At 38.0% G+C, this 144,179-nt stretch overlaps 4 protein-coding genes across 4 annotated transcripts; 3 read left to right on the top strand and 1 right to left on the bottom strand.

Annotated features, from left to right (window-relative positions):
- Window positions 1-26,833: 26,833 nt before the first annotated feature.
- On the bottom strand, window positions 26,834-28,791 carry LOC149015900 (uncharacterized). Its single transcript, XM_089156434.1, has 2 exons — window positions 28,369-28,791; window positions 26,834-28,291 (listed from the first exon to the last, which is right to left on the bottom strand). The coding sequence occupies exons 1-2, from the start codon at window positions 28,556-28,558 to the stop codon at window positions 28,170-28,172; spliced, it is 312 nt and encodes a 103-aa protein (XP_089012560.1). The 5' UTR covers window positions 28,559-28,791; the 3' UTR covers window positions 26,834-28,169.
- Window positions 28,792-48,284: 19,493 nt separating this feature from the next.
- LOC149015899 (DNAse I-like superfamily protein) lies at window positions 48,285-58,841 on the top strand. Its single transcript, XM_089156433.1, has 7 exons — window positions 48,285-48,746; window positions 48,983-49,024; window positions 54,589-54,671; window positions 54,786-54,888; window positions 54,995-55,208; window positions 57,545-57,639; window positions 57,749-58,841. Exons 1-7 carry the CDS (start codon window positions 48,605-48,607, stop codon window positions 58,000-58,002), a joined length of 933 nt encoding a protein of 310 aa, XP_089012559.1. The 5' UTR covers window positions 48,285-48,604; the 3' UTR covers window positions 58,003-58,841.
- A 4,420-nt stretch (window positions 58,842-63,261) lies between these two features.
- LOC149015898 (Pentatricopeptide repeat (PPR) superfamily protein) lies at window positions 63,262-115,467 on the top strand. Its single transcript, XM_089156432.1, has 14 exons — window positions 63,262-63,477; window positions 64,437-64,663; window positions 64,776-64,911; window positions 64,986-65,148; window positions 65,913-65,978; window positions 66,146-66,243; window positions 81,982-82,099; window positions 82,215-82,421; window positions 89,037-89,113; window positions 103,602-103,686; window positions 108,009-108,074; window positions 108,177-108,254; window positions 108,405-108,506; window positions 114,980-115,467. Exons 2-14 carry the CDS (start codon window positions 64,639-64,641, stop codon window positions 115,070-115,072), a joined length of 1,314 nt encoding a protein of 437 aa, XP_089012558.1. The 5' UTR covers window positions 63,262-63,477; window positions 64,437-64,638; the 3' UTR covers window positions 115,073-115,467.
- Window positions 115,468-127,304: 11,837 nt separating this feature from the next.
- LOC149015897 (uncharacterized) lies at window positions 127,305-127,883 on the top strand. Its single transcript, XM_089156630.1, has one exon. It carries the CDS (start codon window positions 127,305-127,307, stop codon window positions 127,881-127,883), a length of 579 nt encoding a protein of 192 aa, XP_089012756.1.
- Window positions 127,884-144,179: the final 16,296 nt, after the last annotated feature.

The raw sequence follows: 144,179 nt of genomic DNA, 5'->3' as shown, positions 1-144,179 counted from the left end.
CCCGTTGTTGTTCTACATGAAGACTTTAAGAAATAGTTTAATAAACATGTAATCCTTTAATGATTTGTAAGCCATTGATTCCTTATTCTCGCTTAAGAGGTACTTTTATGCATATTGGGGGAGGAGGGTTAGGGTAATATATCAAGGAGAATCTCTGACTTTTTCACTAAGAGGTATTAGTTATTACTAATTCTGGCGGCCAGGTTTACATGTGCGGCTTTCAAATAATGACGCATGGCATTTTTTAAATCCAACATTTTTCATTTCCCCACCCTTGTAATCACAGCTGTTGAGTCTTAATAATGCCACACATCACAATCCAAGAGCCGTGTGGGAGGTATCATGTGTTGCTACCAAAGATGAGGATTAAACTAATCAGAGCTAGTTTTGATGGGATAGAACCTGTTGACAGAAGAAAAACAGGGGATTAGGAGTGGATCAATCGCCATGGATCAGGAAACTGCCTCCGATGCCCAAGCCAAAATTAATAGCAGACAATGAAGAATCCTAGTTGCAGGGTTTTAACTCGGGTGAGAATGCATAAGAGCTAGAGATTGAAGATGTCATTTAAATCACATGTAAATCGTATTTATATCCTTAGGGTTTTCCTAGAAACAATTAGAAGCAGCTCCTTGCATGTGTCCTAAGTCAACATAAGATAGTTCTAGAAGCCAAGTCCTCATTGGACGAGATCTCTTGACGTGTAAAGATAGGGTATAAGAGGACTCAAGCAGATCACTGTGTATACTTCAGAAAATTTCCAAATGGTAAGTTCATTGTTCTTCTCCTTTATGTTGATGATATGTTGATCATTGCGCAAGATGCAGGTATGATTAAGTTGAAAGAACAGTTGTTCAAGTCCTTTGATATGAAGGACTTAGGGCCAGCTAGACAAATATTGGGCATGTAGATTGTTCGTGACAAAAAGGCTAGGAAGCTATGGTTGTCACAAGAAAAGTATGTTGAACGGGTGCTTAAAAGGTTCAACATGCAGGGTGCTAAGCCTGTAAGCACTCCTCTTGCCGGTCACTTTAAACTGAGTAAGCAGTCATGTTCATCTACCTGTCAAGAAAAAAAAGCAATGCTAGGTATTCCTTACACTTTTGCACTTGGTAGTCTTATGTATGCCATGGTCTACACTAGACCAGACATTGCACAGGCAGTTAGTGTTGTGAGCAGGTTTCTTGAAAATTCAGGGAGAGATCATTGGGAAGCTGTGAAATGGATCTTCAGATATTTGAGAGGAAGTTCCAAATTGTGTTTATGTTTTGGAGGTTCAGATCCAATCTTGAAAGGGTATACTAATTCTGACATGGCGGGTGATCTTGATTGTAGAAAATCAACTTCAGGGTATTTGTTTACTTTTGTAGGGGGAGCTGTCTCTTGGCAGTCCAAACTACAGAAATGTGTGGCTTTGTCTACAACTGAGGCTGAATACATCGCCGCTGCAAAAGCAATGAAAGAAATGTTGTGGTTGAAAAGATTTCTCCAAGAATTGGGTTTGAAGCAAGACAAGTATGTGCTATACTGTGATAGTCAGAGTGCTATTGACTTGAGCAAGAACTCTACATATCACTCTTGCACAAAGCACATTAATGTGAGATATCATTGGTTGCGTGATGTGGTGGAAGATGAGTTGTTGAAGATTGTGAAAATTCACACCGATAAGAATGCCTCTAATATGTTAACAAAGATTGTTACTCGAGAGAAGTTTGAGGTGTGCAAGGAGTTTGCGCACATGGATTCCTAGTAAGGAGTCAAGTTGTGGTTTCCTCCCTCATGGGCACGGAGGGGGAGATTTGTTGGGTCCGGCCCATGGCCCATTAAAGCCATGTGGGGCCCAGCTTTAAGTGAAGTAATAGGATTTCAAAAGAAACCCTATTGCCACCTCACTCTCCTATATATATATATGTGGTTGCCACACAAGAAAGACAATAGAAAAAAGAAAGAAAAAAAAGAGAAGAAAAGAAAAAGGCGCAAAAGAGGGAGAGAGAAAAACGTGAAATAGAGGAGAGAGAACCGGAGCGGGAGAAGAAGGAAGAAGGGATTTTTTGGTTTCTTCAGCGAATCCGACGGTGATATGTTGCCGGAATGAAGTGAAATTTGAAGGGAATGGTCGTGGCACCTAGCTCTTCATATTCAACGAACAAAATATCATTCTACCACAGTTTTCGGGAAGCCCCTCTGGTGACCTTTCTCCATTCTCTTTGTGATTCCATTTATTTGATTATGTGCTTGTGATTTTGAGTTCCTCTAGTGTTATCTAGAGATGGGATATTGATTGTGTACTCATTATTATTAATAGTTGAAGTTTTAGGTGGACTCCGATAACGGTCCCATGGTTTTTTTCCTTGCGGGTTTTTCCACGTTAAAAATTCTTCTGTGTTTGTTTCTTTAATTTACACTAGCATATTATTTAGCCTTGAATGCATAATGGTTGCTTCTCACTTAGCTTAATTTTCTTACTCCTGTTGTGCTTGTTTGATGCCTGATTCTTTACTCGATTGATAGATCCTTGTGTATGTGCTCTACGAATGTTCCTGTAGTTTCTGTCTAACTGATTCCCTAGCCCCCCAAACACAAGGGTCAAGATTAGGACTGTTGACACATAAGGACAAGTCATATGTGTAAATGACATGTAAGTCCTTAGTTCTCTATATAAAACTATTGTACCATCTTATTATCATAATAAGAAAAACCTATCTCCATTATGTTTCTTGATGGTATTAGAGCCATTTCAGTGCTGACTTCTCCTTTGTCTCACTTCAAATTTTGGTTTTTTTGTTTGGTGAGAAGCTTTTTCTTGCTTCTATCATGGCTGCTGCAAGTGCTATTTCTTCTCTTTACCCTTATCCTTGCACCTTGAATGTAACAAATTTTATAACAATTCGTTTAACACCTGAGAATTTTTGTTGTGGGAGATGCAAATTTCTTTGTTAATTGAAAGTCAAGATCTATTAGGTTTCGTTAATGGCGAGTGTTCTTCTCCTGATCGATTGGTCCAGAACGCTGTTGGAGAGGACATTCCTAACCCTAATTACAATGCTTGGCTTCGTACAAATAGGCTTGTTAAAGCTTGGATTACCGTAACTTTATTAGAAGGGGTTCTTGGTCTCGCAATTGGGGCACTCTTCGTTTGATCTGTGGCATATTTTGCTTGATTCTTTCTCTCAAGTTTCTGAAGCCAAAGAGTTCGAGCTTTGTTGAAGTATATACACTTCAGCTATTTACTGTTCACGACACTATTCACGTGAACAGTAAAAAATATGTTTTTACTGTTCACGGTACTGTTCACGTGAACAGTAAAATCTGTGTTACTGTTCACGTGAACAATATATGCTAGTGATGCTACTCTACTTTCTATTTCTAATGTTGGAGTCTTGCTACATAAGTTTTGGGAGTTTTTTGAAAGCATAGTTGTAATTTTTTTTTGTTTATTTTTTCTAGAGGACAATTACTTGTCTCTCAAGTTGTATTAGATTCATTAGAAGCTATAAATAAAAGGGCTTTGTGATTCTAGATTCTTAAGCAAGAATCACAGGCCTCTTCTACTAGTTCTTCATCTCTCTTCTCTTCTTCTTCTTCTTCTCTCTTTTCTCTGTTCAAGTTCAGTTTCTGTTTTGAGTATTTAATGCTTGTTTTCTAACAAGCTTCTTTCGCGTCTGCACTTCTTGAAGAAGAAAGAAGGCTCTGCTTTGAGTGATTTATTGGTTTCTTTTAAAACTATGTGTGATCAGCTTGTAGCAATTGGGAGGCCAGTTGAGGATCATCGTAAGGTGTTTCTTTTGTTGACAAATTTAGGGCTTGCGTATGAATCCTTTGTGACTACAATGTTAAAGCCTCTTGTTCCGACATACTCTGAGATTGTTCCTCTTTTGCAAAGTCATGAATTGCGGAATCGTGGAAATCTTGCTGCACAATTGGACCCTAGTCTTGCTTTTGTTGCACAAAGTTCTGGTGGTTCTTTTCACGGTGGTCGTTCCGGTTTTAGAGGCGGTGCTCGTTTTGCTAGCAGTGGTCAGTTTAATGGTGGAAGATTTAATGGTGGTCAGTCTACTGGATCTTTTACATCTCAAAATCGTGCGTTTACACCGAGTACTAAAATTAGTGGTTTTAATAAGAAGAACTCTGGTTTGATTTCTACAGATTCATCTGCATCTATTGTTCGTTGTCAAATCTGTAGGAAATTGGGTCATGAAGCCTTGAAATGTTACGGGTGTTTTGATCATTCATACCAAGATGAGCTCATTCCTCAAGCATTGGTTGCTATTACTTAGAATTCTTCTCAAGATAGTCGCTGGTTTCCTGATTCTAGAGCGACTAATTGTGTTACAGCCACTCCAGGTAATCTCTCACATCTTGTTCCTTTTAAAGGGTCTTCTTCCTTGATGGTTGGGAATGGTGATCATCTTTGTATTAAATATACAGGTTCTGGTAATATTCATTTTGGAAATTCAATTTTGCCTCTCAAGAATGTTTTGGTAGTGTCTGAGATTAAGAAGAATCTCGTTTCTGTCTCTAAATTGACTGCTGATTTGGGATGTTCTGTCGAATTTACTGATACTAGGTTTTCTGTGAAGGATCCTCAAACAATGGAGATTTCGACATCGGGGAATAAGTGCGGGGGTCTTTATGTGTTTGCTGATGATCAATCTACTTCTTGTTCAGCTTTGTTTTCTTCAAGATTTTGTGTAGCTTCTGAAGACGTTTGGAAACAAAGGTTGGGCCATCCGTATTATAGAGTTTCTTCATTCTTGAAGAATAATGGACTAATTACAATTTCTGGTAATTCTGGCTCTGTTTGTGTTAGTTGTCAAATGAGCAAGAGCTCTCAGCTACCATTTGTTAGTTCATTTACTCGTTCTGTTGCTCCATTAGATCGTGTTCATTGTGACTTGTGGGGAAAGGCCCTTGTTTCAAGTACACAAAAGTTTCAGTATTATGCTTTGTATGTGGACGATTATTCACGATATTCTTGGCTGTATCCATTGCGTAGGAAGTCTGATTTCTTTTCTTGCTTTCTTCATTTTAAGGCCTTGGTTGAGAGACAATTTGATTCTTGAATTAAAGTTTTCCAGTCAGATGGTGGGGGTGAGTTTAGTTTGGGTGCCTTTCAAGATCATCTTGCTTCTCATGGTATTGTTCATCATGTTTCATGTAGAGGTACTCCTTCTCAAAATAGTATTGTTGAGCGAAAGCATAGACATATTGTTGAGCGAAAGCATAGACATATTGTTGAGTTAGGTCTTGCTCTTTTGTATCAAGCTTCTGTTCCTATGAAATTTTTGGTAGAAGCATTTTTTACAGCAGTATTTCTTATCAATCGTCTTCCATCTAAAGTCTTGGGTATGGAAACACCATTAAAGCTTTTGTTTAATCAGCCACCTCAATATTCTACTCTTAGAGTTTTTGGTTCTACTTGTTTTCCCTATTTGCGTCCTTATGCTTTAAATAAGTTTGATCCTAGGTCTTTGTTGTGTATTTTTCTGGCTTATAGTGATCACCACAAAGGATACCACTGTTGTCATCGCCCTTCTGGACGGGTTTATGTCACTCGTAGTGTTGTTTTTGATGAAAAATGTTTTCCATTCAAGAGTACTGATGGTGTAGAGGCCTCTTTTGATAGTTTTGGTGTTTCAACATTTGATGGTGGGTGTCATATAAGGAACCTTCACTTTCAGTTCCTGCAGCTTCTGTTTCTAAGGATTGTCCTCTGCAACCTTGGTTTAATAATGAAGATCCTCTGCTGAATAATTCTGTTTTGAATAATGGTGCTAGGTCTACTAATTTACAATGTGGTAATAATACTTGTGTTGCTGCTGCTTCTAATTCTGCTACTGCTACAAGTATGCATACTCCTTTAGTTCTTGATGTTAACAATGATTTTGGCTCAACCATTGTTAGTGGCCCAATTGGTGGCTCAACTGATGTTAATCATGATTTTGTTGTTCATGGCTCCAATGTTACACATGCTTCTTCTACTGATAATGGGTTCATGCAAGTTGTTGGGCCTTTAACACTTACAGAACATTCTATGACTACAAGGGCTTGGGCTGGTATACATATGCTTTGGTTGTTAGTAATATTCCTAGTGAGCCTTGTTCTGTAAAGGTTGTATTAGCACACCAGGGCTGGTATTCTGCTATGAAAGATGAAATGTTTGCTTTAGCTCAGAATAATACATGGTCGCTTGTACCTTGTGAGGATATGAATATTGTAACATGTAAATGGGTGTTAAAACTAAACTTGAAGCTGATGGGTCTCTTGCACGTTTAGTGGCTCGTGGGTTTACACAACAAGAAGGTGTGGACTTTTTTGAAATGTTTAGTCTAGTTATAAAACCAGGTTCAATTCGGTTGGTTTTGAGTGTTGCCACTATGTTACAATGGCCAATTCAGCAACTCGATGTTAAAAATGCCTTTTTACATGGTCATTTGAATATACCTGTTTGTATGAGTCAACCCCTAGATTTTGTGGATACACTGCGGCCTACACGTGTGTCATTTATATCGTTCATTATATGGGCTACAACAAGCACCGAGAGCTTGGTTCGATCGGTTCAGTTCTTTTTTATTGGGGTTTTGTTTGTAGTACTTCAGACAATTCTTTGTTCATTTATCACGTAAATGAGAAGATCTTGTTACTTCTTCTTTATGTTGATGACATCGTTCTTACTGGGAATGATTTTGCGTTTCTTCTGAATTTTATTTCTCGTATTGGTACTCCATTTGCAATGAAGGATTTGGGCGATATTCACTACTTTCTTGGTATTGAAGTTCAACGAACCAATTTTGGGTTGTTTCTATCTCAACAGAAATATGCTACTGATTTGCTTACTCGAGCCCATTTACAAGATGCAAAGCCCATGAGAACTCCTATGGTCACTCGTGTAAGAAATGTTGAGAACTCCACATTGTTTCCTGGTGTAACACTTTTTCGACATTTAGCGGGAGTATTACAATATCTAACAATGACCCGACCAGATCTCTCATATGCAGTAAACATTGTTTGTCAAAGTATGCACTCACCTACAGTGGCTGATGTTATTCTTTTAAAGATGATTCTCCGTTATGTTAAGGGATCTCTTGACTATGGGCTAAGGATTAATCAGCAGAGTTCTCTTCATCTTTATGGTTTTTTGGACGCTGATTGGGCTGGTTGTCCGCTAACATGGCGATCCACGACAAGATTTTGTACCTTTTTAGGCAATAGTTGCATTTCTTGGAGTGCTAAAAAGCAGCCCACAGTATCTCATTCTAGCACTGAAACAGAATACCGTGCCATGGCGTCAACTGCTGCTGAACTCACTTGGTTGAGCTTTCTTTTGCGTGATATTGGTGTTTTCCAAACTCATCCCGCAATCTTGTTTTGTGATAATCTTAGTGCCTTACACATGACTATTAACCCGGTTTTTCATACTCGCACCAAACATGTTGAGTTAGATTACCACTTTGTAAGGGAGAAGGTGGCACTTGGACATCTCGTAACGCGTTTTGTTGCTTCACGACATCAATATATTTACAAAACTGTTACCTAGAAGAGAATTTGAAACCTTATGTAGCAAACTCGGCCTTATTGTTCGGTCGGGTTTGAGGGGGGATGTTGACACATAAGGACAAATCATATGTGTAAATGACATGTAAGTCCTTAGTTTTCTATATAAAACTATTGTACCATCTCATTATCATAATAAGAAAAACCTATCTTCGTTCTGTTTCTTTAAGGACTTCATACTTTAGTCATTTGTGCCGAGACTTGTTGATCAAACCAGGTGAAAGAACTTAGTGAAAATGCTAGGGCTTGGCAATCAGGCACTCACCAACCTGCCTGGTTTTGGTGATCAGACCAAGTTAGGAAAAACATGGTGAATTACACCAAGGCTTGGTGATCAAGCACTGATCAGAACAAGCTAAAAGATCAAATCAAGTTAGGAAAAACTTGGTGAATTACACGAATCCAATACTAAAGGCTGTCAAAACCAAAAGAATTATTTTCTAACCTTATTGCTGAATCAAGAGTGTATACAAATGCATATGAAGCATCCATATGGAATATTATGTGGGATTCATCTTTAATGAGTTCCATTCAGATACCTCCCTGCATCTAGTTTGAGTCACCTATACTACTTTTATTACGGTTTTTCATTAGGTATAAAGGGAAGTGAATATTATTAGGATCTATCGTTGGGAATCAAAGGAAAGTGAATATGTGTTTTTCTGTTTTCCAAAGGTGGAATTATGTTTCTTCTACCCAAAAAAAAGAAAAGAAAGAATTATGGTTTCATGCGCATCTAAAAAGAAATAAAAGAAAGGCAACAGGAGAGGAGAGAAAATATTAATAAGAAGAATGCAGGTGGAAAACAGATTTGGTGTTGTCAACGTTACAGCATCATGTGATCTTACTGGAATAATTTCAAATCTTATATTAAAAGTAAAACTTACAAATTTATTTTTTTAAAAATAGGAGCAGACAAGAACAAGTGCAGGTTTAAAGGTGTAATTCTTATAATCTCCCAAGTTTGTATGATTCGATCCCCGTGGATTTAATTTTCTAATTAGGAAAGTTTAGTTTTGGCTCTTTTGACCTTATTTTTTAAATGAATATTTAATATTTATATCGATATTATAGTATAGTGAAAACTTTTTGAATATTGTATGTCCATAAGTATATTTTAATATTGATAATCATGACTAATGTTTGGATTCTGTACCTGTATCATATGATTGTTGCGTTGGATACCCAAGTTACAACGATGACAATATACCAATTATTAATACGTGATCGAATAAAAATCTAGATCTAGAGCCACTATGCAAATGTTTGGAAAAAATTATTTAGATGAAAATTTTATATTTATGTTATTTTAATGGCTTAATTTTATGTAGCCCTCATTTTTAGATAGTTCAATGTACGTGTTGTGCCAATTTGCACCAAGTCCCTCAGCTCGAGATCAAATTATCTAGCTCAGTCGACCAGCAAGGGTAGCGAGTAAACCGATCTTGTCTCCGAAGACAAGGGCTGACGACAGTGATTGGGCCATCCATTGACCCAGTGTGTTCACAGTTTTCACCACAGGAGACCCGTTGACAGGCAGAGTCTTTGGGAAGATAAGTTGTAAGTCTTATTTGTGGGTCCACATGTTGACCTCGCATTTAATTCTGCCTCAAATGTTTTGTATATATCAAAATATACAAAGACCTCAAGGATATCCGCATGGGGCTTGCTTCTCGCCGTCATGTCAGGAGTTCAGGCTAAGACAGGCACATCAGCAGTCAGCTTTTCCAGTGTTAGATACGAACCTCATTAGAATGAGTAATAAACCCAACTGATGTGTCGAAAACCTCATGGAAAACCTATATCAGCCCACATATATCCAATGATCAACAAATGTTAAGCTCAACTATAAATATTCGCAATCACCTACACACAAAAAATATATATATATATACTCCCAACCACCAAGGGATCTGATCATGCCATTATGCAAAAGGTTTGCCAAAAAAGATTTAGATGAAGAAACTATATATTTATGTTATTTAAATGGGTTAATTTCATGTAGCCCAATTTTTTTCCTTTTTTTTTCTAAAATGCAGCCCCTATTTTTGGATAGCTCAATATAAGTCTTGTGGCAATTTGCACCAAGTCCCTCAGCTCAGGATCAAATTGCCCAGGTCAGTCAACCAGCATGGACAGCGAGTAACTGGTCTAGTCTCCCTTAAAAAAGGGGTTGAAGGCAGTGACTAGGTTGTCCATTGCCCCAGTATATTCATTCTTCGGAGACCAATTGAGAGGCATAGTCTTCGGGAAGATAAGTTGTTTGTCTTATTTGTGGATCTGCATATCCTCGCATCTAATTCAACATTAAAAATTATCTGTACATATCAGGAGATACAAAGACCTCGGGGGATATCTGCCTGGGGCTTGCTCCCCGCCATCTTGTCCAGAGTTCAGGCAATCATAGGTCACATCAGCAATCAGCTTTCCAGTGTCAAGTACGGACACCATCTTAACCGACAAGTCCAGCTAGCGTTCAACCTCATGGAAAACCTAGATCAGCCTACACACATCCAACGTTCATCAAAGGTCAAGCTTAGCTATAAATACTCCCAACCACAAAGGGATTAATTTGGTAATGCTCATTAACTCCCAAACCCAACCTCAAGCTTCTCTGTTCTGGTTATTATATTAATACCCCATCCCTGGACCTGCTTGTTCTAAGACTAACTTACCCTTCAAAGGTGGCTAAACGACCATAGAATTGGCCCGCACTCACTCGTTTTCTTTGAGAAGTTATTCACTGAGACCATCTCAACACTGGTTTGCACGTGGTTCAATCAAAAGAGTCAAATCTTGGAGCAACAATAGAGGGTGTCAACTTGGTACATAATTAATATATGGTAGGTACCGGTATGCTATCGGATAAATTTACCATGGTATAAAATGTATATTTGGTATAACTATGCCATACTTTTATCGCTTCATATTTATTTATACAAAACTGTTTTCATATTCTGTACAATATCAATGCAATATAGTTCTTTTGTATCATTTTTATCTATATAATTACAGTAACATTATCAAATGGTGTAGCCATGTCATATCAATACTGTACTATATTTTTTTGATTCAACATAATACGTATAAGTAGCACGATTTACACGGTATAAATTCACACTCTCAGCCTAATAAAATGTACCCTTTCAGTTTGAGAAAATACCAACCGCCTTTTGAATCATACTGTTATCTCATGACTTGAAAAACGAAAATAGAAATACCATCTTGCATTTATTATGATTGTTTCATGAAAATGAAATCCTCCTAATTAGAGAGGTCCTTTTTACCTTCCCCTTCTTCACAAGAATGCATTTTTGGGTAAGAAGATAGCTTCATTAGCCGCAAGGAAGCTCGTGGACGAGTCAAGAATAGACTCCGAAATCCATAGTGGTGTTTGGTAAAAGGCATTGACTAGTGTGGGGTCCTCTCATAAAGTGATAAATAGTGACTAAAAATGTGGAAAATAAGATTTCTCTCCCAATCACTATATTTAACAAAGAGAAAAAAAATATATCTTTCTTTCTCTGTCCCCATTTTTCTTGATCTCTTTAAATCTCATATAGGTGACAAATCCATTAATGAGGATGGCACCTCCTTTGACAAAATGACAAAGGAGATAAAAAGACGTCTATTTTTCTCTCTTTAACATCCCCCTCTCCATCTATAAATAGGGGTGGGAAGTTTGTTAGAAATGAGAGAAATAAGTGAGCGAGAGAACTCATTAAGTTTTGAGTTCTAAGAGCTGAGTGAAGTATTTTCGGTGTTGGAGTAGTGGGTTTGAAACTTTTTAAGGATTGAAAATGTAAATTGATAAAGGGTATCCAGTTTTGGATACATGGTTGGTTTTTGTTATAAATTCAAGCACTGTACAAGTATTTGCATTTCTACTTTTTTATAATGAGTGATTATTTATTTTGTTATCTTTCACGTGGATCCCAAACAAGTACCATTCACGTGGGCCCACACAGGTAAGAATACCTATATGGAAAAAGAGTGGACCATCTTTATGTATTTTACCCAACAACTAGGGATCTTTGGTAGAGAGTCAGCAAAGTTGTTTTACTCCTTTAGTACAAGCAAAGAAACACAATAAACAAACATAGAACACAACTCCGAAATATCATCGAGAACCGAGCTTGGAATCCTCACTGAGAGGTAGGGGTGTAAATGGATAACCGAAATCCGCTTCCGAATTCACATCCGCATCCGTTTAGAGGTATCCGAATCCGTCCGATTACTAATAGGATGCGGATATGGTATACCCCTTTCTATCCGGTTATTATCCGTCCGATAAAATTATCCGATTAAGTTACTTATTTGGATTTGTTTTTATTATTTTATATATTTTTTACTTGAAATATGTAAATATTTTTCTAGATTTTTTATTAAAATAACTACTAAAGTTGTTAAATTCTTAAATTTGAAACCTAACACTTACAAATAAAGTGGTAAAGATGTTACTAGGTAGACGAAAACTTGTATTCAATCTATATTCATTGTCATTTAGAATAATTTATTCAAGAAAATAACTATCCGATTATCATCCGAATTCGGCTGAATAAGTCCGAAATCCGATAGGATATTATCCGAATCCGTCCGAATATAATAGGATGCGGATATGGTATTACCACTATCCGATCCGAATCCGATCCGTTTACACCCCTACTGAGAGGCAATCACTGAAGACTTCGACGTCTATCACACCCAAATTACGGCAATAAAGGAAGGCCTCAAAGAACGCCAAAGCCTCGCCAACAACCACCTCCGCGAAGTACACTGGGCTTGGAACAGCAGGGCACCTCTTGCCTCAGAAGTTACAAAACATAGGCCACCATTACGATCACTCAAGCTAGCATCACAGAGCAAAAAGTACATTGCTGCATATGAGTGAATAAAATCCGAAAGTGAACCTTTCTTCACAACAATGGTTAAGAAAGAGAGTGTTCTACAGTTGACTGCAAAAACAATCGACAATAAGACCACAGATGGAAGCTTCATCTGTGTCTCTGGATCTCCAAGTCTCTAATCTTCGAAATTCAAAGGTTGACCCATTATCTCATTCATTGGTCACAGGCGGAAAGAATTAACTGATTAAAGTAGGAGGAAGCTTGGGTAGATTATTTCTTCAGTCGTTAGAAGTCAAGATATGTGATGGTTTGACAAATGAGAGTTTTCAGAAAACGATGGAAAGTCCTGGTATTGTCCTTCCATTGTTCCTTCCTTATTACATGTACATTCTCTGAGTTTTCAACTATACCCTTAAAACTGCTAATTTTATTACCAAAAAACAAAATGATTTTTTCATATACAAATGCATATGTGCCTAACACTGTTGACTTCAAATAGAAAAAGACAGCCGCCCCTACTGATTCTAGAATGAAAATCTAAATAATTCTTCAATAATTGTTGATCCTTAATATTGACCGAAATTCCAAATAATTCATCCATAGACAAGCAAATCTCTTTCAAATTTCTACCGCCAAAAAGAAATTCTTGCTCCAAAGGAGATGAATGTTCGTGCTCTGCAATTCGATCATGTATGTAATCCTACATCTTCTGGAAAGGAAATGGTCATTGCTTGAAACATTTATTTCTCTGTAGCCTGATTCATTTGGGATTTTGGAACTGGTGTTCATCTTCAGAATTTGACAAAGAACTAACATAAATATTTCAAGAAATGAGACCCAAGAATTGTACAATGAGAAGCAACTCCACATTCCCATTTCATATCCCCAACCAAACCCCTAGCTGCTGCTGCTGCTGCATCTTGAAAACCACCATTCACTCTCTGCAATTCCCTGTAGCATCTTGGTTCCTTCTTCATGACTCCCTGTCCTCTACCCTCCCTGCAATTTCCAACCCCTGCCCATTTGCAACCCAAGGCAAAGAACGAGAGGGGCAGAGGCCACACTGTTAAAGTAATCTTCAGAGTGATTAATCTGAAGAGTCAATCGTGTTATTTATAGTATTTGAGATTACAAATATAAGTGCCACATGGCTTACATTAGGAAGTTTCCTTAACACCCCCCCTGCAAACTCAAGCCACCATCAACAAGATTGAGTTTGGAACATAAGAATTTAAAACAAGGAGTAGATAAGGCCTTTGTAAGGATGTCAGCCAATTGATCGGATGTAGAAATGAACCGAACAAGAAGATCTCCTTGAGCAACCTTATCTCGAACAAAATGGAAATCAATTTCAACGTGTTTAGTGCGAGCATGAAACACGGGATTAGATGATAAGTAAGCCGCACCTATGTTATCACACCATAATAAAGGAGGTGAAGATAAGGTAAGATGTAATTCTTGTAATAGAGACTGGATCCAAGTAACTTCAGCAGTGGCCAAAGCAAGAGCGCGAAATTCGCTTTCGGTGCTAGAACGAGCAACAACAGATTGCTTGCGAGATTGCCAAGAAACAAGATTGGTACCCAAGTAAATGAGATAGCCACCAGTAGATTTGCGATCATCAAGACATCCAGCCCAGTCCGCATCAGAATATGCATTAAGCTCCATAGAAGAAGTCCGACGAAGTTGAAGCCCATGACCTATAGTCCCTTTGAGATAGCGTAAAATACGTTTAACTGCTGACCAATGGACATCAGTAGGACAAGCCATAAATTGACAAAGCTTGTTAACAGAAAAAGCAATGTCGGGGCGTGTAAGAGTTGCATATTGTAAAGCACCAACAATACTACGATATTCGGTTGGGTCAGCAAGAGGATGCCCATCACAGCGAGAAAGAGTAGATGACGAAAGCATAGGAGACCCAATGGGCTTACAGTCCACCATATTAGTGCGTTGAAGTAAACTCAACAAATACTTCTTTTGGGTAAGTAATAGCCCACTACTATTAGGAGTCAGATCAATACCCAAAAAATAACGGGCTGGGCCCAAATCCTTAATGGCAAATTCTTTGGCAAGAGAACCCAATAATGTGTGAATAGTAGTTGCAGTAGGTCCAAGCACTAAAATGTCATCAACATAGATTAAAAGGTATATGGGTCCCATAGAATCTATGCGATAAAATAATGAAGAATCTGTGTTGGAGCCACAAAATCCCAAAGACACAAGAAACATGCTGAGCCGAGTAAACCAAGCCCGTGGTGCCTGTTTGAGACCGTATAAAGATTTGCGAAGTTTGCATACATAATCCGGAAATTGAGAATTAACATATCCCAATGGTTGAGTCATATAAATTTCCTCACTAATGGTCCCATGCAAAAAGGCATTGGTGACATCTAATTGATGAATATGCCATTGATGGGTGACAGCCAAGGATAATAGCAAACGAATGGTCGTAGTCTTAACAACAGGACTAAAAGTTTCGGAGTAATCTATCCCATATTCTTGAGAAAAACCTTTGGCAACCAAACGTGCTTTATAACGCTCAATACTACCATCCGAGTGACGTTTAATGCGGTATACCCATTTACATCCTATGGGATGACGATCATGTGGAAGTGGGGTTAGAACCCATGTATCATTTGCAAGAAGAGCATTAAATTCTAAGTCCATCGCACATCTCCATTCAGCATTTTTAACAGCTTGTGAATAACAACTAGGTTCACTGTCAACAGAAGACATCAAGGCCATAGATATGGGATGCTTGGTAGAAGACAAGCTAAGAGGCATACGAGTAACACGAGTACCATCCATATTACGTGTTATCATATGATGCTTACGAATTAGCGGGGGCCCAACTGAAGGAGAGGCATGAGAGTCCGTAACAGGTAAAGAAGACCCATTAAAATCAGCAAGCCCATGAAGATCAGCAGATGTATTAATAGCAACAGACCCATTGGTTGCATCAAAACCATTATTAGAATCAAGTCCAGGTAGAACAGATCCATGAAAAACATCAGGCCCATTATTATTAGTAGACCCATTATTGTCAATAGGCATATGAGATGCAGCAGGCCCATTTATATCAACAACATCAGTAATAGGTAAACACACATCTGCAGAAGAAGAATTTAACCCAGAATGCATAGTAGCAGATAAAGGAATATTGGAATGGGCAGTAGAAAAAGAAGAACTTGGTAATGAAGAAACAGAAGCATGCTTACTAGACAAAATAGAGTCAGGTGGAGGTTGAGACAAAGAAGAAGAAGAAGAAGAAAAAGATGGAATAACAAGAGGAAAAGCTGGCCAGAAATTAGAGGGATGAATAGAAGCAGAAGATGAAATAGAAGAAGATAGTCCAGGAAACTGAGATTCATCAAAAGTAACATGTCGTGAAATGACAACTTTTTGAGTATCAGGATTATAACAACGATATCCTTTATGATTAGGACTATAGCCAAGAAAAATACACTTAGCAGAACGAAAATTGAATTTCTGAGAATGAAAAGGTCGCAACAGAGGATAACAAACACAGCCAAAAACCCTTAATTGTGAGTAATTTGGTAGGGTACCATAAACATACTCAAAAGGAGATCGATTATGCAAAACAGAAGTAGGTAAACGATTAATAAGATGAACAGCAGTCATAAAAGCATCAGCCCAGAATTCAAAAGGGAGGTTGCTATGAGCCAACAAGCTAAGTCCCATATCAGTAATATGCCTGTGTTTGCGCTCTGCCACCCCATTCTGAGCTGAAGAATGAGGGCAAGAGAGACGATGATGAATACCACAAGAACTAAGAAAAGAGGAAAGACTACGATATTCACCACCCCAGTCAGATTGAAAATTTTTAATAGTTGAAGTAAACTGATTTTCAACTAAAGATTTAAACAAATGAAAAGCAGGTAATACATCAGATTTTTTAGCTAAGCAATATACCCAAGTATATCTTGTAAAATCATCTATGAACAGTACATAATACCGATGACCAGTAACAAATAACACTGGAGCAGGGCCCCATAAATCTGAATGAATGAGTTCCAAGGGAGCAGAAGTAGAAGAAGTAGAAGAACAAAAAGGGAATTGATGAGCTTTACCTAATTGACAAGAATGACATAAACGAGAAGTAAAATGCTGAGAACGTAATACTGGTTATTGAGCTTGATGAAGAATAGTAGCAACCCAATGTTCTGCAGCATAACCAAAACGAGCATGCCAAATAGAAGAGGGAACTCGAACAGCAGACAAGGCCGAATAAGAGGCAGAGGAGTAGGCGGAAAGAATTTCTAGCTTGTAAAGACCACCATCAATGGACCGGTGTGAAGGATACTCCCGAGAAATTGATCCTTAATATAAAATCGATCAGAATGGAATTCAAAGAAAACAAGATTATCTTCAGAAAATTGTCTAACTAACAAAAGATTATAATGCAAAGAAGGAATGAAACAAGTTATCAAGAGAAAATGAATGACTAGAAGTAGGTAAAACAGAGTGGCCAGAATGAGCAATTTGCAGACGTACCATTACCAACACGAACAGAAGAAGAACCGTCATAAAGTGTGGAGCCTTGAAGAACCATTACCAACACGAACAGAAGAAGAACCGTCATAAAGTGTGGAGCCTTGAAGAAGTTCAAAATTAGGAGTCATATGATGTGTGGCACCCGTATCAGGAAACCAAGATGAAATGCAGAGGGAAGCAAGCCTGAGCAAGATGTGCACGAGGAACCCAAGATGTAAGCAAGGAAGAACACAAGCTCGAGCAAGATGTGCCCGAGGAACCCAAGATGTAATGGACTAGAAGCAAGCTCGAGCAAGATGTGCCTTGGGTTCTGAGGAACCCAAGATGTAACTAGACTAGAAACGGAAGCCTGAGCAAGATGTGCCTGAGGAACCCAAGATGTAGAAACAGGAGCCTGAGCAAGATGTGCCTGAGGAACCCAAGATGTAACTAGACTAGAAACAGAAGCCTGAGCAAGATGTGCCTGAGGAACCCAAGATGTAACTGGACTAGAAACAGAAGCCTGAGCAAGATGTGCCTGAGGAACCGTTGGAGGAAATTGCTGATAACAAGTTCGAGCAGAGTGACCTCCACGACCACAAAGTTGACAGACCATACCAAAAGATCTATCATAACCACCACGATGTGGCCGGAATCCTTGTGAAAAACCACGAGAACCTCTAAAGAAACGAGAAGCAGTACCACGAGAACCTCTGAAAGGGGAAACAGTAGATCTTGAATGAGCAGCTGAATGCAACAGCAATCATAGTGAGGATCATAATTGTGCTGGAGAAAATGTCTATGGACATCGAAGGAAAGAACAGCTGGGGATTGTCTTGATCAGTAAACTTTAGATCTCCTTTGGTGCTGGTGAGGAATTGCCTATCAACCTTTATTAAAAGCCACCAGACTGCAGTGATCATGATTAACCACAAACGCCTCTGTTTGTTCTCGACCCAGAAAAACAAAACCCACAAACGCCTCTCTGTTTGTGTTCTTGACCCCAAAAAAACAAAACCCACAAACGCCTCTCTATCTCTGTACATCTATCAATCCCTTTCATTTACAAAGCCCAGATTAGGAAGCTTAAGCTGTAAGCAGATCAAACCGCATGTTCATCACAGCCGCTAAATCATCACTGAAGACCAATATTCAAATGATACGTGCTAGATATATAATTTGAAAATATTTATTTATCCTCGACAAATTATTATTACAAGTGATCTTGTTGATAAAAATCAATTTACTATCGTAAGAGATATTTTATATCCAGGGTATAATCATAAACATAAGCCATACCAGCGACTGTCTAAAGTCAGCAACTAAGCAACGCTTCACATTCCATACTACCTTATCAGCAACATAGCAGGCATATCCCATTGATTCGAAATCAACTATAGGGTGATCAAGCCAGAATTCTGTTGAAATCACTGAGGCACCTAATAATGTATGGTTGCATTGCAGAGCTTTCACCAAGGAATGCGTTTGGTACTTTCTGGGAAAACAGTTCTCGCTTTCTTTGGTTCTCAAGAACAGAAGAACGAGTGGTAAGCATTTGTTAAAACATATCATTCTTTTGTTCTTTAAGAATCAATCAGTGAGAAAAAGTGGTGTGTTGAGTGGTTTTTTAAGAATATGCAAAACATGTTTTTTTAGGGTAACAAAAACTTGACAAAATGGTCCCAATGGCGAAGGTCTCTCAAGATAGCCTCCCCCCCTCCCAAAAAAAAAAAACCTCTTGCCCCACATCATGCTCAGAAACAAGATTTCTCAATTGTGGGCCCAACAACAACAAGCCTTTTCTCAGTTAAATGGGATTGTTTACATGGATCATTTTTGCCGTCCAATCATCTCTATTTGAGACCATAATTAGATACAAGATCTAACCTATGCATATCATTTCTCACCACTAGGTCTACCCTAGTTCTTCTAATTCCTTCGATTTGGATTACAAAGCTTTTCTGTAGAAAGGCATTTAAAAGCCCCCATTGGATGTGGTCGTGCCACCTCAATCGATTTTTTGGCAGCTTATCATTTACAGGAGCTATTCCCATACCAACTTAATATGATCAATCCTTACCTTATCCTTCCTAGTTTTGCTAATCCATCTGAAACAATAAAAAACAGCATTCAATCAAGAGATGATGGTTGAAGAGAAAAAGATGTTGGAGAGAGAGGTATCGTGTGTGTCCTCTCCTCGACTTGTAATCTTTTATTTATAATTGAGAGATAGTCTTATACTATTTAAAAAAGTACATATCAGTCTAAATTACAACGAAAAATAAAAATAACCAAAAACTAACATCCCAGAACTATTCTAACTTGCGCTACAAGAAACTTGCAGCCCAAGTATTGGTTCGACACCCCCTTCAAGTTGGAGCATATACATTAACAAAGCCAAGTCTAACAGATCCATATTTGAAGGAGGGTCCATAAACTGCCAACTGATCATGTGATCGGACTAGATGGGTAACAAAGGTGCCTTTTTGTACTTCATCTCAAACAAAATGGAGATCCACTTCAATATACTTAGTCCGCTCTCTAAAGACGGGATTTCTGGCTATGTAGATTGCTGCCAGATTGTTACAGAATAGGTTCTTCCATTCTAAATTCGAGTTTCTGTATAAACCCTTGAATCCAAAGTAATTCTGACACTGTATAAGACATTGCTGCATTGTCTTTAGATGGAGCAGCAATATTCCCTGCAAGAGTCATGCGTTTAATCTAAAGAAGCTTTCTGATAGAGATGGTACATTTTCGCTCGTCAGAATCAGGTTGTGAATGGGATGATAATCTAGATTAAGACCAGCTAGGAATTTCACCAATTGTATTTCAGCCCTTTGTATGTATTGTAGTAGTCAACTAGGGATTGATATCCTTGTGTAATATTGAACCATGGTAAATACAAAGGGGGGGGGGGGGATTCTCACCAAAGTAAGTTTCCTTGAGGTCATCTCAGGTATTTTGGTAGTACCATGAAACACGATGTTGTTAACAATCTGTTGCTCAACACAATTCCACATCCAGATTTTAAGGGTGGAATCGTCTCTACTTCATGTTTCAAATTCTATAGCAAATTTCTCATTCAATGTCTCCAATTTTTGTGGGTTTTATGTCAAATATTTTTCTTTTCCTTTGGCACACATGAAGGCAAGCACCGATTGGGACCATAGTAAATAATCACCAACACCATTCAGTTTGTTGCTGGTTATTTGAATATAAAAACATTCAACTTTTATAGCTTCAGCCATGAAGTATAGATAAAAGGTAGGTTATGGAAGATTTAATGGTCCTTAAAAAATACCTATTGGTACTTTTTGTATATCGTAATAGCACCAAACCATCATAGGAGGCAGCTTAGTGATGCTAAAACCAAGAGAATAGCAAGAACTTTAAAGTCAATTAGAAGAGAGAGAGAAGAGTCCTTAGGTCAAACTACAGCTTTGATACCATGAAGCAGTCAATAATAGAAATCAATCAAGAGATGATGGTGGTAGAGAAAGAGAAGATGGAGAGACAGGTATCGTGTGTGTCCTCTCCTTCTCTTTAATGCTTTGTTTATAATAGACAAATACAATCATATACTAATTAGGAAAGTAAATATCAATCTAAATTACAACCAAAAATAAAAATAACCAAAAAAACTGACACCTCAAAAAGCCAAAACTGCTCTAACTCGCGCTACAAAAAACTTGCGGCCCAATTATTGGTTCAACACCATCCATGTTAGCATCCTCATTTTTGCTACACTGGATTTATCTATATTACAACTTAACAACCCAACACTCCACATCATATACTATCATATACTATAGTTGGTCGTAGTACAATCCTACAGAATTTACCTTTGAGCTTTAAAGGAATACATCAATCACACAATACCCCACACACACATCTCCATGTCATCCACCGTGTTTTAATTCTCTGGGACACATCATCCTTTATTTCACCTTTTCTATGTATGATTGAGCCAAATAACCTAAAATAATCACTTTATAGAATCTCCTCATCACATCTCACCACGTCATCATCCGTCCAATCACAACCAAAGTTATATACTAATATTTCTTTTTCATGCTACTTAGTTTACAACCTTTTGATTCCAAAATTAATATTCATGATTCTAACTTGGTATAGTCCCTCCTTGTATCTCATCTACCAAAATAATATCATCAACAAAAAACATGCACCAAGGAATGTAAACTTAAAATGTCTTCAGTTAAATCATCCATTATAAGTGTAAATACATATGTGCTTAAAGTTGATCCTTGATACCCCACATGTAATCAGGAATTCATCACCTTGTCTCCCCGCTATTTTACAATAAACCATCATACATATCTTTAACTATATCCACATTTATTTGCAACACTTATTTTCTCCAATACTTACCAAATTAACACTCTAGGGACTCTATCATAAGCTTTTGGTGGGTCAATAAAGATAATATAAAGATCTTTCTTACACTTTTTATATATTTCCATGTATTTCCTATTAAAATAAATAGCTTTCATTCTAGATCTTTCCAGCATAAAACCAAATTGATTTTTTATAATAGTTGTTTCTTATCTCACACAGGTTTCAATTACTCTCTCCCATAGTTTTATAGTATGAGTCATCAATTTTATGCCTTTATAATTATTACACCTTTGAATATCTCCTATTGATTTGTAAATTAGGACCACGATTCTTCCCCCCCCCCCCCCCCCCCCCCAAAAAAAAAAAAGCATCGAGTATTTTCCTTTTGTTCTTAATTTGATTAAGCAACTTGGTCAGCCAAGCTATCCCATAGGTTCCTAAACTATTCCATACTTCTTCAGGGTTTTGTTAAGATCTTATGCCTTTCCTTCCTCCTTAGAGCTTATCAAATACTCATTTCCCAAAAAGGCGATTTCCTAGAACATAAACATGAAAAACCGGTTTTAGGTAAGAACTGGTCTCCTAGAACAACAACATTACCAAATGCATACCAACACACTATGTAACCACACCCCAGATATTCCCTACCAAGATGAAAACTATGCCATGTAATTTTTGCTAACAATGCAAAAGCACAAGCACTTCCCGTAGGAGATTTTCATAGATTTTTCCTCATGGCATATCATCTATGAAATAGAATATCATATCACCAGATAATAATGCAAACGTAAGAAAAACAGCCATAAGCCTGTCAACTGAACCCCCTAAGTTTATCAAGGGTTTGAAAACCACCCCGTTACATTCTGCTACACTCTAGTATTTTATATTTTTATGCCATAGTTTGTTACATTAACTGTGGGAAGTAGACATTTCCATTCAGACAATTTCCACGCAGTGAGAAGCAACCATGTTTTGCCTCTAATTTTAAAGAAAAACCTCAAAGCATCACTAGTCTTAATTAAAGGCAATTTTTTTCACTCCAATATTTGACCTACATCTCTCATCCCTCCAGTGGCAACCACCCTACAGAAAACCCCTCCCGCAGCCCTGCCGCACCACTGCATGTTTCCCCTCTCACACCTACATTTCTCCCACACTGCCCATGTTTCCCCTGACCTCTTCTGATCATGTTCTTGAAGTGGTCATCTCCCAGTGTTTCCCACACAACTGGTTGTTTTGCAATTCCTACGCACCAAAGGTAGTTGTGCTATAGAATACATCCATATGATAGGGAACGTCTACCAGGATCTCACCTCAGGAGGCCTTGTCAGGTCTTGCGTTAGACCTGAAGCCAGGGGACAGGCTTAGTGAATCAAACAGTCACAAGACATTGAGTTTAAATCCACTTTGCCAGAAAACCCCAGAAGAGATAATGTGGAATTCTTGCGATCCAGATCTCACAATCTACATAGAAACTGCTGCTCCTCGTTCTTCATCAGAGCAATTTACTTTTGCAAATTTTTCTGAAGACACTGCACCTCTTTTTCTTACAATTTGAAATGTTCCCTGTTTTTCTACAAAACAGCATGCTCTGGTTCTCCAAGTGTAAGAGATGGGCTCCAACTCCCACATCAGGAAATGCAGAAGTAGTAGAACCAGATTCAATCACCTCGACAAGACCCACTGCCTGTACAAATTTAAGCAGCTTCTAATGCTGGCCTGGGAAGGAAAGCTTCATCAGCGTCTCCACAGATTCTCGTCTTCTTCAAATGGCATCCCTCCATCATCTATTCTCAATTGAGAGATCAATTGTCCAAGCTATATGCCCATGAAACCAAACAACTGAAGTCCATCCTCACAATATATTGCAATAACGAGTTGCTTCACTCCTCTTGCATGGTTTGACAAATTTAGCAAATGCTATCAGCCCTACTGAAGTACTCCTCCACAAGCATCAGTGTCTGATGACCCTACCAAGCAATGACATGAACAAGGAAAAACTATAATGTGCTCAATATTCATTGTGCATACGTCATTTGCCACTCCGACCAAAAACTTAGGGTACCAATGAGTATACAATGAAGAAACAACTACACAACAACTCAACCACAAGAGAAGAAGAATATCAACAAGCCTCAGCATAATCCACCTAATTGATGCCCCCAAAGTAGATCTACATGAGACCATACCTGCAGCCAGGAGTAGCAAACATGTCTTTGCTTATTACATCTCCTATGGTTATAATGCTAGCCTAAGCTCAATCAGATCCTCATCAGATCCTCCAATATAAGTCAATCCCTTGTACAGCTGCATCTCAAGGATTCTGTTGAAGAGGAACATGCTGCACCACACATCATGTTCTTGGTGAATTACAACAACTAAATAAACATCATAAGCCAATTAAATAGGTCAGAAATGGATTCTTGCTCTCTCATCAGTCCTATCTGAAATCATATATGATATGAGGCTTAAGCTAAGAATGCCTTTCCTCACCACTTTTCTTATGGTCAGGTCTGCCACTGGCTCTATGATTCCTCAATCTGAATCGAGTCAGTCTCTTATACAGGGCATCCAAAGGCCTTCATTAAATTGTTGATCATGGCCATGTCACTACTCTCCCTAATTTATCATTGAATGAACCTACTACCAATCCAACTCTAACATTGTCACTTCTTACTGTATCCGTTGTAGTTTCCCCTCTCATCCATCTTAAGAAAATCTCGCCTCCACTATGCATAGTTTGATCACATGATACTTCTTAAGAAACCAGCATTACACTACACATATCCAAGCTGGTCATGTGACAAGCCAATAGAATTTTCCTTTTAAGTTTTAAATGAATATGCCAATTGCACAAAACTCCGGATGCAGTGATGCACCTATCCACTTCATTCACCCTATTTTAGTTTTCTAAGCAACATCACTTTCTATGCAACCCTCTCTATTTATGATTGATCCCAGCAATTTAAAGATCTTCTTCTCACCAATACTCATAATTCATTATCCGTCACAGCAACACTAAATACATGGCACACATTTTAGTATTAATTCCACCTATCTCCATGGTTCTTCCACTTTCAGAATAATCCATGCTTTTGTCACCAAGATATCATCCGTAAACATCATACACCTAGGAACTTGCATGCTTCTATTTAAGCCATCAATGGTAAGGCACAGACAAGTAAGGGCTTAAGGCAGATCGTAGATGGAACTCCATTGAAATCGGGATTTCACTGCCTTGGCTCCCCACAGTTTTGATTCTGGTCCGCACATCAGCCTATATATCTTCAATTAAGTCCACATATTTGCATGACAACCTTCTCTTCCCTGGAATATTCCAAATTAACTCTCTAAGGACCTTGCAGCAGGCTTTTTCCAGATCTACAAAAACAATATAGGGATCTTTCTCACCTTGTCTCTATATTTACTTTTCATGAGTTTCCTAAGAGACAACTTGTTTGATGGAATAAAATGGAGTGGACAAAAAGAGATGTAGATGAAATCCCAAAAGTTGAGTTTGTTTGGTTCACTAAAGTGGGAAAATGAGCAAACACGCTTCCCTAAATTAAGGAGCTTATCAGGTGGTGTGGCATCAACTTTTTCCCACCCTATGCCTAAAAAAAGTCCCATCCTTTTTGGCAGAATTTTGTGGAGAATGTGAAATAAGCTTGTGTTTCCCTCACTTTTCCTACCTTTACCATTCTATCCCCTCACCACACTTCATATGGGACCCACACTTTTTATTATCCCACCCCTTTTTCTGCTTCAAGAAAAGGGTCTCTAAGTAAAAAAGCAGCCTCTATCGAATCCAAATATTTACATGATAACCATCTCTCTAGAATATGCCCAATCAACTCTCTCAGGACTTTGCAGTAGGCTTTTCAGAGCCTATAGAAACAATATAGAGATCCTTCTTACCTTCTCCATATCTTTACAAGAGTTTCCTAAGTAAGGAAAAAATGGCCTTCATTGGAAATCTTCCTGACATGAGACTGATGTTTTCCAAAACACTAACTTCCTTGCCCAAGTAGATTTTATCAACTCTTTTCCCATGGCTTGAATGTACGAATCATTAGTGTTATCCTCTCTAGTTAACACAACTCAAAACATCACTTTTCTTTTTTCTGAAAATTGGGACCACATTGACAAACAATCATAACCAAAATATATATATATATATATATATATATATGATTGTCAACAACTCAGAAAAGTGGTAAAAAAAACTTTGGTCTGCATTAAACTCACTCTAGTAGGTTTTTCTCTTTGCTTTGACTTACAAAAATAACTAACTTTTTACAAATCAATGCAAACAAGTCCCTTTAATTGTAGCAGTACTTTTTCATGTGCCAGATGACATGAGTATTATTAAAATACCAACAAAATATTTCACTTGTCAAGCCAAATGTGCTGATATACTCGACCCCAAGGTTCCCAACTCATATGACAAGGTTCATTCGAACTTTAAAAATTCAGCAGAAAATAATTATTGAAATTAAAAAACTCATAAACTTGATTGAGACTAAAACAAGGGACACGAAGGGTCAGATATGAAATCGTCTAATCCAGAGGCTTACAATTTACTTGGACATCTTCCAAAGTAGATCCTAGGTAACTACACCGGTAAGCCTCAAGTTTGACCATGCCCACAGTATAATGGAACTTTCCATGCTCTTGCAGCTATGCTTTATCTAAAATTAAACTAAATAAGTGAAAGAGCAAGTCAATGGTCAAAGCAGAGGCAACAGGGACATGCAGACTTCAGTTTACATATATCTTGATATGTGTTAGTAAATGTCCAAAGAAAAGCTAAAAGAAATCAAAGTATGCTATCAGGCAAAAGGAGTAGGAAAAAATGTGCAACCAAGACGCAAATGAATTGAACTTTATTCAACTACTAACATCTGTTTAAGAAGTGTGATCACTTAAAAACCACATGAGTTTGATTAGAATTAGGTAGTCCCCTTTAAGTGAAGGCCAAACAAGTTTTTACGTATTTAATTAGACTTTTTTTTTTTTAAGTCAGATAGTCAAGTTGTAAGTTAGATGTCTGTTGTGTAAGTTTCTAATTCAGTTCCAACCCTAAGCCTATTCCCATTGGATGAAGGACCTCCACTGCAAGGCTGATAAGCACTATTAACACCGCGTCTGATGGGAAGAATAGGAAGTTCCAGTGTACATTATTTTGCTGTGAATTGCAGAGGATTCTTCTAACTGGAGAGTTGCCTGTTTGACTTTTAACCAGTGATTCAAAATCAAGGAAGGTTCCTACTGGGTGCAACATGGTTCAAATTCTAGTTCCTAGGCCTAACTGCATAATCAGTCAAGTTGATCTGCCATTACAACCTGCAGCCTAGACAAAGAGACCTACATCCCCATCCCCCCTTCATTTCTTTTTGGTTCTCTCCGACATAACCGTAATGCTAGCCCTTCATCTACCTATTCTAGTACCATAAACCCTGAACCACTCGGACCTGCAATTGTGCAGATCCAGCCATCAACTCAAGTCCTGACTTTAACGACAGACAACACTCCCCCCCCCCCCCCCCCCAAAAAAAAATAGAAGGGGAAAAAACCTGATCTCTGTTACTACACAATCAAACCAACCTAACCTTAGTTTCCATTAACCCTAACCAACCCCAAAACTTGCAATTTCTACTTTTCAGAGTTCTAACCATCACAATACCTATCCTTCTAATGAACCCTTCTGCCTACAGCACCTACAGTCAACCTAAAACCCTAGCCCCTAACTCAAACCCCTGTGAACAGCCATCCCTACAGACCTCAACCAACCCAAACTTTTTCGAAATCACATCTAACCCCCTTAGAATTCATATCGGACCTTCCCTAGACTGACACATTAGTCCCTTAAACCCCATCCACATCCAATTGTTTTAAACCCTGAACAGTTGCCTCCTATCCCAACACTAAAAACACCATGTTGGACAGTTTTTCTAAGATCTTGGCAGACTGACCTCACTTGAACCCTTCAATGGGAGACGGAGACCTACAAAAGGGAAATTTCCAAGCTCATTTGGTGAATCTGTATTGGCATCTAGTAATTTCCTTTTCACAGTTCAAGTTAGAGATGATCAGAAGACTACTTAATCAGAATTAGAAATATGGACATTCATGTCAATACTATTACCACTGGGACCAAAATTATGCAGAAGAAACAAAAATGAAGTAGTGGGAGCAAATCCATTTTCATTATACTCTAGAATGGAAATTCAGTATAAAGAAAAACGAGAAATTTAAGGAGCTTCAAAACGTAGACCCATCTGTTACCTCAAATATGGACATTCATGTCAATACTATTACCACTGGGACCAAAATTACGCAGAAGAAACAAAAATGAAGTAGTGGGAGCAAATCCATTTTCATTATACTCTAGAATGGAAATTCAGTATAAAGAAAAACGAGAAATTTAAGGAGCTTCAAAACGTAGACCCATCTGTTACCTCAAAATTTCTTTGATCCTGAGCTGACCCTAGGACTGTTAGATTGTCCATAAACAATTTCCTCTCATTCATTAGAAACCACAGAAGCTAGCAATCAAAAATCAACTCCCATCATGACCTCCCAATGAGTGACTCAACAACAAGAAGCTATTTATAACTGTAAATAACAAAAATATTCTGCAAACTGTAGGGATTCTAGCAATATCATTACTCAACCAAAAAAAGGTATCAACATTAAGAAATGCATTACAAGGAGGAGCTGATCTTGTTGAAGTACATTAATGATACCACAAAGTAATAATTTCTATAAAGCACACAATTCTGATCCTTCATCTACGCATCTACACTGTTCAAACAACGATATAGAAGATATTGGGAGGAGGGGGGAGGGGGACGGCCAGAGGATGTACATGAAGTGTGTGAAAAAAAGATGGCTCCCAGCTCTGAGGCCTCATACAGGTGGTATGTTGGAAAAAGAAAACCCTTTATATCCCTTGTAAGCATAGTAAGCGATCCTTGTGTAATAGAACCCCGGAATGAAGAGAATCGAGCCCAAAACCGCGAAGAAAATCCCTATAAGAACAAACACCCAAAATTAAAAGACAAAGTAGGGAGTCAAAAGCCAAAATCTTAGCTAGGGTTTTATTTACCATGAGCTGTGTCTCCGCCAATCTTATTACAAGCCATGTAAATCCCCATTATGATACCCAGAACTCCGAAGACAAGCAGAGAAACAGCGAGCGCAATTTCCTTGATCGGAGGTCGGTTATGAATTACATAAGAAGACTCCATCATTATGTCCTCATCAGAGATCGAGAAGGCATGATCTACGTACGCCATCGTAATAGCTTCAACTGGCAGAAATTAATTCAAAGCTAACGCTATAGAGGAAAAGTATTAGCTATCAGCTTCTTCAGATTTATCAGGTGAATCTTGTGAGAAACTATTGAAAAATTTAGGTTTGAAGTATCCAAAGCATGGCACTCGAGAAGATCAAGATGGGAAGACGGCACGCAGTGCCGTGAAGACACCGTTTCCTCCTTTACTGCTTCACAGGTGCGTAACGCGCACTCTTTCAACGAATGTGAATTGTTTTTCGGGAGAAAAAAAAAATGGTGAAAATACAGTCACGTGGATTATTGTTATTGCTACGATGATTTTTTATTGTTGACCTAACGGATTGGTTCAATTGACTAAAACCAATATTTGGTAATAGGTCAAGAGTTGTTTATACAAAAAAATAAACCCAATATTTCACCGTTTTTTGGGTTGTTTTTTTTTTTTTTTTTTTTTTTTTTTACCACCCGGGCTTTATAAGCTGGTGGTTCGACCCCGGCGGCACCCACCTTGGTGGTGGGGGGGGGGCCGCCCAGGAGTCTCCCGGGATTTTTTACATCCACAAGGATTCGATACCGGAATCTTGCTTAGGCGAACCAAGCTGCTTACCACTTGAACCAACCCCGTTGGTTCTATCAAACTAGAACACAACTCTTGAGACAATCCTCTCTAAGGATGTCTGTCATTTCCTGCAGGGGATCATTGAAAAAGACCAGATCATCTCTTTCAATTAGCCGCTTCTTAGACAACCAATCAGCAGCCTTGTTATTTTGACGCATCACATGACTAAATCTAACATGGCCTCGAGAAGCATATAGGCTTCGAATTTCAGCATTGATCGTTACTCGTTAACTTCTGGGTCCAGTCACCTTTAGCCTTCAACGAATATGATTCTATTTGGATTGGTCATGCTCCCATATCCAACGTTATCTTTACCCCTTCTTTGATTGCGCGCATTTCTGCTCTAGCATCCCTTTACTTAACCACGAAGCCGGGGTAATCAATCAGATTTAATTTTGACTAAAAAAAAACTGGATTTAATTGGCTCAATAAATTTTCGTTTTTTATAGGAGTGTGAATGGTAGATGTCCTCTCTATTTTTGGAGGATGTATGTTGGAGAATTGTGCTGCACGCATGCCAGTCGAGTCCTTGTGAAGTGTCTCATTAATGTCTAATGAATGATTTCAATCATTGTCCTCTCCACCGATGAGTAGCAAATATGAATATTGATGATGCTTTTTTATATTTCAATTCTTCTTCTCTCATGAAGTGTTTAAAGTTCTACTTATCTACCGATGACACCATTGTTATGTGCTTCTCAATGTTGCTTCATTTTCATGCATAATGAGTTGAGCTAAACTTGAGAAATGAATCCCATTTTTATCATAGTAGAACGTCGCCAGATGAGGCTTTGAGTAATAAGTAATAGCCACAATTACTTGTGGAAGTGCTTCTAGCAAATTGGTGGTAGCCTCTCCTATATAAAGGCAATAAGATCAAGGAAGCCTTTAGTTAAAATTTTCGTCCCTCGAGAATCCCCCCTTCCCAAAAAAAAATCCCTTAGAAATGTACAACCTAAATTATCTATAACTAAGGGCCGATAAAGGAATTGGGGAGGAGAGATGTCACAAAAGAAATATTGCTAAATTTTCCTTGCATGGATGCTATAGTGTCAACAAAATGGTTAGCTTCTCCTAAGGTATGGTAGAATTGATTAACCAAAAAAAAAGGTATGCTAGAATTGAACTGAATAAAAAGATGTAAACTAAATGCTATCTTCAATCACAAACTTTATTCTCCTTGGGCCAAGGGCAGAGGTCTACCGTATATTTAAATAGATTTGAAGCTACCCCTTGAGGATGTAGTAGAGGAGCAGGTAAGCCGGTCCAGACGAACCTCAGTTCACAAAAAGGAAAATATATATATATTTCCCACACACAGTATCAACTTGGTTTTACTAGAGTCGGATAATGTGGAGGTTGTCTCCTTCTAGGATGATCATTCCAAGGTGCTTCCAATGTGCCTATAAAGAGCCCTGCACACATCTAGAGCTTTAGTAACAACTGCCAATTAGTACCCACATTCCTCACAAGGTACAAAATATCGATGAAACTCGTCATTTTGCCCTCTATCAAAACCATTGAAACATCGAATTTTGCCAATATCTCGGACGAAATTCGAGCGAAAAAATTTCAAAAATCCAGCTATGACACCTTTACCCAAAACCCACTTTATCTATCAACCTAATGTGTATTCATTTGTTTTTATCTTTAATCATGCTTATTGGAAACAAAGCCTTATCTTTTTCTTCTTTGAGCAGCTCAAGTTACAAGAAATGAATGGTGTTTCATCTTCTATCTCTCCTTCAGTCGTCTTCTATCTCTCCAGCATCTGATTTTTTCTTTTCTTTTGTGGTAAATTTGCTTCTTTTCATATATACAAACCAGAAGAACTTATTGTTGGAGAAACGCAATTTTTCGTGGTCCTCTATCTAAGGAGCTTCTGCCAAAGCCTAATTTGTATCTCAAGGTTTCTGTAAACAAAAATGGCAGCCAGATTCTCCTCCGCACAAAAGAGCCCATTGCATTGGAGAAATAGAAGAGAGAAGGAGAAGAAAAGTACAAGGTAGCGGCGGCCGGGATTTCTCAACAGAGAAGCTCAAGTTCGGTGAAGTATCGGCAATTTTCCCCCATGACTTCGTTGATTCGCCGGAAAAGCACTGAAAATCAGCAATTTTCCAGCGATTTGAGCAGATATCTTTTTCCCCCCTTTGTTTTGTTTCACCACTCATTGAACCAACATAAATATGGCGAATTTCGGCGATATAACCGATCATGATTCCTTATATCACTAAAGCAAAATACTGTTTTGCCCTTATGGTCCCTTGCAATAACACCAAATCCTGATTTCCTTTTAATGCTCAAGCACGAGCCATCGACATTGATTTTAATCCATCCTTCATCTAGTTGGCATCTAATGAATGCGTTGTTCCTGAGTTTAGGTAACTACAAAGCCTTCCTCATATGGTATTCAGTTGTGAGTTGATGAGCAAATCGGATAATACCATGCAACTTTTAAGATCGTGTTCAATGTACACAACCTGTATAGGTTATCCACAATGCCCAGAGAGTGTTGCACTAGAGTATAAATTGCTAAATCCATATGGTGTCCCACACTTTCTGATCAAGTTTCTATTTTAGTTGTTCATGAATTGGGGTTACCATGCTCTCATCCTCTAGAGACTCCAAGTACCAAACTGTATTGCTCGATTTGTAGGTAATGAAATGGTGATCTGGGTTGAATTGATAAGTTTCACAAATGGCACAAGCAGTTTCGATGTGGCATCCATGATGATCTGCCGTAGGAAGCTTTTGATGAAAAAGATTCCATAGAAAATGCAATATTTTTTTAGCTAATTTCAAATGCCACAGATTCAACCACATTGAGCTCCCAATATGCTCCTTAACACCCATAGATAACTAGTAAGCTAAAGCTACGTAGAAATTCCCAGATGTGGTGAGATTCCAGATGATTCGGTCCTCTTTTTTGTAAAAAGAAAGAAGGATGCTTGTTATTGATTTTTTTTTTTTTTTTTTGGGGGGGGGGGGGGTTTATGGAAAGATGCAACTTTATTCAAAAGCAATAGGGGAGAAAAGCCTCGCACTGGCAAATTAAGAGTTCAGAATGAAGTTAGGGACCAACAAAACATTGTCTAACTTTAGTCTAGAGGCACCCGAAGCTAAGAAATCAGTTAATACTTTCTCTGAATGTCTTATATATCTAAACCTAACTGAGCTAAGCCCACCAATGTGATTACGCACATTAGAAAGAATACAAAGCAAGGGGTCGACGAACTCTCATTAAGCCACACCACTAAGGATAAGCAATCAAACATCATAATCAACTTCTGGATAGAAAGAGAACTCGCAAGGTGAAGAGCATCTCTACACATCTTCACTTCATGAGAAGATGCAGATAGCCCAAGGCTCCATTTACAATTTGCATAGCAAAAGACTCCACACGGCTTCTAGATTAGTACACCTCTTCCACCTACTTGTGTTTCTAGATTCCATGCTCCATCTATAAAGACTAGAAAATAATCATCTAGATTACAATTATAAGTGGCTAACGGAGAGTACCAATTAGGCAAACCTGCTATAGAACCTGTTTTGAAGAAGTGAACACTCTCTTTGAATGCATGGAGTGCAACAACATCAATAGTCGTGGGATCTAGGATAGAACCTTTGAAAATCATGTGACCCCTTGCCTTTTAGATATGCCATGCGAAGAAGGCCCACACTCTATCCAAGCCCCTTTCTAACCCATCAGATTCCTTTGATAAAAACTCCAACCTGTCCTACAAAGTATGACCCTTAAACTCACTCATTGTGAGCCTCAATGCGGAAGCAGCCCAATTTGTATTCGCATAGGGGCAGAAAACAAGAGCATGGGTGATCAATTCAGCTTGTGAGTAACATATGGACAATAGGAGGGAACAACAAGTTGGTTAGATTCTAGGTGTTCTCCCACAACCAAACACTCTATATGCCCAATGCCATATAATGTTGAATTTTGGGAGCTACACTCATGCTCTAATTGTATTTCCACATAGGATTGGGTTTGGAGGAGGATGGGGTAGAACTACAAAGCTTGTTATACCCCCAAGTAATGCTAATAGAACAGTAAAAGACCCTTGCTTATTCTTTACCCAAATCCACCAATCATTAACTTCCCTTGACACCACTGGGATTTCAACAACTTCATCTCCGTGGCTAAAAGAAGTTTTTTGTGTAGGTCCATATTCCATTCTTTCCGCTGCCAATGAATTAATTGGTTCACAGTTTGAACCAAAGAATTCGGTTTGTTGGGCTTGAAGGGGATGTTTGGAAACCATCCCAAGGAGGTGATTCGGTTCTCAAATCTATTTTGACCACAAAATCACCTAAAATCTTTTTTGGTAAATTGGGTCAACCCAAATGTGCTGGTTCACCAAAATGGGATGAACCAACAATTTTGAGCATAATTTGTCCATGCCCAAGAAGCTCCAATTGAAGCTTCTAGGGCACATGCATAATCTTGGGCAAAAATCCGAGGCACAAGTGGGTTCAAACATGAGGAAGACACTGATGGGAGGCAATCGAGTCATTTCAGTTTTCAAAAAATAAACCCCTAAAAACTCTTGTGAAGAACGTCTCCATCACTCGTTCTCCATCTCTTCAATCAAAGTCATTGTATAACATCCACACCTCAAGATTCCAATCTAACCTAAACCAACTCAAACCGATGAACCATGGGTCATCCCAATTGGGCTGATAGCAAAGACATTCCGAAGAATGACTTTGCTGAGGACTAATGGTCGAGAGGTCATAAGGTAAGCTTGGAATGTTACTGTGGTCAAAAGATAATTCAACAACCAAGCTCTGAGAAGTGGATTAGTCATCAAGTGATTGACTTTGGACACCATATTCCTCGGAGTATAAAGGTTCACGAAATGACTAAGCCACGTGGTAATTAAGTGGGACCATACATTGTGGGACCAAGGATCGATGAATAATATGTGTTGAAGCTACATGTCATAGGAAGCGACTTATAGGTGGATTGATAAGTACGCTTGAGGTGGCACAAAGAAGAGATATCTCGCCTCCCTTCTCACTATTATGCTCCACATGGAAGGCTAGGTGTAAGGTGAAGAGTTTGGACGGTGGTTAGTGTGAGGTTATACATAATATAATATAAGATAGAATTAGGCAGGAATCATTGCATGACATATAATATTAGTGAAAAATTAATTAGCCAAGGCTAAAGGCTACAACTATAAATAGCAGTGATAGAAAAGGAGATACGCTGATTACAAAGAGAAAGAGTACATTGTTGCGTGTAAAAGTGATCTCTAACCTTAAGTACGAGATTGATTGAAATAGCTCTTAGGAGAGACCGTATTGAAATCAAAAGTCATCAAGTGATCGGTGAGTGGGAATATAGGAACCTCATGCATCATGGATCTTTTGCATTATTTCCTTTGGTCATATCTACATTCATATATTATGTGTAGAACTGATGCAATTAGGGCATGCATAGCATGGCATGGCATTTCACATTATTGCCTTTGCATATATTAAATAAAATGATAATATACATACCCTGTGGTGATGGTGCAAGGGATGCTGTGGATGTGTGATAACTCACTCTAGTGAGAATGTAAGATGGATGTTAATGGCTCACTCCTATGGGAGCGCATGATAGATGTATATTCATAGACTACATGCTTAGCATTTCTACACTTATTACTACTCGGATAATGATGGATATGAAATTAATAGTTTATAATCAAATAGACAATATCTTTGCTTTGATTCTATATTACATACGAGGTCAACTGTATGACTATGGTATGGGACACAAAACATACATTGAACCCCACATAATCATCATGATAGATGGCATGGCTAGTGTGCATACCCTAGTGCTACTTCCCTTGCCAACAAGGGGTTAGGTGTTGCCAGCCAATGGGATGTGGGTGAAATGTAAATAGCCTAGGGTAAAATTGGAGTAACCCAATGTATGTGTGTACCATGTAGCTGGCCTGGAATGAAATGTGAGTAGCCCAATGATCTAGTGGTATTCTTGTGAATGTGTGATTATGATGGACGATGAGAGGCCCTTGATGATATTGATGATATTGGGGTATTGTGTGAATGTTATGGAATTACCCTGTGGTGGAAGAATATTGCATTGTGACCAAAGTAGCACTCAACCTTCACAAACCTAGGCATTACGCGCTAGAGCATATCTTTGCGCATCATGTCGTCATGAAATGTTGTCGTGTGCATCAGATGTTCCTCTCATTGGGCTCTATGAGCTCACTTTTATGTATATATGTTCTACAGATTCTACAATGTCTGGAGATGTCGATCACCCTACATTTGACCTTGCGCTTAGGGACTCATTGGCACACATTCCGAGTAGTAGGGACTGGTGGAATCCCACTCTTCCTGGCCTTAGAGATGACTGTGTATTTGACGCTTGTACCTACTATAGATCTGCATAGGCCACATGAGGCGTTCGAGGATACTATAGACCTACATGAAGTAGATATCGTCGTGAAATATGAGTTACAATTGGTCCAAGCATAACAAGTAGTGTTGAATGAGGAGTGTGTTGTTTCCTTTTTGTTGCAAGCATGTCACTTGTTCGGAGACGACATTGCTTATATATTTTTTATGTGATGCCCTCCAGCCTTGGGGCTATGTAAAGACAATGCAAGTGACTTCTAGATGAAAATGAAATAACACAAATTTCATTTCGGACCCTCAGTTAGTGGTTGTTACTAGTCCAGCTTTGTTTGTATGTTATGGTTGATTCTTGTGGTCGAATGGGTGCATACATCAACTTGATTCGGGTTTGGTTTTGGAGCAAATTGATAAGTGTTCCCATTGTTGCATTCCAACTCGGCCAAATATAGGTGTGACACATCATTTCCTCTATCACAAAGAAGAACGTAGAAGGCGGAGGTTTCATCCTCTGCACTGCTGAACGGGTGGGTTTGGACTCCATTGGAACTCCCTATAGGTACTCTTCCTTTCACTGAATTTTTGTCCGCTCTTAGTGATTGCTTCTTCATTGGATTTGTTTCTGATTTATGTTAACAACATAGATTTAGGTCTAGATTTGATTTGTCTCCCATTGGTGTTGTCCTATTTTGGGTTCTTGTGTGGTGGTGCAATTTCCTCTTTATTTCACAATTGGTTTCTCGAAAGTTGGGTTTCTATTAGCGTTACAAATTCTTGTTGGTCCTCATTTCAGTCTTTGACCGACGGTATAAGCAAAATCATGACTAAAGAGATATTGAACCATTATGGGTGACAACTGATTGGTAGCCAGATAATCATATGGGCGTATATGATTACATCATATATAATAGAAAGAACCTTTCTCTTCGTAATCTTGAATATCGTTAGGAATACTTACAAATACATTGGGTGAAACCTAATGACATCTTCAAAGATACCTGAATTGAGTACTTTATTTTCTTCTAAAAAATTCTTAAGATTCTCAGTTTCATTGTTGGTTTTTGAAGTTCTTTGTCTGGGTAGAAATGTCTATGAAATTTTCACAATTTGGGAACATGGTTGTTGTAGGGGTGTGGGTTTGGGTGGTGAAATTCAGTTACTACTTTTGAATCTTTGATCTTAATCATTGAAATAGGAGATCTTTGAGTTCCATAATCGAACATGGCACTAACATTATAGTCAATGCAACTTAAAACAATTAGGTAAATGCAGTCTTCCTTTTACCACCACTCCTTTGTTTTATAAGGTGGCTGCTTGTCAATTTTTTGTTCCCTTTGTCTTTGCCTCATAAAAATTTTGTGGTACATTTGAATGATGTTTTAATAGAGGATAAGATGTACTAGAAGTATCTATTTTTGTCTCAATTGTTAAGTTCATTTCATATTCTCTCTCTCTCTCTAGCATTGGTTCCTGGACATATCATGAATGCCTTCTTCTTCCCATGAACAAGCATTCTATGAAAAGATTGACAAGAGCCAAAATCTAGATCGGCATATTGGTAATGCCAAACCAATACACTCGTTTTGGTCTCTATGGATGAACCATCAAGTTTCTCAGTCCTCATCTCCATTTTGATTGATTCGATTGAATATGATTTTGAAACAGGGTTTACATATGCCCTGCCTTGGAGGTAATGGGTGTAGAACTTACCTAAATATAATGTATTCATAAGATATGAGATTCATGCCATCTCTCACTGCTACAACTAGACAGCATTCAACAATCACATAATACACAATTCTCTCATATGGTTGAAGTGGCATATCAATTAAAATAACAAGATTGTAATTTAACTTGGCCTTCCAAATCTCTCATTAATCCTCTTTGTTGTGGAATTAATTTCAGATCGTACCTTCACAATGGGGCTGAATTAATTGTTCTTTAGTCATCTAGGGATTCTAATTAAGAAGAGTAATTGTTATTCAAAGACATTGATTCTAAGGTGCTGCTAATTTATAGTTTGTAACCTGAACTCACTAAACATATGAGTTTGTATTGTCCTCTCCAATGGTACGATCATTATGGTGATTAAAAGCACTAAACTTTTATTTTTTTTTGGAGAGGATGTGTTATTTCATGCCCTTGCACTCAACACAAACACATTCTTATCGTCTTATTACATATTTACTTGACAAATCAATTTAATGGATCTTTAGCTCAATTGGTAGAGCTCTTGGAACATAAGCATGTTGCAAGAGATAGTTCAAATGCACAAAGATTCTTTTGATTCAATGATAAATTTGGATTATGCATGATAAAGATTAAATATTAGTTTCTTTTTTTTTCTTTTTTCTTTTTTTTCTTTTTTTTTTTTTTTTGAACTTGTATGAGACCATCATATCGTAACTCAGATATTCAAATTCAAATTTATACTTCAATAATTAGTGTTTGACCACAATGTTAATATTTTGTTCGAACATGTATGAGACCATCATATCCTAACTCAAATATTCAAATTTAAATTTATACTTAAATAATTAGAGTTTGACCACATTGTATGCAATTTTTTAAACTTTAAATAGATGTGTTTAACATTTTTTAAGTAGGTTTTATTAAAATATAAAAAATGAAAAATAATAATAAAAAATAAAGAAAGAAGAAGAAGAAGAAGCAGCATGCCCCATTTTATGCTTACCAAACAAGGTTTTGAGCCCATTTTGCCACAAGCACATATCATTCTATTATTACCAAAGAAGATTTCAATAGCCAGAAATGATCCATGGGCACAGGAACAATAAAAATTGATTCTAACCCATTTTTGCTTGTCCGAGCATAGAATGGTTCCAAATATTTCCAATGGGACCCACGGATCAATCATGATAAACTCAAGTCATGATGCCATTCTCGACGCTCTTCCTTGCCCCTTTAAGAACTATTTCTCAACCATATAAAAATACTTAACCATCCAAATGAAAATGTATGAGGAGTAAGGGCATTGAAATAGGTCAATAGTCTTCTCCAACAACATCCAACGTTGTCGCAAACAATGCTTGCCCATTCCACCATGTTGCTTACTGTTACACTTTTCTTTCTAAGATACCCAATAAATTCCCTTGTTCTCTCAATTCTTCCACCAAAATCTTCTAATTATAGACTCCAAGGTGTGATATAGCCCAACAAGAAATTTAATGACTGACATACATACGAAGGCATGCTTGTTACAACGGCCTTGATGATAATTTCTTTGTCAGCATAGATAATAAGCACTCCTTCCAACTCGTCAACTTTGCCTCCACTCGATCCATGATGAAGCAATTTTTTTGTGCCTATACTTCCCAAATGACGAAGGTAGGTCAAGATATGTCCCCACTGGAGTGGTCTCCTTTAGGTCAAGCACTTCACGCATTGCATTTCTCACGGCTTGCGGTGTCCTTTTAGTAAACACTATACTCGACTTCTCTTTATAGATGCACTAGCTTGGTAGGTGGCAAAATTCTGTTATAATCCGATAGAGTTGGTGGCATTCCTTATCGCTGGTCTTGTTGAAGAACATCGCATCATCTGCGAAGAAAAGATACTGAATTGGTGGATAACTTCCACAAACCTTAATGCCAGTAGCGAATGAATTATTTATTGCTTGACTGAGGCACATGGAGAGCGCATTCTGGCAAATAATGAAGAGGTTAGGGCTTAAGGGACATCCCTACCTTGGCCCCCTAGATGGCACCGTTCCTTTAATGACTGTCACGTTGGACTTTAAAAATTCAACCATCATCACACATTACATAATCTCTCGCACCCATTGACCTGCAAAACCAATACGAAGTAAGCACTAAAAAAAACGAGAAGGGAAAACATGGAATATGTGAATTTTTGCCAATACGGTAAGCTTGTTTAAGTTTTTTTTAAAAATAAGTGACACATCAGCGGACATGTTCCTTAATTTAAGGAAGGAAGCTGTCTGCTCATTTTTTTAATCCTAGTAAACCAAACATGGTAGACTTTTGAAATATCATTAAAAAGGTAAAAAAAAAAATTCGAACTTTTTTTATTCAAATGCCATTTTATTCCAGCAAATAGTCTAATAGAAAAATAGAATGAGAGAGATGTGTCATTTAAAGGTTATTAGTTACATGAGTCTAGAGATTTCAGATCTATGGAGTTATAATTCATAAAATTAACTGTAGTGTTAACTTGAATTTGTGGAAACTTCATTATGAAAAATTGTTTGATTGACGTGATTTTTGTAAATGCGCAAATGTTTAGTGCATTTATCGTATAAGATTTCATCCCATACCCATAAATCTACAGATTCAGGTTTTTAGTGTAAAAAGGTGAATCTCTAGATTTCATGAATCCAAGAATTTTCACAACCAAACGGGTATAATTCTAGCATTCAAAAAAATGTTACCATACTACTGTTGGTGCTACTACGACTAGGGCAGCTACGTCTTGGACTTCATTGCTGATAGGTTTCTTCTTAATTGCATCATATGATTGCTTTATTAATTTCAAATGAAGGCAAACATGGATTCTTTTCACAAGTTCAATGGATTCCTGTTCTATTCTATCAATTCTTCTTTTTATAATGGGGATCTCGTATTATATTTGTTTCTTTTAGTTCAATATACCATATGCTCTATTCTTCTATACTGTTGATAGTAGTATAATGCTGCATTTTCTTATCTAAAGTTGGTTTATCTTACTTGAAATTAGTCAGTTTCTACAATATTATTTTGTTGGCTTTCAAGAGAAACTAACAGTTGCAGGATATGTTGCTAAAATTTTTTATTAGAATTTATTATTATGCTTGCTATCTAGTCAGATTTTGATTGCGATGAAGTAGTATTGGTGGCATAGTTTCCCTTAACAGTTGCATAATTTGCTCAGATCGTGTATGTAAGTTCAGATTGTGTATGGTTCTGCATATGTATAGTAATGTGTATAATTTGATAACATACATTGTAATGATGTGTATCCTACATGTCATATCTTGGGTAGTTTGTAAGACGAGGTTGAGTCAACAATAGGTAGTAGCATAGTTATCTTATGTGCTTGTTATGAGACTCAACAACTCAACTGTATAAGATTGATTGCCATTAGTATTTCATTGGATCAAAGGTATATAATTTGCTGCCCCTAACATTTCTCCAAATTTTAGTTCAGAGTTAGCATCAATTCCTCTAAGGTTTCAAGAACATACAACTACCTACTAGTTTCTTCCAAGAGCACTTGTAAATTTCAGATTTGTTTTGTACAACTGATCTATTAATCTATCATAATGGTGCTTCTTTTTTTGTTTGTTAGATGGTAGAATCACAATCCCAATCAACACAACAAAAACAAAAAAAGATATAGCCAAGTGGTCCAAGGCACTCTCCCACATCTTCTTGCAGACGTTGGTCACCCACCATAAGTGTGGGAAAGGAGGGGATAATGGTCTTAGGCCAGCATAGTTTGCAGAAATTGCAAACACGATTAATGCTGCACTCCAAGCTTCATATGAGGCATATCAAATTAAGAACCATCATCGGATGTGGAGGGCAAGAATCAAAGCCCTAATGGATCTCATAAAATGCAGCGGCCTTGGATGGAATGGCGAAGAATCAAGGTTTGATGGACCTGATCACATGTGGGCTTCCTTTCGATATGAACCTTATGATTTTAGTCAATATGTTCCATTGGAAACACTTGTTTTTTGAAATACATTTGCATATACATGTTTGTATTACATTTTTGTAGAAAACTGAAGAAAGGTTTTGGAAGGACACCATAGTCCTACCCATCCACTATGAGGTGCTTACGTGGTTTGGCAATGAAATTGCCACAGGTCAAGATTCGGCTCACCCAACTAACGTAGGCATTGATGATGTGGACTTGGTTGACATGATATTAGGGACTGATGGAGAGGGAAGTGCTCAACCAACCTCAAGTGGTCAAAGTTCCACACCTCGAGGTAGGCCAACATCAGAGGCTTCTGAGGGGTCTTCAAGTAAGAAGAAGAAGGCCAAAGTTGCGATTGATAAGATAGTAAGTCCCTTCAAGCAGCTAGCTAATGCATTTGACATGTTTGTGGAATCAGATTATCTCCCAACTATTTCATAAAGGCTCACAGAAGCACTCAAAGCAATTCCTAGCCTTGATGTTCGTTGAAGAATGGCATCCAAGACTTACTTCATCAACAAAAATGCTGAAGCCCAACTTTTCTTAGACTATGATGATGAAGAGAAGTTGATAATGTTGGATGAGCAGGTTCCCGTTGCCACTGGATCAAATCTACCTAGAAACTTGCTTGGATAAACTATTTTGTTTAAGTTCTAACTTGCTGCTTTCTGATGTATTTGTTTTCTTTTGTCCACATATTTTTCTTTTGGCTTCTGTCTATTCACATTTCATAAGAACTACTTATCTTCTTTGTTGCATGAACCCTTTTTTGGACCATGTGTAATCACCAATAGAGTACCATTCTGGCTAATGAATTCAGGGCATGTTTATTAGTTAAACCATCAATCTCCACTTCTAGCAAATGTTTACACTTACTTCAGTTACATTGGTCATCCAAGAGACATCAGTCTTTCTTATGCCCTATTTACAGCTCCATCCGTTGTTGTACAAGATGGTTCTCTTGGATATAGAAGCCTTTTTATGCCATGGATGATGCTTTGTATTCAGCTCTTGAGAGATCTGGTGGTGGTTCTGTGGAGATAGTTATATCAGAGAGTGGTTGGCCATCTGCAGGTGGAACTGCAACTTCAGTGGATAATGCAAGAACTTACAACGTGAATCTGATTAATCATGTGAAGGGTGGAACTCCAAAGAGATCTGGAAAGCCCATTGAAACTTACATATTTGCCATGTTTGATGAGAAATAGAAGCAACCAGAGTATGAGAAACACTGGAGAATTTTCTATCCAAATAAACAACCCAAATGCCCAATTAATTTTGGTTCTGGCATAGTGATGTCCATGATACGTAAGGCGGTTGTTGGGTTCTACCAGAAAGTGGGATTTCCTAACGTGTAATTTCTATGGAGCTTGTCAGTTAAGTTTCATGACGTCCTTCAATAAAGCTATATTTTCTCAATGTTTTGGATCAATAAATGCATAATTATCTACTAATCATATGCTCCAATCTTATTTATGGTCTTCTAGCTGCCATTTTTATCAAAAAAATTTCCTTTATTAGTCATGTGATGGTTAAGTGGCTGCAAGTCCAAAACTTAGACATAGTCATGGACAAAAGAAGATTTTCCCATACTTTACGGTTGCAGAAGTCTCAATTATGTTTTATTCCATCATCCTTCATAGGTGTTGGTGCATCCTAGAGGGGGGTGAATCGGTTGCAACTAATGGATTATCCCAATTTTGTGGTTTGTGCGGAAATACAAGGTAAATTGAAAATTCAAATGAAATTAAACAATGCAATCAACCACAACACAAGATTTATAGTGGTTCGACTTTACAAGTCTACGTCCACTCCTCTCTTGGCCTCAAGAGAATATTCCACTAGTAATTCAATACAGTGGGTAGGGAATCAAACCCTTACAATCTTTGTTAACGGGCAAGAGCACCCAAAACCAATTCTAGCCTACCTAGACTAGAATTGAACAATTACAAGGGAAGGATGTTACCTTACAAGAGGTGTGACACTTTACATGTTGTGTGAATGTGATGCAATGAGAGTTGTATGCTCAATATATGAAATGCATGCACCACTGAAGCCTTCAATCACCTCAAGCTTGGCTTCCACAAGCTTAGTAAACACCTTGGTATGTTTCTTCAAGGTTGGGAGAGGGTGAGAGGCAAAGCACAATTGCTTGCTTGTGATTTGAGAGCTTAAAATTACTTGGGGAGTAGTTGATCAAGTATATGATTCAACCCTCTCAAAAGGGGTGAATTGGGCTTAAATAGATGGCCTTTGAGTGCCTTAGCCGAATCCCCAAAAGGATAGAAAATGGACATAATTTTAGTCCAATTTTCAGTCCAGACGGTCGTCCGTCTAGGAAATAGCTGTTAAAAACTAGCCATTATTGGCTTAGTTAAACCAAACGGAATTCCGTCTGACCTACTGTGACCAAAAGTTGTTGTCCTCAACTAGACGATTGACCGTTTGGCAGACGATCATCCGTTTGGTGCACAGTTTTGCTGTCTTAATTTGGGACTTGGACTTGGCTTGAGTTTTTGGACTTTTGGTCAACCCTAAGCCTCATACACCTTCCTACTATGTCCTAGGTCAGTCTAGTGACATGATATGCACATGATTACATACAATTACATGAGAGTGCATATAGAGGTGTCATAAGTCCTAATTCAAACTAAGTCTTGATCATTGAAGTTCTTAAGTCTTCTTGTACTCCATTCTTCATCTCCATCTTGGCATGGTCATCTTGACTTAGACTTCATGTCCATCTTTGCATGATCTTGGCTTCAGCTTGACTTGAGCATGAGCATATAGCTTTCACTTAGAGTTGGTCCACTTGTTCTCATCTTTAACTAAAACAACACAATACAACTCAATATAACCATTAGTAATTCATGTTTATTATCATCAAAACCAATGGAGGCTGATGTGACAAATGCTGACATGGATTTTTCCAACAATCTCCCCCTTTTTGATAATGATAAACACATGAATGATGGAAAATGTGAATGATCATTAATAACAATAAATACTCATTCATATGCCTATTATCACATGTTTTCCCAATGAATCGTCTAATTCATATAATTCTCTCCCCCTTTTGTCATCAACAAACAATATAGGAGATGCTTCCCCTCAAATAGCACTTCCCCTTTGTCATTAACAAGATGAGAAAAGCATGGAATGCTCCCCCTAAAATAACTCTCCCTTCTTAACTTATGCTCCCGCTAAATTAATGCATAAGAAGAACTATTTCTCTCCCAGAGATATGCACTATCCCTCTACATGAATGCATAAAGGAAAAGAGAACACCATACTCTCCCTCAATAGCCTTTTTCAGGGTCCTTAATTATTTTGGACAATACTCTAATTAAGTTATCTCTATCCATATCATTTGTTTCATCATTGCTAATGAAATTAAGACTATGGGAAGAATTTACCTCAAGGTCTTCTTGTTCTTCCTTGAACTTCGCCATTAGAGCTAAGTTGATTATTTTTTCATTGGACTCCTCCTCTTCTTCCTCATCACTTATGTTGTAGGATATTTCAGCCATATGGGCGCTCTTCTTTTCTTCATTCAGGCACTCGGATTTGATGTGACCCGGTTTCCTACACTTACAAAGTGACATTAGAGACACAAGTTCTTTCCTTAGAAGGATTTTTTGTATTCCTTTGAGGATTCTCCTTTATGAGGATGCTTTCCTCTTTTCTTTTTGAGAAGTTTCTTAAATTCTTTGGTAATTGAGAATATCTTCTCCTCAATGTCTGAGTCTTCTCCTTCACTTTCACTTTCTTCTTCTTTCTTGGTGTCACTTTTTAAAGCTATGGACATCTTCTTTCAATCATTTTGCACATTTGCTAGAACTTGCTTGTCTTCTTCAAGTTCCGCTTCATGAGCAAGCAAAGCTCCCATAAGCTCATCAATGGTGATTTTTGACAGATTTCCCGCTTCTTTAATTGTGGTCCTTTTGGGTCTCCATGAGGGTGGAAGGGCTCTTAGAATTCTCCTTGTCACATCCTCATTTGCCAACTCCTTTCCAAGGCTATGCAACTTGTTAACAATGTTAGTGAATCTACTAAATAAAGAAGTAATGTTCTCATCATTTAACATTTTAAATTCTTCATATTGAAGCACATAAACATCTAAGTTCATTTTTTTTATGTAGTCGGTCCCTTCATATGTGACGACCAACTTATCAAATATTTCCTTGGCACTTTTGCAAAATGCCACATCTATTGTAGATTCTTTCACTTAAAGCACATTGCAAAAACATTTTTGCTTTGTGGTTTAAATGAATTTTAACATTGTCGGTTGGAGTCCACTTGGCTTTGGGTTTGGGTACCTTATTGCCTTGTTCATCTATTTTGAGAACTTCGTTTGGTCCGCATGTCATGATGTTCCAAACATCAAAATCATGTGCACAAAAAAATCTTCAAACCTTTTTTTCCAATAGGCAAAACCTTCTCCATCAAAGTATCGAGGTCTAGAGGTGTTAAATCCTTCGGTTCTTGAAGGAACTTGGTCAAAAGGAAAAGCCATGATCTTTGACTCTTTTAGAGATTGATTTCAATATCTAATTGAGCTCCCGCTCTAATACCAATTGTTGGTGCAACCTAGAGGGGGGTGAATCGGTTGCAACTAGTAGATTATCCCAATTTTGTGGTTTGTGCGGAAATACAAGGTAAATTGAAAATTCAAATGAAATTAAACAATGCAATCAACCACAACACAAGATTTATTGTGGTTCGACTTTACAAGTCTACGTCCACTCCTCTCTTGGCCTCAAAAGAATATTACACTAGTAATTCTCTTTCAATACAGTGGGTAGGGAATCAAACCCTTATAATCTTTGTTACGGGGCAAGAGTACCCTTTACAATAATCTTTGTTTACCACATAAGGCAAGAGCACCCCTTTACAATCTTTGTTCAAAGGCAAAAGCACCCAAGCAATCTTTGTTAACGAGCAAGAGCACCCAAGCAATCTTTGTTAACGGGTAAGAGCACCCAAATCCAATTCTAATCTACCTAGACTATAATTTTGAACAATTATAAGGGAAGGATGTTACCTTACAAGAGGTGTGACATTTTACCTCTTGTGTGAATGTGATGCAATGAGAGTTGTGTGCTCAATATATGAAATGCATGCACCGCTGACGCCTTTAATCACCTCAGGCTTGGCTTCCACAAACTTAGTAAACACCTTGGTATGTTTCTTCAAGGTTGGGAGAGGGTGAGAGGTAAAGCACAATTGCTTGCTTGTGATTTGAGAGCTTAAAATTACTTGGGGAGTAGTTGATCAAGTATATGGTTCAACCCTCTCAAAAGGGGTGAATTGGGCTTAAATAGATGGCCTTTGAGTGCCTTAGCCCAATCTCCAAAAGGATAGAAAACGGACATAATTTTAGTCCAGACAGTCGTCCGTCTGGAAAATAGCCGTTAAAAACTAGCTGTTATTGGCTTAGTTAAACTACACGGTTGACCGTCTAGTTCAGACGGTCGTCCGTCTGGCTTCAGCAAGCCAAATAGAATTCCGTCTGACCTACTGTGACCAAAAGTTGTTGTCAGCAACTAGACGGTCATCCGTCTGAGACGGTCATCTGTCTAGCAGACGGTCATTCATCTGGTGCACAATTTGTTGTCTTAATTTGGGACTTGGACTTGGCTTAAGTTTTTGGACTTTTTGGTCAACCCTAAGCCTCATACACCTTCCTACTATGTCCTAAGTCAGTCTAGTAACATTATATGCACACGATTACATACATTTACATGAGAGTGCATATAGAGGTGTCCTAAGTCTTAATTTAAACTAAGTCTTGATCATTGAAGTTCTTGAGTCTTCTTGTACCCAATTCTTCATGATCATCTTCATGTCCATCTTGGCATGATCATCTTCATGTCCATCTTGGCATGGTCATCTTGACTTAGACTTCATGTTCATCTTGGCATGATTTTGGCTTGGGCTTGACTTGAGCATGAGCATATAGATTTCACTTGGAGTTGGTCCACTTGTTCTCATCTTGAACTAAAACAACACAACTCAATATAGTCATTAGTAATTCATGTTTGTTATCATCAAAACCAATGAAGGCTGATGTGACAAAGGCTAATATGACATTTTCCAACAATAGGGTTTCCTCTTGTAATTAAATATAATCAAAACCTTTTGAATATAAAAATAAAAAATAAAAATTAAAAATTAAAAAAAAAAAAGAAAAAGAAGAAGAAGAAGAAAGAAAGAAAAAGAGAAGATATAATCAAAACCATTAAACCAATGCTTGTTCACTATATAGCATAATACTTCTATGCAACTTTATTCAATTAGCACTAAAACTTATTGAACAAATCAAGTCAATACTAGTAATCCTGGCAAGAACATGACCCATGTTAAAAATGGTGGAATCAATGCTTATCTCGAACAATAATTTCCCTATGGCATGAATTTGGTGCAGGGGCTTGAGACAAGACTCTCCTTGTAAAAGAACCAATAATACAAAGGATGTTTGCATGAATCGGATTAATGATTTACTAGGAGACTAAGGTTTGTTTCATGTTTTATTTTCATATATAAAATGTACCAAATTAACAAAGTCAATTTGTGAAATCCATGGATTCAAATAACCAACCAGTTTTTCAAGATGAATCTGTAGGTTTCAAATCCACAGATTCAAGATAACCGAATAGTTTTTCAGAATGAATTCATAGATTTCATTACACAGATTCAAGTAACTAAACAATTTTTAGGATGAACCCAAATATTTCATTTCACCAGATTCAAGTAACCAAACAGTTAATTTTTTGAACCATGATTCCATAGATTTGAGATCACATTTCATTTCAAATCACTGGATTCACACATGACACAACTAAACAGGCCTTAAAAGAATCCTAGTGACTCCTCCGATTAGAGGGAAGAGAGGAAAAGGCAAGAGTTGGAAATTGAGTGACCCTAGGATTAAAATTGAATACGTGTCCATCATCCGAGAAACGCCTGCTTGTCCAGTTGTCGATGACTAAGTTGTATGATATACCTGGTGCGCGCCGTCGCACGTGAAGTAAGAATTCTCTGCCTAGCCTTTATTACCGCTCTTGTGTAAGCTTCAAAAGAGGCTTGGGGGAAATCTAACTCGAGAGATTCTCGCGCTGTTTATCTGGTTCCAGCTTGATTAGTTGAGCTTTATGTTCAGACATGGATGCATGATTGGTGCTTCTTTAGTTTTAACTTTCTTCTTCTTCTTCACCGTCTAAAAAGCACTTACCTATGTCCAACCAGTATAATTGAATTTCTTTGATCTGATAAAATGAAAAACCAGAGAAATAGATAGCCATGTTCTTCCTGTTAGTAGGATTTCTTTGAAATCGTCTGATCATGTAAAGAAAAAGAAAAAATTCTGAGAAGATGAGCGTTTCTCTCACTGTGATGACCTTCAATCTTCATGACGATCAACCAGAAGGAAGTCCAAACTCATGGGTAAAAAGGAGGGATCTGTGTGTAAGCGTCATTACCAGCTACTCCCCTATGATTCTCTGCACTCAACAAGGTAACTATTTTATGTTGATCTTCCCCATTGGTTTTTTTCTTTTGTCGTTGTATGAGATGGGAATTTCTACTTTGCACTTTATTGGCAAATATTGATCTGGGTTTGGCTTGACTTGGTTTTTGAGTGATGGTCCCTCTCTCTCTCTTCTTCTTCTTTTTAGGGGGGGGGGGGGGGGTTGATGCGGTTGATCAGACTTTCGTTAGCCTGTGACTAAGACTGGTTTCTTTCTCTTTTAGGTGTAAAGCCTCAGTTAGAATTTCTTCAGCAGGGTTTACCTGGTAAGTGCTTCGTTGATCTAGTGCTTGGTTTTATAAGAGTTTAATTGAAATGTAGTGTTCTGGTATATACATTTTATGGGCATGCATATAGCTTGGTTTGCTGGGTTTCTTGTCGATTCATCTCGGATTGAATCTGAACAATATCACAATTTGGTGATTCGATACAGGAAAACTTGATGTTAAATCCCAAATGACCTGTTGTTTGGCCATCAATTTTGTTGCGCGTTTGTGTGGTTCTTCTTCTCCTTTGCTTGGTCGGTTGGTTGGTTGGAATTTTTTTTTTGGTTGTTGTGAGGCGTTGGGGGGAAGCCAGAAAGTGTTGTAAATGTTGCATTTCAGTTTGAACTACGAAATAATTGAACTCACTGATACATTGTAACCTCACTTGCTTGAGCTCTCTCGGATGAAATGAAGGTCACTACCGAATGCTGTCCTGGGGCTTAAGCTTTGAGTTGGTCCCATCCTTTTGGTATTTCTGTTTAGAGGAGTCTAACCTATCCTCCACACAACACTGCCCTGCACCCTGCTGCCAATCCCCCCCCCCCCCTCCCCCAACCAAAAAAAAAGAGGGAAAGAAAATTTATGGACCTAGTTGATTAACTTGAAGAAACATGAATGTTACTATTATCTAACAGTCGAGTGGTTTAATCTGCTTAAACGTGAATTCCAAGAGAAGTATGAAATCAACCAATGAAATAATATTGTTGATAGCAATATTAACAAAGATGTCTGAGTCAAAGAAACAACTATGGAGGACCAAAATCTTTAAGCGCACAAGCATTATCAGTGGCATTTGACTGGCATGTGTATGTTGTTTTAGACCCAAGAGATGTCCTGCAGTGACCATATGTATAAGATAGAATTTGAAGTTTTCTGCTCTTCTTGTGTTGAGTCTTTGCGGATTGCTAGATCATATAGCAGATCCCCTAGATTCAACTGTTACCAAAAACCCCCTTGAAGTGTTATTCACATATTTATTTATTTAAGCCTTTGTTGTGGCAGGAGTTATTTGAGAGCTTCCTTTGAACTGCTTTTTAGTAAGTTAAAGTTTAGAGTGTTGGGGAGCTGGTGACCAAGCTAATATCAGTTTTATCTCCTTCACTGCAAAATTCACTATATGATATTTGAATAAAGTTTGTGGAAGCTGCATTTTCTACTCAACTTGTATGCTGACTACTGAATATGTTAGTCCCATAATTGATTTTTTCTTCAGCTTGATTTCTTCCCAAATTCCATATCTGGAGCAAATTAGAATCAAAACATCTCAGTCTAATGCTTCTCCAAAATTTCTCTCTAATATGATTGACTAAGGACTTCATCCCACCTGCGCACCCCTTTATTTTTTTAATTCCAAAACTGATATACTGAATCAATACTACAACATACCAACCAAGGAAAAAGGGCACGCACAAGGCAAAGAAGAAGTGTCAAGAACAAAGGAGGGTCTCGGTTGTATTTATTGTACCACTAACTGAGAATCCGAGCCCATTACTTATCTATGAAGTTACTCAACAAGATTATGGAAAGGACAGATCTGTGGATAAAACACATAAATCTGCTGATAGGAACTAAGAATGTGACTTATAACTTAAACTACAGTATCCTTAACCTATTTTATTGCGTCTTCCACTCCCCTCAACCTGGAGCAAAGACCAACACCGAGCATGGAACAACCTTCAAGAAAGACATTTGAAACAAAGCTTTAGTAAACATATTACTAAGCTGATATACTGGAGTACAAATCAATTTCTGCAGTACAACATCTTGCATGAAATGACAGTCTGATGTAGATGAAAATCTGAAGAGAAAAGGCCCAAACACTGTTCATATCGACATGGTCAAGGCTGTGTTTGTCTTGTGTGGGGAAGTGTTCTAGAAAATATTGTTGGCCACTCAATTGAAGAAAGATTTTACTCTATGCTGCCACACTATATTCTCCATTTTCAGTTTAGAAATTATATTGTAGTTCATTAAAGTAGAGTGTCAGATCTATATTAATTTCAGTTGTTACCTTTTTGTGTCCCTTTTGAAAGAGGAGCTTTTACTTTGATGTATGACAACTGGATTTTATAGGAAGATTCTTTTTTTGGTTGCAAACTGCATGGTAAAAGCGCTTTCATTGTTGGGCTCAACACTTCAATCTGTATAATTTAATGCACTTAGAGGCTTCCAAAGTTCAAATCAATGAAGTTGCAGTTTGCTTGCTTGAGATCTGAGAGAGATCTTTGTTTCATCTGCTGAGGTGGGTGAGAGGCCCAAAGCTGAGATTATCTAGTATACACCCCCCCCCCCACCCTCCCTTTCTTCTCTATTTTCTACTTTTTTGTCTACTTTCTATTTTTTGTTCTCTGCTGTGAGTGATTTTTTTTTTTTTTTGGGGTGGGGGGGGGGGTATCAAAGCTACTACTGCTAAATATTCTTGTAAATATATTCTGTGGTGTGCTTATGATTGTAAGATGACATCTCCCTGTGGCACCCTGGTTCTGAACCCTGTGGAAAGCCTTATTCTGATGCTCTTATTGCTAAGTATCCTATATTTGCCCAAGTATCTGTTATTTTGTCACAACAATTCTGGTCTATTGGAGGTGGGTTATTGTTGATCTTTTTCAGCCTAGCACTTCTGCACTACAGTCAATTTGAATATGTTTGGTTCTCTGGATTACCAACAATTTATATAGTAGCTTGATCTTCAAAATGCATATCCTTAGGCTTGTTGACTGGTTACCAAGTTCCTCGACAAGAGATTTCTACAATGCCAAGGTACCTGCAATATGTGCCATGGCCCTTCACTTAGCCCTTACACTAGAACAGGCCATTGTAGCTTGCTTCTTACTCCCTATATTAAGATTTTCTTTTTTTGGGGGGTAAAACTCTCCATAACAAGATTATTTCCAACTAATGTATGGTCTCATGTAGTTAATCTCCAATAACCAAAACCATCTGCCCAATCAACATTATGATAACCAGCAATATTGATGTCATCACAACATTTATATAGTAGTCAGCCAGTCACTAGAGCAACCTTAAAAATACAGCAAGATATGCAAGTTGACCATTTAGCTGTTAGTAATGATGATTGTCCTCAAATTTTGCATCATCACAAGTCCAAAGTTCTTTTTTTCTTATGGGAATCCTTAGGTGTCTCAAAAGGCTTGCAACCGACATTCCAGTCCCAGTCATCAACATATTTCCTCCAATAAACTGGTGGCTTTTCCACTATTGACTACCTCAATTCTTAGTGAATACCTGAGAAACCCTAAGGTTATAATCTGAATTTATTCTTGTAAATTGGTTTGGACATTACTGGCAATATTGATATCATCATCATTTGTGAAACCATAACCAGATACTTCAGTTTAGTTATAAAGCCAGGTTTGTGGTGATTGCTCAAACCATAGATGGCTTACAGAGGTGACAAAATTTTTGGGGATTCTCCTGTAACGTATCCTGGAGGTTTTCCATATACACTTCCTCCGATAAGTGACCATATAAAATATCAATTATCTATTTATTTTATTTTTTATATCAAGGTGAAAAGAGAGGCCAGTCATGTTTTACATCTAAAGAGAATAATAACACAAGCTGAGTTAAGTCATGAAACTGGATAGGAAGTCTAAAACTAATCCACTACTTCAGAAACCAAATGATCTCTCCGATGTTTAATAGTGCCATTACAGTTACAGTTAATGGTATATGCCTAATGACATTTCACTAGATTCTTGCCTGGAGGTATATCAAGTAGAAGACCACACCCAAGGACTAAGCAATGCATCTATTTCCTCATAGATATGCGATTCCATCCACGACGAGATGGTGCTTCTTGACAAGTTTGAGATCTATTGATGGACAAAGACGAAGCAAAATTATAAACAGGGGAAATGTGAAGTAGAACAAATTGAGCAATAGGATAAGAAAGACGATTTTGAGTATACAATTTAGGACCTATTTGAAAAGAAACCAGTAGATCATCATTTGGAGGACCCTAAGCAAAATATGACTGCGCAGATGGTTGTAGCATAGTTGTCAAGGGGTTGTCCAGGCATTAGGCACCTTTTTTGCCCTATTGGCTCACTTGCTTCTAGGCCTTCTCCAAGGGCTGCCTTGATAATATGAGCATCAGGTTTTTGTGAAGGATTAGTGCTCCCACTCAGACACCTTAACTCATTCAGTGGCTATTTTACTCTTCATCTTGCCTAGCTCACAATACTTCTATTCTGCATTTTGGTGTCAGAGCATGAATGAGAAGAGACTAACCCTCATCAAGAGAATGAACTTGATTCAAATGGAAGAACAACCTTGTGGGTGTTGGGTGAATAATGGTGTGACAATTCCACTGCACAATCCAATGTGGATGTGTTGTCTCTGACAAACAAGATAGTCATCAAGACTACCAATTAAGTGATTGTTGAAGTTGAGATGTCCTCATACTACGGTGGCACTCAATGTCAAATGTTTCCAAGTTCAAAGAGAACTACTAAACTCATGTAAGTGGCTGGAATGGCAAAAGGGTGAGATTCATCCAATTTATGATCTCTGTATCCTGAGACCCTCACATCTATGCAAGAGTCAAGTTCTGAGACGAATAATTCTAGTATTGACTGCATGTACTGTACAGCCACAGGAGGAAACTCGTTCAGCTGAATTGAGAAAGGAATATGAAACAACATTATTAAAGAAAGAGAAGCTTGAAACCAACAAACAAAATTCAATACTTTGCGATGACAAAGAAAGAGATGGTACCTAAAAAGTTCTAGCATACAGGCCTACCCTAAAGAGGTTAAAACAGTGCACAATGTAGATCCTTTCTCTAATATCATGTTGAAATGGGAGAAATGGCTAGTGACTATTTGATCACAGCCCCTCGTTATTAATTGTAGAATGAGGATTGTTCTAGAATAGGTAGAAATACCCAGATGACAATACCACCCTTCATCTGTATTAGAACATTCAGAAAGCAATATTCATGTTGTATTTAACGCTTATTAATGAAATATTCAAATGACTGTCAGATTTTGCTTTTGATATCTACACATAGATGTGGTCCCAATTTTCCTGCAAAATTTTATGCAGCATAAAGCAGCCACATGAAGCTCACTAGTTATCTTCTATTCTTCTTCAATAATTCTTTGTCCAGCACAACCCAGAGTTCAATTCGAGTTTGAGGCCAATCCAACTTTTGGATTTGAGTTGGTGCTATTAATTGATTGCAGAATTTCCATCTGCTTTCTACTGAAAAAAGAAAGAATTCCTGTTTGATTCGCTTGGTATATCAGATTTTAAATTTGTTTTCAAAGCATTGTTGTTAAGAAGAAGAGGAGGGCAAAGATACAATTGTCAATTAGATGGATTATATGAAATGATATAAAAAGGTAAAAGGGCTTTATTTATTTACTTTAAGTTGACAGCACTAGTTTAAGGTTGCTGTTGATATTTTTCTGGAAAAGAGGGTGTACATGAAATTAACCCTTGAGTTTTTATTTTCATCTCGCATATTTTATTTAGTGGTTGGCAATTTCTTGATGTTTATTTTGGGTCATTGTTCCATGTACAATTAAATTTTCTAGGTTATGACCAATTTGGGATTTCAAGAAGAGGATCTGAAGACGCTACGGATGAGCATTGCACCATTTTCTATGACAAGCAGAAGGTATGAGGTTCCTTCCTCTTTCAAAATCATTGGTTGGTGGTCATGGACTTGTTTCTAAAGAAATGCAACAGAAGGTTTTCCACTAATATATTCTTCTTCTTTTTTTCATCAAAGGTAGAGTTCCTAGAAGGTGGAACGTTCTGGTTGTCAGAGTCACCCTCTGTTCCTGGAAGCGTATCATGGGGAGCACTTGTTCCGTGCATTGCTACTTGGGCGATATCCTTTTGTTGTACTGTACCTAAATAAGTTATACGTACAGTCACATAATCTAGCTTTCTTCTGTGGGATGATATATAATTTGTTTCATTGACATTATTTCCACACATTTCAACTCAAAGGAATTGAGCCACCAGGTTTCTCTTTCCAAATAGTAAACACAAACATGGATGAGTTTAGTCCTCGTGCCCGTAGACGAAGTGCTTTGCTCACTTGGCAACACATAGCATCCTTACCTCCTGGCTTGCCAGTTGTATATTGTGGAGGATTTAACGCACAAAAGGAATCAACCACAGGACGCTTTTTGCTTGGGAGATCTAGGTAAAAATATTTGATTAATTTTATATCTTTTTTTGGCCAAGATTAATTTTATATCTGATTTTACCCTACCCAACTCAAATATCATTTGTGTATGATAAGATTGTAAATTGATGTGGTTGATGGTTGATACCCATCCTTTTCTGAATCTTTAGTCACTCTTGTCCTGCTTGCATACTAGGAACAAAAATAATGGATATTGGTAAATGGAATCCTGTTGCCTCTTGCTTTCCTCGTCACATGTTTATCTTCTGTTCATTATTCCTAGTTGTCATGTCATGTAATTCGTTGGAAAAGCAGCCATGGACTCATTTGCAGCTTAGCACATGGTTCAAGAGGAATGCGAGTGAATGTAAGCTTGCTCTGGAGAATCTAGGTCGTCTATCCTATTTATTAATTTATTCAATAATAGCTATCATTATAGATAATTTTATATAATCATCCGCATAATGTTTCTAGAATTCAGTTGGCACCACTTAAAGTGGCATATGGTGTCACCACTTCTTTTCTCTTCAACTCAGTTAGGGGGATGTCTGAAGGTGCAATATTTTAGGGAATGCTCCAACTACTTAAACTATTGCCATGCATATGGTCAATTTAAGAATGTAAGATGCAAAAGTTGTAATTGTTGATATTTACCCCCCAAAAGGAAAGATGATTCTTCCCAACTAAGGTTTTCATTTTTTTTTTTTTTTTTTTTTGGGGGGGGGGGGGGGGTTGAATAATAAAGATATATATAAACTCCCTGAAGGAAAAAGAAAATACAAGGTGGGGAGGGGGGTCGGGGGAGGACTTCCTGGCTAAGCACGCTTTGAAACATTAGGAAGGAGCAATCTAGACCCCAGGTTTTCATTGTTGATTATCACTTTTTAGCTGAAGCAACTACTGGGCCTTTATTACATAGGTCAACATGCTTGCATTTTCCTCACTAATGCTTTCGTTGCTATAATAAGTTTGGTACCAATACTACTACTTGGTATGCTTTGTTTGTAGATTAATATTTTTAACTAGGTCTGTATGCGATCCCTTATTTTTTTTGGCCCTGGAATACAGATATAAAAAAAATAAAAAATAAAAAGGTTCCTTAAACTTCTTCTGGTGGGATGCTTTTCATCACAGGTACATAGTTCCATGGTAACTACGCAACCCTGGCATTGGAGGGGTGCCTTGGCAGCAAGGTGACACCTAGGGACCTCTGCTTTGTTCCAGCACATAACAGAATTCCACAAACTTTTCCTCAAATAAATACGTGTAGGACAGCTGCAGTAGCTAGCTTGAGGCCAGTGCAGTAGATCCCAGCACCCAGAAGGTTTGAGTTTGGGATCTGTTTTGTTCCTGGTCTTGGTGAAGACAAATCCCCCCCCCCCCCCCACCCACCACCACCACCACCCCAAAAAAAAAAAAAAAAGAACGCCACCACTATCCTATCAAGTGAATTATGTGAAGGAAAAGCTTATTGTAACCAAAGTGGTGAATTAAGGAATTTTTCCTTTTCCTGGTGAAATAACATTTCTTTTAACAAGTTCAATTCATTTGACTTCAGATAAATATTGCATCAAATAATTTTCAACTTCTTTGAAACCCTTGTACCAAGTGTTGCATTTAAGTAACACTTTTTAGAAGTAAGACAAGGAGCAACTAAAAGAAGGTTGCAACTTCTTAGTTCATCACTGTGGTGACTAGAAGTTCCCTCCTTTATATAGTTATGCTCGTATACAACATTGAAACCATGCTAAGCAATATGATATAACTATGGAATTGTAGCCTTATTGGGAACCAATACATAATTAACAGATATGATACATACTCTTGACCGAAAAAAGATATGATACATACTCGTAAGAAGAAGAATAATATATCATAAATCAATGTAAAATGCCAAGTGTCAACGTCAACCTTAATTGGGTCCAAGATCTCTCTCTCTCTCTCTCTCACACACACACACACACACTCACACACACAAAACTTGGGTCCCAGAAAGAATGTGGGTATGTTTAGACAGTGCTTATTTGGCATTTAGACTTTCTGGGCATGCCATCTATGTCATCCTGGGTTCATGAATCAAGTTCTAACTACCAGCCCAATCATATTCTGCCGTGCATCAAAATGAAATTCACATGTTGCATATATAGTAGCTTTAGCAATGCTGTTGCCATTCATTCAAAAAAAAAAAAAAACAACAACAACAATGCTGTTTCCGTACTGGTAATGGACAAAATCAGTCATTTCTCTTGAAAAATGTCAAGCTGTGAAAACTTTTGCTTACCCAGGCATTCCGAAAGAAGTTGCATCATGAATTTTACTGATTACTCCCAATTCTTTCATCACTTGAACCGCAGAGAGCATGGTGTAATTGGTGATATGAGGGATGCATGGCCCAATGCTCGAGTGAGAAAAAATGTCTCCTTGATACGCACATATCATGGATTCAAAGGTATGCTAATTAGATTAAGAATCTCACAAGGCACTCCATCTTTTTGGATGAATAATCTCACTAGGCGTTTGTTGATACTACAGTGTTCAGCTTTCATTTATTGTTGCAGGTGATAAACAGGGAGCTGCAGAATTCTTCAAGCTAATGTTTAGAGCACTTTGCCTCTGCTGGGATCGGCAAACTCAGGATCTGCACATAGATTGGGTCCTCTATAGAGGCCGGTCATTGATCCCAGTGTCCAGTGAGGTGGTAAATGATAACATTGATGGCTTCTACCCTTCCTCTCACTATCCGATACATGCAGAGTTTATGCTTCCTCGTAATTTGAGATTACTAGAAGCCTCTGCTCAGGATGGAAATTAAGTGCCGCTGTCTTTTTGAATTTGCTGTGATACGGATTGGAGTTTGATGTGCACCAGTCTTGTTTATTGCATTCACATGCTGAAGTTGATATATGAAGATTTCCATGAGGTGTCTGCTGGAAAAGCTGAAGGAGGTTTTGAGTACTGTGAATTAGAAGAAATAATGACTCTTATCCTTTGAGCCCTGCCTGTAAACAAATGGTCTGGTTGTAGATTGTTCTCGGGCTAGAAGGCAAGGATATTGGTGTTGTGTGATTATCTTCGAAGGTCAGTGTTAGATGTGATTGTAAAGACATCTCCAACTGAATCAAGAACGGTGAAGTTTCATAAACTACAATTTTCAGATTGAGTGAATGTTGTTCCTGAACACCCTTGGACTCTACTTTCAGCTTTAACTTTTCATTCATTTCTTTATTTTGTAGACAATGCCCTAATTGATGTTCTTTTCTGGGAAATTCTAATGCATTTATCATTGAACTCGTTCAGACCTACAAACCAGTAACCAGTAACACAAACTCACTCACAAATCAAAAGGAGGATAGCATGTCTGACAGATCCTGCTATAGATACCCCATTTCTGCAATTTGTTCTTGATTCTTGTAGTAGATCAAGGATGCTTAAAAGTAGATATTGTTCAATAAAGAGTTTGCACCCGTTAAAATTTTTAATGAAGTATCCCATAAATTGTAAGAAAGAAAGGTATTAAGGTTATCTGAGAGTTCTTTTATGTGTTATTAACCTATTGTGTGTAGAATGAAGCCCAAAGTAAATCACAGGGTAAACTTTTTCTTTCATGGGGTAAAATTGACAACTAAACTTAGTGATGGCACAGAACAAGACTTTGCAACAAATAATATGGAAAATAAAAGGAAATTACCTAAGGAGCATTCAATCTACTGTTAAGCTTTATTTATGGAATTAGAAGATCTGCTGCTATGAGCATTCTTTGAAGGGTAATTTTTTCGACATATGATTTAAATATACGACATAGTTTTGCCTTTATCCTAAGGAGATTGGAACTCCGATTTTATATTACAAGGCATTAGTTTTTTTACCAACTGAGCTAACCATCCCCTCGGGGTTCCATTCGGAATCAGTGGTTCTTTGAAATCTCAAATTCTCTACCACTTCCTTCTTCCAATAGCCATGGCACCTACAATTGGTTGAGGAGTGAGAAATACCCTTTCAACAACAAATCCAGCAGAAGACCAAGGAGGGGTGTCAAGTCCCTCAGGTACAGCATTTTGAACCAACCAATCTGAGGCAGTATTTCTGCATTAACTCTCTCAGTGTTTAAAAGCTCTCCAAGGTTGGACAATTGCGAGAATGACACGTTGCAAGGCCAAGCTGGAAAGCCAGCTAAATCGGTTCCGTAGTTCTTCAATGCAACTCCGTGGTTCGGTACATCATTTGTATTGGTTGATTACCTTTCGTGGATCGCTAATTATGCAAACTTGACCTTGTGTCGGGAGATTCTCACCTACCCGGATGGGGCTCCACATGCTAGTTAACCGGGAAAGATGCCGAACATCCTGCGATTAGTCAAGGCAAAGCCTTGGAAACCGGGTTGGCAACCACCAAGAAAAAGAAGAAAAAAAACTCTCCACAGATTTTGTAAAATGAGAGAATGAAACCATGCAAGACAATAAGAGTCTGATCATGTAGTTTCACAACTAAAATCGGATTATCTGCTAGTTCTTCAATTTCAACTCCGATTGGATTCTGTACATCAATTTGAATATTGGCTTTGATTTCCAAATTTTCTTTGATCTCTAATTATAGCATACTTGACCTTGTATAATAGATCTTGTTATGAATGTTGGTAAGTTATTGAAACAAGTTATAGAACTTTGTTTTCATTTACAGAGACCATCACAAATTGAAATGAATAAATCATCTAGGTCAATCGTTATATGGTGGATTAATAATAGTAATGGCAGATTCTTAAATTAAGTGAACATTTCAAAGGAACGGTGGAATAGTAATTAAATGGGATTACCAAAAAGAGAAAAAAGAATTCTTCATTAAATGGAAATCCAGAAGTGGATGAAAATTTCTTTTACCAAAAAAAAGAAGTGGACTACAAAATCGTAAATATGTTAAACTGTTATAAATAATATTGATTGTGAATATCCATTACCCTCAATAGACAATACTTCCAATTGAAGATCTCAACCACCTCAGCATACAATCTTGGTGATTCACATTTCCATCTTAATTGAAGATTACAGTGATCTCAACACACAATGTTAGCAGTCAATATTTTCATTTTATGCACTTTCTATCTTGGGTGGCAATCTATCTTTCCATATCAAGAATACCTTATTGTGTGTAAGAATCATACATTGTATTTCTTTGTAGACTCTGATATTTCCATATCTGAGTAGATGTTCCTTCTACTATAAATATGTAATGCACTCAACTGAATTAATTAGTTCTGATTGAACTCATCTTGTATTTCTTCTTTGTATTCTATATTTTCTCTTTATTTTATAACAACTGTTTAATGTGATGGAAATAACTAAGGGTGTCAAAACCTAACCCTAATCGTTAAAATTGGACCGAACCGGTCCAACCAAGGTTTAATGGGCTGTTTGGGCTGAACAACCTCAGCCTGAATTGTTTAGGCTGGTCTGGGCCAGCTCATGTGTGGCCCGCTAGCCTAAATCGTTTGGCCCAAAACCAACCTGAACCCATTAAACATGTTATAAATAAATAAAATAAAATAGATTTAAAAGTAAAAAAGAGGAAAACCCCCTAGTATCCATTTGTTTTCCTTGATTGTTTTGCTTTGGAATATGCAAACAACAAGCCTGTTAAAGCCTTCACCATTTGGAAAATGGGCTTAGTAAATATTTAGCAAGGGTATTGTCGTGGAGAACATATAGCCCGAGGGCCCCCACTCGGGAGGAGTGTACACCCCCACTCGGTGTAGGGAAGTCCTCTTAAGAAGATTTTGAGAATCCCTTCTGGAGTAAAACACATACCCCCTCGGGACATGTGTCTTCTGCATGCTCGAGAGGAACGATGCTCTCTCATGAGAGGCACATAAAACCCCCTCAAAAGGAAGCTTATTGACCCCCTAGGGAGGAAGCATATTAACCCCTTCAAGAAACATGTTCGAAATAAGCTTAAGAATCCCACTTGGACTAAGTCCAAGAGTGACGTTGAAGACGGCCAAGTCAAAAGAGTTAGTTACAGATAACTACTCAATAAGGCTGTTCCGATAATTGGGGAGATGAGTTATCGGATAACAGCTCTATCTGGTCCGCCAAAGAAGGAGCCGTAACTCCAAAGATATTTCACTCACTCTTCAACTGACGATCCGAAATTCAAGGAAGCGCCGCCTCCAGGTATCTTATATATGGAGAAATGTACGAGATTCATCTGATCAATTATTCATTACGTTCTTGAGAACTCTCTCAAGAACTCTAATTGTTGCCTAGGCTTATTTGGGTGTCGGAGGCGGTTCCCCGGCCAAAACTTGGCCGGACCGTTCTTGTTTTCTTTGTGAGTGCAAGCATCTCGGCTATTCCAATTTGGCTGGAGAGTTCTTAAGGTGGTCATCTCAGCATCCAACCCTCGAAGAAGTTATAAACACAACAGGTATTATCATTTGAAAATCTTTTAATGCTTTATTTTGACCCATCTTTACAAGTGTGAGGAAGTAGGGGGAGAATAAGCAGAGACAACCCACTAAAATTCATCAAGATGTAGTTTTTTTTTGTATATTTGTTGTATATTTTTTACTTCTTTGTAGAAATAAAGTTCTTTGTTTTGAACACACAACACAAAAGACAATGCAAATAAAGTGTAATTAAATGATATTATATATTAGAGGACCATTAGATAATTTCATGTAAGCATCAACCAAAAAGCACATAAACACTTTGTGTTTTGGGAAGGAATAGTAAAGTAGAACTCAAATGGGTTCATGGTTAGGTGATGGCAAGTGGACTCTGACGCTAACCAGAATCTACTATACAAAAAAAATAAAAATTTCCCCACTCTCACTATCTTTCATATCTAAGATTTGGAGAGAACTTAATGCTTATATGTGTTTCCATGCTCTTGATAAAATTCTACACATCAACAATATACACAAAACATACCGCTAGTAAACCTGAACTCAAATCGTTAATTAACCCAATTCTAAACCGTTAGCCCAAATTGTTAGTCGGCTGAACCCAAACCGCACAGGGCCCAAAAATTGTCGAAAACCATTATTTTCCTAATGGGCCGTGTTTGGGCTGAGTGCTTTTTAACTGAAACCGTTAGGTCCAGCTAGAAACCGGCCCAACCCGAACCGTTGACATCCTTAGTAATAACATGATTTTGGAAATTGAGAATTAAAAATACATAAACAAATAGGCAAGGAAACAAGGAAAATATAGGACTGATGGCCCAAAGGGTAATGAGAAATCGAACCTAGGAAATCATGCTTTCTAAGACATCATCTCTTACCAACTTGAATATCCCTTTGGGGTTTTGTCATAACATTTCTTAATTATAAACCCTTATATTTGTCAAAGGTCCTATGATCTAAGATGCCGATTTGAAATTGCAATTTTAGACTAGTTCCTTTATCTTCACTTATTGGCCGCTAATGTGGCATGTTGCTTACAAGACACACCCTATTTGGGCGTGGCCTTTTTATAAAAATTATAAAATAGGGGGGGGGGGGGTGGTGATGAGAACAAAAAACCGTAAGGAGTGGTTGAAGAGGTAGGAGGGGAGGAGAAAAAAAAAAAGAGGGGGAGTGGGGGGGGGGTTGGGGGTGGGGGGGGGGAGGGGGGGAAAGGCGCGGGAGGCGGGGGGGGGGGGGGGGGGGGGGGGGGGGGGGGGGGGGGGGGGGGGGGGGGGGGGAAAAAAAAAAAAAAAAAAAAAAACTTAAGCAACTTATTTTGGATTAATTTGATCTGATCTTAAGAATTGATGCCCTTGCTAAGTTTATGTTTTCATGGGTAAATTGGCACTCTTTAAGGTTAATATTAATGCTTTTGTTTTTGTTGGCTAGACATTAGGGGTGTCATTAATACTTGGTTGATATGAACCGGTCTAAATCTGCCTTGAGCCTAGCCTGATTTCAGTCTGATTTTTCAACCCGATGGAAGGGCGTGGGTTACAAAATAATCGGCCCCGACAAAGCTTTAGCCCCGGTCCAATCTGACACTGGGATTTAATCCTTCTTTTTTAATATTTTTATTAAGGGTAATTTGTAAATAGAATTAGGAGAAAAAATAAAAATAAAAATAAAAAACCAGCGAAAGTCCAAATGATTCATTTCTTCTGTAGCTGAAGCTTCATACCCTAGCCCCTGACCTTGCACAGGCGGTTGCTCTTCTTGGTCTTCCGCGTCGCCGGTGGCCCAGCCCATCTTCCCCGTCGCGGTTGCAGTGGTTCTTCTCTTCTACATCTTATCCTTCTCGACGTCTCTGGGTGGTGGCATTGTGAGAAGCAGGGTAGTTAACTGAAGGTCAGTTAAATTATTCTCAGAATTGATGGTTGATAATTGAATAAGTTTGTCACTGTCAAATGCTTCATAGTAAAAAAAATGTGAAAGTCAAATCTTGTAATGGAACTAATATGTTGTGGAGTTACTTTCTGATATTCGTAAATGGAGGATAAATGATGCGTATCTCGAAATTTTCCTGCGTCACCTGTGCAGCTAATGGGAAACATCCAAATGTTCCCAATTGCCAAACTTCATTCCTAAGTGGAACTCTAACCTGCACAACTATTATAGTTTTGCATTTCACTCAAAGAATTAGAGGACTTGTAAGGAGAAACTAACTATACAGTCCAGCCAGTAACACGCGCAAATTTACGAGAATTCTTTGGTTTACTTACCAGCTGCCAAAAGCATCTCATCATTAACATGGGTTGTTCCAGAAATTAGCTAACTCAATCCAAATAGAGGGAAAATCTAAGCATTGTTTGACTAAAACACCAACTCGAAGACAAAAAGCATGAGTCAGCTACATCAAGGATGGATTTGGCATGTGTGGGGAAACCCAAATTTTAATGAATAATATTATGATCTTGCCAGGTACAGAAACATTCCCATCATATTCAAGAGAGCCAAATGGACTCCCACTAGCAAAAATTGCACAGCCCTGCGAATTGGGAGAAAGACTGAAGATTTAAATAATTTCTTCAATGTTCAAGTCATTGTATTTATGTCTGTTAGGATACACCATGTACTGTGAGTTTCATGGATTATATGATGGGTTTTGTGTAGGCTTCTTTTTGATTGGAAAAATTGTGTAGATGTCTATTATATAGGTCCATATTTTTCCTACTAGTGCAATCGAATTGTGATGTAATAAACACATATGTATCATTGCTGCAAATATCCAGATTCTTCTAAAAGTATTGTTTCTGTCTAACATTTAATTCACATTGGTATCTGTACCTGGATGATTGCCATTCCAGAAATTACTAAGACACACACAGGATCCATCCAATCTGGTTCGAGGAGAATTGGATTGTTGAACTGCCAACTGGTTTAGCCAATTAATTGTCCAGTGATTTGATTTTCATGGTCTTCCCAAACCTTTGTGCTCTTCCCTGAGGCCTTCACTGTCTCTCACTGCCACTTCAACCATTGGAAGTCAAGACCTTCTCATCTTCAATCATGAAGCTCATACGATCCCTAACTGGTACTTCTCTATAATCTCATCTTGATTTTCAGTCAATTCAGTGCTTCAGGCACAAACACTCTGTCAACTTTTGATTTGATTTTTAATTTGTTTCCATTGCATTTTCTTACAGGTCATCGTCCAGCATTGGTTCGGGTTCTGGGGATCCGCAATTTTGCTGTTTCGACGGAAGAATATGCAAAGAGAAATTATGCAAACAACATTTCGGAGTATAACACTGTTGTGGGTTCTTTAACTGCTCAACGGAGGTCACAGTCACTTCACCTCTTATCACCCTTTGGTTACTATTCTTCTTCTGTAGTATGATTAATATTTTCTGCAGGCATTTCCTGTTGAGAGATGTCTATGATGATATGATGCTCGATGGAGTACAGCCAACTAGAGATACCTTCCACTCACTGATGGTTGGCACGATGAAGGGAGCTCGCTTGCAGGATGCTTTCTTCTTTAGAGATGAAATGAAGGCCATGGGTTTGTTACCTGATGTAAGTATGATCTTCCACATTTTGAATTTAGTAATAAACTGATGTTGCATTATTTACCCGAACAGAAGGTCGTATATATAGCCGCAAATTTCAAGTTTTTGAAGACAACATTGAGACATTTGGTTTACATCTATAATTCAATATCCACATAAGAGTACATATTATTCTAAGATGTAATTTTCGTACTGCTGTACTTTTGATTGTGCTCGAATTCAACCACTGCAACTGTCTGTTATATGGACCATTTGATTGCACTGGTCTCAGCATAGAAACTTGAGGTTAATGTTGAATCTGTGGTATTTTGTGTAATGTAGAATCTATCCTTAAATTGCTTCAGCAAAATGTAATCAATTAGATAAATTCGTTACAAGAGTTCTAATTAAGTTTGCAACAGTGAGGGAATTGGCATTTTAGATGATCTGGTAACATTTAAATTTACATACACCAGTCTGGAGGAAAGTAGAAGAATATTGCTTCCCTTAAAATTAGCATCATCTTATGGTTGATTCCCACAGGATGGAGGTACTATCATTTTTTGCCAGATGAATGGGAATTTTAATCCAACCAACCAACTAGGATCTTTTGAACTTCCTTTCGGAACATTTAGTTTTTCTTTGAGTTCTTATATGATATGTGTAGGTTGGTGAGGTAATTTCTCCTGCTGCTTGGATTTCCACATTATTGCTTCTTTTAATGCTTCAAAAACTAATATTTGTTCTAGATCAAGTTGAATTATAATCATCAAGACTCCATCTCTGTTTTAGGTTTCTTTATACAACTTCTTGATCTCAACCTGTGGAAAATGCAAGAACTCTGAACCTGCAGTACATGTAAGGTTTACTTTGTTTCTTTTGATCTTTTTGTTTGAATTTGTTGTCTTATTATTCAGTGATAGAAGTGTAAGTGTTCTTTCTGGTTTCTATTTTAATTGTTTTTAACATTTCGTAAGTTTTCTATTTTAATTGTCTTTTAACATTTTGTAATCTGTGAGTTGAAGATTTTGGAAGAAATGAAGAGAAACGAGGTCAAACCAAATGGACAAACCTACATCTGTCTGCTGAATACATGTGCAGCAACTGGCCGATTGGATCGAGTGTAAGTTATTTATTTCATGTTCTAATTCCACACTGTTAGGTTCTTGGTGTCTGATATGGTGGATCTCAGGCATGCTGTATATTTCTCTTGTTGGATGTGTTGTTGGGTCCCACAGTGTGTCTGGGTTTCTAGTATATGAACTGTCTGAGAGGAACTGTCCACTATCTTATTCAGCCTAGGAACAATGACTTTCTTTTGATAATTATGATTAATGTGTAACATAAATTCATCAGTGACTCACAACCTTTCAAATTAAAATGTTGTCAAATTGGATTATATATATATATATAGCATGCCACCCATAAGCAAGCACAAGCAAAGGCCCATCCCTTATATTGTGCCTTCTATATCTATATATGCATATGCATATCTATCCATCTATGAGCCAATGGTGTTTAGAGGTTGCAGTGGCCAGTGGGTGATTGGGTGGTTTTGTTCTGACTCAGAATAAAAAAGGGTTGGTTGTTGTTGGTTCTATATCATGTATAGGCACACAATGGGGAATAAAGTAATCCTTTATCCATTCATGCACCAGTTTATGAATGGGTTAAAGTCATGAGAAAATTATCCTCTGTTGAACTCCCCCTAAATGAACATGAACCTTCTTTTCCGGGAAGTCAAGTAAATATAAATGGACATCAACCTTCCATTAGCATTTTCAAGTTAACAACTTGCAAGCCGTGAAGTTCTAAATGCAACACCATTAAAGTTTATGCAGACCCAGCCCTTAATTAGGGACCTCAGACTTGCTGTTCTGCCCTTAGAAAGCCAGGCAAAGCTTCTAGGCTTGCTGTCCAGCAGCAGCTGAAGTCATTGTTATTTTCCATATTTAGTGTGTGCGTTTTTGTAATTTCAGTGGCAGTTTAGTAACTCTGCTGAACTTACTGGGTCAACAAGTGCATTTAGGTTATTAGTCTGAACTTACCGGTCAGCAAGAGAATTTAGGTTATTAGTCTTTTAATTTAGTTAAAGTCATTCTTTTTATTTCAAAGAGTGCCCATGATTTGCTCTCCATAGTCCTTGTAGAGATCTAATTATAGTGCAATTAGTTGCTGTTTTATTTCCTAGTTTGAGTCCAAATTCTAATTTCAATACGTTTTCTCGTGTAGACCTATCTAAAGGCCTCCATTGATTGGCTAAGATACCAGATTATTTTATGAACTTCTCCTAGCCTTATGTTCTAAATTTACGTTCTCTTTATTGCTCTTAGTTAGAACTTAGAATAGTGTTGTCAGCTCTTGGGAAGGGAACCCCAAGTTTTTGATTATAGGTTCTTTGTTAAGTCAAGCAAGCATCCTTAACTGGTCGTAGATTTCAACCTGCACAAGTCATTTCAGCCCCTCCACTGTCCAGGACAAGGCTTACCCCGTTAAGTAAGTGGCAGCCAGCAATCACCTATTTTATTTTCTTGAATTTTCAGACTTCCCATGTGAACCAGGATCGGGGTTTCATTGGTTGATGCAAGCCTTAGATCTAGGTCCACCCTCATGATTCTCATGATCCTCTTGAAGTGAATCAGCTGCAATCAGGGGTTTGTAATACCCTACAGTTTGAGGGATTGGGCCATAGGGGGTTCTAGAGTTGGGAATGGCGTAGGCCGGTAGCGTTTGGAAGTTAGGGTCATGAGTTCCAAGTCTAATTCTTTGCTGTAATTTTAATTCCACAATGAATTCCAAGTATGGGTTTAAGAATTAGGATTTCTTAAAGTTCTAGGGTTTCTAGTGTTTGAACTAGGGTTAGGGTTAGGGTCGAGTGTCACCAAGGGTTGAGGGAAGATGATCCTAGAAGGGCTTAGGGTTTTGTTGAGAGGTTAAGGAGATTTAGGATTTTGAAGTTTTGGGGGGCTTAGGATTTCTAAAGAAGATTATGATTAGGGATTTCTCAGGGTTTAGGGGGAAAGGAGGGGTTGAATTGGAATCGGAGGTAGGTTAGGGGGAGGGGAGTCTAGTTCCTAACATGGGTGGGTATTGGTTAAAGGAAGCCTAGGGTTTTAGGTCAGGTAAAATTTCTGGCTTTGGTTTTTCTGGAAAATCCTAAGCTGCCACAAGCTTGAAGGAAGAAGAAGAAGAAGAAAAGAAAGAAGAGCGGGCCTAGATTGATAACATAGGATAGAAGGAGGGGGGGGGGTTGAGGGATTGGGGCTGAGGGAGGGGATAGGTGGCTGCCACAGGGTAGGGGAAGGGGGAGGGATGGTTTGCAATGGGGAGGGGGCTGTCATTCTGGTTTTAGGGTTTGGGATGGGGAATGGGCCTGTGAGTGGGAAAGAAGAGGGAAAGGTTTGTCTTACTTTTACTTATCGAAGAAGATAGAAGCTTGACTACTAGAATTTCTGCAGAAAATCTCTCAACAGTAGCCGCAAGTTCCCCTCTAGTGAACCCACGTCTCCAACTTTGCTTCTTAGGAATTCAATAATCGTAATCTGAGTTTTATAAACTAGAGACGCTTATTTATAGCGTTTAAGAATGAACTCAAACTAGGATTCAATTTTAGAAAATAAATCAAACTAGGACTCCTACTTGGACTAAACTCATATTCATACAAGGACAATATCATATCCATGGTTGTCAAGGCGACATGGTGAGGCAATGGAGGGCAATGATAACCAAGGTGACACAAGCAAGGCTACTAGGCGATACCAGGTCGCCTTGACCCAAAAATGGGCATAGGCGGCAAGGCTGATGCTTTGACAACCTTGATCATGTCTCAAGGCTGAACTCAATGGATCTTTTGTGCTAACCTTTTGCTACATGGATCCAAATGAGGCCGAGACGGTTCAAAAATAGGGCAATAAGTAAATAGAAAAGTCAAAGCAATAATCAAAGCATGGTTGTCAAGGCAACAAGGTGAGGCAGGGCAACGAAAACCAAGGCGACATCAAGCAAGGCGACAAGGCAACACCAGGTTGCCTTGACCCAAAAATGGGCCTAGGCGACAAGGTGGCCGCCTAGGCGGATGCTTTGACTACCTTGAATCAAAGCAAAGCATCCTCTATAGGTCTGCAACACGAGGCCTCTGCATGGCTCTGTCCTCATAGTCAAACTAGGGTCTTGCCCCAGCCCATGTATATCCTTTCTTAATGCTTCTACAATAGGCATTTTAGGCCTGCCTCTACCTGTCTTAGTTTCGTCAAACTGAATCTACTGACTCTTCCTTACTGATACATCCATGACCATACCACTCCAAGCTATTCTCATGGAGTTTATACTGAATTGGTGCAAATCCTAATTCAGTTTGATACAAACATTCCTCACTCCACTCTCTTGGTCTTGCTATACATCCTCAACATCCTTGTCTCTGCAACACTCTTCTTAAAACTGCCCAGAATTCTTCCTCATATGTCATGTCTGGTCTTATCATTGTCTTGTAAAGTTTCCTTTAAGTTTGATAGGCCATAGGCGTGCGTTTAACACTCTCGGTGCACCTCTCTACGCCATCCAGCTTACTATAATTGGTGACAAACATCATCTTCTATATCACTTGCTTTCACAGTGGTTTACCCAAGGTATCTAAAGCATTCACTTTGGAATAGCTCTCAATTACTCAAGTTTTCCATCGCATACCTTTAATGATTTGGCCAAAATTACACATAATACATGTTGTCTTTGACTCTTTGTTTTGCTCAACTTGAAAGCTTACTCTTCCAGTTTAATTTCCATAACTCCGGTTTTCCGTTAATTCCCTTCCATCGTTTCATCTACCAAAACAATATCCTTAGTGAATAGCATACACCAGGGGACCTCATCTGGGATCACCTGGTAAAGTCATCCTTAACGGTTGCAAACAGATAAGAGCTTAGATCTGATCCTTCGTCTAACCCAATTCCAATTGACACTCGTCAGCAAGCCTAATACATGTCTTTAATTATCTCCGCATAGTTAATTGATGTCCTTCTCTTTTCTAGGACATGCCAAATGAATCCCCAAATTCCTTCACCCAATCTTGCTGGGCTTCTGTTTTTCAACCTAAAGCTGAAGGAGATCTTGGCATTTGCAAAATTCGAGATTGTAATATTTCTGGCCTCCCTAAGCTGATCTGGGAAAGTCTCGTCCAAATATTCTGTCTGGGTCAGCTGAATTTATTCCTACCTTCTCAATCTTGATTCAATTTGGACTTAACCCACCCCACTTCCTTCCATTCCCTCTTATTTATGGAGGAAAATTCTAGTCCTTGGGCCCTTAGCCCTTTAATGCCATTTCTTCTGAAGTAGCCAATGGTGCCATCACCTTCTTCTAGCTTGGCCTTGGTGTCTGATGCATGGTTGTCAAGGCAGCAAGGTGACCAAAGCAGTTGGGGCTTTGTCTAGGCAATTAGGCGAGAAAAGTGGCGCCTAGGCGGCAATAAGGCAACTAAAGTGGTTTGGTTAAATTTTCTCAATACAGTTATGTGATCGCCGGTGGTGATAGACTCGTGTAATTTACCAAATTCAAGCAAGAACAACACAAGAAATTTGATTACGGAGTTCGGTTCATATGAACCTACTCTCCGGGACTTTGGATAGAGTCCGATCTTCACTATGGGTTGAAAAAGACTTACAAATCAGGGAATGAAATGTACACAGGATAACCATATATTGGCAACCAAATATTCTCAAACCTCCATCGAGTCTCCCTCTCCTTGTGGTGAACACAAACCTTTCAAAGCTCCTCAGGAATCCTCCAAGAACGATGAACAAAGACGAAACTAGAGAGTTGAAGCACAACCATAAACGAATAGCCAGAGCTCGTGTTTTCCCAAATCAGAAAACCCCCAAAATCGAGTTGCAACATATGAATGAACCATACCAAAGACAACATATACAATGTAAGTGAACCAGCCGGTTCAACTGAAATGACTAAACCCAATATGAAATGCCCAGATTACCCTTACAAATCTCCCCCTTAATTTGTAAGCCTAAAACAATACCCATAGAAGACCGGGCTTCAACCATCATCGTCCAAGTGTACCTGCAAGATACAAAAGAAAAGAGACCAAAGTACAAAGCAAACACAAATATGCAAAATACCTAGACATGTACAACTAACCATGCAACACCAAAGGACTCACTGCAGGCACACCATGCAACAAATGCAACAAGTAGAGAAACCTATAAACAACAACTCATAGTTCACAACTCAACCAAATAAACATGGAGAGTACACATGCACAAACCAAGCATATATCTCAAAAGAGAGATAAACAGAACAAGAGCCATAAAAAATTGGGCAGCATCTCCCTTAAAAATGCAACATATGCAAACTTGATAAAACATAAAATACCTCAAGACACACCACAACCTAAAAGAACAAGTAATATACAACTCAAGACTACAGAAAATATATAAACTAAGAAACAACATCACCAATTCCCAACAAATCAAGACAATGTAAGAATTTGGAAAGAGGTAATGACTTAGTACCACAATCTGTAGGATTATGCTCAGTACTTACCTTTTCAATCAAAAGTACACCATCATTTATTTTCTCTCTAAGGAAGAAGTACTTAATATCAATATGTTTGGTCCTATCATGATAAATGGGGTTTTTACACAAGAAAATAGCACTTTGATTATCAACAAATACAATAGGCTTAATCTTTAAAATACCCAATTCACACAACAAGCCATTTAACCATATGCACTCCTTCACACACTCAGATGCAGCAACAAGCTCAGCTTCTGTAGTAGACAAAGCAACTACAGGCTGTTGTTGCACCTTCCAACTGATGCAATTACCAGATAACATGAAGAAATAAGAAGATAATGATTTCCTGTTATCTTTATTACTAGCATAATCAGAGTCAGTATATCCTTCAAGAATTAGGTCACCAGATGTGAACTTGAACACAAGACCTTTATGAACAGTACCTCTCGAATATCTCAAGAGCCACTTGAGAGCAAGCTAGTGCTCCTTACCAGGATTGGACATAAATCTACTAAATACACTAACAGCATGAGCAATATCAGGTCTAGTACATATCATGAGATACATAAAAGAACCTAAAAGACTAGAATAAAGGATTTTTGACATTTCATTCTTTTCAAAACTATTTCTAGGTCAATGATCATTAGAAAGTTTAAAATGTGCAGCTAAAGGAACATTCACTGGTTTACAATTTAACATATTAAATTTCTCAAGAACCTTTAACAAATATAAACTTTGACAGATGAACATTGTATCCTCCCCCTTACTCCTGTAAATTTCAATCCCTAGAACTTTCTTGGCTGTCCCAAGTTCTTTCATTTCAAATTCAGATTTCAACTTGTCTTTGACATCTTGAATAAGATTAGAATCAACACAAGCAATCAATATATCATCAACATAAAGTATTAGATACAAAACAATAGAGTTTGAAATGAGAAAATATAGGCAACTGTCATAAACACTTTTCCTAAAACCTACACTCAAAACAAATGAGTTAAACCGTTTGTTCCATTGCCTAGGGGCTTGTTTGAGTCCATAGAGGGATTTCTTCAACAAGCAAGCTTGAGATCCATCTCCTGCTGCCGAGATGCCTAAAGGAAGTTGCATATAAATCATTTCTTCTAAGTTGCCGTGAAGAAAGGCAGTTTTGATGTCCATTTGCTCTATTGTCATTTTTGCCTGAGCAACTAGGGACAACAACAACCTTATAGTCTTATACTTGGCAACAGGAGAAAAAATTTCATCGTAATCCATCCCTTCTCTCTGGACAAACCTTTAGTAACTAGTCTAGCCTTATATCTTTTAGAGTTGTTTACTCCATCATCTTTGATTTTAAAAATCCACTTGCAAGGCAAATAGCCTTTGGTCCTTGGGCTTATCAACTAGTTCCCAAACCTGATTTTTATTCAATGATTCCAACTCCTCATTTATGGCTTGATCCATAAATTCTTATCCTTGGAATCTAAAGCTTCCTCATATGAACTAGATTCATCAAACCCAACTCAGAAACTGAAACATCATTCTCAAGGGCAAAGTTGGCCCTTTAGGTGGCCTAACCTCTCTCCTCACTCTATCTCTTGCCAGTTGATAACTACTCAAATCAGGAGCCTCACCCACCTCTTCAGTGGAAGTCACAGAAGAGGGCATTGTCCCACTATCAATATCAGGAACCACAACCACAGACTCATTATCACTAGAGCAGGATTGAGGGGAAGTCAAGGGTTCTTTAGGTTTACTACAATCAATAGTCTGAACAGGATTAAAGGAAACATCAACCTGATCTAAGTCAAATTGAGTGAAATCAGTCATTCTTTGATCAAGTGGATTAAGATTAGTATTGTCAATGGACAGGCAAGGGAATGCATTCTCTCTAAAGAGAACATCCCCACTCACAAAGGTCTTTACACCAGGTATAGATTTATCCCACAATTTGTAGCCTTTCACTCCCTTAGGATAACCCAGAAATATGCTCTTCTTACTCCTAGGTTTTAATTTGCCAATGCTTTGATGAGCAAAGGCTTCACAGCCAAACACCCTAAGGTAGCCTAGCTTGGGGGGTTTCCCCCACCACATTTCCTCAGGGGTTTTAGAACCTAGGGTTACAGAAGGACACCTATCACACCCCACCCGCTGGTCTCGGTTATCCGCCCGACAACCCGTGGGAGTGAACCCACAATAAGCCTTTTCCCAACTAAATGGGGTCCACGGTCTTACCCATCAATAATAATAAACACAAGTATATACAATCAAAAGCAAGAATAAGTGCAATAATTAATAAAAAGGTTACAAGAGTCCAAATACTCCAATAAATATCCAAGAAAGAACTAAAGGAAAGAATCAAGAATCAAATATAGTATCGAGTTCAGCGGAAGAAAAATAAATAAAATAATTAATCTTCTTTCCGGTTTTCTTTTCTAAATCTAAAAACTGGTTTTCTAAATTAGCAAGTAAAGGGGTCCTTCAATCTTTCTCCATACGATCATCAAAATCCTGGCAATTTGCCTCCGTCGGCCATCAATGGGTGCGAAAAGTGCACACAAGCATCTTTAGGAGGCTTCATGCTCTGCAGGTTCATGTACCACTGTCTATGCCACATCAGCTTCATACGAGAAGACTTTTTCATACGAATCATCTCCAACTTCTGATGTTGTGCCACCATCTGTACAACTTATATAATATATACAATGAAAGGAATGAGTTCTGACGAACTCAGTAAGGAACAGACAATTCTCATATATATGTCAATACAATCCACGAATGCATACATGAAATGATATGGATGATATGCAGAAATATGAATGCTACTAAGATCTAACTATGCAAGTCTCTATCAGCTGACATGCTTTAAGAAATACACCAGCACTCCTCTGGGTGGGTCTAGTCACTCTAATCTGGCAAGGACTAGTTACCTCTGTAGGGATCCTGGGCAAAGGGGTAAGTCCACACCTGGCTCTCAAACCATGGCTGGGGATAAGTCAACACTCTCTCACCACGACCATTGGCAATGAGTACTGGCACATGTCGGGGTTTCTAATCCAATGCAAGTCATAATGGTAACATACTATATGAAGTTCAGATACTTCCCCGATGGCACCAACCAACTCGGTTCAGTATCCTTCGCAACCTAGGAGTGAGAACCCTCATGGATGGCTACCATTTGTTGGACTCCACTCCTTAACCCTATGGTCATCCACATATTATTGGGGCGGATGCTCTCATGACTCCTCACGACACCCAGTCCGCTCCTTGGACGTCCATGAGCCCAACCCTAACATATGCAACCCTACCATTGCATGACCAATAGTGGACCACTGAGTCTCCGCACGGACTGGTTACCGCTTTAGGATGAAACAGAGTCATGTCACCATTGTCACGGGTCACCCGGCTTCAATTCCCCTGCCGAAAGGGTAATAGCATGTGGGGTACCTAGCCATGCAATTCTAGACTCTCCTAGGTATGTCATCCAGTAATCATGATAGTGCTAGAGGCATCAGTGAGCATGTGTCCCATACCACAGCCCTCTGATATCTCTAGCCAAGATATCCCAATGGAATACCCCTTCCATCACAACTACACTACATCACTCTTTATCATACCATGAACAGCTGTGCAATATCATAAAAGATGAAGTACATCAAAAAAACACCACTAACAGCAAGTATACAATAAGATTCACATGCTTTATACAATTACAGCAAGTTACATGATCAAAGAATAATAAACAGAACAGTTGAATCATCATGTATATGTAATTGCATATAAATAAGAATGCATGTCCGTACGTATAATTTAGTAAAAGTCCTCTAACTCGTAATCCATAAACTATTATAAGACTTTTATTTGAAACAGAGAACACCTAGGCATAGGGTTACAAGAATGTATAAGAGTCAAGAGTCAAAACAAATCCAAAATCAAACCTACACTATCACTGGAAACCAGCCGGTTGCTTGTGCTGGTTGCTTAAGTTAAGCGACCTCCACAAGCGACTGCCCCTGTTTCAGACAGTTTTCAACTCCAAAAATCTGACTTTTTATCATCCGAGTTCAATCCGTTTTGGGATGATCTTAGTCTGAATTTCAATCTTAAAAGCTCTAGAACAAAGGGGTAACAAGAAACCCTAAAATTAACAAAGATTTATTACCCAAATCATTCCCCTTGATGAGATCCATCCATTAAACAAATGCGGGGATTCGTTTCTAGACAGGATCTCATCAAGAACATTGAAAAGGGAGATACAACTAATCAATTGGGTAACCACTAACAAAATGGGGATGGGTTCATATCAATTAGAGGTTAAAAAGAAGAGAATCGCAGATGGAGATTCATTACCTTAACCAGAATCACCAATAATAGAAGAGAAAATGTTCCATATCATTAACAACACTTCGCCCACCTTCCAGCACGTTTCCACTACCGCCTAATCTCCCAAAATAGCAATCCCGAACATAATAATGCGTTAATAAGGCGAGGGATGCTATTTATAACAAACAAGGGGCAAAATAGGACATATTTCCCCGCAAGCAGCTGGGCGGTCGCTTAAGGCGGTTGCTTGGTTTAATCAACCGCCACTAGCAACCGCCCCCAAGAATGTTGCTTTACAAGGGTGCTTTGCTCAGGGGGTTGAAACCCAAACACAACCTAGCCCTAAACAACACATGGGGGAGGTCTTACCTTCATTCCAGACATCTCCAAACACCACTTGCCTTCTACCAGAGATCCAACTTTCCCAGTAAGGCAGGTTCTTCAACAAGAGAATCCAGATCCATGGGTTTCTGGATATGGATCATGGACTTCTATTCGGACACTCCACAAAATAATCCGACTAGACCTTCGGGTTCTCGGACCTGCAATATGGATTCCGGGTTAGAAATACGGGGGTTGTTACAACACCTATTGATCAGGTGAACAGCTGTAGTCACAGCCTCACCCTAGAAACCCTTGGGTACCCCATAACTAATGAGCATGCATCTGGTTTTATTTAATATAGTTCTATTCATTCTTTCAGCAATGCCATTTTGTTGCGGGGTAGACTTAATTGTTTTATGCCTTTGAATACCTTTATCTTTACAAAACCCATTGAACATTTCATTTACAAATTCTAATCCATTATCAGTTCTTAAAGTCTTAACTTTCATTCCACTCAAATTCTCTACTAAAGCAACCCATTCCTTAAACTTAACAAAAGTTTCATCCTTGGACTTTAACAAGAAAATCCAAGTTCTCCTAGAGTAGTCATCAACAAGAGATAGAAAATAGGAGTTTCCTCCATAAGACAAGACAGATGCTGGCCCCCACAAATCAGCATGAATATATTCTAATATAGCACTAGATAAGTGTGACCCAACCCCAAAGCTCAACCTGTGTTGCTTACCTAGGATGCAGGATTTACAAAACTCTAAATTTTCAATTTTATCCTTGCCAAATAGGCCTTGTTTCTTTAGAGCTTGCATCCATTTATTACTAATTTGTCCTAACCTAGAATGCCACACACTTGTACTGGTTGACTCACTGGACAAACAACATAAGCTAGAGACACCATCTAGGTATGTATTACCATCAAACACATACAAACCAGACTGAGAATTGCCTTTCAAACATGCATGAGAACCTTTAGAAATAGTAAGAATACCACCAGAGATACTTGTATCAAACCCAGCACTATCAAGGTTACTTATTGAAATTAAGTTTCTCTTCAAGTCAGGTATATATCTAACATCATACAAAGTGTAAATAGATTTATTGTGAGTGAACAATTTAACAATGCCAATTCCAATCACATCACATAAATCATTATTTCCCATCATTACCTTGGCATTTTCTATCTCAGTCAGGTGTGTAAACCAATGCAAATGTGGATACATATGATAAGTACACCCTTAATCTAAAATCCATCCATCTTGCCTATCACTATCAGATATGGTCAATATTTCACAAATGTCTTCATATACATTAGCTTGACCATTACTAGATCCAGACATATCAGAATGAGATGTCTCATTTTCTTTCATTTTCCTTTTATATGCAAAACAAATTTTCTTAAAATGACCCACTTTCTTACAGTAAAAGCATCTCTTGAGAATCATACTTATTATTCTCATTATTGTTCTTGTTGTTATTTTCATGATTGTCATACACTTTACCCTTTTCCTTAGGTTTCCCTTGTTTGTAAGAGCCTTTGCCCTTAACAAACAAATTTTCCCCACTCCCTTTAGTCTTTCTAGAAGCCAATAACTCTGACTCCCTATTCTTTAGAGCATTAATACATTGCTCTAGGGTAATGTTTTGACAAGCATACTTAATTGAATTCTTAACAACAAGATAGTCATTATGAAGGGAATTTAACAGGATAATAGACAGGTCTTGGTCATCCAATTTGCTCTTTTACCCAGTACTGACAGTCTTGAACCAATTTCTTAAACACATCTAGGTTTTTATCTAGACTGATAGCAGGGTCCATTTTCAACCCATACAATCTTTCTTTTAAATAAATTTTGTTACCTAGGTTCTTTTTCTGGTAAATTTGTTCAAGCTTTTTCCACACCTTGACAGGGGTATTATCCTCTTCATCAAAACACCTGATAACACCATCCGTGATGTTCCAGAGCATGCAACCAATTGCATTCTCCATCACTTCAATCCTCAACACAGGGTCAATGCTTTCGAAGAAAATGTTTGGATCATCTATTGACCTAAGGAGTTTCTGTTGTGCCATGAGAGCCCTGACTTTTATTTTCTATATTCCAAAATCCCCAGTCCCATCAAATTTCTCTATGTCTACCCTAGAACCCCCCATAGGAGTGTCCAAACTTAGGTACCTAGGGTTCTCTCCTAGACCTACAGCTCTACTAGAGCCAGTGGTGGCCACACTGGGAGGAGAATCCTCCCTTGGTAGACCCAGTCCTTTGCTAAACTCCACTTTGGAGCCAGTAAATTACACCAATCAGTATATACAAGAAAATAATTCACAATACTGATATAAACAATTCTGAAAAATATATAATAATCAAGCATTAATCAATCACACTTTATTAGCTAATAATATACAGTTTTCAGCAGCATTAAACCAAGCAAATTGTTAACATAATAGGCCAATACAAACCAAATAAAGTGCCAATGTTAACAACTGAATACAATAATGCAATCTTTTATAAATTTCTAGCAAACTTATAATCAGTGATTAATTAAACAATTAAACATATCATAATTAACTCTCATACGTAAGGTTATACCAACTTCAGAGTCAAAACAAGTCATACTGAAAGAACCAAATACATACGGTTAGATTAAGAAGCAGCAGAAGCATGTTTATATGACTAGAATTGAAAGATGTAATTAACCTATTGCAATATGAGATCATATAATTGAATTAGATGTAGGAACCATACAAAAGCCCTAATTCGATTCCATCTAATCACCAATCACAAGGCTCGATACCATTCTTGTGATCGCCGGTGGTGATAAACCCTTGTAATTTACCAAATTCAAGCAAGAACAACACAAGAAATTTGATTACGGAGTTTGGTTCATATGAACCTACTCTCTGGGACTCTGGATAGAGTCCGATCTTCACTATGGGTTGAAAAAGACTTACAAATCAGGGAATGAAATATACAAAGGATAACCGTATATTGGCAACCAAATATGCTCAAACCTCCATCGAGTCTCCCTCTCCTTGTGGTGAACACAAACCTTTCAAAGCTCCTCAGGAATCCTCCAAGAACGATGAACATAGACGAAACCAGAGAGTTGAAGCACAGCCATGAACGAATCGCCAGAGCTTGTGTTTTCCCAAATCAGAAAACCCCCAAAATCGAGTTGCAACATATGAATGAACCAGACCAAAGACAACATATACAATATAAGTGAACCAGCCGGTTCAACTGAAATGACTAAACCCAATATGAAATGCCCAGATTACCCTTACAAGCTACTTTTAAATTGATAATTTCTATTATAAGCTAAAGAAACATTCAAGAATCACATTCATAACCACAACACAAAGCCGCCCAACAATGGGGCGGCCGGTCTGCCCTCCAATCGGTGAGGCCTGCTGTCAAGGCCTAGCTTACTTCCTTCTCACCCTTCTCCGGTTTCTTAGGTCTACCCCTAGCTCTTCTAGTTCCTTCAATATGGATTATATCACTTCATAAAAAAATAAAAAATAAAAAGCATTCAAGAATAATAATTATGAAAGATTATCAAAAAAATACTCAAACATTAGTTCATCTCATCAAGCGTCATAAGATATGACTATGAACTGTATCAAATTACAAGTATGAAAATGAAAGTAGTAATTTTACATTTTTACTTGCCTCTATGATAGTGTGATGCCAAATAAGTGCCTTGTCATCTAATGATTCATTGATTCCCGATTTCAAAATGATTAACTATTAAATTTGTGTATGGCTTTGTAAAATAAAATTTGATTTAAAAAAAATCAAGAAAAAAGTATTATTACGTACAAATGTAAAAAAAGCGACAACTTTGGCGTTTATGCGGCAATAAGGCCCACAAGGCGACAATGATTAGGCAAAAAAGTGGCTGAAAAACTGCATGTCAACAAAGCGGTGACAAATAAGGTGGTTGAAAAACCGCCTTACCGCCTAGGCGGATGCTTTGAAAACCATGTCCTGATGTAACCTTGGAATACAGGGCTAGTGGTAGGATCTTTTCTAAGAAGCAGCAGGCAATCTAGGGTTCAACACACTGCTGTTTTAGGTTGAAAACTCAGTGGACAGCAGTTAAATTGCACCAAAATTTCTCTGGAAACCCAGTGGCTTGGTCTGGTTTGATTTCCAAACCTTGGATCTAGGTATAGGGTCTAGGGTTGACTGGAGAAGGTTTTGATGGTTTGGCCAGGTTTAGGATGTTCGGAAATAAAAAGAAATATACTGTCTAACAGAACCATAATTGCAGAATTTTTTCTAAGTTAGGGTTTGTGGAAATTTGGGCTTTTTGTATGTCTAGGTTATGGATAGGGTTGAATCAAAGGTAGAGAGGGTGGGAAATGGCATTCTTAAGAGGGTTGAGAGGTTAGGGAGATATGATTGTTTTGATGAAGTACGGTTTAGGGTTTCTAGAGGAAGAAGATGAATTGCAGAAAATTTTGAACTAATGGAATGAAGGCCTATATGAAGATGGAAGTAGGGATGAGTCTAGGGAGGGGTGCGATCCTATAAGTGAAGGGGGAGGGGAATAGGGTTGGGAATTCTAGGGATTTTGGATGGGAGGGTTGCTGTTGTGCCTCCAGGATGACAGGGAAGGGGGAGGGTGCTGCAAGCTGTCGGGTGAAAGGGGAAGGGTTGCGAAGGGTGTAAGCGAGTGGGAGGGGTAGGGAAGAGTCTGGGGTTACACTGGCTGTAGGAGACTTGAATTTGCAGAATGCGTGAAGAATTGTTACTGCCGCAGGCTTGATGGCAGGGGGGGGTGTGATGAAGATCTGCAGAATTTTAATTCAGACTCAGCCGTGGGAATATCCTAAATCTTATATGAATGATTTAAGATTGCTATGTTCAATATTTGCCCCTATTACAGTCTTACAATAAATGATTTAAAAATAGACCCCTAGTCTCCTATACGAAAAAGGGAAGGCCTAACTCAGTCTTTAGCTTATAGTTAACATAAGCTAAAATATGCTCAAAGCAAAGTCATAGCCAGCCCCACCAAAACTGATGAAAACTATTTAAAAAGTAAACCCCTCAACCAAAAAGTGGGGAATATCCTAAATCAACTAAAATTGACATTTGACTCAAAATTCAAATTAGAAAAACTGCTTCAATATAAGCACAAAGGTAAGCTATCAGAAATAAAACTATTAATCCTGTATGGGACTGTATTACTCCTAGGTTATGCCTGTAAAAGTGGCATGTTGCATAGAAAACCATGGGATCAAAGGGTTGTCAATATATGACCCAACCTGAAGCTTACTTCCACTAAAATAAACCCTAAGTGATCACCTATATCCTCATACTGTATGTACTAATAAAACACAAACAAGTTGAATGAGCATGAGTGGCTCAAAGCTGCAACATACACTTTCTTTAGAGGAAAATGGGAGTCAAGTTTTTGGAACTTGACTTGAATTCATTTATAACCAAGCCAAACCTTTGAATTGTTTTTGTGCGCTTTTGTTTGTCATGGGATAGGTTTGCTGCTTGGGAAATGCACCCTTTACGAGCATCAAGTTGTGTTGACAATAATCTTGTGCTTATGAGTGAAATAATTCTCAAGATGAATCTAATTTTCTGTTTTTTATTGATGTGCCACTAATGTTTTTGCTGGTCCTGCCCAATTACATTGTTTATTCATTCATAATCATTGCTATTGTGGCATCTTATAGGTATGCAATTATCCGTGATATGACTGCAGCTGGTCTTGGTTTAAACAAGTTCTGCTATGCTGGACTTATAGCTGCACATAGAAACAAGACACCTGTAACAGATGAGATAACTGCAAAAGTAAATGAGATATTATCATTTTTCTTTCACCTATATATTTATATATCTTTTTGTTTCTTATTAATCCCTCCTAAAGTAAAGTATTATGTTTTTGATGGTTGCTTTCTTGGGATAGATTATTGAGCTTGTTGAACAGTCGAAGGGCTGGTCTTCAATTGATGCTTCCAGTGATAGTGCCGAAAATGTGATGATGGGTGTCGCCGAGGAAGAACTATATAATCTCCCAACAGCAGAATTTGTACATAGACGTCTTTTTCTAAATAGGAAGCTGACAGTTTATCATGTTGCATTTCATGCTTGTGCAGAGCTTAAGAGCGTAGAGGTATAGTTTTGGCAACCATATAAACTGTATAACCCCAAATTATTGGGAATTAACTATGCATTGAGTTAAAAAAAATGTTTTTGTAATGTGGATATCCCAACATCTGGTTATTTTTTTGGTCTGCTTCATTAACCAACATTCTTACTGTGTCTAAGAGTATCAAATCATTATCAGTATATACAATTTTATGTGAATAAACCTGAACAATTCATTTTTCCTGGTTCATACTTAAGCTTGGAGCTACAACTGGCTTTCTTTCCTTAATGTGTTGACGTAGTTTTGGAAGATGGATTTTCAAATTAGAGGCATTTGTTCATTGGCTGGAGTAGTTGTGTGCAATCTGTGAAGCTGCATATTACGTTGATCAGAGCTAAATGATGCAATATTGAAGTGACACAATCATAGTTCGTCAAGGGCGACCCTGGCGGCATTAGAGGGCCTGAGGTGATACTCACCTCAGTTGGAGCCCGTAAGGCGGTCGCCTCAGGCTCTGAGGCGTCGCCTCGGGCTCGCCTCGGACGCCTCGGACGCCTCAGACCCTGAGGCGACCGCCTTATGGGATTTTAAAAAACCACCATTTTTTATTCCAAATCAAAGGCCAAAAATAAATTGGAAATTAGATTTCAATTGGGAATAATCTAATGGCTGAATGCTTATACAAATGTTACATGGGATCATTTGTAATATTAATTCATTAAAGTTTTATAGTGGCCTCCGGTGATTTTGTTCACCATCTCAGGCGGCGACGGTATGTCGCCGGCATGCTTTTTTTTTTTCTTCGTGTTTTAACAATGTTATGAGTTGTTACTCGTTGTTTAATTTCTATTTGGGGATTATTAACTGATTATTTACTTCTTTGTGACTTGCAAATTGCAATTAAAGTTTTTGTTGTGGTTCCTGTGACATAGCTACTTCTCTGTGACTTTCACGTGGTTGTTATTCATGTACTGTTCTGATGTCATACTCTGAACCTGCTATCTGATTACTACATCCTATCCTACTCCAAGTAGTATTTGATTACTGTTGTTTAAAGGTCATTCAACATCTTTCATACTCTGAACCCGCTATCTGGTTATTGCATCCTATTCCTACTCCAAGTAGTATGATACTTGGAATTAATTTAGGACCTACTATGTGTGGTTTGTAGTATGTTGGATGACTTAGAGGTAGGCTAAATGGCTAATATTAGTTTTTTTATTATATATAAGATAGGTTTATAATGAATTAGTGTATGAGATGTACATTAAAAAGTAAAAATTTTACTTAAAATGCCTCGACCGCCTCAAAAGCGCCTCGGAGGGCGCCTCGTCGACTCATCGCCCCAACTAGCTAAAACCTCCTCGCATCGCCTCGTCGCCGTGACAACTATGGACACAATGCAGACCGAAAGTCAATATGGCATATTTTGGTAACAGATATGAACCTCAATGCTTCCATCAACACACAAGCTTCATGGTCCTCTAAGCGTGCATGTGAATAATGTTTGCTGCTTAATCTGAGTGATTTGAGAGGGAGAGGCTTTTATATGCTTGTGTGTGATATTGGAAATTCCCTAAACATGGGGAAATATGGTGGGAACCCTTATAAGTTGCCTGTCATGTTGTAAACCTGTGGTGCATATTTTTGGAGAAAAGTGAGCCAAGGCATTGGCTGGCCTTTTGGATGCTTAGGTGCATTGGTATTGCCTTGTTTTATTAGGCAGCCGTGCGGAAATTAAAGACTTTCTATCAGAGTGCATAGTTTTAGACTTAGTTCTTCGTGTACAGTGTACCATTTAGGTCATTGCTCCTTTTCTGCTATGAGAAAAACACTTATTTCCCATGTTTTCTTCCAGCTCCAGTTGACATTTGTGTCAATGTGAGATTTGTCCACTTGCAAAACATTCTCAATCTCATTATTTTTGTCATGATTATAGATCTGATGTTCCCTTTTTTGTTGTTCACTTTGATGTTTGGGAAATCCAGAAGGTAAAAATTCTTGCTGAGATCTTGATCACATCTTGGTTTTGTGTTTTCTTGAGTTGAAAGAATTGGTGACATGCAAGTAGAACATCATCTCATCACTTTTTAATCTTGACTCAACTGGGTCAAGTCAGACCAAAGCCTTTGTTAGAAATGCACATTTTTGGTTGAAATCTTGACCTGAGGATAATCATTCCTGTGGAGCGACAGTTTTGAGTTTATTAGCGATTCTGACATAGAGGTTAGCCCACTGCAGCACCTATGCAAGTTTGGAGGCTATCGGATTGCCAGAATCCATTGGTTTGAGGAGAAGTACCGCCCATAGGCAGCTTAATTGTTTTATTTGGTTTAGTTTGTTTGTTTGTTGGGTCTTATGTGGTTGTTGGGTTTAATTTGCCTCATCTGAATTTTATTTGTGTTTGAATGCTGACCTAGTTTGAATCACAGTCCTAATAGGAGTTTACATCTACGTTCATTTTTGAATTTGAGTCCTTGGTTGTTAAGTTTTGTAAGAGTATTAGTCAAGTTAGGAGTCGTAATTAGAAGAGGATTCCTTTAGTTGGATGTCAGTATGTCAGTAGGATCTCAGATTTACTTTTATTTTTGAGTTTAAGTCATTGTTTGTAAAGTTATTGAAGAGTCCTAGTTAGGTTGGGATTCCCAAGTAGTAAGGGAGTCCCATAGTTACAGTTCAGTTCCTACAAGAATTGCATATCTACTTTTATTTTTTGATTTGGATCATCCTAGGTATGATAGTCTTTGTGTGAGTGAGTCCTTAGTCCAAGCAAGAGTCCTAGTTTGAGTTATTTCATAAAGTTAGTCCTAGTGTGACTGTGAGTTCCCTCTTAAAGGCTATAAATAGCCTCTCTAGATTGTAGAAGTCAGATTATGTTTATGAATAAAATTTGAGAACTGAATGAGCTTGGAGTTGTAGGTTCCCATGGAGGGAACTTGTGGCGGCTATTGATTGAAGATTTTGCTGAATTGTGAAACCCTGGATTCCTTCTTCTCCAAGTTAGTACAGCCAAACCCCACCCCGAGCCCCAACCCTCTCGCTCTTTCTCCCTCATCCGCAGCCTTCCCCATCCCCAAACCCTAAAGCCAAGTAAATGCTGCACCCCCCCCCCCCCAAAAAAAAAAAAAAAAATAAAAAAAAAAAAAAACAAATCAACCTCCCCCTTTCCCCATCCCTGTAGTAGGCTCCTATTCCCCCCCTCAACCCTAATCCCCTAACCCCCTCCCTTCCCCAGCCCTTTTCCTTTTCTTTTCTTGTTCTCTTTCTTTTAGCTTTCACTAGCTTTGGATTTTCCAGAAAAATCAAAACCAGAAATTTTGCCTAACGTAAAACCCTAGGCTTCCATTAACCAATACCTACCCATATTACAAACTAGACTCCTGTTTCCCTAACCTACTGATGTAATCCAGATCCTCTTTAATAAGAACCAGTAAATAAAGGGCTGTCCAAGGATTAGGAGAGGGTCTGTGCGTCTGTGGGTTGACAAGGAGACATTTTCGAGATCCTGGGAGCCTATGGGTGGATTAGGGTCTGCTTGGGATGACTTAAAATTAGTGGTTAAACTATTTTGATATTTGAATAAACTTGGGTTTGTAGGAGAAGGTATGGGATGCTCTACGGTTGATGAAAAAAGGGAGGGAATATCCTAGGGTCCTATGGGATGATCTTGGGTAACAAATTGTACCCAAGGGGAGGGACGGATTGAAGCATGAGTTAACAAACTGCTCATGTGAAAATCAACGAAGGAAGAGCAAAAGGGATTTTTAATTTTGGGATGGAGAATTAGGCGAAAAAATCATGGTGAGAGGAGGGAGAGAGTCTTAGACTTGCGGATGGGAGGGTGGGATGATTTTTGCGATTTCTATTTCTTTTCTTTGTTTTCCTTCTTTCTTCTTTCTTTTCTTTTCTTGAATTCTGCCACAAGAGTCAACAAAATAAAAAGAAAACAGAAAAATCAGAGAAACAGAAAAAGGGGGGGGGGGGGGGGTTGCTGCAAGATCCATGAAAAATTGAATTGCAAAAAGTTCTGCAAACCATGAAGAGGCTGCGATGGATCTTGGTTTTATATGCTGTTTGCAGGAATCAAGACAGAAAGATAGGGGAAGAAGGGGAATGGGGGTTTGGTGCTGCTGCAAGGAGGAAAGACGGGGGAGGGTTCTTGGTTGGATCACAGGTTTAGGGTAGGGGGGCTGTACTTGTTGAAGGCTAGATGCTTCCTTGAATTGTTGGTTGAAGGCTGTAGATGCTTGCTGGAATTGTTGGTTGAAGGCTGAAGATGCTTGCTGGAACTGCAGAACTGAACTTAGAAGCTTGAAGAATGGAAACTGGGACAACCGTAGGGTCCCCCTAAAAGGAACCCTGCCAATACCTTTGTCGCTGCAATACTCTCAATTAATTTATTCATGAAAACTGCTTTCTTTTGTAATACACGATGAGAATATATAGGCTTTACAAGACTCCAAAGTAAACCAACTTCAAAAAGACCTAACTTGACTCAACTAGGGAACTAACTCAACAGCCTTTACAACTAAATAACAGCCACATAAATAAAAGAACTTATTTTAAAACAAAAGACGTAATTATCCCTGAAGAGTCCCACTTAAAAGGAGGACTCTCTAGGACACAATAACTCAAGTACCAACTCAATCTAATAATGCAAAACATAATTGGATTCAGAAAAGAAAATAAAGAATCGTCTAATTAGGGCTGGAAAATGACCAACTTGCCTCTACAGGGGTTTGTCCAGCCGTGGGTGCGCCATCTTGGTTGGGCGTTGAGGCCCAAACCAGGGTTTCAGCAAGGGGGAGGGGTGACCCCTGTTCACATCACCTACCTTCGGTTCTCAATTCAGCCCCTCCCTTCCCCCTAAACCCTAGAAATCCCTGCTCTTAGAAATCACATGGAATTTTTTTCCATGCATTTTCCCAAAAGCCTTCTGGTTTGAAGGTCTCCTTGCTTCCACGTTTCTGATGAATCACTTGCCATCAAAATCTTCCTCTTAGCAGTCCTATCACACACTGCTTTCTGTGTCTCTCGTGAAATATTTGTCTGTATGTTAGTGTGTGTTTGTAATTCTGACTTCACAATACTTAATTCTACATCTTTAAAGTGGATCTTCCTTACTGTCCAACTTGAAAGGGCTACAAGTGCTTCCACCCCCTTCTCAAAGAAGATTTGTTTCCCGAGGTGTTACTTTTTTTGACTCTGTTCCCTCCTTCTGATATATGTGGCAACATTTTCAGGAGTATGGGAGTTTTTTTTTTGTCAGTTTCCTTCATTTTAGTTTGCTAGTTGTTTGCTGTTACTGTTATTTGTTAAGAACCGGCTTAGGCCTTTCTTTTTAGCGTTTGATTCTGTTTTTGAGTCTTCTACTTTCTCGTAGCTTTTCACTTGTTGGAACTACTCCTAGACCAACTCTAGTATGATCATTCCTTATCTTATCATTCCTAGGTTTGCCACTCATCCATCTTATTATCCTCATTTTAACTATATTGAGTTTATCTATTGATGCTTTTTGATACACACTACCTTGTATACCATAGTTGGTTGTACGACGGTCCTATAAAATTTTTAGTTTAGCTTTAAAGGAAAACATCAATCACAAATACCCCAGACTTACTACTCTGTTTCATCCACCCTATTTTCATTCTTTGGGAAGCATCAACCTCTATATCACATTTTTATTTATTTATTTTTTATGATTGAGCCAAGGTACCTAAAACAATCGCTTTGAGGAATCTCCTTCTCATCAAAGTTTCCCCACCTTATCATCTACCCAATCAATATCAAAGTTACAAACTAGATGTTCTGTTTTTTTTTCTACTTAGTTTAAAGCCTTTTGATTATGAAGTTGCTCTTCATAATTCTAATTTGGTATTAATCCCTACTTGTGTCTCATTTATCAACACAATATCATTAGCAAAAAGCATACATTAAGGGGACCTCATCTTGAATGTTTTTGGTTAATTCATCCATTATAATTGCAAATAAATATGTACTTAAAGCTGATCTTTGATGTGGTCCTACTGTAATTTGAAATTTACCACCTTGTCCCCTCACCATTTTTACACTTGTCATTAATGACTGAACCATCATACATATGTTTATCTATGTTTACGTATCTACTTGCAACATTATTTTCTCTAGTTTTTTCCAAATTAACGCTCCAAGGACTCTATCATAAGCTTTTTCTAGGTCAATAAAGATCATATGAAGATCTTTCATACACTCTCTATTACCTTTCCTTAAGTCTCCTAATAAGTTAAATAGCTTCCATTGTAGATAGTATGACTCTATCCCATAATTTGATAGTATGAATATTCAGTTTGATGCCTCTATAGTTATTATAGCTTTAAATATCTCCTTTTTATTTTTGTAAATTGGAACCATGATACTTCTTCTCCATTCATCTGACATATTCCTTCTTCTCATAATCTTACTAAACAACTATACCAAATACGACCTAAATTTTTTCCCTTTTTATTTTTTATTTTTGGTGGGGGAGGGTGTCAATTATATATATATATATATTGGGAATGGTAAACCTTGCGTCACTCAATAATTATGCACTTTAAATGTATTCTTTTTCTTTTTCCTATTATTACTGTGTTAATTTTGGGTCTTTGTTTGTAATCATAGACACTGGAAAGACTCTCAGAGATGCTCAAGAAGGATAATAATAATGCTGATGTATTTATACTGATGCAAACTATGAGGTAAATCTGCTTAAATTATATTTCTGATTGAACCTTATATTCGTAATTTCATTATTCTACCTTTTTCCTTTCATGAATTTTACCGAACGCTTAAGTTGGTCATTCTTCATGTAGCTGTGAAGTTATGGTTTCCATTACCTTTCATGATTCCATTGCTTGAGTTGACATGAATGTTTTGAGTGTTATGCATTATGATCTAACTGCCTATGTTTTCCGTATGTGCCTAATGCAGTTATTATGGTTCTTGATCTACTCATCCTTAATCCTTATATTGGTGCTGAAATCATTACCATGATCTGCAATTTCAGTACTTAATATCTTAGTTAAATCAAACTATTTTGTTGAGTTTAGGTTAGGTAGCCACTTAGTTTTTGCACTTGTAAGTCCTAACTCATTATTATCGCGGGGCATGACAATTGAAATGAGTAGCATTCTACTTAAGAGACATGGAGAAATGGCACGTCTATTTTCTCATCTTGGAACATTACTGGCATCTATCTTATGTGTTACTTGCTGGAGACGAGTGATGAGTGCTTGACAGGTTTGATTAACTGATGAGACTCACTTTTGATGCATTCTTTCGCTGTATATACTGCTCAAGACTCTTTAACCTGCTATGCATGATGCTCAAAACTCTTTTACCCATCAAACCTGGCTGAGTAAATCATTGGCTCTAATCTGGTTTAACCTGTAAATCCTCACTGCATGCAGGTTGTCTGTCCTTTGGATTATGGCTTGATGGGGCTTTTGTTTCTGTGCTTACTGTTCCTGTTTTTGTGCAGCATGGCAGTGGCTTCCATGTCATCTGTATAAGTGTATACCTTGTGCATGTGCTATGTGTCCTGCATGCAGGTTGTGGTACTTGTGCTTATTGCTCTCCCAGACCACCCCTCTTAGATAAATTATATTTTTAGGCCCCTTGATATGTCGTTGTGACTGTTGACCCCTGTCAAGTTAGACCAATGCTCAATCGCTCAAACCTGCCTGATCGACCCTAGTTAAATTGGAGTGTTTTCCCTCCCTTAATCTAAAATGGAAAGTTACAAGCGGGTAATCTATTTGGTATTCAGAATAAGAGTTGCCTTTTCCTTTTCTTTTGAGGAATTGGGGTTCACAACTTTAGCAGTCCATCTATCTCTATAGAGTTGGAAAAGTGATTCTCTCTTTTTGGGGTAGAAAAGTCATTCTTCCTGTCTGTCCTACTGTCTAGAATAGGAAGTTATGAACTGATTGATTCCCCCATAAAATGGCTTTCCTGTCAGATGGTTGAGGCCCTATTGCCATACCCATCCTTCATCAAAACCACCGGTTTGTTTTGCTGACTCTCCTCCTGTCCTTTCTTTTCTTCATCATGTCTACTGCAAAACAGAACTCTCATTATTCGTTGCTTTCCTACTTATAGACAAGGTTCAGGGTTTCAGATTTCAACCCTGGCCAAACCCGAAATTCTCAGGTTTTTACAGAAGCCTGAGGCTGGGCAAATCAGAACATAGGCTTTGATGCCTATAAAATGTTTTTTTCCATCCAAAATTTCTTCTTTTTGGGTGCTACATACTTGTACCATTTTACACCTATTCCATGAATTAGTGACACATGCACAACCAGAAAAAGAGAAAAATGTTGCTTGTGGTTTGGATACAATGATGCAGATTGAAGAGGATTAACTATGCTCTTGCAGTGCAGGATCTTAAACAGAACCTGCTAGTATGGGGTCTGATTTAGGGTTAAGGATATGATGGTACTGTCACTTATTTCCGGTAAACGGACAGGTGTAAAGTGTATGTGGCTTGAAATTGGGAGGTTCTAATTGACAAATTGGATAGAATTTAGCTTAGGAATCAGAGTATAGCGGAATCCAAAAATTAAAGAAGGGGCTTGATGTAGGGTGTTTACCAATCTATTAGACTTGTGGCTTAGAATGGAAAGATGAACAAGGTTAATAGGTTGAGGGAAGTTAGGGAAAAGGGTTAATGGGGGAGACAGTTTAGGCCTGAAGCGTAGAGGGACTGTAGGGTGTTGGAAGTGATGATTTCCTCCAAAGGAGAAGCCAAATTGAGGATTAACAGTTAACAAAATCCTTGGTTGCAGGTTTGATTGATGTAACCGCAAACCTGAAATTATTCAAAAGGGAAGGGGGAAGGGGGAAGGGGAAGATGGAAGGTGGCAGTCTGGATATGATGATGCACTGGATCTCAGCTGCAGGTAAGATGTGTTTACCTAGAATCTCTCTTGGATATTACACACCAAGACAACCTGGATATGACCCACCAGGTCAGGTTCCCACGATGGAGAACATAATTCGGCAATAATGGTCTTTGTGAGACAACAACAGAATATCAACATCCTAGGTTTCTTTTACTTATTAACATTGGGGAATTAAATAGAAGGTCCCAACTTTGAAGTAAAATTGGATATGGACTCTTGAAACTGAACTAAGTTTCAGCAATTTAATTCATGCTCGAGTCTTTAGAAAGCTCAAAAAGAGTTAGAAAAGTCTAAATAACTAGTAACAAACTGGGAAACTACTAAGAGACAATAATTATATAATGGGAAAACAGCCCCCACTGATATACTAATGATCCCCAGCAAACTAACCAACCAACGCATAATTACTAAGCCCCCCGAGCCGAGCGATGATGTGGCACCCAATTTAAAACCCAAAAACCCTACCATCCTTACATTTACCCTGCAAGAAACCCAATTAATTGAGAAAAAAAACAAACGTTTACCAAAAAAATCACCAAAATAAAGAAATAATAATTGAAAAAATTAAAAAGAAACCGAAGAGGAGGGAAGAAAACAACCAAATTGGAACCGAAACACCACCGAACCCCAGCAAGATGTGGCACAAGGTGGGTTAGTAAAGGGAAAGTCTAAACCCCATGGGGAGGGTACGGTTACATATTAAAAGCACCGGCCCCCAAAATAAATAAATAAAATTGTGGTTCCCCCACGATGCTAGAGGAAAGGTGGGAAACCAAACAATGAATTTGCCAATTTCTTTAATTCAAAATAAATAAGTTTAGTGAAGGTGGAAAACCAATATTTTTTTAATTCAAAATAAATGAAGTTCGGGTAAAATTGACATTTAATCTCGTTTTTATAAATGGGGTAGTATCGTCTTTTGATTTCTTAATTTTAATGAAGGACAAAGTGGACATTACATATCAAACAACGGCACTTCACCGTTATAAGGAAGGGGGGCAACAGTAATTTTGTAAAGAACAGGGTTTTATTAGTAATAAAATCAAAGTACAGGGGGGCAACAGTAATTATCCCTTATATAATTCGTAATGTCCCTAACTTACAACTGACTCCCTTTTGTCTAGGAAATCTACTTAAAACAAATAAATCACTGCCGTCTTAATGTCAAAAGGCTCTAAAGAAAGGTCCTTACTACCCTAACTTAAAATTACTGAAACAAATGACTAAAAATAGAATAAAACTGCTGGGGAGTGACTTTAGGAGTCCTTTTTGACCTTCCTCTTGCTGCGGATATATGTTCTTGGAACTGCGTCACCCATGGTTGCAAGTGTAACCTGAGTGCTGCTGCTAGCTTTATTATAAACATTGGTTGCTTTTGGTTTAACTGGTGGAAATATAAATATGTAGGTCCAAACTCCAAACTTGAAGTTTTGACCAAAACTTAAAAGCTTACTCCAAAACTTAAAAGCTTACTTATAGTATCTTCTGCTCAAGACAAAATTTAGTGGCTGGATTATCTGCTGAAGAAAAGTTTAGTGGTTGAAGCATGCACGAGGTAGATTAAGAGCATGATCCTGGTGTTGTGAAGTACCGCAAACATCAAATTCTTGGTTTTATCTGTTGTGGCCTTTAAACACAAATTTTAAATTCTGCGGAAATGAACCATTACGTGTTGACTTTTTACAATATTCTTGTTGTTGGGCAAGTAAAAAGATCTTGATTCCAACCGTGGTGTCAATCCATTGTGAAGTCAAGATATCCTGTAGTGGGGTCAAAACCAGGTCGAAAGATGGTCTTTTCCCCTGACCAACTCTAGCTGCTGGTTTTTAAACCTTATTGATGGCTTTTTGAGCTGGTCTTAGCATGCGGCCTGTTATTCACGTTATACACTCCATGCATGAGTTATTTTCTCAAAATAAACAATCAGAATGCTAGTTTTGATTTGTACCCAAGTTTGATAGTGTATATTATTGTTGGATAGTGGCTGGAACCAAGATAGATACTTATTTGAGCTTTTGTTACTAAAATATTGTTTATAAATAAGCAAACACCCCAAGTTTGAAACCAACAAAGATAGTTATAAAAAAAGGTAAAATTCTTATAGGAAAAAAGTTAATTCTCCAGTTCAAGAACAAACACTAGATTTTCGGATAGCAGGTTCAGTTTTCAACCTTTGCTAGGTTTTTCGACTCAAAAAATTTCATAAATCTTAATACGGTTAAACATTGCCAAAAATCAAAAGTATGGTAAAATGTCTGAAAAAAATTTCATAAATCTTTATACGGTTAAACATTGCCAAAAATCAAAAGTACGGTAAAATGTTTGTTTGTCTTGATATCTTAATTTTTTTGTTCGTTTAGAGTGATTTCTGCACCCCACATCAAGTTTGATCGGGACATAACTCTTACTATAATCAGATCTTGGAATTATTGGATTTGTGGGAAAGCTTTCCACAAGTCTCATATTGCTTAAATGTGATTTATATTGGAGGAGTTAATTTCTGGTTAAACTTAGGACCCGCTTGATAACCCACCGAAAAACAGTTTTTGGTTTTTTCTTGTTTGGAGGCAGAAAAATTGGCCAAAACTGTTTGTTATAGCCATTTTGTTTCGCATTATTTTTGCAACATAAATTGAAATTTTTTTGCTTTGAGAAACACTTTGGACTGTATGATAACCCACCAAGTGCTTCTGCTTTGAGAAACACTAGAAACCGTTTCGAGTATTTCTGGAAGAACACTTTTTTAGGCATTTGATAAAACTTGCTTTTGGGAATAGGAAATTTGAAAATTGTGATAAAATTTATGAAATTTGCTGCTGGTTTGTCTAGAGTGTCAAATTCCAAAAATACCCCTTCTAAAAATGTCTCACTTAAACCCAACCCACACCTGATTTTGCTTCAAGAAATAGATGCAACATCAAATAATTATTGTGCCGAAAGTGTTTCTTGAAGCAAACATTTTCATAAATTTCAATTTATGTCGCAAAAATCATGCAAAACAAAACAGTTTTATCAAACGGTTTTTGACCAATTTTTCTACTTCTTGAGGCAAGAAACACCAGAAACTGTTTTTCGGAGGGTTGTCTAAATGGGTCCTTTGTTGTTGTGTCTATCTCTTGAAGCAAAAGTTGGGCGTGGGTTGGATTTTAGTGAAACAGCTTTAGAAGGGGTATTTGTGGAATTGGGCACTCTAAATGTGACAATCTGCTAAAATCCCCTAAAGACTCTGATAGTGTTCTACATCCATGGATGGAGCACGACAAGGTTTGGAGTTGGAGGATGAGGACGAGAGTTGTGATTGGAGTTGGAGTTGGAGGAGGAGGACGGGAGTTGGAGTTGGAATTGGATTTGGATCCCTGTTCTTCTATATAAATTTAAAGGCATTCATGATTGGGAACAAAACAAAATCCAAACTGGATTTAAGTGATTGTTGTTGAAGATGATCGATCTTCTTGAAGTCAATCCATTTATTCTTTTATCAGGTGAAATCGAGGACCATGGATCACTTGTGACGTCAATATGGTCAGTCAAGATAGCATTCAGAATTCCATTCTCCAATTCTGTCATCCATTTATTCTTTTTCCAGTCATCAACTCAGCCATATAGAGCTTTTTGTTACTTCCAATTTTTGGGAAAAGGTGGTGGGGTTTATATGTTAATATGCCATGATTAAACAGTATGAAATAGAAGAAAGTAAAATCATCCAACAAGTAGTATTAGAAGACAAAATCAGCAGCTCAAAATGGAGGAACTCCCACACAGAAAAATATACAGCATGATCCCAACACTGTCTATTTCTGGTCCATATCATCTTCTCAAGACTTCAGGTGCAATGTAATATGCACTGCCAATGATATCTTTGAATACTTCAGCTGTTGGTAGGATTAAAATGAATAATAATTAGTTGAGCTGAACTGCTTAACAGCTTTGAGTAGCCTCTAGTGTTATGGTCTTTCATGCATTGGAAAAGGGAGAAAAAGGATTATGGGTTCTCCAAAAGGTCTGATGATAATGGTTGAAGAAACAGGAACGTGAATTATGAAAATATTTGCATTTAACCATTATGCCCATAAATTTTATTCCAAGTCATAACTACATTTTGTCAATTTCTACTACAGAACCCAGATTTTAAATTTCCTACAATTATTCCCAATCAACTCTGGTTGCTTGACTGAAGATCATAGACCCGATTGAATCATCGATTTGGGACCAACAACAATTACTAAAACCTACTTTTGATTTTGTTTTGTTCCCAATCATGAATGCCTTTAAATTATATAGAACAACAGGCATCCAAATCCAACTCCAACTCCAACTCCAACACAAATAGTTAAACCTATTTGAGTTGTAATGTGGCCAAATTACTATAATTAAACTATATTAGTAATTATCAAAATGCAATGGACATTTTTAACGTGATAAATATTGATTTAAAGTCTACAATGACAGTTTTTGTAAATTTGATTACAGTTTCCAAATTTGTTTAAAAAAAGACAGATTTTATCAAACCCCTGCGGGTATTGTTTCTACTTTCAGAAGCAAAGTTTTATCAAATGCCTCAAAGAGTGCTTCTGCTTCTAGAAACACTCACAACTGTTTCGGGTGTTTCTTGAAGCAGAAAAACTTGGTGTTTATCAGATGAGTCTTAATTTGGCGTACACAAATGCTTATGATTTTTTTTTTTATTTTTTTTATACATCAAAATAAACGAATATTTTAATTGAACATTTCCGTTTCTAGCAATGCATTGTCAAATTATGAAATTTTTGATCTGATAAAAACCATGGCATTAGAAAATTGAAATTTGCATTTACCGTTGAAAATCCTGTTTTTTGTTCCTGAACACCCGGCTGGGAAGGGGGTTGGATTGTTTTTACTTTTTGTCCTTTTATAAAATGGCTTTTGTATTATTTTTATCGGATTCAATTTTTTTCCTTGTGGGGGGGGGGGGGTTTCACGGGTTTAGTGTTGGGGGCATAGCTATTAAAGCAGCAGAGCAACCATGGCATCTGAGAGTTCCCCTTAAGTGCCATGGCAATTAGGTGCCCATATGGTGTTGCCATGGCAAACAACACGTTCTTGCTTACAGGTTTTTTGTATCCAACCATTTTATGTGGCATAAATAGCATATTAAAACTTATGTAATTCTACCTAGAAGCTAAGCAAATATTGTAGTATCATAATAATGCGAGATTATCATAAAAAATAAAATATAAATAAAAAGACAAACATGAGTTCATCGCATCATAATACAATAGCAATATAGCACAATAATAAATGCTTATGGTTCTTATAAGTATAAAATTATTGTACTGATGACCTCAGCTCTCATTTGATCCTCTGTTTCTTTCTCTTGTAATTATTTCATGCTTCTTGTTCCATGGTAACAAAGTGAACCCCCAATAGGATGTTGTAAAATAAATTTTGGTCCTTTAAGAAAACCCCCAAAAAATGAAATCTAAATGCAACATGTCAAAGAAGCAACCACTCAACTCATAAGGTGCCACATGGTGTACAAGATGTTGCCTTGGCGTCTCCTAGAGACATGAAGGTTAAATAGTTTTGCATACACAAAAAGCGGACCATCACTCTGGGCCTCCTAAAACATTTGACAATTATTGTTTTGGGGTGTCTGTTTATTTATGAATAATACTTAAATGGGCATAGATCAATATTTGTGCTGTGCCTGTCCTGTTTTCCATGTGGGTTTCCACAAAATTTTCAGGGTCAGGTGGTGGTGATGAGGCTGAAACATGGAGATGATCCACCCATTGGATTGGGCTGGACAGAAAATTCAAAAAAAACTGTGGATAGGTTGCCTGATAATCATGGTATCCACAGAATCAGGAAATTCAAGTAAGCCAAAACTCCAGAGGGGCCACTTAAAGTTTAGGTTAGGGTAAATGATGGGGGTTGTGTCAACTAATTAGGAGGAGAGTTATGCTTTGTGTTACAATTAAATCAGGTTGTTAGATCTGGAGTTATGAAGGATTAGTAGAAACAGTACTGAAGGGTAGAAAAGTAATTTCAGAACATTGGCTGCATGGAAGTGTCTGGTCCCTCTTAGGGTTATTGAAAGATTTCATCAAAATTTAAACAAGTTTTAACTTTTTTAGATTTGGCTGGAGTATTCTTAGTTTCTTACAAAAGACACCGTGTGGATGAACTTCTGTGAGTTTGTTGGAAGGTTCCCAAACAGCAGTTTATTTGAACTTGAACAGGATTAGATCTATTGATGTTAGGATTTTAATGGAACTCTCTTGCAGTAGCTAGAAATGAATGAAGAGTATGAAGTACCAAGGCTTCGGTAGATTGTGGATGAATTCCATTGTTGAAATAGGCTTTGGGGGCATATTCATGTGAATGAGGATTTTCAAAACCAAAAATAGGAAAGGGGAAAGAAGAGAAGATTTTCTTTAATCTGATCCCTTTACCTATTACTAGCTTTCAAAGCTTTACTTGTATTGTAGATCCTTGTAGAAGGTTTCCCAGTCAAGATGAGGATCAAGTGTTCCAGACACAAGAACCAGGAACTGGAGTTCTCAACTCCAAACGGGGGCTTGACTGCCTAAGGAGCTGGCTTCCAAAGTCAGCAACATGCTTGTCAATCCAGCAATGGAGGCTTTTCCACAGCCAAAACAGGAGTAAGGTTCCAAACCTTAGCACCAATGGAACTTCAACATTTTTATGTTTCTCCAAGAGTAGGGAGCAGCCAGCCATAACAGCTTCACAAGAAATTTCATTTCAATAGTTCATGTCTTTTATTACTCTCACAATGGGGCTACTTCTAGGGAATACTCAGCTTACAAACTCGAAAGTGAGAATAGGAATACTAATGACAGCCAACCCAAATTCATTGTTGAAATCAAGTTCTTAAAACCAGCTTAGGACTGAAATTCAAACTAACGTTTTACTCATTCTATTTGAAAGAAGCTCCTAACTTCTAGCTTACTGAGTAGCTAAAGCTAAAGTCATGTGACTTCAAGCGGTAAATAACCTCTAAAACATAGTTTAACTATTTAAAGGAATTTAAATTTGTCTACCACCTTGATTATGTTTTAGAGGCCATAGGCGAGGCCTGTTACCTAGTAAACCCCATGGAACAAAGGGTCAAACCCCTATATGACCTGACCCTAAGCTTATTCCCCTAACAAGAAGGCTATATTGGTCGTGAATCTGCATCAATGTGACTTGTAGAAGATTCTTTCATGGAGTTGGAGTTTTTAACAGGAGCATCTTCTTTAAGTTTAAGACCTGAAGGAAACCTTGATGGAGAAGGTGGATCTTCAACCTTGATGGATGGAGTGCTTGATTCCAGTAGAAGCTTAGACTTCAAACATCCAGGAGCTATCTGCGGAGACTTGAAGTGCTAAGCAAAAGGATCCAACCAAGAGGAACAATGCAACAGCAGCTTTGGTAAAAATATCAATTAAACCACTTCTGATATCTTTTCTGCACAATGGGGTGTTTTTTTAGTGGCTGAAAGCCCAATAATGTAAGTCTTTATCTTTCTAGGGGTACAAAAGACAGCTTAAAATGCAATGATGCCTATCACATGCATGGAGATGTGAACTGCCTAGCTAATACAACATGAAATGACTCATATACCCTAACTTAAGTTGACCTACTAATGAACAAACTGCAACCCCCCCCCCCCCCCCCCCAAAAAAAAAAAAAAAAAAAAAAAAAAAAAAAAACTGAACCATGGTCCAGATGAACTAACCAACAAACTCTTAAAAAAGCTTTTCGTACTATGCTTAATTACCCATGTATTTGGTCCATTAATTGGACCAATTACAATGTAAATCCATGAAACAAACATAACCCTGCTAAAAATTCTCTCCCTTCTAGTTTTGATGTGTGTATGACAATTCGTAAGTGCGTCTAGCATTGTAGCCATCATTCTGTTTATAATTTTGTGTCGTCATTTTGTTTATCCTTTGGTTTTGATACCTACTGTACTACTACTTTTAAAACATTCTATTCCTAAGTCTATTGTAAGGGCATTGTCTAGTCATGTTTGGCTTCTTGTTATGACTGAGGAGCTATCTTCATTGGAGGACAACCAGAGTCCAGACAAAGGATCTTGTTCCTTTTCTGATGTGAACCAAACTCTAGGCTCTAGGGTTTATTTGTCTGAATATTGCCCTAGAATCAAGCTCAATCCAGAATCCTCTTTCCTTAGAATCAGAAGTCTTAGTGTAAGGTTTTTGCAGCAATAGATAGAAGCTAGGGTTTGGTTAGGGTTCGAATAGGTTTTGGCTAGGCTTATACATCTTGGGTTTAGGTTTCCAAGCTTCACACCTTGCTGTAACTGAAATTTCAGAACTGGAACTTGTGGTTTGAGGTCTGAATTCTAGGGTTTGTTAGGTTTTGAAGAGTTCTAGGGTAGGGCAAGGTTAAGGTTAATCTTAATATTCTTTTGTAATTTCAGATTTAATGTCAAGGGGTTAGAGTCTTAAAATTAGGTCTCCTAGTTGCAGTGGGACTCTAGAGGTGTCTACTAGGGTTAAGGCTTTGAGGGAAGGCATCATAGTTGTTAAGGCGTCACCTAATCGTCGCCTAGGCGTCCAGGTGCCTTCGGAGCGCCTCAAATCGGCGTCGCCTTATTTTTAGGCATATAGCTTTTTTTTTCTTTTTTAAATCACATGAAAGATGCCAAATTGAAGGCGTATATTGAATTATTTATTAGATTCCGATTGTAAAGTATCTATTGTTTGAACCTATATGCATATTTATAATGATGCTACATGGGATCAAAATAAAAAAATAAAAACAAACAAAATCGAAAGAGAATAAGTTCTTGACTCGAGTCTCACACTCTCACTCTAATCCTAATCTCTTTCTCTTTTGCTCTCTTCTTCTCTTGGATTCCCGCGACGACACTCCAACAAGCAGTGGCCAGCGACAGGCGACTTCTTCTCTTGGTTTCTTCCCGCGACTTTTTATTTAGGACCTACTATGTGTGGTTTGTAGTATGTTGGATGACTTGAGGTAGGGTAATATTATTTTTTCTATTATATAAGCTATGATAGATTTATAATGGATTAGAGTGAATGAGATGTACATTAAAAATCTCACTTAAAACGCCTCAACCGCCTTAAAAGCGCCTTGGAAGGCATGTCGTCGACTCATCGCCTCAACTAGCCTAAACCGCCTCATATCGCCTCGTCGCCGTGACAACTATGGAAGGCATAGAAGGTATGGAGAAGATACTTCTAAAAGGGTTTGGAGTTTGGTTGAGGGGTTTAGGAGTTATGAAGGTTTTAGTAAACTAGGGTTTACGGGTTTCTAATGGTAGGAGATGAATTGCAGAAAATTACAAAACCTAATGGAGGAAGGTTTAACGGGGAAACTAAAAGTAGGAATAGGGCTTAGGGGAAGGTGTGATCCCATAGGGGAAGGGAGGGGTTGAGTGGGGTAGGGAATTTAGGGTTTTAGAGGGGAGGGAACCGGCTGCTACCATAGGGAAAAAGGGGGAATGGGGGGAGGGTGCGTGGGACTTATTGAGGAGGGAAAGGGAAGGAGAGGGGCTGGGTGGACTTACTTGGATAGGGGTTTGTCATTGCTGGATTACTTGAGGATTGGTGCTGCCACAAGCTTGAAGGAGGGAGAATTAATGAAGTGAACTGCAGAATTTTATCACACAAACAGCTTTGGGATTCCTCTTAAGAACCCACGAGGCCACGACTTCATTTTATTCAATAAACTCAAGTCCAGTTTGTTACAACCCAGAGTGACTTATTTATAGCCTACATGAAAGAAAAAATAATAGCACTTCAACTTCTAAAAAGAAAACAAACTAGGACTTGAACTTGCATACAAATTCTAAATAAAACTCTTAGTAGTTCAACTCATACAAGGAATCTTCATAACTAACTCTGGAGAGTTCCAATTTGAATTCTAAGAGTAGATGTTGATTCCTTGCAAGGACTACAACAACTTCAATGGTCTCCTTCACAAACTACGAATCCAACCCTAACAAGGAATCTTTAACAACTTGCCAAATGATGACTCAGTTTCGAAAATAAAAGTAGATCTAGGGTCCTAACATGCTGGACCCAATGATACCCTATCTTGGGCTCAACAGAAATTACCAAAAATAACCAAAATACCCCTAGTGGGATTAGGGGTCGTAAAGTTTTTTTTTGGGGGGGGGGGGGGGAGCAACCCTAGGCCCTATGCTGCCCCTGGAAATGATTTACATCAATTCGTTCTGGTAAAAAACCCGCTTTGCTTGTCATTGGGTTTTTGCAGCTAAGGTTAATCTTGGTGGTCTTTCGGCTTGCTTGAGGACCCACCTTATGGGTAAGGGGTATGCCCAAGTGTATGTAATTGATTTGTGAACTCCTTATCTCCTGTGGTGAAGGATACTCCTACGCACATTTTGATTTTCTTGGCTGGTACTCTTAACTTTTCAGTTGGATTTGAAAAAGTTGCTTTGTTTGTGGGGATCTCTATAAAGAAGTACATTTGGAGCATCCTCCTGGGGTTGTCGTTCAAGGGGATATGGTATGATGTGTAAACACAGGAAGTATGTGTATGGGCTCAAACAATATCCTTCAGCTTGATTTGGTCAGTTTACTGAGGTTGTGTTGGAGTTTGGACCAATCCAATCCAGTACAATACTGATCATTCTGTATTTTCCAGGCATTTGATGTGGGGATATTTTTTCTCATTGTATGTGGATGATTTTGTATTTAAAGGAGATGACCCTTCAAGTATAGAGAAGTTGAAGGTCCATCCACAACAGGATTTCTAAGTTGAAGATTTGGAGAGAGATTTATTGGGTGGAAGTGGCTCAATTGAAGAAAGGAATCTTACTTTTACAGCGTATGTTATTCATCTTCGTTCAAAAAGAAGATTATTAGGATCTGAATCTTTCTGGATACGCTTGCAAGTCCAAACACATTGCTTACAAGTGATGATGTTGATCATGGTCAGAAAACTGAGATCCCGCAATGCATCTCTCTTTTTCCATTTGGTGAGACTTGATGATGTGCGAGACAAGATGATGCACTTATAGCACATAGGGTCTCAAGTCTTGACTCTCTAGTTGTAACTTTGATGATTGTATTATAATTTGAACTATGAGCATGTGTAATGTAACAGACTCGTTTGAGAATTGAACTTTGAGCATTAATATATGAGTATATGATGTGTACAATATGCCGTTTTAAGGCTTCACTTCAGTGTAGTGGTTTCTCACGTGGGGTCTGAACTGGAACTCACATCTACACAAAATATATGTATCCCCCCCCTAAAAAAAAAACGAGATCACCAATATGTCTACGACTACAAGGACCACAATAGGCTGTTCAGCCCCAAATAACCATTAATACTCCTCGAGTTGGATCTTGAGTTTGGAGAAAAATTCCACCAACTCGGCTAGAACTCAAGCCAGCTCTCTTGTTGGAGTTTGCAAGATGGGCCCCTAGATCGAGATGTTGACCATGGTTCCTAGTGATCCTAAGAAACTCTACTTGACATTGCCTTCCCAGTGAGTTTTGCAAGTCAGTTTTTGTCTACTTCTCGGACATTTCATTGGGATGCTGTGATCTGTGTCGTGAGGTACCTGAAGAAGGCTCTTGGATGTGGTCTAGTTCTCGAACCATGGACATGCAAGAGCTAAGGGGTTTTCAGATGCTGACTGGCTGGGTCTCCTATTGATAGACCAACCATGAGTAATTGCATGTATGTTGGAGGAAATTTGGTGTCATGGAAAAGCAAGAAATAGACTGTTGTGGCTCGTGGAAAGTCAAGAGTATGGACGATGGCTCATGACACATAGGAGTTGATGTGAGTGAAATGGTTATTGAATGAGCTTGGGTTTGAAAGACATCTTCTATGCAGTTTTAGCATGAAAACAAGGCCGCTATGTGTATTACCTCAAATGCTTTGTTTCATGAAAGAACAAAACACATGAAAGTAGATTGTGATTTTGTTCAACAAAAGCTGCGACTGGGATTTGTTTTTCCCTGTCATGTTCATACATTGATTAACTTGCAAAACTACAAAGTCTTCTGGAAGCGCTAGGGTGAATTATATTTCTAACAAGCTTGGCATGATCAATATCCATTAACTGAGGGGGAATATTAAAATGGCTTTTACAGTCTTAATGTTATAGTTAGTCAACAGGTTTAGATAGTTTCTTATGTCATATGCCGTATCGTGCTTGTGTATTTCATACTTCTGTATAATATTCTCAAGGTTAAACTGTTCCCTCAATTCCATTGTTTCTATTATTGTTCTCTTCTTAATTAACATGGGTCGTCTCAAGCAGATGCTATTTACATTCTGGAGACATTGATCGTGGGCTTAAATGTTTTGAGGACTATACAGGGCCGCCAATGGTTGAGCTATTTGTGGTGAGTTCATCAATAAATAAGTTACATTGTTAATGTTTAATAGTTATCTTGTTCACTTTAAACCTTACTGCTGATGCTTCTTGCAGTTAATGTCTTGAAGGACATTAATTGAAATTTTCTGAAGTCTTAGTATCACGGAACTCACAATCTTTATTTAGACTTATCTAGAATTGAGTTTCAATTATAAAATTCCAGAACATCTTGCATGGGAAGCCCTAATGCTCTTTACCTCTCTCAGACTTGTTTTTTGGTTGGCAAAGATTTTTGTTCTGCTATAGCATAAAGTAATTCTTCTTTAGCTCCAAGGACGAAAATTTTGGTGCCGACCGAGGTCTCAATTCACCAGAAATCAGAATTTAGTTCAAACTGGTTGAAAGAAGTTTTTCTCCTCAGTAGAACTTGACTTGTGATGGACTGATAACTGGCCGAAGCTGTTCTTTGGTCTAAACTATCATAATTTCTGAATTATTGTTGAAACCTGTTTCTTTAACTGCATGGTCACTTATCATACCGGACCTCTGGCAAATCAAGATAAGACAGTTGAAACCAAGATTTGCTTCCATGCGTAGCTTGCATAAGGGTCCGTTGCTTTGAGCAATTGTAGAAGTTCCAGGCTGCCTGGGAAAATGCCTAGGATCGCATCTAGTAGTGGCCACCATGTGCAAAAATGCTGAAGTTTGGATCTTCTCCAAGCTCACTGTCCTCAAGACCACACTTAGGTGGAGTTTACACTAAGTAATGGGAATGGCCCTTTTTCCTATAGTTCATATGTTATTGACTCTTGTTGAACTTGTTTATTGGCAGTATTGGCATAAAAGAAGGATGGTTATTACCTAAAGGCACCCACAAAATATGGAAATATCAACAGTTAACCTGATTTTCAAGGGGTGCTAATCTATGAAATGGAATTTACTGACTGTTTAAGGTCAATCATAAAAGATGTAGCTGGCATTCACTTTATTACATTACCAGAGGTAGTTGTGGTTTGTGTCTCCTGTTCTTGTCCACTGAACTTTCTGTCTCTCTCTGGTCAAACATAAAAGATGAAGCCGAAATTCACTTTCTTAGTCATAATCAAACCCTTTCTCCAACATAGTTGTTAAGGCGTCGCCTAAGCGTTGCCTAGGCAACGGCTAGGCATCCGAGCACCTTCTGAGCGCCTCAAATCGGTGTCGCCTGTTTTTCAGGCAATAAAGCGACCGCCTTGGGGTATGAGGCATTGCCTAGGCGTCGCCTCAAGAGCCTCGGACGCCTTATACCCCAAGGTGTCCGCTTTTTTTTTCTTTTTTAAATCACATGAAAGATGCCTAATTGAAGGCATATATTGAATTGCTTAGTAGATTCCAATTGTAAAGTATCTATTGTTTGAACCTATATGCATATTTATAATGACACTACATGTGATCAAATGTTAAAAAAAAAAAAAAAAAATCTAAAGAGAATAAGTTCTTGACTCGAGTCTCACTCTCCCTCTCACTTTAATCCCTAATCTCTTTCTCTCTTCCTCTCTACTTCTCTTCTTCTCTTCCATTCCCGCGACGATACTCTGGCAAGCCGCGCGACAGATGACTTCTTCTCTTCCTTTCTTCCCGCGGCTTTTTATTTAGGACCTACTATGTGTGGTTTGTAGTATGTTGGATGACTTGAGGTAGGCTAATATTAGGGTTTTTTTTTTATTTTTTATTTTTTATTTTTTCTTTTTCCCCCATATAAGATATGATAGATTTATAATGAATTGGAGTGAATGAGATGTACACTAAAAATTTCACTTAAAACGCCCCAACCGCCTCAAAAGTGCCTCATCGACTCATTGCCTCAACTAGCCTAAACCGTCTTGCACGCCTCATCGCCGTGACAACTATGTTCTCCAATAAAACCCTTTTTTCTGCAGATCAAGAAACTACTTTCTTCCCCTTTTCATCTTTGTGGAAAGAAAAATCTCAGAATAGTTAAATTATAAAAGGCAAGGTTAAGATATTCCTCCCCCCCCCCCCCCCCCCAAAAAAAAAAAAAAGAAAAAGAAAAAGAAAAATTCCATTTCCCTTGCGAGTCTCCATTTCCCTCACAAGTTATGAGTAATAATAGACAGCAACAGTTGGCTAGAGGTTGTTGAGAATGAGAAATGGCCATTTGCCCCCAATGCTTCTCCACTGTCGATCTTCAGAAAACCTGCAGCCAAAATAAATAAATAAAAGAATGCGAAATAAACCTTAAAAAAAATGGGAGGGGTGGGCAGTGGGTGCTGGGCCCTAAAGGGCAGTATCCTTACAATAATAGCGCTTAATTGTTCTTTTTGTGTGTGTGTGGGGGGGGGGGGGGGAATAACCTGCTTATGTCACTGCTTAACAGCAGTTGGTATGTATATTTCTTTTTAAAATAGGAGAGCTGCTGATAATTTCAGTACTTTGTATGGGTGCATTTTGGTAATTGCAACCAATATTTTGGTAGTTTTGACCAATAAATGCTAAGTTATTGCCAATTTAAACCCATCAAATTTCAGCAGTTCTGACAAATTTTGGCATGTTTCACAAAGTTTAGGTAGTTTCAACCAGTTCTGACCAGCCTATCAAATGTCAAATATTACCCCCAAAAGCCCCTGGTTTTGACCTATTTTGGCTGTATCTCTGTTTCTGGCTTGTCAAAACTGAGATCTTGGTCCTTGGTGCTAACCCATTGTTTCGAAATCTTGCCAAAATGAGTTATTTCTGCTGCTGTACTTCCAATTTCATTCCCGACATGATAATACCAGGTATATGTGAAGTGTGAACAACAGAATCAGTCTAATAAAACTTTGAAATAAAGTTTCCACAATTAAGTCAGAAGATTTCACGGTAGGTATACAGAAGCACTTCAGCATGTTACATATTTGGTAGATGATACCATGGAGTATATAAGGAATTAGAAATGGTGTTAAACGTACATACTGGGCATGCTTAACTCTAAAGCAATTTAAATACTCCTATCCATGAACAACATATATCGAGATGAGATCTATTTATCTTTGCTAGTCTAGGAAGGGTTTACCAACATACGAACACAATGTCAAGGTCATCTGACTATATAAGACAGTAAAACACACCTTTTGATGAATTGAGATTGCACTGACCAAATGCTTTAGTTAAATGTACTGGAGGTTACTGGACTTGCAATAAGGGGAAATGTTGTAGCTACATGGCAAGCTCGTATGCTTCTAGTTAAGAGTACTGTTTATTCTCTCGAGAGTATGAATTAATTTTCCCTCCCCCCCCCTACCAAAAAAAAAAAAAGGAGAGTATGAATTAAGCCTATTAATGTCTTGTTTAGGTATTAGTAAGCCTTATGTTTTAGATGTGCACAGTCATGTACTGCAATATGTATTTGATCATGATAAGCACACACACACACACACACATATATATATATATGCATAATGTTGTCTTAAAATATAGTCATTTCCAATGCATGAACAAAATGATATTTGTAGGTGGAAGTGTTAAGCTGTCAGTGCTGATATGGTTCCACTGTATGTGTAACATAATTTATTCACGATCTAAACTGAATCAGTAGACTAATCGTCCTGCTGCTTGCTAAAACTGGAAACCGAACTTAGTAGTCAACCGGGCCTGTTCTTTAATGCTTCAGAATTGGTTCATTATCAGGTTAAGCTTCAAAATCAGTAAAATTTATTGAGACGATGCTGAAGAGTCCTTTATGGACAATCAACAAAGTGGGCATGCAAAAAGAGCACTTATCTCTTGGCACTATACCTGAGAACACCCAAGAAATCATATGCTTTGCCAAACGTTTGGGTTTACATTTTTCTCCCTTTTCCTCATATTAGTGGATTTTCCGAAATCCTGGTTTCACTTGAGAAATAGGTTAGTGAGGTGAATGATGTTGCCTAGAACCAAGTAATGAGACCAAAAATTTATATTGGAAACACAATTGCAGTACAATTTATTTGTTTCTTTGATGCTGTTATATTCCTCAGTTTTTAGTGCAAATTTACCTTAAGCACTGTCTTTAACATCCACTTCCAATTGTATCGTTACTTACAAAAAAGAGAAGAAAAAAAGATAGAAGGAACCCGTCGACAAAATGAAATACTGGGTTGGATTAATAAAAGCCTCAAAAGAGGTTTCCGACAGAGGAAAAAGAGAAATGGATCTGAAGGCTCCAATTATATCACTGTAATATGGTCTATGGAGCCACAAGAAATCTTCCATGCCTTTATTAATATTACTCATAGGGACTTGATTTTGGATCGGATGCTGGTCAACTCAATTCTTTCTGATCTGTGTAATGTAAAACTAAATAAGAATGTTGCATTTCTGTGGCTGTAGACACTTATAGAAGGAGCGATGGTTGGGTATACTCCTAGGGGAATGCAGCTAGCCATAGACACCCTGGTACGATTGGTTTCTTGTATTCTTGACCTAGATTGGTCCTCTAACACTGGGATCATTCTTGATTCTATAAATCATCGTTCATGTCTTGACTTCCATGTGCAGGAAAAAATGAATTCCAGAAATTTCTTTTTGAATGCAAAAATGGGTAATGACCTGCTCCTTATAGCGGCAGGTGAAAAGGTACTTGTAATATTATTTCTAATTTCTGGACTTATTTTGGACAGATTTTTTTCTGTGTAATCCTTCTCTGGTTTTATAAGGATTCATTTATTAGCTAATTTCATTCCTGTTGGTATTCCTCTGAATTGTTCTTTTGATGATTTTACACAGACTGGTGATTACAGAACTGCTAATTTCATTTGGGACCTGATGCAACACCGTAAAATTAATCCGTCCCTTCCTGCTGTGGAGGCCTATTATAATGGTCTAAAGGTGTGTCACCTGTTCTCCTCTACCCCTTACTGCTGATACTGTGGCTCTTCTGTGCAAGAATACCAATATAATGCAGACCAGAGAATTGTTCTGCTATGGTGGTTTTAATAGTGAGGAAACATGGGGGATTATGAAGTAGGGAGAAAACATAGGGGAAGGGGGAAGAGATTGCATTATCCGATTCTTGCAATAAACCACTCAAACTAGATGACCAGGCAGTTTTCTAGGATGTTCGGTGGTAACCACTTAGATAATTGCATGAAAGGCCAGTGATTTGGCTGGCAAGGCATCGCCTTGGATGCCTAACCTGCCTAGGCAACTGGGCTATTACCATTTTGTCTTTCTGTTTTATTGTTAGTTATATAAAGATTCTAAATATAATGTTATTATTGGCTGAATACGGAATACTAATGTGAGGGAGTAGGGAAATTTGATATTTTGGTTTTAAACTTTATACTTGGGAACTTGAAAGATGTTTTGGACTTTGATGTGGCTTAAATGTTTGATGTTAATGATTTTGTTCATGTTATGAATCTTTTGATAGGATGAATTTAATTACTGATGCGTTTTTTAAATAAAGATTGCAAAATGGTTCTATGATTCATACTTACATGCTAGGAATAGATTATACAACTTTTGGTAGGATATTTGGACAAAAAATGATGGTTACATACTATGGTTGACAACTTGGATAGCATTGCAACTTTTCTCTAAATCTGACTCGCTCTTGTATAGGAAACTAAAACAAATAAACGACTAAAACTAGATGCTGAAATAATATAATTTTTAGGTCAAACCCTTATTGGACTAGTTCTTTTAGGGGTTTCAGGCAATAAAGGGTAGCTTGCCGATCTAAATAATTTAGTGGTTCTGCATTGACTGTCCTGTGAAATGAACTCGAGTCCGACAAGTTTGGATGAGGTTCAAGAATGCCATTTGAGTCAAATCGCACCCTTAGTAGAACCCTTAGTAGAAATGTACTGGTGGTGTTCTTTAGCTTGATGGATGAAGGATCCTTCATGGGCAGGAATTTCATCTCAAGTCCACCATGTTAGAGGGAATCCGTTTCTTCTTGACAATGCTCGTCTTTCTTGTCATGAAGCTATAGTTGTCCCCAAAGAATGTGGCAAATTTTTGAATGAAGAACTTTGCATTGCACCTAATCAATTAGTTTGCTAATAGAATACACAAGCAATCGTCTTCATTCACCTTAAGGTTTGTGTTGTTCACCTATCGTAAGGATTTGAATGAGGTTCCATCTTCAAGCCTAGCTTTCGAACATCATCTTCAGTGACAAGCTATGGTAGGAAATATTGGCAAAATATCGTTGAAACTGGGCAAATTTTTCTACCATGGGTTCTTACAGAAGATGATGCCCGAAAGCTAGGGTTGAAGATGGAAACATGGGTCGAGTCTCAGATTCGGTTTTGGTATTTTCACCGATATTTTGCTAATTTTGGTGAGATTTCGAAAATTTCATTGAAATCTCGAAAGTTCTAGTGAAATTTTGAAATTTCAAGGGGTTGTACCATATAGGGCTTATGGCTATGAATATGGATATGGTGGTTCATTTGCTGATTATACTAGCATGTCTGCATGAGTATAGAGATGGACCAGGTGCATCATTTGTGACTTCATCTTTGGATATCCATTAGGACTAGCACAACTAGGCCAGTGACGAACTATTTGGATTACTTTATCCCTACCATGTCATGACATGCTTATGTTCAATATTTGAAGTACTCTTCCATGACCATGGGATGGATCGAACTCAACACATACTTGTATATTGAATTCTACTTGTGTGTGTTGTTGCATTTTAATGAAAATCTTAGTGTTGGCTTGCATAATATTCATATTTACAGCGATTAAAATTCATGTTCCAAACTTCCTGATGCAGAATTGAAGACATATTTAAGAAAGAAGAAGCCCATTGGGTCAAGCCCATCAAAAGCCCAAAGCTATCATCTAAATCAGCCCATGGTTTTCATGGGTTAGGATTGTTTTAGTGGGTTAAAGTTAGCCCACATATTTTGATCTCCATGGTCAATACCTAAGCCCAAGTCTAGTTCTTGAAAATCCACTAAAAGGGGTTGTGCTTTGAAAATTAAAGAACACATTGTCAAAGGAGTTTTCCTTTGTCAAGAGTTAGGTAGTAATTGAGTTATTAATAGGTAAGTGGTGTTAGCTAGTGGTTGGATGTTACCATTAATGTTGTTGTCTCTTTAGATGCTATATAAAAGGACTTATGTAAGAGGTGAGGACACAACTCAACACTCAACTTTGAAATCAAATCGCTTGTTAGCTATTTCCTCTTTAAAGAATCCTTGTGTTTGATCAAGGAAGATTGGTGTTCGATCCAATCGATCCACCTTGCGGTGTGAAGCCCAATTAGCATTGATCAAATACGTGATGAGTATGCATCTGACAAGATTTCAACATGCCATACAAGGAGTTACAGCAAGGCAGGCAACATCATAAATACTCACTTCACGATGGGTATTTGTTTTCAGGAACTTGGTTATGCATTACAAATTCTTCCCTACAACATTACATCATACGGGAGTTGCATGGTGGAGGTTTGGGAGGTCATTTAAGCAAGGATAAGACTATCATACAAGTTACCGATGTGTATTATTGGTCTTATATTGCAAAGGATGTTGATCATGTAATCAAGAGATGCAGAGTCTGTTAGCTAGCCAAGGGAACCAAGCAAAATACAGGTCTATACTCACCATTACCAGTTCCTCATGCACCTTAGATTGATATTGGTATGGATTTCGTAGTTGGGCTACCGTCAACAAAAGAGAGATACGACTCCATCATGGTTGTGGTTGACGGATTCGCAAAGATGGCTCACTTTATACCATGTCGCAAGACCTTTGATGCATCTCACATTGCAAAGATATTTTTTAAGGAGGTTGTACGACTACATGGGCTGAGTTACTTTTAGAAGACATTATGACTGGAAACTAACACAAAGTTACAGTTTTCAACTGCATTCCATCCACAAACTGACGAGTAGATAGAGGTGGTGAGTCAAAGCTTGGGAAACTTACTGAGGTGCTTGGTTTGTGATTATGAGAAGACATGGCCATCCATACTTGACATAGCTGAGTTTGCTTACAACAACTAAGTTAATCATACGACAGGGTGTACTCCATTTGAGATTCTACTTGGAGTTCAACCCCAATGGCCTATAGTCATCATTTCACTGCCACCACAAGCATGCGTGAGTATTGAGGCTGACGAGTTTCTGCACCATATCACAGAGGTACATGCTTTGAAGAATAGCTCTCAACAATGATGTCTACAAGGCTACAACAGATCGTCATTGATGATATGTGGAGTTTCAATCGAGAGGCATGGTGATGGTTCGTGTCAATTCAGAAAGGTTCCAACATGGGGTCAACAACAAACTCCATCCAAAGAAGATGGGTCCATACAAGGTGCTGAAACACATTGGATCAAATGCTTATGTACTCGAGCTACCAAAAGAAATGAACATAAGCAATGCCTTCAATGTGGCTGACTTACATCTTTATGTAGGACACCACTCTAATGATGGAGACATTGAACAAATGTTGATGCTGCCCCAACTCAAGCCACCAATCATTGACATCATTGATGAGGTTTTGGATGACTCTTACAAAACCACTCATCGTGTCACTGGATACCATGCTTTCCTCGTCAAATGGAAGAGTCGTCCACGACATGATAGTACTTGGATTCATGCTGACAATTTCAAGAAATTCAATCCCGATTTGTATGAATGTTACATGTCATTCATTCATTCATCGGAGATGAATATTTTCAAGCTTGGGAGAGTTGATGCAAAATTGAAGACATATTTAAGAAGGAAACCAATTGGGTCAGACCCATCAAAGGCCTAAAGCTATCACCCAAATCAACCCATGACTTTTATGGACTAGGACTGTTTTAGAGGGTTAAAGTTAGTCCACATATTTTGATCTCCATGGTCTAGACCTAAGCCCTAGTCTAGTTCTTGAAAAGTTAATAAAAGTGGTTGTGATTTGAAAATAAAAGAATTCATTGTCAAAGGAGTTTTCCTTTGTCAAGAGTTAGGTAATAGTTGAGTTATTAATAGGTAAGTGGTGTTATCTAGTGATTGGATGTTACCATTAATGTTGATGTCTCTTTAGAATGCTATATAAAGAGACTCATGTAAGAGGTGAGGACACAACTCAACACTTAACTTTGAAATAAAATTGCTTGTTAGCTATTTTCTCTTTAAAGAATCCTTGTGTTTGATCAAGGAAGATTGGTGTTTGATCCAATCGATCCACCTTGCGGTGTGAAGCCCAGGTGTACTTTGTTGTTCGTATTTTTCATTCAATTCTCTCATATTGTTCCTTCCATGTCTTCGTCATAGTTCTCCCCTATTCTGAAGACCTATTCAGTCCATGTTGCTAAGCTAATATCCTTGTACTACCACCCCGATTTTCAGCCTACCTTCATATCTGAATTCTGTTTATCTATAGTCTATTAAATCTGAAATTATTCCCTGTGAAACATCTTATTTGGCTACTGTTTTGATCAATCAAATACAGTACTACATTACTTCCAGTTTTGTCAACATACAACTGGGCATGTTTCGATCAAGAACGCCACTTTAGGTTAGGTTTTAAGCAAAAGCAACACTCCTAGTTTGTCTGTTTGGCTTCAAATTAGGCTAGACACAAAAAAGCAAGCCCAAATGATCCTAACTACCCCTCAAACTGGGGCGAAATTCCACCGAAACATTCCCAAATTTCGGTCAAATTTCGTACCTTGGTGACAACATTAGTACGATTGCTTGGGTAGATCACCATATCACATAGTACGTAATTGCATTGTATTCGACCTAGAAAATAAAATATGTAAGTAAACACCTTTCATTCAATTAATATGTCAGTAGAATACGCTAGCAGCACCTTTATTCACCTAAATATTTGTGTTGTTCACCATGCTATCTTATAAGGATTTGGATGAGGTTCCATCCTCAAGTCCAGGTTTCAATTATCATCTTGGATGGGATCCTATACTCAAGCCCAGCTTTTGAACGACGTCTTCATTGACAGTATTAGTAAATTGATTGCCTTTTTTTTTTTTCATTTACTTCGAGTATTATTGTTCTATGTTACTTAAATTAAACTGGTTTGATTTGCTTCTATTTGAGTTGCAAATAATTATTATTCAGTGTTTTGGATGTGTTGGATTAGGATTCTAAAGGGCCAGCAATGTATCCATGGCCTGGTCGGTTAAGGTTACCTTATTAGTTAGACACTGGGTTGCGCCTTCTTTTTTAAAACTGTAAGGTTCTATTTCTGAGTGTTTTAGCATAAAGGTTGTATGAAGCAGAGGAAAGGGGGAGGGGGGGGGGGGAGCATTGGACAAGATTAATGAACAGTCTTTTTCTGCCCTTCTCATTAATGATTTTTGTGGTGCTTGATTAAGGTTGAAGGAATAACTGTTCGAATGAATTTGTGCTTGATCCAATTGATACCTTGTGGTGGGAAGACTAGGTGGTTTCTATGGCTTTCTTTTGCATATCCATCCCTGTTTCACCATCAATCAACTTTGTATCAATGTTTTGTTCTTTTTCAACAAGTTCGGTTCCCCAAACCATTCCGTCTTATCTTTCCTCTAGAAGTGACTTCCAGTACAGACCAAACCAACCGTGAGAAAGCCGTCCAAATTTTGATTTCAGTGTGTCTCTGCACCAATATGGAACTCATCCATATGAGGTTGACTCTTCCTGGCTGAACTCCTTGAGTATGGTTTCCCTCATTTTGTAACCTCGCTGCTGATTCTGTCCTACCTTGTTTGGTTTGCTGAAATCAATGTAATAGTTCACTAGAATCAGTAAATTGGCACTTAGAACTAACCCCATTACCCTAATTCCCATAAAATCCAGTTCTTGGTTGCCTCGTATAATTATTACCCCCATCCTTAACCTAATATAGTTCGGTTCCCGCTGTTTTCCCTTGTATAATTAATTACCTTCACCTTTTTTGTTTACTTTGATGAAGATCACCCTCACCCTTAATATAATATATTTGAGTTCTCATTATTCTCCCAGGTTTCTTTATATGATCCTTTGGTAAAAAGATGTTTTGGTTTCTAGTTTGAGCAACTCCAATCTGGGACTCTGTATTAAGAATAGGAAAATAATTAACTGAGGTACAGAACTTCAACCACTTTGAATCCTGAGGATCAAAACAACCTAAATGCCTCATACAATAATAAATGTGATAATAAATGTATCCATATGTATAATGAGTATCACTAGTTTGTGCTTTTATTAAATTGTGTCAATAAATTGTTTATTAACCAAATTTCATGTTTTCGCTGCTACTTTGATTGAAGTCACCAATTTCATTGTTTATCTGTATCTAAATGTTTCTTCTTGTATGACTGTATCAACCTACATGTTACATGTGTATCCTCACTTTCTTGACTTATATTTTCAGGATCGAGAAATACCAGCAGATGACCCACGGCTCTTATTGGTTACTCGGACGTACGAAAATACACGTGGCAGAATTGGAAGAGGCAGAAACTGAGCCACTTGAAATTTTGCAAGTGCTAATGACATTATGTTCTGTTATCAGTTCCAAAAGGGTAGCTTTTGCATAAATTAGGGTCACCTGTGTCAGAATTTCTTCTGTTCTGCACTAGAATGAATCCTTTGAAATGTAAGATCCCTTCACCATCTCCTCCACTCACAAATTTTAGGTTTTGGGATATCAATTGATGATTTGGTTGGTTATTTAAACGAAATAACTTGACATGAGTACATAGTTTCTGTTTAGAATGCCCATGCAACTGATATGGTAATGTTCCTGTCTCGATAAGAGATTCAAAACTAATACGTATTATCGAATGTGATACCGATACCCACAACCATTTAGGCACCAGTGTACCTCTTTACTTTAAGAAATGGAAAGGATATACCAAGAATAGTAGGATTTGTTGAAAATAAGTATTACAAGTCAACTAATTGAGCCTTTCTCTAGGCTTTGAGATCCAGAACCTACAAGAGATTCCCCCCCCCCCCCCCCCCCATTTTGTTGTTGCCGCCTGCATGCGCCGGGGTGGGGGTGGTAAGGGGTGTTGGGGATTGGTGTTTGTGCTAGCTTATGCACACCCTACTCATCCTTGGAGAGAGCTTATTATATGGGGGAAAGTTTCCAATTCCAAGGAGGTTCTAACTCTACACCTTTTATAAGTTTGGATCCTCTACCCTGTGGGTACAAGGTCTCGTTCTTCTCACATCTTTCTATCATATATTTAGGAGGGGCTGTACCTCAATGGCCGAAAGGGGGTTTTTTAAATGTTGGTGAAGTGTGAGGGGAGCACAAGCCTCTTTAGTGCCTGAAATGATCAAATGTGTGATAGAGAGGTATGAGAGATACAAATATCTATTTGCGAAGTGATACCAACTTTTGGTTGGTTGCCAAATTTTCTTACCCAACTAAGTTATATATGGACTGGTTGCGGACAGACTAGGGTTTAAGTTTGGCCCTGTCAATATGAAGTCATCTTAAGCCCGAAATGTTGAGGGCTGAAATTTTTAACCCTAAGGATAAGTCAGGATTGGAATTTTCAGGCTTTGGGTTGATGTAGTTTGGGCTGAGGGTGATGTGTAGGGTTGAGCTCAACCAAGTCTCATGACTGTTTTTTCGCTTTTGTATTGGTATCCAACGATTGAAGATGCTAACAGTAACTTTTTGAGTAAAACTCAAATATACGTGCATGTTTGATGTAACAGAAATTTGAGGATGGACATGGTAGAAAAAACTGTATGTGTGAAAAGAAACTCCATCACAGAATGTGACAAAAAAAGAGCACAATAACATTTACAGGTTACAGTAGCTCTGCGTGTGTGTTCGAGAGAGAAAATAACAGCAGAAAGAGCAGCCAAGGAAAAGGAGAAAATAGCAGCATTAGCAGCCAGCCATTCGGCCTCTTTCTTATTTAATCCTGCACTAGTGGTATAAAGTTTACCATTGAAAGACAAGGAAGAGAAAAACAATGGATGCGGTCCTAATTAAGAAATAGGATGGTTTCTCAAGGTTCGTCTTAACTGCATACTCATTAAGAACTAGATTTGCGAAATATTGTTTCTTGCAACATGTAACCTATGAAAGTAAAGAATGCATCTGCTTCACTCATTAGATGGGAGGAAAGAGATCATTTGCATGATCGACCATTGACATTATCATCAATCGAATTCAAAACTACAGTAGGCAAAACAAATTTAAGGTGCTCAAAAGTTTTCAATGATCAACTCAACCAGCTTTATCTACCCTCAAGATGTTTTACATAGTACCACTACATAAGCATCAATACAAATCAAATACACAAACTTGCAAAAAAGGAGAAAAAAAAAAGGAGAAAGAAGTCCTAACTAATTAAGGAGGGGCACTTTTTCAAAAATGACCTCCAATTTAAAATATCAACCAGCATTTCTTAGAAAGGAGGTGGTAAAAATTGAAATGGTTTGCTTTAAGCTATAGAAGGGAACTAAAAAAAGGAAGAAGACTTCAACTATAGATTGAACTTTTCCAACTTCTTTGTGCTTGATCTTATACTCTTATGAGAAGTTCTGACATGGGTAGCACAAATATAGGAAAATGAGAAAATTAAGAGATAATAATTCACATCTATAATTCATAAACATTAACTATAATATCCAACTATCCAAGACATCCAACATTGGTAAGGGAAGGGTTAGATGAACCACACAAAAAAAGTAGGTGAACCAAACATTGTTAGACAACTTTCAAATCCAACCTCCCCAACCCTAAAAACTCAAACCCAAAATACCCAATTGATACTGAACTCTCACAGGTAGGGGGTCCAAATATTAGCAACATAATCAAATGCCAACTAATGCAAATCAAGCATGTATGTTTAATTTCAGCCACAAGATGATAGTTTATTCATAAAAAAATTTTTAAAAAAAAAATGGCACATATGAGGCATACCTTAGCAATTAGTGGATATCCTTCATTTTTTAATCTTTTCTATTATGTGCTCTTGGGCATATTTTGCAATAGCTTGCTCCCTTTTTTGCACTGCAAAAACCTCCTTAATACAAACTTTTGGAACATAGAGCAAGTTAGTAAATCTAAACGTCCCCATTTTGAAACACCATCAACCAAGACAGTAGATCTAAACTTTTGGAACATAGAGCTACCCTTTATTGATTGTAGAATATCTTGGCAAGTGTATGCCAATTCTTTGGGTATATTCTTGCAAGCCATTTCACACATATTTTGGCACACATACACAAGCCGCATGAAATTTTAGGAATATACTATTGCCCCCTTATACTTTGGTTTTATTACTAATCAAACTCCCTTCTTTGTGAAATTACTATTGCCCCCTTACTTCTAAAGGTGTTAAGTGGCTGTTAATATCAAATATGAAATGTCTATTTTGCCCTTAAAATTAAGAAGTAAAAAATATGGCATTACCCTCATTATAGAAACTATATTGCATGTCAATTATATCCTTAAAATCTTATATTTTAGAATAGTTTTGAATTTGGTGGGACCACATACTTATGATTGTTGAAACTTTCACATTCCACTTAAATTTTTCATAATCACCATGATGGAAGTTTTACTAACAAATTAGCATATAATATCTAGTTGATAAAAAATTTGGTAACATACATAATGGTCAGCATATATTAGGTGATTTTCAATTTTCAGCTTTGATATTTCTTAATATTTTAGTTTTCTATTTAATTACATCTTTCCTATATTTGGTGATTTATTTTTAGAGGAAAAAAAATCACATCTTTCCTTTATTTGGTGGTTTCTTTTTAAAGAAGAAAAGTAAAATTAAAGTTAATTTTTTTTCCTATTAAGGGTAGTATTATAACTTGAAAAAAGAGCAAATAAGTAAAAAGATAATTGCAGGGTTATTTTTGGGATTTTGAAAAAATATATAGATGCCACATCATTAGTAAACTGACAGAGCTTAACGGTAGGGGGCATTAGTAATTGTTGACAAAGTTAAAGGTTGGAATAGTAATTTTAAAAAGTACAGGGGATAAAATAGTAATAAAATCAAAGTACAAGGGGCAACAGTAATTATCCCTTAATATTTCTATTGACAAAAATAAGACATTTCTTTGCAATTATTAGTAGTACAATGCATATAGATCATCAAATCCTACTATCTTATGTCAAATACTGTGGTGAACTAATCCACACCAGTATTTCAATTATCTACACATAGAATATGTATACAAATTTAAATCATTAATTCGAGTTTAAAATTAAAAAAACCTAAAAGAAAACTTATTTCAATGAAGAAAGTCAATTTTCACGGCTTATTGTTTTAATGGTTTGCAAATTCAATAATTAATGAAGCTCCAAAATATTCAAACTTTAAAAAAAAAAAAAAAAAAAAAAAAAAAAAAAAAAGAAAGATTGTTGTTTAACAAGCAAAAAAGTATTGGATAAAAATCATGTAGTGAAAAATAATTTCTCAACCTTTAAAGAATTTTAACAATGTTAAAATATATTGATTTGGATGAAATAATACATTGGTAGAAGAAAAGAAAGACAAATACATAATAGTAAGTTTATCATTTTAACGTCACTGATTCACCTAATATGAATTGATTTTAAAGACAAATAACTTTTAAAACAATACTCTTTTATGTCTTATTTAGTAGATATCTTTCATTCTTTATCTTTTAAAGCGTATACTCTGTAGCGTATTTGGCAATAGTTTGCTTAGCTTCTTTGCGTTGTTGAAACATCTCCTTCGAGGTTCCGATACATATTAAACACCATCAACCAGGACACTAGACTTAAAGTTTGGAGCATGGGATAACCCTATGTTGATTTGAATAACTTGGCAAGAATATACCAATTTTTAGGTGCATTCTTGCAAGCTGTTTTTATGCCTTACATGTTTTGGTACATCTACACAAGTAACAAAAAATAATAGGAACATAAATTAATATTACCGTCCAAAAAATAAAAGACACTTCTTTAAAATTCTTAATATCACAATGCATTCAAAGGATCAAATCTTGCTATCTTATGTCAAATACTACAGAAAATTAATTTACATCAATAGTTTAATTTTCTACAAAAAGATGAAATACGTCTGAAAATCTTAAATCAATAATTCAAATTTAAAAAAAAAGAAACATAAAATGAAGTATATTTCAATGAAGTCAACACTTATGGCTTAGTATTCAATAACTTACAAGTTCAACAATTAATAAAACTCCAAAAATATTCAAAATTGGAAAAGGATTTAGCAAGCAAAAAAATATTGGTTAAAAATCACTTGATAAAAAAATATAACTGATACTTTAAAGAGGCGTAGCATGCATATATTTATTGATTTAGATAAAAGAATATATTGGTAGAAGGAAAGAAAAAACAAATATTAAGTAATAAGTCTGTCATTTTAAGCTCACTAATTGACTTTAGAGGAATTGATCCCAATAACTTTGGAACAACACCTTTTAATGGTTTACTTAGTGGGCATCCTTCATTTTTTATCTTTTTCAATATATGACCTAGGGTGTATTTGATAAATATACTCCTTTACGATGTGGAAACATATCCTCTAATAAATATATCATCAACCAAAATACTAGATTTAAACTTTTAAGCATGCACCAACATTTGGTTGATTGTAGAATACATTGACAAGGGATATGCCAATTCTTTAGGTGCATTTTGCCAGTGGTTTTAAGTCATATATGTTCTGATAACTTACACAAGCCAAATGAAATAATTGATATATAAATTGATATTGCCATAAAAAAAGATAATAAAAATTTATTTGAAACACTAAATAACATAATGTATATAAATGATCAAATCTTATTATCTTATATCAAATACTGTGATATATTTATCGACACCATTAGTTCAATTTTCTACATATACATGTAGTACATATGAATACTTTAAATGAATAGTTCAAACTTATAAAGTTAATTTAAATAAAGAAAGTCCATACCATTTATATAAGTTATAGTGGAATGTCATAATTCTAACTTAACAACAAAAAAGAACTTAACAATTCTGGCTTAAAACGAAAAACTTCGACAATTAATAAAACTTGAACATATTCAAACATCAAAGAAAAATGTTTTGCAATCTCAAAAAATAAAAAATAAAAAATAAAAAATAAAAAGAAAAAGAAAAAGAATAAAAATCACATAATAAAAAAATATTATCAATGCCAAATAGAACACTGGCTTGCCATGCACAATATTGTGATCAAAGAGTTAAAGTGGAGGAGATGAAGATAGTTTCTAATGTTCATCATATTATAAACCATCAAAATTATTAAGAGAAGATGAATAGAAGATCTTAAATTATACTTGAGTTATATAGAATTATTATAGGTTTTCCTAATGATTATTGTGACTTAGCTCCTAAAGATGGTCACTCAGGATGAATAACATCATAAATCACAGTAAACAATAGTCTCTAATTATGGACATTTTCTTTATTTTAGAAATCTGACTTAGCATAAGAAGGGGAGCACATGACAATTCAACAAGCGTTCAATTTTGATTGAGAAGAAGAGTTAATAAAAATTCGAGTGAAATCAGATTGCACAGAAGCAATGCAGGTAGTGTACATGTCAAAGCAGTTGAACACTTTTAATTGAATGATTCTAGCTTGCTTTATTTAACGAAAAAGTAATATATTATCCAATTTTTAATTGTTTTTAACAATGTTAACATATATTAATTTAAATTAAAAAATACATTGATAGAAGAAAATAAAAACAAATACAGAATAATAAGTTTATCGTTTTAAGGTCATTAATCCACCCTAGAGGATCTGATGTCAAAGACAAATAACTTTTAAAACAACATTACTTAGTGGGCATTTTTCATTTTTTTTTTTTTTTTTTTTTTTGTCTTTTTCAATATATTATCTAGGACGCATTTGGCAATCATATACTCTACTTCTTTACGTTGAACAAACGTATCCTCTACTATATATAAAACATAATCAACCAAAAATACTAAATCTAAACTTTGGAGCATTCGGCAACCTTTGGTTGATTGCAGAATACCTTGGCAAGGGTATGCCAATCATTTTGATGCAATTTTGTCAGTGGCAAGGTACACCATTTCGCCGAAATTTAGTGAAATACATTGAATTTCGGGAGTTTCAGTGGCTGGCAAACCGAAACAGCACCGAAACTTGATACTTCGATATCTTGCTCGCTATTTTATGCAATTTTTCGCTATTTATCTTTGAAAATAGGCGATAAAACCTAAATTTCGCTACTGTTGGGGCTGGCGGCGGTCTTTAGCTATGCATCACCATTAAACTATTCAATCTCTGTTAATCTCTTATAGTTTAACTTCAAACCACGCTCACAACAAGCAATATATGCAGCTTCCTAGAGAGAGAAAGAGAAAAGGAGAGAGAGACTTTGGTGTTAAGAAGAGATAGTTGCAGAGGACCGGAGGTTAGGGACGAAGAGCGGGAGAGGAGAGAGAGTTACAAAGAGAAAGACTTTTGTCTTGAATATTGTTTTATTATTGTTTTCAAACTTTCCATTGACTGATTGACGTTTTGCAGGAATATTTTATATTATCTAATTAATTTTTTAAACTTTAATTTATGTTACACTTTACATTGATACTTGCACTTTGCATTGATGTTTTGCCTAATGTGGAACTGTAGAGCATTTAACGAATTTCTTTTCAATTATTTTTAATATTTTATTTTGGATGAAATTTATCATACAAGGTGGCGAAATCTTGCTGATATTTTGCCATATTGCTCGGTTCGCTACCCGTCAAACCGAGAATACCCAACGAACTTTTGCATATTGGTCAGTGGTCTTTATACCATACATATTCTGGCACAGTTACACAAGTCAGATGAAATGATTGTTATATGAGTTAATATTGTCATAAAAAAAAATAATTTTATTTTAAGAACTTAATAATATAATGTATACAAAAGATTAGATCTCACTATCTTATATCAAACACTGTGACCTACTAATCGACACCATTAGTTCAATTTTCTATACATATATAAAGTGCGTATAAAAACTTTAAATGAATAATTCAAATTTACAAAACTAATTTAATATATATTTTATTCCAATGAAAAAGTCAATACCATTTATCGAAGTTATAGGTGATAATTCTAGTTTATATTTAAAAAAGCTTGACAATGCTGGCTTAAAATGAAAAAGCTCAACAATTAATGAACCTTGAAAATATTCTAGTGTCAAACAAAAAAATATTTTGCTAAAAAAGGGAAAAAGAAAAAGAAAAAGAAAAAAAGAATCACGTAATAAAAAAAAGAATTATCAATGCAAAAAAGAACAAACATTGGTTTGCCATGCACAATATTATGATCAAATAATTAGTGTGGACAAGAGGAAGATAGTTCATAATGTTCATCATGCAATGAACCATCAAAATTATCAAGAGAAGATGAATAGAATATCCTAACTTACATTTGAATTGCATAGAATTATTGTATGTTTTTTTTAATGATTATCGTGCTTTAGCTCCGAAAAATAGTCACTCAGGATGAACATCATAATCAAGGTAAACAATAGTCTCTAATTATGGGCATTTTCTATGTTTTAAAATTCTGACTTAGTACTATAAGGGGAATTCATGACAATTCAGCAGATATTGCATTTTGAGTGGGAATAAGAGTTAATAAAAATTCGAGCAGAATCAGATTGTACAGAAGCAATGCAGGTAATGTACATGTTAAAGTAGTTGGACACTCTTAATTGAATGATTTTAGCTTACTTTCTTTTAACAATATATATATATATATATATATATATATATATATATATATATATATATATATATATATATATATATATATATATATATATATATATATATATATATATATATATATATAAACCAAATTTTATGTTTTTTTTAGCAATGTTAACATATGTTAATTTAAATGAAAGAATACATTGAAAAAGAAAATAAAGACAATTATCAAATAATAAGTTTATCATTTTAAAGTCATTGATCCACCATAGAGGATTTGATGTCAAAGACAAATAATTTTTAAAACTACACATTTTAATTGTTTATTTAGTAAACATCCTTCATTCTTCATATTTTTAATATGATCTACAGTGTAATTTTGGCAATATTATACTCCTTTACGGATTTTTATTTGCCGTAGCCGCTGCTGCCAGCAGCTAGCGGCTGCAATTGCGCCACGTCCACAAGTATAAATCCAACAGTGGTGAATAAAAGTCTGGGGATGTAGGTGTAAATATGAACTTTTTATTTTACAAAACGTCAATTGATCTTTTGAAATTTAAATTTACAACTCCCTGTGTTCACCGACTGAGATGAAGAGATCGGTTACGATCATTCAAGCTTTGCTTGAGACCAGCAAATCCAGTTTTAAAGGCTCTGCAAATCAAGTTTTAAATGCTTTACAGTCATATACATCAGAAAATCAATTTTCCGGCGACTTCAACAACCTTAGCTATCCCTGACCCACCCCCACCAAAGCCTTACCATTCATCCTTGAAGAGTCATGTCTCTCTGCAATCTCATCCGTGAGCTGTGGCTTCCGAGCAAAATCCAGCAACCAGCATGTCTCCTCCGCCGACACCTCCGATTGCCTCGAGTATAAAAGGAAGACGATGTCTCACAATCTACTCTTGGTGCCACTTCGAAAAATAAGAAGAGGAAGAAAAAGAAGAAATGCAAACCTAGGGTTTGGATCAGCACCTCTTCCGGCAATAGCGGTTGGTTCAACAGCGAAGGCGGCGAAGAGGATGACCTTCTTCTGTAAATCTCCGATCAATTAACTCGTTTTAGTTGCTCCATGAGATCTAAAAAAGCACAATTCCATAGAGGATGAAATTCGAACCATGTGCACCATTACCTTATTGTTTCTTTAAATTTTATTTGGCTCTTATTAATTAATGAACGAATGCTTCTTGGTTAGTCTCTTGTCAATCAATGTTTCCTAAGAAGAACAAGTTTTGAACCTGGAACTTGCAACGGTACAATCGTGACGCTTAATGGATCGGAGATTTAGGGTTTTTAATAACAATTATTCTGGTGAGAAAAAACGTTTAAGATTCTTCAGTTTTTCGATATTTTGCTCCTAAAAACCAAGTGGAACACGACGAAAGGAAGATAGGAAGAAGAAAGCAGGGGAATCGAAAAGCCCTAAATGGAGTTGGGAGTTCATCTCAGTCGATGAACACAGGGAGTTGTAAATGTAAATTTCAAAAGATCAGTTGACATTTTGTAAAATAAAAATTTTATATTTATATCTACATCCCCAGACTTTTATTTACAACCATTGGATTTATACTTGTGGACGTGGCGCAATCGCAGCCGCTAGCTACTGGCAGCAGCGGCTGCGGCAAATAAAAATCCCTTCTTTACGTTGTACAAACGTATCATCTAATACTGATACGGAAAGCTAAGAATCAAACGGGTATAACCCGAATATAACACCTTGTCATATTAGCCGGGTCACACCCGGTTCTAACAGGACGAAATGTGTTCGGGTCGAGACCAAATGGGGCTCCACATAACAGTTGATCGGGAAGGATTCCGATCATCCATGACCAAAAGCGTAACACACGCCACGTATATAGCAATCATCCTTGTTATGGAAGGTCGACTCAGCAGCTGATTGAATGGGACCAACGACAAGAGAGCATGATCCAAGGAGAGACATCAGCCCTTGTCTGGCTAACTTACCAAATACATAAAAGGTAACACCCACACTATAAATGCACAGGTCTACCCCTCCGGTAAGCAACCAATACACTTTGAGCATAATCTTGTGTAGCTTTTGCACGAGACCTCATTCGGTTCATCATCTAACTTTGCCATCGGAGGCGGCTGCCCGGCACACAAGCCGGCCCGCATCTAACCTTTCTTGCAGGACTCATCATCCCGGATGCGAGAGGAGGCTCAGTCGGATCCAGAAGCATAATTGATCCGCATCAGTTTGGCGCCGTCTGTGGGAACAACAAAATCTTCAAGTCATGGTGAGACGAACTAATGGACGTTCCCGACAAGAAAGTACGGGGGATGATCGAGTAATTCCCGAAGAAACGATTAATCCGTCGGTTCACGAAGAACAAGAGGTACTTCCGGACAACATGGTTCTGGACGATCCAAATGAAGAAGGGACATCACGAGGACCTCGGGACCAGGCCATTATGGCAGATATGGACGAACTACGTAAAGGCATGCTCGAAATGCAAGGGGTATTACGTGGTTTAGTGCATCAAATTGGGGTCGAACAAGGGCCAAGGTGTAATACCCAGTCTGGAAGGCTAATGAAAGCCTTCAGGACGGTGCGAGGAGCCCGACATCCAAGGCGCATCCCGAGAACAAAAATTACTCGGGAACAAAGGGAAATACAACCTGATCGTAGCAAACGCCAAACCACGCCTAATGGGACAAGGATCAGTGCTTTAGAACGCATTTCGTTGCCGCCTAAAACAGGGTCCTTACCCCCCAGGTATAGTCGGGAACAGGTCGATGAGATCGTAGAGAAGGAGGAAGAAGGGGAAAGCCAACCCCAACCTTCAAGGTCGAGAATTTCGACCTCTCGGGCACCATCCCAAAGGAAGGAGACTACAAACCCTCGTTCAAAAAAGGAACGTGTCGAATCCGATGAGGAGGGTACAAGGCAGAACCGGCTGCGAAGGCGAGTGGCCGAGGTCGAGCGAAAACTGGAAGATCGGGATCATGACGAGGATCTTGACGTAGTAGATCGGGAGCCGTTCTCAGAAGAAATCATGAACATGCCTCTCCCAAGGAACTTTATCATGCCGACCTTCACCCCTTTTGAAGGGAAAACAAATCCAAAGGAGCATATCAGCTACTTTAAATCGGTAATGACGGTGCTAGGTCGGGAGGATGAATTGCTCTGCAGAACTTTTCCAGCGTCACTTAAGGGCCCGGCTATTAAATGGTTTAGTAGTCTACGACCGGCATCAATAAATAATTTCCGGGAGTTGGCCCAAAAATTCATAGCTCGGTTCCGAAGCGCGATCGGGAGTAAAAAGACGTCCGACAGTCTCTTTGGCATACGACAAGGCCGAAATGAGTCCATTCGGGATTATCTGAAAAGGTTTGATGAAGTTGCCATCGAGATCGAGGAGCTTGATGATCAAGTAGCATACAGTGCGCTTTGGAGTGGCATTACTCACCAAAGGCTTCTGGAAGTCTTGCTGACAGACAAGCCAAGAACGTACGGCATCTTTGTTACGCAGTGTCAAAAGCAAGCCAGTGTCTATGAAGTGATAGACGCTCGGGTTAAGGCAGATCGGGACAGAAGATTAGATCGGGACAGAAGATCAGATCGTGAGGAAAAACCATCCCCAAGTGACAAGCATCAGAGGCCAAAAAGTAACTGGAAGCGTGAGCAAGTGAACTATACTCCTTTAAACTCGAAGCCGTCAGAGATTCTGATGAATATTCGGGATAAAAAGGAGTTAAAATGGCCCGGGAAGATACGTGCACCTCCAGAGGATCGGGATATGACAAAATATTGCCGATTCCACCAAGATTACGGCCACCATACGGATGCTTGTCGGAATCTGAAGTTTGAAATAGAGAAATTGATTCAACAAGGAAAGTTGGGTCAATATGTAAGGCAGTCGGGGAAGAGCCAAGCATATTCACCGGCGCCAAAGAAAAGAGGTCGATCCCCAAGTCCAAAAGAGCTTGACAAAAAAGCGGACAAAGGAAAAGAGAAGGTTGATCGGGAAGAAACACCTGTGTACGTCATTATGGGGGGACCAACTGTGGAGTCAATCAGAAAGGCAAAACAAAAGGCTCGGTTCGTGGGGGCTGTTCATTTGCCTAAGAAAAGGCAAAATCCAGTATGTCCCGAGCCTATAACCTTTACGGACGCTGACTTGGATGGTGTCACGTCACCACATGATGACGCGATTATCATCAAAGTCAAAATAGCAAACCGGGAAGTTCACCGAGTTCTGGTGGACACAGGATCCTCTGTCGATCTCATCTCGTATGATGCCTTCAGAAGATTAAAGTTGGCTGATGATTTGTTAACACCATCATCAACGCCACTGTATGGTTTCGCAGGATCATCCACAAGGCGCGAAGGAACGATCCATCCGGATCTCAAAGTTGGAATGTCACCCCGAGATACTTTGGTTCGGGTGAACTTCATGGTGGTCCGGGAGCTGTCGGCATATAACGTCATTCTGGGACGACCAACATTGAACGCACTTGAAGCAATGGTGTCCCCCAGACATATGAAGTTAAAGTTCCCGACCGAATCGGGAGTCGGGAGTGTTGCTCGGATCAATCGGCCTCCCGACAATGTTATACGAACTACTTGAAGGAAAAGCGTAAGCCAGAAAGTTCGGGAACGGCCATGAACGTCGAGGTTCGGGATGATCGTGATGAGGAAAGCATGCAAAGGGCGGAACCCGTGGAAAAGCTGGAAAGGATCCAACTTAGTCAATCCTTTCCTGACCGAGGAACGTTTATTGGCTCGAGCAGCAGCCGACGATTTCAAGGAGGAACTTACCTGATTTTTGTGTGACAATGCGGATATCTTCGCGTGGTCAGCAAATGATATGCCCGGGATAGACAGACGGGTTGCAGAGCACAAACTCTGGATACAAAAGGATGCAATTCCGATCATCCAAAGACGAAGAAATTTTGCGATTGAAAAGCATGAGGCAATCAGGGTCGAGGTTGAAAAATTGGAGAAGTCGGGTTTCATAGAACCAATCGAATGCCCGACCTGGCTTGCTAATGTAGTTATGGTTAAGAAAGCGAACGGGAAATGGAGAATGTGTACCGACTACACTGACTTAAACAAAGCCTGCCCCAAAGATTGCTACCCTCTCCTGAGGATTGATCTTCTGATCGATGCCACTGCTGGTCACGAAGTCCTTAGTTTCATGGACGCATACTCGGGATATAACCAGATCTTGATGAGCCGGGAGGATGAGAAACACACTTCCTTTATGACTGATCGGGAGAGTTATTACTACCGGGTAATGCCGTTCGGGTTGAAAAATGCAGGGGCAACTTATCAAAGAGCTGTCAATAGAATTTTCCAAAGGCAAATCGGGTGGAACATGGAGGTATATGTAGACGACATGCTTGTAAAAAGCTTGGTTCGGGCAGGACATTTGGCTGACTTGGAAGAAACATTTGATGTTCTCAGGACATACCGAATGCGCCTGAACCCGGAAAAATGCGCCTTCGGGGTTTCGTCGGGAAAGTTTCTTGGGTTCATGGTTTCCCAAAGAGGAATCGAGGCCAATCCAGAAAAGATTCAAGCACTGATCGGGATGACACCACCAGTTACAATAAAAGAAATCTAGTGTTTAACCGGGAGGGTGGCCGCTTTGAACCGGTTCATATCCCGGGCTGGGGAAAAGTGCAACACATTCTTTAAAGCCTTGAAGAATACATCAAGCCCGGGAACAGTCACTTGGACACCGGAATGCCAACAGGCCTTCGATCAACTTGTAACGTATCTCGGGACAACACCTATTTTGCCCGACCTCTGTCTGGGGAGGCCCTTACGATCTATCTGGCAATTTCACCTACTGCGGTCAGCGCAGTTTTGGTTCGGGGTGATACCGTTCAGAACCCAATCTACTATGTGAGCCATGTGCTTATAGATGCTGAAAAGCGGTACCCGGACATCGATAAACAGGCGTTGGCGCTTCTCGTGGCCTCACGAAAACTAAGGTCTTACTTCCAATCACACCCGATTATAGTCCCGACTAATTTTCCATTAAAGAAAATACTACAAAGACCTGATGTAGCCTGGAGGATGGTCGGGTGGTCCGTGGAACTTAGCGAGTACCAAATTGAGTTTAGACCAAGGACAGCCATAAAAGCCCAGGTATTGGCCGACTTTGTTGTCGAAAGCACTATACCACAGAGGAATGACCAAATGCCAACGGATGGAATACCTGAGTTGTGGATTCTACATGTTGATGGATCAAGCAATGTTTCCGGATCGGGGGCAGGCTTGACCCTCTGTAGTCCCGAAAACTTCACTATTAGCTATGCTATAAGGTTTAAATTCCCAGCCTCAAACAATGAAGCGAGTATGAGGCTGTCATAGCGAAGCTTGCGAGTGGCCCGAGCCCTCGTGGTTCGGGAGCCGGAGGTAAGAAGCGATTCCCAAGCTGGTTGTCAACCAAATCAAGGGGGAGTATGAAGCAAAGGATGAAAGAATGGCTAAGTATTTAGTCAAGGTTGGACAGTTTCAGACATTCTTTGAACGGGTAACATACCGACAGATACCAAGAAAGGAGAATGAAAATGCAGATGAGCTCTCCCGACTGTCAATGGCAAGTTACAAAAACTTGGACTCGGCTGTTTATATTGAAGAATTAAGTAGCCCGAGTATCCAGGAAATTGAAACCTTTGAGATCGATGAACGAACAGATCGGACCACGCCTCGATTGCGTATATTCGGGATGACATTCTCCCGACTGATCCAAAGGAAGCAAAAAGAGTCCGGAATCAAGCCGCCCGGTTCACCATGGTTGGAGATCAGCTGTATAGGAGGTCCTTCACAAATCCTCTCTTGAGATGTGTTGGGCCATCCCGAGCAAGTTATGCCTTAGCTGAAATCCACGAAGGCATATGTGGGGCACACATGGGCGGGAAGGCATTGGCACAAAAGGTATTAAGGTCGGGAATATTCTGGCCTACAGTACAGAAGGATGCGATTGACTATGTCCGTAAGTGCGAACGATGCCAGAAACACGCTAATGTTCCAAAGTTACCAGCGGTCCCCATGATATCCGTCTCCAACCCGACGCCATTTGCGATGTGGGGAATGGATCTAGTCGGGAAATTACCAAAAGCTCCTAAGAATCGGGAATATATGGTGGTTGCAATAGATTACTTCACAAAGTGGGTCGAGGCTGAACCATTATCTTCCATCACGGAGAAACAGATGGAAATTTTTTTTGAAGAGAAGATAATATATAGGTTCGGGATACCCCGGATCTTAGTGACGGATAATGGCAAACAATTTGAAGGCGCCGGGTTCAAATCCTTTTGTACAAGGTACCATATAGAACATCGATTTGCTTCGGTTGCCTACCCCCAGAGCAATGGACAAGTGGAGGTTACCAACAGGACACTTCTCGACGGGATCAAAAAAAGGTTGGAAGATAATCGGGCAATGTGGGTCGAGGAACTCCCGAGTGTCCTCTGGTCATACAGAACTACGGTGCGAACCCCAACTGGCGAAACCCCTTTTTGTTTAGCTTATGGGACTGAAGCCCTAGCTCCCGTGGAAGTATTGGCTGGATCATTACGTTATGATACGTTTAACGAACAACAAAATGATCAAGGGCTCAAGGAGAATTTAGATCTTTTGCAAGAATCCTGGACAAAGGCACAACAGAAGAATCTATTGTATCAAAGGAGAGCGGCACAACACTACAACTCTCGGGTTAACAACCGAAGATATAGATCGGGAGATCTGGTTTTAAGACGAACAGGGGCTTCAGACCCAAGAAATCAAGGAAAGCTAGCTCCAACATGGGAAGGGCCTTACCTGGTGGAAAAAGAAACAAGGCCGGGATCATATCGACTGAAGAGAATAGAAGACGGAAGCCCGATTGATCGTTCATGGCATTCCACAAATTTGAAGAAGTTCTACCAATAACCACTATAGACATCGGGTCAATTCCGTTTGTGACTTCGCATTTTACCAGATCAAATCTTTCTAAGGAAGATACAATAAATTCGGGTTCATTCCCGATTGATCAACTCCCTGGTTGAAGGAACATGCATCTTTTCTTAAAGATACCATTCACTCGGGTTAGTTCCCGTTTGATTAATTACTCCTTTTTTGAGGAAAATTGCATCTTTTCTGAAAGATACCATTCACTCGGGTTCATTCCCGTTTGATTAATTACTCCTTTTTTGAGGAAAATTGCATCTTTTCTGAAAGATACCATTCACTCGGGTTCATTCCCGTTTGATTAATTACTCCTTTTTTGAGGAAAATTGCATCTTTTCTGAAAGATACCATTCACTCGGGTTAATTCCCGTTTGATTAATTACTCCTTTTTTGAGGAAAATTGCATCTTTCCTGAAAGATACCATTCACTCGGGTTCATTCCCGTTTGATTAACAATTCCTTGATCAAGGATTTACATCTTTCCTTAAAGATACCATTCGTATGTATGTTTATACAAATCACTCGGGCTTATCTCGTTTGATTAATCCCTCCTTTTTTAAGGAAAAAACTTGTTTGGTAACTTATGAACAACAAAAAAGGAGAAAAAACTTGTTTGGTAACTTATGAACAACAAAAATGGAGAAAAAACTTGATTCATTCAAAAAAGATTACAGTATTCAGCATCAAGACTTAATCAATTTTCACTGAAGGACTCCCGGGAAGGTCTTCTCCAGCAGCTGGTTCAGTCGCACCCTCTAGGGACTCCAGCATGCCTACAGTATTGGCAGGGGAACCTTGGATCTCTCCCTCGCCCCGATCATGCTCTTCTGGCAGCTCACTATCTTCTTCCCGAGCTATTGTTCCTTCATCTTCACCTTCCTCTCTTACTTCGTCTTCAGGAGAGGGTTGGGGGAGAGGATCAATATAATCCATAGCATCGGGAAAAGGGAAATCCTCAAGCTCGGGAAGGTCTTTGGGACGTGGGCGTCCGAGCTCATCGTAGATCAGAGGGTCCAGCAGCTTCTCCAACTCTCGGGGACGAGGAAGATCAGTCTGCTCCAGAGCCTTCTTAAAGGCAACTCGCATACCCCTCTTAAAGGCGGGAGTAGCGACAGCCAGAGTGAGATTCTTGAACTGCGGAGTCATGAAGTATTCCTCCAGCACACCTCGTCTTGAGGCTCCCGAGGACTCCAGCTCTTTCAACTTGTCTCTCAGCTGGGCATTCTCATTCTTCTCCGCCAATAAGAGGGCTTCAGACGCCCTTAAATCTTCAGACACCTTCCCGACTTTCTCTTCCAGGTCACTGACCTTCCCTTTGTACTTGCTTTTACTTTTGGAAAGGACATCCCTTTCCTTCGTCAGCTTCGCCGCCTTCTCTTCGGCGTCCTTCAGTTTCTTCTCCGCATCTTCCTTTGCAGTAATAGCAGTGCGGGCCCGAACGTTCGACTCCCCGTGGAGCTGCTCGGCCAGCGCTAACTGCTTTGCTTGGTCCCGAGCCCTACGAAGAGACTCAGAAAAAATGTGCACGGCACCAGCAACGTATCTGAAGAAAGATTACCCGGGTAAGAAGATTGATAATAGTGATTCGGGAGAAAAAGGAAGAAAGACAGGTCCCTGAATCCTTCATTAAAAAACTCCCTATTCGGGAGGTTGCGCAGATATGTTGCATCAGCATCATTAGTGGCCTCATTTAGCCACTGTTCAGCATACTCCGAGTCACTGAAAACGGAGTTAAAACCAAGGTCACCAGCCGAAGAAGAGGGGGCAACCTCCCGAGCTGGTTCGTCGATACGAACCCTTTTCGAGAGACGAGGAACGCCGTCTCCTTTACGCTTCTCAGCTCCCGAGGAAGGAGCCTTCTTCTTTAAACTCTTGTCCGGAGATGGCCTGGGAGGAAGGGCTATCGCCTTGGCAGCCGCAGGAACTTGAGCGGGGGCTTTTTTGAGTACTCCCGAAGGAGGCTTGCTTGTAGGGACAGGCTTCCGTCTCCTTGCCTCGTCCATGTTCCCGAGCGCCATTGCCAGAAGATCATCTTCAGAGATATTTTGGCTCACTGAAAAACGAAGAATACGTATCAGGTCAGCACAACATAGATGACACAAAAACAATAAAAAGAGACTTACTCGGGGAGAAACCCCATAGCTGAAGAACTGACTCGTACTCCATGGAGTACCCATGGACTGCGAGCTCGTCATCGTCAACCGAGTTTATTATATCAATATAGTTTTCCTCCTCGGGATGAAGGGCGACATGAATATTCAGACGGTCGATCTTCCCCTTGGGGACTTCTTGGAACTGAGTACGGAAAGGCTCGGGAGAAGGTGGTTTAAAGAAAAGGTAAAACTCCCGCCATTTCTTGGTGGTAGACGGGAGGGAATCCTTTAAGATAAAGTTCCCTTGAGACGGGGAAATTCTCTTGGATAGGAAAAACCAACCGCGTTGGCTGTGAGGATGAAGGGAGTAGTAATGGTGGAATAAGCCGAAAGTCGGGAAGACCCCTATTGACTTACAAAAACCAACGAACCCGATCATAATCCTCCAACTGTTTGGGCTCAAGTTAGAAGGGCTGAGCTTATAATGGTCAAGCACGTCTATGAAAAGATCATGCAACGGGAGACGTAACCCCCCGATAAAGGCATCATAATACAAGGGATAGAACCCCTCGGGAGGTCTGTTCACTCTTTGGCTATCGGTCGGGAGGATAACCTGATATCCCTCAGGAATACCAAAACTACCCAAGAATCTATCCAGATCCTCGGGAAACAAGGAGCAGAGATAGAATTCAGGTCCCGAGGAGTTACGGACGAAATTAATGTGCCGGGGGAGTTAAGGGTTCAGCTCGAAGCATTTCTAAGGCTGCGGAGTCGAGTTTCCTACAATCGGGTTTACGGGGAATGGCCCCCCGGAAACCGCTAGGACGTTGGAAGGGTGGTCGAGGGGGAGCTTTCGATCTAGATACCCGGGAAGTAGACGGGACATCCGTCCGAAGGAAAGCTTGGGAAGACACAGCAGGGGGATCTCGGGAAGTGGCCGTAGACTCAGGCCTTAGGGCACTCTGGGCAGAAGGAGTAGCAGAATCGGAAGCAGGGGTAGGGTTCGAATTTGAGCTAGGAATGGCTTCTACTTCAGCCTCAACTTCGGCCTCAACTTCAGCCTCAACCTCGGCCTCTTCGTCGGCCTCTACCCCGGCTTCTACCTCCCCTTCTACTTCGTCGGGTGCAGGGGACGTAGTCAGGGCTTGCATCGCTTGTTTCTCTTTGTCCCTGCGGAACATCTCCTGGATCTCACTATAAAGTCGAAGATCGTCGTCCGGGATAGAGCAGCTGTTAGATTTAGATCCCTCCTCATCAGAGGATTGCTTGTGGAGTTCTTTCAGGCGATCCCCGGTCAGATTATACCTCTTGGTTTGATCGCTATCACCCTCACTCGTATAACCCTCGGCCCGACGACGCCTATCACGATAGATGGGAACGGGGACCTTATTTTGGTGCCTAAATCCTCTCAAACTTACTTTCGGCTTCTTCGGAGCCTTGTATCTCCTCGGGGCCATAAGGAAAGAAAACTTACTGATTAAAGGCAAGAAAGGCTTGAGGAACTTCAGAAGTCGGTCGGGAGCGATTGCTTAGTCGAGAGCAAAGAAAGCAGTAGGAAGAAAACGAAGAGGAAGGTTCCTATTTATATTGCCGGAAGAGGCGTTACACTTCTTGATCAGACGGTTACGACTCTTGATGATCGACGGTTACAAAATGGAGACGGTTCGCCTCCCCCGAGGCTCTCATTATGAGCCTACGACTAGCCACTTGACGTGTCAATCTCAGGTTGGGCGAAGTCCTGAGGATAGCCGTTACAAAAAACGGCTAATCATTTTAGTGCGCAGGCATTTAATGCGTCCATTAAAGAGTATTCTTGGAATCTCCCAAGGAAAAGGGACTCCAGGAATATCCCGAGGAACAACTCACTCCAAACCACTTAGCTATCCCGAACATCGCAAGCAATGATCGGGATAGGGGGCTTATGATACGGAAAGCTAAGAATCAAACGGGTATAACCCGAATATAACACCTTGTCATATTAGCCGGGTCACACCCGGTTCTAACAGGACGAAATGTGTTCGGGTCGAGACCAAATGGGGCTCCACATAACAGTTGATCGGGAAGGATTCCGATCATCCATGACCAAAAGCGTAACACACGCCACGTATATAGCAATCATCCTTGTTATGGAAGGTCGACTCAGCAGCTGATTGAATGGGACCAACGACAAGAGAGCATGATCCAAGGAGAGACATCAGCCCTTGTCTGGCTAACTTACCAAATACATAAAAGGTAACACCCACACTATAAATGCACAGGTCTACCCCTCCGGTAAGCAACCAATACACTTTGAGCATAATCTTGTGTAGCTTTTGCACGAGACCTCATTCGGTTCATCATCTAACTTTGCCATCAGAGGCGGCTGCCCGGCACACAAGCCGGCCCGCATCTAACCTTTCTTGCAGGACTCATCGTCCCGGATGCGAGAGGAGGCTCAGTCGGATCCAGAAGCATAATTGATCCGCATCAAATACATATAAAACACCACCAACAAAAAAAAAAAAAAAAAACTTTGAAAAAACCCCCCCCCCTGGGTGTTTTTGAAAAACCCCGTAGGCAAAAGCCCCCTATTTTTTTTTTTTTTTTCTTTTTATATTTATCCTAAACCTAATCCCCCCCCCCCCCCCAAACAAAAAAGAAGAAAAATTTTTTAAATTTGAAGGCCCTTTTAAAATTTTTTTTTTTTTAAAAAAAATAAAAAAAAAAAAAAAAAAAAAAAACAAAAAAAACACATTATTTATTTTATTAAAAAAAAATTTTTAATAATTATTTATTCCCTTTTTTTTTTTTTTTTATATATTGGAGAATAAATTTTTTAATGCATTTTTGCTAGTAGTTTTATGCAATACGTATTTTTGCACGTTCATACAAGCTGCATGAAACAATAGGTATATGAGTTGGTATTGCCATCCAAAATATAACAAAAATTTAAAATTCTTAATAGCATGATGCATACTAATGTTGAATCTTAGGGTGTATCAATCGATACTATTACTTCAATTTTCTATATATACGTAAAATGTGTATGAAAATTTTGAATAAATAGTTAAAGCTTATAAAAATCACCTAAAATAAAAATTTTCTAATGGAGAAAGTCAATACCAACGGCACATTGCTTTAATAGCTCGGGCATTAAAGAAAACATTAGTGTGGGCATGATGTTTAAACTCATCTAACGTCATAGTGGAATGTGACAATTCTAGTATTATTTAGTTGGCATCATACATGATGGCAAAACCACCTTAGAAAATTAGAATTTGTATAAATGATATTCGAATTTTGGATTTAGGCTTCAATCAAATTAAGTTCCAACATGTCTTAGAAAAGTGAATAATGTGACAGATCATCTAGTTTTTCAAGATGCAATTTCTCAACAGAGTTTCTTCTCTTTGAATTCCCTTCCCCAATGCATATGTTGGCCTTGATATAGATAATCTTAGGATGTACTCTTTTGAGAGGTTTAAAGTTCAAATAAGCCTGCTCTTTTCTTAATAAGAAAGAAAAAGTTCAACAATTAATGATGCTCTACAATATTCAAATATCAAAGAAAAAGTGTTCAGCAAGCCAAAAAAAAAAAATGTTGAATAAAAATCACATAATTTTTTTTTTTAAAATCCATGCATGAAAGAACACTAGCTTGCCATGTAGAGTGTTGTGATTAAAGAGTTAGTAAGTGATCAAAGAGTTAGTAAGTCTAAATGAGATGAAAATAGCTCTTAATGTTCATCATGCAATGAACCGTCAAAATTATCAAGAGAAGATGGATAGAAAATCGAAACTTATACTTGAATTGTATAGAACTATTATAGGTCTTCATAATTATTATTGAGCCTTAGTTCCAGAAGATGTCTTCTCAGGATGAGCTATATCATAATTACAGACATTTTCTTTGTTTTAGAAGTCTGACTCAACAATGGAAGGGAATTCATGGTAATTCAAAAAATGTTGCATTTTGCACAGGAAGGGGATTATGGGGGCAACCCTTCGCTGATTGCAGAATACTGCATCAGGTGTATGACAATTCTTTGTGCATTTTACTAGTGGTTTTTATGCCATACATGTTATTGTACACTTATACAGGCCGCATGAGGTAATAGGTATATGAGTTGGTATTGCCATCCAAAATATAATAGAAATTTAAAACTCTTAATAGCATAATGCATATAATTGTTGAAATTTTATGGCGTATCAATCGAAACCATTAGTTCAATTTTCTATATATACATAGAATATATGTTAAAATTTTAAATCAATAGTGCAAGCTTGAAAACATAACTAAAATAGAATTTATTCTAGTGGAGAAAGTCAATACCCACGGCATATTGCTTTAATAACTTGTACGTTAAAGAAAACATTAGTGTGGGCATGACGTTTAAACTTATCTAATTTTATAGTGGAATATGAAAATTCTAGCATTATTCATCTGACATCATACATGGTGGTGAAACCACCTTAGAAGATTAGAACTTGTAAAATGACATTCAAATTTTGGACTTAGGTTTTAATCAAATTAAATTTCGACATGTCTGAGAGAAGTGAATAATGTTGCAGATCATTTAGTTTCTCAAGTTGCAATTTGTCCACAAAGTTTATTCTCTTTGAATTCCCTTCCCCAATGCATATGTTGGTTTGGGGATAAATAATTTAGGATGTACTCTCCTAAGAGGTTCTAAGCTCAAATAAATCTATTCTTCTCTTAACAAGAATAGAAAAAGTTCAACAATTAATGAAGCTCCAAAATATTCAATTGTCAAAGAAAAGAATGTTTAGCAAGCACAAAAATAATAATAAATAAATTATATATATATATATATATATATATATATATATATATATATATATATATATAAGAAAGAACACTGGCTTGCCATGTACAATGTTGTAATCAAAGAGTTAGTAAATCTAGACGAGATGAAAATAGATCTTATTATTCATCATGCAAAGTGATGAGCACATTTATGTGTGAAATCTTAGGGCATAAAGCATGCATTTTATATACTTAGAGTGGAGTTACCTTGGGTTTTATGTTGTTTTTGCAGATTTTAGGACTTTTCAAGATTTAAGCAAATATTTTGAGTTTTGGGCTTGAATCATGCTATTTTACACGTCAAGAAGTCCATTCAAATTCTCAAATGCGAAAATGGGCCTGATCTGGAGCATGCTGGGCTAGAGATGTGTGACTATGGGCCAACTCCGAAATATTGAAGAGATAAAGAAGGCAAATTTGATCTATGGCTGAGATTTTAAATCAAATCTACAGAGATAGTATGAGAGAGTCCAAATGGAAAAGAGTCCTTGCATACCTCAATATCTTATCTCAGATCTTGGATTTAATTAAAGAAAGAAAAAGAGGAAAAAGAATTATATTCAGAAAGAATTATATTCAAAAAGAAAAAGAGGAAAACTCCCGTTTTTGAATGCCTCTGTCCAGTTTTGATCAAACCCTTCATCGAACGGTCATTCGATGTCCGATTGTGCTGATTTTTGGAGGAGAGCTTCACGACTACTTAAACCTCAAATCCAACGGTGGAATTATGCATCTGATCTCTCTAAGTTGGCGCGATTAGTACGTCAAAACCCTAATTGGCTGAGTCAGATAGAAACCCTGAGTTTTATTCAAATTCAGCCGTGCTTCATATCTCATGTAAACTCTATAAAAGGAGAGCATACTCCATCAAAGGAGAACGTGTCTTAGAGCTTAGTAGAAGCATTCTTTCTCCTCTCTTCAGTTTATTTATGTTTTCTCTAGTTTTCTTTGCTTGCATTAGTGAGATTTAAATTTCTAGATTCAATGTTTAGGTTTAATCTTTTTATGTAATGCAATTCAAGTTCAAGCTTCAAGTTCAAGATTCAATTTTTTTAGATTCGTTTTTCTCTGGGTCTTGCAATTGCAGATTTAGATCATTCTAGATCTAGATCTGGTTGTTAGGGTTGGTTGAGATTCGAATCGTTTGTTCAATTCGCAAGTAAGTAACCTTCTTTATTAATCTTCTCTCCTCCCTCCATTCCCGCTTCTATCTACCCCTCTATATTCTTAATTTAGGATTTACTTTCAGCATTATTTATTGTTCTCCCTTCCCCTGGTTCCTTGATCAGAGATACCTACAGTCGTGCCTCTCTTTGGTTAAGGCTTCCTTTTCATTTTATTGCTTTGTTTATTGCTTTGTTATTTACTTTCTGTTATTTACTTTCTGTCTATTCATTCATAATCTCGGACCACATAACCGGAGCAAGCCTACAGTCGTGCCTCTCCTTCTGGTGACGGGTGGTGTTGCATCTGCATTTTAACTATGAACTAAATTTTACTGACTGCTTTAACATACTAACTGGTTTTATTTTTTTCCTTTTCATTTTTATTGTTCACATTTTTTTTTCCTGTCTTTTATTTATGCATTGATTGTGTTTAATTTATTTTTCGTTTCAATTCGATTGCATTAGACGTATAGATTATGATTGTTTAGTTTAGTGAATTAGTTAACAAAAATTGAATCATTCCACTCTCGCATTACTATTAAGAAGTTGAATTATAAGTGGCATATCTCCTTGAGATCGACTTGTTAGCCACACGATACCGTGCGCTTGCGGTTACTTTTAAAATTCACAAACAAGTTTTTGGTGCCGTTGCCGGGGAGGTATTAGTCCACTTTGTTTTTCTAATTCTTAGGTAAATCGAAGTGATTTAAAAATAAAAAAATAAAATTCAAAGATATTGCTCTTAACTTGAGTAGAAACAAAAACGTATAGTAGTCCCCACTCTACTGCAGAATCCCCAGGATTCGATTGTAGGTGGCTCCGAAGACTATACGGATTCCCTTGCTGTCAAACCTATAAGCGCTCAGCTATACGACAACCTTACAGCTTTGGAATCATTGTTTCAATCTTTGTGGTGGGGAAATTCACTACTTCTCCTTTTGTTTTTTTTATTAATTTTTTCTTCTTTAGTTACTTAATTTTTCTTTTTAAATCACTCTTTTGTTCAATATGTTTAGTCTTGTTTAATAGGGAAACAACCACAAATAGAAAAAGAAATCAATATGTTTAGTCTTGTTTAAATCACTTCGATTTACCTAAGAAAAATTAAGTAACTTCCTCAAGCATATTGATTTCTTTTCCTATTTGTGGTTATTTCCCTATTAAACAAGACTAAACATATTGAACAAAAGAGTGATTTAAAAAAAAAAATTAAGTAACTAAAGAAGAAAAAATTAATAAAAAAAACAAAAGGAGAAGTAGTGAATTTCCCCACCACAAAGATTGAAACAATGATTCCAAAGCTGTAAGGTTGTCGTATAGCTGAGCGCTTATAGGTTTGACAGCAAGGAATCCGTATAGTCTTCGGAGCCACCTACAATCGAATCCTGGGGATTCTGCAGTAGAGTGGGGACTACTATACGTTTTTATTTCTACTCAAGTTAAGAGCAATATCTTTGAATTTTTTTATTTTATTTTTAAATCACTTCGATTTACCTAAGAATTAGAAAAACAAAGTGGACTAATACCTCCCCGGCAACGGCGCCAAAAACTTGTTTGTGAATTTTAAAAGTAACCGCAAGCGCACGGTATCGTGTGGCTAACAGGTCGATCTCAAGGAGATATGCCACTTATAATTCAACTTCTTAATAGTAATGCGAGAGTGGAATGATTCAATTTGTGTTAACTAATTCACTAAACTAAACAATCCTAATCTATACGTCTAATGCAATCTAATTGAAACGAAAAATAAATTAAACACAATCAATGCATAAATAAAAGACAGGAAAAAAAAATGTGAACAATAAAAATGAAAAGGAAAAAAATAAAACCAGTTAGTATGTTAAAGCAGTCAGTAAAATTTAGTTCATAGTTAAAATGCAGATGCAACACCACCCGTCACCAGAAGCAGAGGCACGACTGTAGGCTTGCTCCGGTTATGTGGTCCGAGATTATGAATGAATAGACAGAAAGTAAATAACAAAGCAATAAACAAAGCAATAAAAGGAAAAGGAAGCCTTAACCAAAGAGAGGCACGACTGTAGGTATCTCTGATCAAGGAACCAGGGGAAGGGAGAACAATAAATAATGCTGAAAGTAAATCCTAAATTAAGAATATAAAGGGGTAGATAGAAGCGGGAATGGAGGGAGGAGAGAAGATTAATAAAGAAGGTTACTTACTTGCGAATTGAACAAACGATTCGAATCTCAACCAACCCTAACAACCAGATCTAGATCTAAAATGATCTAAATCTGCAATCGCTAGACCCAGAGAAAAACGAATCTAAAAAAATTGAATCTTGAACTTGAAGCTTGAACTTGAATTGCATTACATAAAAAGATTAAACCTAAACATTGAATCTAGAAATTTAAATCTCACTAATGCAAGCAAAGAAAACTAGAGAAAACATAAATAAACTGAAGAGAGGAGAAAGAATGCTTCTACTAAGCTCTAAGACACGTTCTCCTTTGATGGAGTATGCTCTCCTTTTATAGAGTTTACATGAGATATGAAGCACGGCTGAATTTGAATAAAACTCAGGGTTTCTATCTGACTCAGCCAATTAGGGTTTTGACGTACTAATCGCGCCAACTTAGAGAGATCAGATGCATAATTCCACCGTTGGATTTGAGGTTTAAGTAGTCGTGAAGCTCTCCTCCAAAAATCAGCACAATCGGACATCGAATGACCGTTCGATGAAGGGTTTGATCAAAACTGGACAGAGGCATTCAAAAACGGGAGTTTTCCTCTTTTTCTTTTTGAATATAATTCTTTCTGAATATAATTCTTTTTCCTCTTTTTCTTTCTTTAATTAAATCCAAGATCTGAGATAAGATATTGAGGTATGCAAGGACTCTTTTCCATTTGGACTCTCTCAATACTATCTCTGTAGATTTGATTTAAAATCTCAGCCATAGATCAAATTTGCCTTCTTTATCTCTTCAATATTTCGGAGTTGGCCCATAGTCACACATCTCTAGCCCAGCATGCTCCAGATCAGGCCCATTTTCGCATTTGAGAATTTGAATGGACTTCTTGACGTGTAAAATAGCATAATTCAAGCCCAAAACTCCAAATATTTGTTTAAATCTTGAAAAGTCTTAAAATCTGCAAAAATAACATAAAACCCAAGGTAACTCCACTCTAAGTATATAAAATGCATGCTTTATGCCCTAAGATTTCACACATAAATGTGCTCATCACAGAGAATCGTCAAAATTTCAATGAAAGATAAATAGAAAATCTAAAGTTATTGTGATCGACCACGGAAAGTAGTTCGAGAACCCTGCCTTTGAAAGATTATGTAAATATTAAGGCATCGAGCATTGTCTATCTTTAGTGGTCTACCCCCATAGCAATGGACATGTTAAAGTTACCAACCGCATCATGCTCAACAAGTTGAAAAAGAGGCTAGACTAGCTAAAATGAAGATGGGTCGACAAGCTTACAAGTGTACGTTGGTCATACTGAACAACTGCAAGGACGACTCCTGGAGCATATCATTTACGCCATCTAGAGATTGCACAAGATGTTCCTCGATTATAGAATTCAAATAATCTCAGAAAATACTATTAGTACACTTCTAGGAAAGGTACCCAAAATCGATTAAAACCCAAGTTATCATGCTTGGGGAAAAGGCTGAGTTATATGCCTAAAACGAACATGCCAAAACATTAAGGTACTTAAATTCTACTTAAGTTCTTATTCTTTCCCTAAAAGATTTTGACTCATTATTTGTAAAGGGCTTAGCCCTAATTTTGCTTCGTTGATTAGTAACAATAAGCATTAGTGCAAATCTTTTGCTTTTTGAGCATTGGTCAAACATATGCATATACTAAACTAGTAATCATGACAACTTGGCCTTAAAATTGTAAACATAGAACAAATAGTATTCTTTGTAAAGATGAAGTGCTCGACCAAGAAAAGTTCGAAGAATTCTACAATCAAAGCTACGTTTGACCAACAAAAGTTGTGATTACACTCATAAAATCACAAAAAGTCTCGACCAACATTCGAGTCAATGTACACTCACTTTTTGAGCACCGTATACTCACTTTTCAAGCACTATATACTCGTTTTATAAGCCCTGAAGACTTTCGCCTTTTAAGAAATGAGATGAGAAAGGTCCTCCTCTAAACACTTTTTGAGCAATTATCAAAACATTTTACAAGCAAGGTTATGAGGAAAGTCCTCATCTAAGAAAATTTCTTCAAGTCACCATGCTTGGGGGAAGCAGTATAGTAAGACTTCCCAACCTCAAAGAGCATGGTAACTTCTCGACCAACACTAAGCATTGGAATGAGTTTGCTTGACCAACACTAAAATGACTCTGCTCGACTAGATTTGAAATGATTCTGCTCGACCAAAATAATGACTTTGCTCAACCAGAATAATAATTTACTGTTTAGCATCAATTCAAATTTCGCTTTTTGAGCAAGTCTTTTTAAGATGGTTAGGGTACTTGAATGATTTTGCTTGACCAACACTAAAATGATTCAAGTAGTAAAAATGATGCAAGTTTGCATGCTCAATGATCTTAACTGCATTGATGCACCACCCTAGTTGTTTGAGGCATTTCTTGAACAGATAAACGACGGTTCAAATTCAGTTGACCAGAACAATAACTCTACTCGACCAGTATTGGAATGATTAGCTATTTAGCATCAATGCAAATTTCGCTTTTTGAGCAAGTCAAGTATTATTCACTATTTTGCATTAACATTAAATTTCATTTTCCTAAACAACATCTAGGATAGATACCTAGAGTTGCTAAAATTCCAAGTTACTATGTCGAGGAGCAACACCATAACAAAGAAGGTAACGAATACCACGTCGACTTGGAATGAAAGTTGGAGTTCGACTAGAACAACTTTTTCGACCAGAACGATTGTTTGGG

This window comes from Hakea prostrata, chromosome 5, assembly GCF_041222555.1.
Source record: "Hakea prostrata isolate BN-2017 chromosome 5, UWA_Hpros_2, whole genome shotgun sequence".
NCBI classification, from domain to species: Eukaryota; Viridiplantae; Streptophyta; class Magnoliopsida; order Proteales; family Proteaceae; genus Hakea; species Hakea prostrata.
Note: the sequence above shows the minus strand (reverse complement) of the source record. Positions and strands in the feature narration are given on the sequence as shown.

Coding starts and splice junctions, on each gene's coding strand:
- LOC149015900 (XM_089156434.1), bottom strand. CDS start 28,558: ATGGCGTACGTAGATCATGCCTTCTCGATCTCTGATGAGGACATAATG. Junction 28,292..28,368: donor TGGCGGAGACACAGCTCATG/GTAAATAAAACC, acceptor TTGTTCTTATAG/GGATTTTCTTCGCGGTTTTG.
- LOC149015899 (XM_089156433.1), top strand. CDS start 48,605: ATGAGCGTTTCTCTCACTGTGATGACCTTCAATCTTCATGACGATCAA. Junction 48,747..48,982: donor GATTCTCTGCACTCAACAAG/GTAACTATTTTA, acceptor TTTCTCTTTTAG/GTGTAAAGCCTCAGTTAGAA. Junction 49,025..54,588: donor TCTTCAGCAGGGTTTACCTG/GTAAGTGCTTCG, acceptor TAAATTTTCTAG/GTTATGACCAATTTGGGATT.
- LOC149015898 (XM_089156432.1), top strand. CDS start 64,639: ATGAAGCTCATACGATCCCTAACTG. Junction 64,912..64,985: donor TCTTTAACTGCTCAACGGAG/GTCACAGTCACT, acceptor TATTTTCTGCAG/GCATTTCCTGTTGAGAGATG. Junction 65,979..66,145: donor ACTCTGAACCTGCAGTACAT/GTAAGGTTTACT, acceptor TGTGAGTTGAAG/ATTTTGGAAGAAATGAAGAG.
- LOC149015897 (XM_089156630.1), top strand. CDS start 127,305: ATGGGGGGACCAACTGTGGAGTCAATCAGAAAGGCAAAACAAAAGGCT.